Source organism: Cynocephalus volans, chromosome 6 (genome assembly GCF_027409185.1).
Source record: "Cynocephalus volans isolate mCynVol1 chromosome 6, mCynVol1.pri, whole genome shotgun sequence".
Lineage (NCBI taxonomy): Eukaryota > Metazoa > Chordata > Mammalia > Dermoptera > Cynocephalidae > Cynocephalus > Cynocephalus volans.
The window spans coordinates 18,284,694-18,428,872 of record NC_084465.1 but is presented as its reverse complement, the minus strand read 5'-3'; the positions used below and the strand labels follow the sequence as shown (position 1 = coordinate 18,428,872).

At 37.5% G+C, this 144,179-nt stretch overlaps 1 protein-coding gene and 2 non-coding genes across 3 annotated transcripts; 2 read left to right on the top strand and 1 right to left on the bottom strand.

The window, feature by feature from the left end:
• Positions 1–28,610: 28,610 nt before the first annotated feature.
• LOC134381384 (small nucleolar RNA SNORA70) lies at positions 28,611–28,744 on the bottom strand. Its single transcript, XR_010023979.1, has one exon. It is a non-coding gene; the product is annotated as a small nucleolar RNA SNORA70 (small nucleolar RNA).
• A 2,710-nt stretch (positions 28,745–31,454) lies between these two features.
• On the top strand, positions 31,455–139,761 carry TRIM24 (tripartite motif containing 24). Its single transcript, XM_063100368.1, has 19 exons — positions 31,455–31,873; positions 70,267–70,385; positions 76,988–77,135; positions 88,199–88,331; positions 93,913–94,029; positions 97,362–97,476; positions 99,928–100,074; positions 113,396–113,513; positions 116,598–116,866; positions 121,793–121,966; positions 124,604–124,777; positions 128,279–128,414; positions 130,525–130,597; positions 131,643–131,811; positions 133,758–134,086; positions 134,905–135,037; positions 136,129–136,203; positions 137,608–137,757; positions 138,620–139,761. Exons 1-19 carry the CDS (start codon positions 31,516–31,518, stop codon positions 138,809–138,811), a joined length of 3,129 nt encoding a protein of 1,042 aa, XP_062956438.1. The 5' UTR covers positions 31,455–31,515; the 3' UTR covers positions 138,812–139,761.
• LOC134381338 (U4 spliceosomal RNA) lies at positions 122,858–123,000 on the top strand. The gene has a single exon (XR_010023939.1). It is a non-coding gene; the product is annotated as a U4 spliceosomal RNA (small nuclear RNA).
• Positions 139,762–144,179: the final 4,418 nt, after the last annotated feature.

Here is a 144,179-nt window from a genome sequence, read left to right as displayed (position 1 = left end):
GGGGTAGAGTTCACAAGATGGTGGCTCCATTGCTACTTTGTTGCCGCTTTCTGGTCCTCTTGATCCTGCAGGCCCACCAAAAAAACCTTACTAAGTAGCCCTTACAATTTGCCACCTCTTGAAGCTCGAAATTTCTACTGTTTTTCCCTCTTCTTTTATACTTTATCTTCTTTTGTGCAAATGGTGTAAAAGCCTTCAATCCTAGTCATTTCTTTGAGGATTTTCTCTTCTCTCTGAAAAGCACCTCCCTTTTACAACTCTCGCCATGTAAAACTCTTAACATCAAATAAATATGTATGCCTTTTCTCCTGTTAATCTGTTGTAGATTTATTTTGAAGGCCAAGACAGAGAACCTAAGAGAGTAAGAGGAAAATTTTTCTCCCCTACAGATACTTGAGTTTGTGCTTCTAAGATATTCTCTCTTTCTCTCCTTTTTATCATAACTAAAAAAACCTAACAATCTGTATTTTCTTTTTTTCATAAAGATGACTGGTAAGGGGATCTTAACCCTTGACTTGGTGTTGTCAGCTCCACACTCTCCCAAGTGAGCTAACCAGCCATCCCTGTACAGGGATGTTACTGACAGGCCAGGCTCAGCTTGCCCTCTTGCATTAAACAAATGACCTCAAAGTCCAAAAGCATGGATGTAAGGATTGGAAGGCTTATTCAGATTACTGGTACTCACCTAAATGTCTTACCAAGCAAGCAAACAAATAGAAAAGAGGAGCAGTGGGGTACAGTTTAGCCTAGTCCCAACCAGCGGGGCCAACCTATTCCATTAACAGTAATTGATAAAAGCAGTTCTCCCCACTGTTTTCAGCATAAAAAAGAAAAGTATCAACTAGATTTAAATCAGAAAAAGCATAGCCAGGAGCCCTCCAGGGTGCACCTATACAGAACAGAAGAGGGCTGGGAAAATCAGAAACAAAGCATAGCCAGGAGCCCTCCAGGGTGTACCTACATAGTAGTGGATACAATCCAACCAAATAGCAGGAAAGGGCTCAGAAAATCAGAGAAAGGTAAAGAGAGTAAAGCATTGCCTTGTCAGAATTTAGGCCAGGAACTCCAGGAGAGATCTACCAGCAGCAGAGATATGGGAGCAAAATAGTCCCAGTGGACACTTGCCTTTTGTAGCTAGAGTCTTCTCTGGTGCCCAAAGCTTTCAATTTTTTGCCAGTGATTAAATTAGGCTTTCAGATTCCAAAGTCATAGAAATGTACAATGTATCCAACAGAAAAGCAAGCAATACTTTATTAAAAGAGGAGATAGACTTATGCATAAGTCAGATAGCAACAGTAAAGCTAGGCTCCCAAGGGGATCTGTTCGGGGTCTTTTATAGGGAAAGGAGTTAAGGTGTATAGGCCAGCATCACTGGAGGTGGTCTGTTCTGTTCTTCCTGACTGCATCATGGGCTCATGCTCAGTAGGTCCAAGATGGCAGTAGCGTTCATCATTGTCACCCCAGGAGGGTCATTGTAGCAGTCACCTTGATGCTTTGCGTGCAGGTGGGAATTCCTAAAGGGGTCTTAAGGTTAATCTGTAACTTTTATTATTATGGTAAAACAAGCCTTGGGGAGGGGTTTTGCAACTTGGTAAACATCTGTTTCCTCCCTTATCTCAGTCTATTTTGTCAGGGCAGCCCATGGGGCAATCATTTGCCCTGGGGTCTCATGACTGAGGAGTGGAAAAGTAACAAGTTGTCCTCTGCAGGGAAAATGGAATCAATTTGGTTCACAGGCGTAGCCTTACTCTGTGTCATTGATCCGAACCCATGGCCTTGGTGTTATCAGCACCACACTCTCCCAACTGAGCCACGGACTGGCCCTACTTTCTTGATATCATTAAATATTAGGCAGTGTTCAATGTTCATCTATCATTTCATGAATGTTTTATTTTTTACAGTTGTTTTGTTTCAATCAAGAGCCAAACAAGATCATTCCATTACATTTGGTTGATATATTTCTTAATTCTCCTTTAACCTATGGTCTCCCTTTCTCTCTCTCTCTCTCTCTCTCTCTCTCTCTCTCTGTCTCTTTCTTTTTTCCTGGCCATTTTGTTGTTGTTGATGTTGATGAACCCAGGTTATTTGTATTTATATAGAATTTCCTATGTTCTGAATTTTTCCAATTACATCTCCATGGTTCTTCCCCTTACCTTCCCTCCGTCCCCACATCTCCCCCCCACATATGCTTCAGTTCCCTGAATTTTATGTACACTGGTAGTAAGATCTAGGGGTTTGATCAATTTGAAGTTTATTTTTTCTTTTTTTTTTTTTTGGCAAAAATAATTTGCTGGTGGCAATGTGCACTCCCTATTACATTATATCAAGAGGCATGTAATAATTAGTGCTCTCTCTGTACATGATGCTAACACTGATCTTAGTTTCTGGTACTACAGGCCTGATCCATTCATTATATAGTTTCCCACCAACTTTTCACCTAATGGTTTTAGCAGCCATTGATGATCATTTCCTAGTTCCATTATTTCATTAAAGGATAATGTGTCAATATTATGATTTTGTTAATTCTATATTTATCATGTAAAATTCTTCTATAAGGAAGAACTTTCCCATCTGGTTCCCATGAGGTACAATTCTTATGAGAGGCAGTATAAACACTTGATTATTTCCTTTCTGATACTGGGCAAATGAGTTGGTTATCTAGAATCATCCAAAGATGGAGTGGTTTTGTGTTCACTATCACTTGAATTTTCACACATGTTGCTATATTTAATCCATTGTAGTTATTCGTTTTGACATTCAAATTGTTCCTTCAGTCAGTGGGAGCCCCTTCAGGTTAGTTCCTATATCCCTTTGACATGACCATAGTAGTCTTTTGCTTTCTGGTTAAGACAAGAAGTTCCAAAATTATTTTACACATTTCTTGTCCCAAATCTGAGATCACTCATTTCTCCAAGGAGTCCTGGCCTAAAGAGGTCCTTAATCTCATCAAGGTAGTAATATTGTGAAATATATATTTGGTATTCATCCCTGTTTCTTGACATACAGCTCATGAAACTCTTGAAATCTCCAGAGTGATGAGAGTCTTATGCATGCTAATGAGATGACTGCTGGCTGGCAACCCCTAGATAGCTTCAGGATGGGGGCTGGTCAACAGAAAGACCAAGGCATAATTTAGAGGGTTGGGACTTTCAGTCTCATTCCCCAACCTCTGAGGAGGAGAGAGGGGCTGAAGATTGAGTTAATCACCAATGGCCAATGATTTAATCAATCATGCCTATGTAATGAGGCTTTCATAGAAACCCAAAAGGACCAAGTTGTGGAGGCTTCCAGATAGCTGAACATGTGGAGGTTCCTAGAGGATGGCATGCCTGGAAAGGACATGGGAGCTCTGTGCCCCTGCTCCCATATGTCATCCTCTGCATCTCTTCATCTGTATCCTTTGTAGTATCCTTTATAATGAACGAGTAAATGTGAAAAAGTGTTTCCCTGAGTTCTGCGAACCACTCAAACAAACTAATCAAACCTAAAGAGTTAGGAGGGTGTCATGGGAACCCCAATTTATAGCTTGTTGGTCAGAAGTTCCTGAAGCCTGGGCTTGTGACTAGCATCTGAAGTCTTGGGACTGAGCCCTCAACATGTAGGATCTAACACTATCTCCAGACAAACAGTGTCAGAATTGAATTAGAGGACACTCTGCTGGTGTCCTCTGGAGAACTGCTTGCTTAGTAGTGGGGAGAAATCACCACACATTTGGTCACAGAAATCTGTCTTCTGTGTTGATTGCTGCTGAGTAAGCGTATAGGGAAAAGTTTCAGGTTTTTTGTCTGTTTTTCCCCCACAGAAACTATAAACCAATACTAAGAGTTTGCTTAAGGGTTAGCCAATTAGCTCAGTTGGTTAGAGTGTGATGTTATAACATCAAGGTCAAGGGTTTGGATCCCTGTACTGGCCAGCCACCAAAAAAGAAAAAAAAAGAAAGAAAATAGTTTGCTTAAATAAATTGTTATAACTATGCCATGAAATACTAAGCAGACTTTAAGAAATCTCTTATGAAAGGAAAAATAAAAGATAAAAAAGAAAGAACAAAGAAAAAAATTCTCTTATCAGAACATAATATACAAAATCTTCCATATAAATAGGTAAAAAACTAAGTTACAAAAGAAAGAAGGAAAGAAAAAGAGGAAGAAGGAAGAAAGGAAGGAAAGGAAAGATCAGAAGTATATACAACAAAAGGTTTCAGTGGTATTTCCCTGAGTGAGAGTACAGGTAATTTTTATTTTCTTCTATGTGTTTCTCTGATTTTCCAATGAACAAGTTGTTTTGTTTTTTAATCAGGCAAAATATTTTAATAAATAAAAAGTCAAAACAACCAAACTCTGGGTGATGATGTGTCAATGTAGGTTCATCTGTTGTAACAAATATCACACTATCCTACACTGGTGGGGGATACGTCGATAACTGGGCAGGGGGCTATGTATATGGAGGAGTAGGGGGGTATGGGAAACTCTGTACTTTCTACTCAATTTTGCTGTAAACCTAAAACTGCTCTAAAAACTAAATTCTATTAAAATAAATCAATAAATCAAATATAAATAAATATAAGGAAAGGAAGAGGGGAGAAAAGGCCAAAGCATTTGTGTTGGGCAAAGTAATGGATTCTGCGCCTAATATCTAACATTTGTTAATCAGCTCTGTATTGCTTTTCTCCTCCTTACTCTTTTTCTCTCTAAATTACATCATCTTTTAAACATTAGGACTATGCATAATTATAATAAGCTTATATTTTATATAGCTCTTTAATTAATATATAAAATATCTTATTATTCATGACAAATAAAATTGTCTCAAATTTGAGAAAAAGTGGTTTAGAGCAGAACTTTGTTATGCTGTAATTAAACACGCTTCTGGGAAGTATCTAGAAATTCTGAGAACATATTTTAAGAAATTTTCTGATAGATTTTTATTGTGATATAGAAAAAATCAAAGTGTTTTTTATATTTGCTAACATGACAATCAACACAGAATACTTTTGTGACTCCAAATGCATGTGGGTTTTTTCCCCCATACACCAAGCAAGCAATCAATTCTCCAGATTCTGCAGTGGACACTAGCTGGGTATCCTCTAATTCAATTTGAGTCTGTCACTATCTACCTGGAGATAGCAATAGATCCCACAGGTTGAGGGCCCAGTACCACAAGACTGCCCCCCACTTCAGATGCCAGTACCAAGCCTAGGCTTTGGCTTGAGGTTTTAGGGACCACCCTCCAGGAACCTCCACATATTCAGCTATCTGGAAGCTCCCTGAACCCTGTGCTCTTGGGTTTTTATGGAAGCTTCATTTGCAGGCAAGATTAAAGCATGGACAACTGTGTAGAAATGTGATTGGCCAAAAAGGGAATGTTCTAATACTAACAGACTGGGGGGGAAACCCAACGAGGACTGTTTGTTCAGGCTCTTCTCAGCCTCTCTGTGCAGCATTCCTTTCTCCCAGGTATGGAGCAGGAGCCCTTCTCAAATGGGGGTTTTATGCCCTACAGTCAGAAAAGGGAGGTCAGAGAATTTCTAGATGGCTAGCTGCAAGACAGAAAGGCAGGGGAAGGCTAGAACAAGCCAGGGTAGATGAAGACCAATATATATATCATAATATCACAAGGTTGTTTCTATATTTTTGGCTATTATAAGTATTTCTCTCATGGCAGGGAGCCCTATATGCATGCAATTTACATTTGTGCATACTTTTTTCCATAAAATGAAATCCTTAGAGTAGAATTTGGGTTCAAATATTGGCGCAGTCCAGGCCATGGTAGGATCCTAAAGGAATCAGCTTGGGCTGCCCTCTCCAAGTTGGCAAGACTGCCAGAGGGAGAGCTGTTGGCAAGGCCACAGCTACAAGCACTTTCTGCAACCATAAGGGCTGCTGCCTCGGCTTCGCGGTACTGCTTTTGCTTTCTCTTTCAATGTTTTGGTTAGCATGGCAATTCTCTAAATCCCCAAAAGATTTTTAAAATAACACAAATGATTTTGCAGTCATTGAACTAAACATTCCCACAGAGGATCCAGGTAAATTGGATAATTCGAAATTATCCATTTATGACAAATTGACCACACCAACATATGCTTCAAAAGCACCGCTCATGACTAAAAATGAGCTGCAGCCCATACAGGTGAAATTACTTCAAAAAAGAAATCCCCATCCTCTCCCCACCATCTGGGTGAACAGATATATGGGATACAAAACGGGGAAAGGAAAAATTTGGTATCTCCCTAAGGGACATCCAAAATATGATGTAAGTTGGCAAACATCATTTACTGGAGATTGTATTAATGGCAAGAGAATGGTTGGAATTAATGAGAAATTATATGATTGGGACGAATTAAGTATATGGGAATGAAACCATAGAACCCCCTTTACTTGGTGGTGTCCAGTTTTAATAAATTATTAAAAATCAGGTATTGGGATAAAAATATATGCTGTAAAATTATTAAACCTGCAAAATTAGATCTTAAAGAATAAGAGAGTGCACCTGGTTTTGTGAGGGATGGTGCTGTGCACAATGACACTTTAACATTTAGATCAAGATTACACAGCCACAGCCAATGCATAACCTCAAAATGTGCATTATAATGCTGCTCAAATATCAATTGTTCCTTTTCCATATGAACAATAGGCTCATTCCATTAGAACATAAAATCATTAGACTCCCATTAGAATTTAAATGTTAGGGCTGAGCCCGTGGCGCACTTGGTAGAGTGCTGCGCTGGGAGCGCAGCAACGCTCCCGCCGCGGGTTCGGATCCTATATAGGACTGACCGGTGCACTCACTGGCTGAGTGCCGGTCACGAAAAAACGACAAAAAAAAAAAAAAAAGAATTTAAATGTTAGCATTGTTCCTTTTAGCAATTTTGTACTTACATTTAACAATAGACATAGGTCATATGATAGTATTGTCTATCACTTTGTAACCACAATAGCCGCCACCCTGTTAATAGGGTAGATATTAACCACAGCTTTCCAACAGGAAAAGGTCACAGGTTAACTTCAGGACAATGAGAAGATGGTTCCGATCTGATGACCTGATACCAAGAAAAGGAAGCACGAGTTAATCATCCGAGACGTGCTGATGAAGGGAAAGAACGGGCTGACCACCAAAAAAGTTTCCCCTGTGCTTTTTGAATTATTGACTCAAGCTTGCTGATGTAATAAAAATAGTACCTAAAGCCCCCCTGCAGAGTTGTAAATTTAAATAAAAGGCATTGTCTCATGCTCTACTGCACTCCAGCTCCAAAGCGCTGACAGCCTGCAGAGAAAGAACGTGCATATTGATGCACTGAGGTCTCTGTCTGTGTTTGTTATTTTCGCCGACCCTCCTCATCCCTTTTGGGGTACCCACCCTTCGCTGAAGCTGGAGTTTGGCAAAATATCTTTTTTTTTTTCTTTTGGCAGCTGTCTTGTATAGGAATTAAATCCTGGACCTTGGCATTATTAGTGGGTCAAATTTGTTTATATAAATTCAGTTAAGATTTTTGCTACACATTTCAAATTGAACTTATACTCCAGTGTTCTAATACTTTTATAATATTATGCTTTTATAAAAAGAAATAGGAAAAGGCTGGCTGGTTAGCTCACCTGGTTAGAGCATGGTGCTGATAACATGTAGGTTACAGGTTCAGATCCCTGTATCAGACAGCCACCAAAAAAATAAAAGTATAATAATAAGGAATGTTTAAAAAGAACTAGGAGGGCCAGCCCATCGCTCACTCCGGGGATTGCGGTGCTGATAACACCAAGGCCATGGGTTCAGATCCTATATGGGGATGGCCAGTTTGCTCACTTGCTGAGCGTGGTGCTGACAACACCAAGCCAAGGGTTAAGATCCCCTTACCGGTCATCTTTTTAAATAAATAAATAAAAAGAAATAGGAGACAGCAACTGCCAGTCACTCAGCTGATGGCTTCTAGAGGGACTGAGTGGATGTTGCTTTCCATTTTCGAAAAATGAATGTTCACCAGTAAGGGACAAACTGGATTAATTCACTGTATAATTTAGAAAAAAAATTATATTTGAAACTCTAAAAAGTTATGGAGTTATCTATTCCAATAGAGAGCAAGGCTTCAAATTGCATATTTTATTAACAAATCTCATTTGGGGTGATTCAATTCAAATATTTATGAGCCATGAATAATGAATTGAGTGTGATAACTAGTTATTTCTCTTAATGATTGATACTTACAGGAAAGAAAGGAAATATGCTTAGGGGGTGAAGTGTGATCAGACCTCATGATTTCAGTTATGAGGAGCACATAGAAAATCATGGTTTTAAAAGAACTTACCTTCTTACACTGAGGTAGGAGTAGTGTTGGGGAGGGTGTCTGAAATAATGGAAACATGTTTAGAAAGATTTCAAAAACTATGAGATTCCTCAAGGTTTAGCAACATTCAACACATAGATATTGGGCACCTACCAAGTTCAAGGACCTGTGTGGGGCTAGTAGGTGTAATAAGATAATTAAGCTAAGCTTCTGACCCTCATAATCTAATGAGGAGATAATTGATCACAATACCAATATAAGTGACAGTGGAATTCTGGAAAGGGTAGGAAGTACAGACATAATCTTCCTTTTGGGAAGGCAAGTAGGAGAGGGGACAGGGCTACTCAAGAAAGACCCCACAGCTTCTGGGACATCCAGTCATTAAAGTCTGTAACAGGAATCACTTTACTATGATTATAACATTAAAAATACAGCAAAGACACACATTGTTTCCATGAGATTAATTTTCAGGCTAAAGAGGAGTTAGGAATATGTATATATAGTCATAAAGCCATATACTGATGTTATATTTTTAAAAGTCATGTGAATAATATAGGAAAATCTTCAGAGTTGGTAATGTCTTTCTCATAAATGTGAAGGATTTTACTCTTGCCCTCTGGATACCTGTGTGGCTATTGAAAAGTCTTATTCCATTCTGATTCTTAGTCCTTGTATATACCTGGTTTGGCTTTTGATCTTCCCTTCTTTAGAAGCATTTGGGATGTCTTTTTATCCCTTTTGTTCTAAGTAGCTTCCCCTTCTCTCTCTTTGCTTGATCCCAACCATGGGCATGCACATTTCCTTCCTTTCCCAATCGTGATAGCAAGACTTGGCTGAAACATTTAACAAGACTATTAAATGCTTAAAGAGGGCTGGCTGGTTAGCTCAATTGGGAGAGCATGGCACTGATAAAGACTTAAAGATTTCAGAATGAAATTTCAACACATCAAGCTGAATTCTTTTGTATTTATCATTCTTAATCCACAGCAACTATTCAATTAACTTTTCACCATAATAGCCAAATGGTACTTTTCTGGCAACTCATTTAAAAAATTTTTTTAATATAACGACTTTTCACTCAAAAATATACTATATGATTATCCCATAAGGAGTAATATTTTGACCTTATGGTTTCAGACAATGACCCACCTACCAATTCACTTGGCACAAGTTTCTAGTTAGATATTATATAGAATACTATATATTATATACTACATATATTACATAGAATACTTGAACTGTGTGATGTGTTTGACTTTTGTTTTGCCTATGTTTTTAGGTGCATTAAGTGAGAGAGCTTTTCAATTTGTTTTGAAGTTCTCTTGTGTTTAGCGTTTATTTTGTCCTAAGAGTATTTCTGTGTTACAGTTTTATTCCTAAGAACAGTTTGAGTGCAAAATAGCTGTGACCCTCCAAAAGGTGAAAATACTGGTGGAAAAAAAAAATGGTACAGAAAGAAAAAGAAAAGAAAACTAACCATTGAATGAAAATGATTGGGATAAAGAGAATGAAAAGAGAATAAGAATGGAATATATTGAATGTTTTTAAGAGAGAGTTCACTATACTGTGTACAGAATTTTTGCAAATTATGAGAAGATAAAGAAAAATTCTGAATCAGTCATATATTGAGAGAAACTGATCATGTCCACAAAAGGATCTCCTAGCCTCATTCTTAAAAGGAAATTATTCTCAAGTGTGTCTGACTCTGATCTGAAATGCGTGACTGAAAGTCCATTAGTAAACTCTCCACCACTTTTCTCAGAAAGATTCCTCTGTTGGGGCCGGCCCATGGCTCACTCGGGAGAGTGCAGTGCTGATAACACCAAGGCCACGGGTTCGGATCCCATATAGGGATGGTCGGTTCGCTCACCGGGTGAGCGTGGTGCTGACAACACCAAGTCAAGGGTTAAGATCCCCTTACCGGTCTTTTGGAAAAAATAAATTAAAAAAAGATTCCCCTGTCTACTTCTCCACCATCTCCCACTAGGTCTTTAATTCATCCTTTGGTAAGTACAATAAACATTTCATAACAAACGGGTCCCATGGGATTCCTCTTCACCATCAGCCAATGTGTGAAAGGCCGACTTAGTCAGGGGAATCCCTGAACGGTGTGGGTCCAAGCTCTCCAAACTAGAGGATCCCAGTCACACCCACCAGATGGAACTTAAAGGAGTCTTTTTATTTTGGAAGATGTTGACCAAGAGACAGAGGGTAAAGTTCCAACTGCCTCTCCAGTTGACTGAGGGATGGGGTTTATATAAGTAAATGTATCCGGGAGAGAGGAAGTCGAGTATAATGGACAGCTGCTTCCTGATGTAATCTACAGTGCCAAGGTACCCTCTGGTTTCTGTTGGGTCCACCGCCGGCCGACCCGAACAGCCCTAGCCTCGTTGCTTTCGGTGGGCAAGCAAACGGCCCTGGATTCCTCTTTCCCTCCTGTCCCCTTTGGAAGGAGATGGGGGAAGAGAGCCATGAAGAGAGGTGAGCACACCGCCAGCCCCCCCAAAAACAGCCCAGTTAAAGGACACTCAGATGCGGTGGGGGTTCTGTCAAGCAGTTCCATTTATTAGCACACAAGAACTTGCTTTTAAAGGCAAATGGGGAAGGCAGGTTTTTTACATAATCCTATCAGCTTAAGGGTCCTGTCTCAATGCCTATCTATTGCAATCACGCAGTGTTCACAAGTGCGGCCAATTAAGGGCTAAGGCAAGGTTCCCGCAGACACTCCCTCCCTACTTCCAGTGCCATCTTAGGCTGCCACGTTGATCCACTTGTAACGTCACTTAAGGTGGCATTAGTTTTTAAAGCCCGACATCTCCCCCTTTTTGTTTTAATAAGGCAGCTGGAGGCAGCTAACCTTCCCAGCCTCACCTCCATTCCCTCTGGTGGCTGTGCCTGTCTTAGGTTGTTTCCCTCTGGAAATCTTACCCGTCATTGACTATCCAGCCAAGCGGGGGTGGGGCGGAGCCTTAGAGATTGGCATTGATTTCTTGAAGGGCCATATTGACCCAAGGGCTGTCAGGGCTTTCTTTATAGGCCACCTCCTCTACCACCTGGGTGAGCATTACGAGATAAGTGGTGTTGCGCCTTATAAGGGACACAAACTGGCGAAAGACATAAGGCCCCAAGATGCTAGGGGGCTGGCCAGGAAGGACAGCAGGGTGGTGAGCCATGGGGAACTTAAAAGCCAGTTTTGGAACCAATTACAACTGGCTTCTGGCTCATTTTTGGCACTTTTCTAGCCCTTCTCTAAGCTTAGCTAGGGAATCTTTGACCACTCCAGAGTGGTCAGCGTAGAAACACTCTTATTTGAGGGTGGCACATAATCCTCCTTGCTGTAAGAACAACAGGTCTAGTCCACATCGATTCTGTAAAACAGCTTCAAAAGGTGATGTTAGTGATTTTTCTTAAATGTGATACAGACACCTCCATGCGGCTTGTATGACTTCCCAGGTTTGGTTGGCTGGCTCCTGGGGACCTTTCCCAGTGGCAGAGGCCCTTGTCCTTGTTGACCTGAGGAGGGCGGCCACTTGGAGCATCCACAAAGGGTTCATAATGCAGTCTGAAACATACAAACAATAAACTCCTCAGGGTCCTCAGCACCCTGGGTGTCTGGCAAGAACTTAAGATTTTTGGCTGGGACCCATCATTTTTGGAAAAATTTAGGATGTTTAAAGTTAGGGGTGCCTGTCCCAACTGCTGATGAGGGCTGGTGACTCCCCCTTTTTGTTTTAATAATTGATGTTTTAGGCATTGGTGATACCATTCAAAAATGGCTTGTCTTCAAAGGCAGAGACCCATTTATTGTTGCCATAGTGGCTAAGGACTGTTCGATCTGCCTCTGTGTCAACAAGGCATCGAAACTCTTTGCCTTGAATTTTAAGATTCATTTTTGGTCTTAAACCAGGGACTATAGGTTTAATCCAATGAGCCTGGGGTACTGGCCGCCTGGTAGGGCATGGAGGCGCTGGCTTTCTATCCCCTTGGAGTGATGGGGCTGGGGATTGCCCCTCCTCTAGTTTAGACCGGCACTCACACTTCCAATGAAGCCCCTTACCGCACATAGGGCACAGCTTAGAGAGGTTTTTATTTTTCCAGTTGGGACAGTCCCTTTTGAAATGACCTTGTTCCCCACAGCCATAACATTGACCCCTATGGGAGGGTTGGCTGGGGCTCTCCTTAGGGATCCTGACACTAAGAGCCTGGGTCATAGCACCTGCAAGGGTTTCCGCTTGAGCTTGTAGGGCGGAAGTTAAGGCCCTGGTTTGTTGTTGGTAGCTTCCAACGTCTCTACTGGCAATGACCCACTTTTCCATAGAACGATCTTTGAGCCCGGCACAGGCAAGCCTGTGGTCGGCAGTCATGCCATCCCACACTAGCATTTTTACAAACTGGTCCCGAAGAGGACCCGGGGGAAACTTTCTCTGTATGCTCTGTTGCACCTGAACTATGAAAGAGGGCAGGTCCTCAGAGGGTCGCTGGGTGACCCCGGCCATTGCAGGCTCACTGGGCCCTTCAGCCAACTTTTTCCATGTGGCTAACGCTGTTGCCCTAACCTGGTCCTGGTAGGGGGCGGGGATAGCAGCCTGTTGGATTCCAGTACTAAATTGATCTGCTGTTCCAGACAGCATGCCGAAGCTGATAGGGATGGGTGGGTTGGCTGCTTGATTTATCTCTGCCTGCACATGGCACTCTTCTTCAAAGAAGGTGCTGAACTCGATAAACAAGTTTGGGGGGAGGACAGCCTTACAGAGCATTGTCCAATCTTGGCTCATGCAGGGTTGGTGCGCTAAGCCCTGGAGGATGGTTTCTGCCCATGGGGAATTGGGCCCATCCTCTGCGACAGACTTTCTCAGCTCTTTAAGGTCATGAGCTTCCCAAGGGTACCAAGCAGCCAGCCTATTTCCACCGGGGGCTTTGTCAAATTTGGATCTACAGTCCTTTTTCCAATGTAATCCTTTTTTACATCGGGGGGGGGCAAGGTGTGGTAGGGGTTTTTTTTTTTTCCTTTAGCCTTGGGACATTGGCTTTTTTTTTTTTTTTTTTAAAGATGACCGGTAAGGGGATCTTAACCCTTGACTTGGTGTGGTAGCACCACGCTCACCCATTGAGCGAACCGGCCATCCGTATATGGGATCCAAACCCGGGGCCTTGGTGTTATTAGCACCGCACTCTCCCAAGTGAGCCACGGGCCGGCCCTGGGACATTAGCTTTTAAAATGACTTTGTCTTCCACAACCAAAACATTGTCCCTTGAAGGGTGGGGAAGTATTGTTTCCTGAGGGGATCAGGGCGGTAAACGCCTTGAAGGGTTCGGTTAAGTTTTGTGACTGAGCCTGCAAGGCTGAGGATAGAGTCCTGGCCTCAGCAACAGCCTTTTTTAGTTCTTTTACAACGTTGACCGGATACGCCTGAGGGGCCGCTTCCTCCTCGGGCTGGGGACGGCTGGGGGTTCCCAGGGAGCCATGACAGGAAAAACCTGCGGCTCTGCCGGTGAAGTTTTTCTATCCTCCTCCACTTCATCAGGTGCCGCTTTCTCTCCTTTGGCTAAACTTTGGCAGGTGAGTATGCCAGGAGAGGAGGATACAGGGTAGGGGCACAGGTATCACTCAGTGGCTCAGGGCCTTGCATTGGCAGCTTTGTTTCCTTTTTTCTCTCCTCATCGAACTGCGCCCAATCCCTTTCTGCCCCTTCCTGATGCTCAGGACGGAAGCAAAGCTTTAGGGCAGAGACGGTTGGGTAGAACCCTAAGGGGGGGTCTAGCCCGAGACTAATCTCGTTCTTTCTGGCCAGGGTCTGAACCCGGTCCCAAGTCTCATACGAGAACAAGTCAGATGAAGGTGCCCAAGGGGCCACCTGCACCACATGATGCCAGGCATTGGTGGCCGTGGAGTCAGATATTTCTAGGCCTCTACTTTTTAACATGTACTTTAGAGCCTTGCAGGCTGTCTCGTCACTCTTTCCACACACACCTCCCATGTTGCCCCGTGGGGAAGGGACAAAGGGAGCACAGGGCAGAGAAGTGCAGGGACTTCCCCTTTCTGGTACTCACCCTGACACGCAGGCGGATTACTTCACGGCGACTACCGCGGTTGCGGGGGCCACTCTGCTGGTTGATCACCCTTCGTCGACCTTCTTTCAGGACCGAGCAGCCGGGGGCTTCACTCGCTCGCCTTTCACCCACGAGTTTTAAAAACTCCTCACACAGGGCACCACTATGTCGGGTCCGCCGCTGGCCTACCCAAACAGCCCTTGCCTCGTTCCTCTCGGTGGGCAAGCAAACGGCCAGGATTCCTCTTTCCCTCCTGTCCCCTTTGGAAGGAGACGGGGAAGAAAGCCATGAAGAGAGGTGAGCACACCGCCGGCCCCCCAAAAACAGCCCATTTAAAGGACACTCGGACGCGGCGGGGGTTCTGGCGAGCAGTTCCATTTATTAGCACAGAAGCACTTGCTTTTAAAGGTAAATGGGGAAGGCAGGTTTTTTACATCCTCCAATCAGCTTAAGGGTCCTGTCTCAATGCCTATCTATTGCAATCACGCAGTGTTCACAAGTGCGGCCAATAAGCGCTAAGGCAAGGTTCCCGCAGACACTCCCTCCCTACTTCCTCCCAGTGCCGTCTTAGGCTGCCACGTTGATCCACTTGTAATGTCACTTAAGGTGGCGTTAGTTTTTAAAGCCCAACAGTTTCCATTCCGTGATGCTATCTTTAAGAGACATATCAGGCAAGACAGGATGTATGGTCTTCAAACATGATGGGCAGCTGCTTTCAATACAATCTTAGCTAATCATTAAGGGTTAGCTACAAAGGAAAAACAAAGTTACACAGGAGTTGGAGGGTTTTCTTCATTTACACATTCATTGCTTTGCACTCTAGACACAAATCAAGTTTTTTTATTTTCAAATTATTTTTTATTACTTATACAAATTTGTATTATTTGGTTTTTACATTTTTATGCAAAAATTATTTGGGATTTTAGGTTGGGATTTAAGATATCATAATGTTTTCCATTAAAATTAATAAAAAATAGGGCTAGCCAGTTAGCTGTATTGGTTAGACTGTGGTGCTGATAACACCAAGGTCCAGGGCTTGATCCCTGTGCTGGCCAGCTGCCAAAAAAAATATTAATAAAAAATTTTTTTTGAAAGTGGATGTTTAATTAGCAACAGTATTTGGGGGACTGAATTAAAATAGTTAAGCAAAGTTGTATATGGAGTTTCTCAGTTTCCATAGTTCCCATTGCCAACTGGGGTCTTGCACTGGGAGTCCCTGAGCCTGACCACCAGCCAGACTTCCAGGGCCAGCCAGCTTATCACTCCTTACAAAGAGTGCACTTGAGCTAGAGTAACCAAATATTCATTGTCTGAGGTAAACACTTTTGACAGTAAAAGGGGATCTACTAATAATTACATCAGGAAAGTTAGTTTACAATGAAACCATGCCAGGCAAAGAAGGGATGAATGGTCACCGTACTTTGAGTCTGTCTCCTTTACCTGGAGACAGTGATGTGCTGGTAGATGTTTAAAAACTGGCTCTCTGGGGCCAGCACGTGGCTAACTCGGGAGAGTGTGGTGCTGATAACACCAAGGCCACGGGTTCAGATCCCTATATAGGGATTGCCGGTTAGCTCACTGGGTGAGTGTGGTGCTGACAACACCAAGTCAAGGGTTAAGATCCCCTTACTGGTCATCTTTAAAAAAACAAACAAAAAAAAACTGGCTCTCTGGGGGCAAAATGTCCATTTGTGTGTTTGCTGATTTGCATGGTGTAAATATTCCCACCATGGCCAATTTTAAGCTACCAACAGTTTAACAATCAACTTGCAAGATTGCTGAAAATTGGGCCGAGCCCGTGGCGCACTCGGTAGCGTGCTGCGCTGGCAGCGCGGCGACACTCCCGCCGCGGGTTCGGATCCTATATAGGAATGGCCGGTGCACTCACTGGCTGAGTGCCGGTCACGAAAAAGACAAAAAAAAAAAAAAAAAAAAAAAAAAAAAAGATTGCTGAAAATTTAACCATTAGTTCCTGCTAGTCAGCTCCAGCACACCACTGTCTGGAGTCCAGACACCAAATTTTTTGATAGCTCAGAGTAGAATTTGGCCTCCCTTTATCACATATCCTATATTTCTATATCCTCTCCCTAGATAGACCTCTTCTCAGTATAGTAAATATTCTGTTACCTTCAGAGGAATCCCCATCCCCAAGCACAGATGTGGTCTTGCTTTTTCTTTCCTCCAAACATAGTTTACTTATTTAATGTGTTTAAGAATTGGCTGGCTGGTTAGCTCAGTTGGTTAGAGCATGGAGTTATAACACCAAGGTCAAGGGTTTGGATCACTGTATCAGCCATCTGCCAAAAAAAAAAAAAAAGAATTATTTATTGTGTTTTCTGCATGCCACGTATTATGGCATGCCAGAATACAGTAATCCAACATTAGTAGTGTTATCAAAGACTAGGAAATTCAGTCTTGGATAAAACCATGTGCTAGCAATGGTCCAGTCTATGTCAAGTAGCACCAAGATCAGCACAGAATTTGGTCTCCCCTCATCACATATCCTAGTAGAATTTGTAGAATTTTGGACAGTTTCTCCTCCAGCATGAAGGGGTGGCCAGGCCTGCATATCATTTTAGCAATCTTCAGTGTCTCTGTTTTTTCTGTGAGCAAACAACAGCATAAATAATATAACTATAGATAAGGCCCAAGAATAAGCAGAAGTAATTGCATGGGACAGTCAGAATCAAGGAAAAAAACTTGTCTTTTAATGAGAGTCTAAAGGAAACCTTTAGATACACAATTCTGGCCACTTTAATATGATGTTATAGGACTATGAAGAGCACTTTAGCTCTTGGACCACAGCTCCACTTTACTAAGCATTTGCACAACTAAAGCAAAATTAGAATGGTTTTTCTAGAACTCAGGGATGACCTAGAACTCAGGGTTGGCCTCCACATAAATCAAGCCTCTCCCTCTAGGAGGCAGAGGATTATTTGCATATTTTAAATGACAATTGTCATCAGTTTTCAGTGTCTTCTCCTGATGAAGCCAAGTCTTCATATAGGTCACCTTCTTACACATCAAAACTAACTCCTTTTCTATCTCCTTAATACCATCCCAAATATCTACACTGTATTCTCGGCACTAGGTTACAAAAAGGAGTCAACACAAATGCTGTCCCGGGAAAGCCCACACTTCTGTTGGGGAGACAGATAAATTATATATACAATTAACTATAATAAAAATAAGACTAAGTCAAAATAGAGGTACAACCAAACTCTATAGGCCCTCAAAGACAGAATCAATGGTCATGACACAAACTAATTATTACCAAATTAGGCTCTTGCATCTCAAAGTCATAGAAATGAACAGTGCACCCAGCAGTAAAGCAAGCAATGCTTTATTTAAAGAGGAGATACACTTATGCATAAAGGAGGTAGCTATAGGGAAGCTAGTTCCCTGAGGGGAACTGTTTAGGGTCCTTCATAGGGCAAGGGGGCAAGGGGTACAGGCCAGCATCATCAGTCTGTGCCTCTGAATGTGGTCCATTCTGCTCTTCCTGGTTGCATCATGGATGCATGCTCAGTTAGGGCTTTGGTCCTTCCACCTGCTCAGTAGGTCCAAGATGGTGGTGTTGCTCATTATCACCACACCAAGAGGGTCATTGTAGTGGTCACCTTGAAGCTTTGTGCACATGTGGGAGTTGGGCTAGCCACCTGGGGGAAGTGGGGAAGAATTTTTTCAAAAGCAAGCAGTTCCAGGCTGGCCCCGTGGCTCACTTTGGTGAGTGTGGACAGCGCCGAGGCCGAATGTTCGGATCCTGTATAGGGATGGCTGGTGCGCTGGCTGGTGCAGATGACACCAAACCGAGGGTTGCAATCCCCTTACTGGTCAAATAAATAAATAAATAAATAAATAAATAAATAAATAAATAAATAAGCAGTTCCTCAATTGACATCAGCATCTTGCTTTGATTTCTGGTATTTTTATGATGGTCACAAGGGAGGTAGGTTCTAGGAGCATCTTGCGTCTAACTCCTAAAGGGGTCCTGAGGTTAATTTGTGACTGAATTTTTACAGTTGCAGGAAAAGAAAGAATGGGTAGATAATGATAAATTTTAAACAATCTAACAGTTATATTTTAACAAGTCTTGGGGAATGGGTTTTGAAATTCAGTAAATATCTGTTCCCCTCTTATCTCAGTTTATTTAATCAGGATGGTTACACCTGTCCAATGTCCCTTTCAGTCACTTTTATCAGAGCCATGGGATAATCATGTGCCCTGGGGGTCTCAATACGGAGGAGTGGAAAAGTAACAAAATATCCTCTGCATGGAAGATGGAGTCGGCTTTGTTCACAGGCCCAGCCCTATCCCATCTCATAATGACATAAGAGTCATAAATTAATTTTCTAGCAACCATTAGCATCTACATGCCACCTGCTATGACTGCTTTCTAGTATGCATATATTCAATAGCATAGGGTATGCTTGTATATACATTTATACACCAAGTATTTTCTATTCAAGAATGTATCATGTCATTTTGTAAAATGACAATTAGATTTTTAATAAAACTTGATAAACTGACTATAAAATATATATGGATAGTATATGTATATTGGTAGTAAACATTCAGGAACAGTCTAAACAATTTGAAAAGAGAAATAAAAGGGAGAGTGTATTTACCCTCTTGGATAGCAATACATATCATAAAGATGCCAAAATTAAAATAATATTCAGGAATAGACAAATCAATCAATAAAATCAATAAAATAGTTCCATATATGGAACTTTGATATAAAAAAAGTGGCATTTCAAATTAGGGAGAAATGGATGAGCCATTTAATGAATGTAGTTGGAACCACTGGTCATCCATATGGTAAGAATGAATTAGGTTTACCCTCCCATTCTTCTCCTGAAATAATAAAGTATCTATAACACAGACTTGTTAGTATATTATATGATTAGTCAAAAGAGTGAAGTACATTTATGTGTGAAAATATGGAAAGATCTTCAGACTGTAAAGAATAAGTCAGAGAAAAAATATATACAGCACAGTCCAATTTATGTGTTTGTATGTGTGGGGGGGGAGAAGACACACCCCAAACCACAAATACACATGTGTGTATGAATATATATGTACAGAGAAACAATCTGGAAGCATATACAATGAACTGTTACCATGGTTACCATAAGGAGACAAGTAAGAGCTCAGCAGAGCATATGTGGGAGCCATTATTCTTTATTCCAAACCTCCATAGTTGTTTAATCTAAAAACAAAAAGTACCATGACACAGTCACATAGGGAGTGTTGTAAAAATTATAAATCACTTCATAAATATAAAATTATTTAATAATTTAATTTGTTAAACTAGCTTTTATGTGAGGTTTTTTACTTACCTGCTAGTACTGGGCTGAGGCAGCGGTCCTAAAAAAGTGGTTGGGAAACCCTAAAGGTCCCTAATACCCTTTCAGGGGTCTATGAGATTAAAACTATTTTTTAAATAACATTAATATGTTATTTGTGTTTTTCCTCACATTCTTTCATGATTTTACCATGGATTTTGGAGGGGAGAAAAAGATAGATGAGGCAGACAGGCGCAGTAGGAAGATTTTTCACTGTGTAGCTTTCTTATTTTATGTTTATTTTTAAATCATATGAATGTGTTACCTATGAGAATATAACCTACAGAAGATACTGTAATCTCTGTATATACAAGGTATTTCTGTTGCCTTGGATGATTGAGAAGAAGAGGTACAGACCTACCCTGGGCCATAGTATATAAAAGAGAAATAAATTTGATATTGTTCAAGCCACTAAAATTGTCATACTAGCTTAGCCCATAATATAATTAATAAAAGCCTAAATGTCTGTCAATACAGCTTTTTCCCCCCAAAATTATGTGTAATAGAATCATAGACAATCATTAAAATTGATTTTATAAATATATAGATGTCCATATGTATTGTTGGGTGTCTTGCTTGGGCTACTATAAAAAAAAAATCACCAGAATGGATGCCTTTAACAAAAGAAAGTTTATTTCTCACAATTCTGTGGGCTGGAAAAGCCAAGATCAAGGTTCTGGCCAATTCCATCCCTGGGGAAGACTCTCTTCCCAGCTTGCAGGCAGTTGCCTTCTCCCCAGGTCCCAATGTAAGAAAATAATCTAAGTGATTCATTTTTAGAAATGACTTATCTGAGGGTGTTTTATTGAGATGGTAATTAGTTACTAGCTCCCTTTGTTTTCTTCATTCCCTGGTGTTTCTCCTTTCATGGGGCTTTAGTGGGCCTTTTTCGTGGGTTTGTCCTGAGCCCCTAGACAAAGAAATTCCTTGCAAGGGGGTAATAAATCTTAGGCATTGTTCAGGAAGATTGTGTACCCCACAGTACTCAGCCAATGAGGAACTGGGGGGAGGGACTTGCACACTAGGGAATAAATTGCTCGATGCAACAATTTCGTGTGTGCCTGCCCTTCAGACAACCGATCTTGCAAGATCACCATTAAAGTCTTGCTTTGCTGTACCTCATGTCTACATGTCCATCCTTTGGTATGGGATGGATGAGGGCATTTCTCACACTCACATGGCCTTTCTTTAGTGTGTGTATATGAAGAGGAAAAGAGCTCTGGTCTCTCTTCCTCTTCTTATGAGGACACGAATCCCACTGGATGAGAGCTTGTGATATAATAAGAAAAATATATCTGGTCTCTGCCCCTGGTTCCTGACTCAGAACTCCTAAAACCCTTGTAATTTGCTGTGATAGGGATGCTAATAGTATCTTTTGTTCTGATACTTAGTCTTTGACCCTGGTGCAGACATAAGAGCGTCTAAAACTCTTGGTATTTCCTGAGTGATAGGGGTGAGAAGAGTGTCTTTTGTGGGTTTTTTTTTTTTTTTTTTTTGTGACCGGTAAGGGGATCATAACCCTTGGCTGGGTGTCGTCCACACTGCGCTCAGCCAGTGAGCACACAGGCCATTGGCCTTGGCGCTCCCAGCGCCGCTGCGCTCCCAGCGCCACACTCTCCCGAGTGAGCCACAGGGTCAGCCCAAGAGTGTCTTTTGTTATTCATAAAAAACCCTTTTCAACCATAGCTGAATTTATGTTGATCACAGGACACTTGCAGACTGTGGTCTGTCGCCAGAAAGACCAAGGAATGGAAGTTGAAACTTTCAGCCCCACCCTCTGACCTTTGGGGAGGGGAGAGGGGCTGGAGATTGACTTAACCACCACTGGACAATGATTTAATCAATCATGCTGTATTAGTCCATTTCTGTTGCTTTTAACAAAATACCTGCAAGTGGGTGTTTATAAAGAAAATGAAATTTATTGCTTACAGTTTCAGAGGCTGGGACATCCAAAGTCCAGGGAGCACATCTGATGAGGGTCTTGGTGGTGACTTCAATGACACAGGGTATCACATTGTGAAATGGTGGAGCAGAGAGAGTAGAGAGAAAGAAAGACTTCTTCTTTTAAAGCCCTCAGAACCATGCCCTTGACCCCATTTTTAATCCATTCACTACTGCACAGTCCTACAGTCCAATCAATTACCTCTTCAAGGCTCCACCTTTCAATTACCATAATAGGATTTCCAACCCTCTTAACAGTCATAGTCGGGCCTAAGTTTCTAATACGTGAAACCTGGGGGACACAGTTCAAGTTTCAGTGAGTTGTAGGGGAACGTAATTCAACCCACTACACATGCCTGGGTAATGAGGCCTCCATAAAAATCCTAAATGCCATGGTTCAGAGGGCTTCCAGGTTGATGAACATAGGGAGGTGTTGGGAGGCTGGTGCCCCCAGAAGGGCATGGAAGATCTGTGCAACGCCCCTCTCTCCAATACTTTGCCCTATATAATAAATCTCTTCTATTTGGCTATTCCTGAGTTTTATTCTTCATAATGAACCAGTAAGTGTAAGGACAATGTTTCCCAAGTTCTGTGAACTGTCTGAGCAAATTATCAAGCCCAAGAAGGGGGTCATGGTAACCCCTGACTTGTAGCCAAATTGGTCAGAAGTACTAGAGGCCCAGGACTTGTGAATGTCATCTAAAGTGGAGGGAAGTCTTTTGGGACTGAGCTCTTACCTTGTGGGGTCTGACACTAACTCTGGGTAGTTAGTGCCAGAATCGAATTGAATTGTTGGAAACCCAGTTGTGTCTGCAGAAAACCAGAGAACTCCTTGGTATGGAAAACCCATACATCTGGTACCAGAAGCATTGTGAATATAGAAAAAGAGTGTTTTCCTTTTAGGGCTCCACCCTATGATATCATTTATCTTTAATTATCTCCTAAAGACCCTATCTCCAAATATAGTCACAATGGGGGTAAAGGCTTCCACATATGAATGGGGGTGTGGAGTGTGAACATAACTCAGTCCAAACCATTGGATTAAAAAATTTGCTAAAATCATATATATTGTGATTCCAATTATGTATGTGTGAGTGTGTATGTATAGAGGATGTTTACATAGACATATTCTGAAAAGATGCTTCCTAAGTAGCAATGAACTCTGGTAGGTGGGATTTAAGGATGCAATGACAGGCACGTTTGGGACTACATTAAGAATAAATTAGAAAATTGGGCATAGCTAAGAGTAGTGCTTAATGTAGATCACCACCATAAAATCAAACAAACTATATAATACATGAAGCTTATTCAATATAAGTAAACTTAAATGCAAAAAAAAAGTCACTTAAAATTTTTTTTAAATTTTTATGTACAAAGAGCTAGCATGGTTTCTTTTGTTGGGTGGATGGCTTGGATACTCCATTCACGGAAGATCACTTAGTCCAACTTGATGAAGCCTATATCCTTCACTGTACTGATGGAAAAACTGGCAGCACACACCAAGGCATATTTCCGTATCAGACCATGCAGGTTTGAGCAGAGGCAGCAAAAGTGAGAATCCTGACAGAACTTTCGCAGATGGTTCCAGTAGAGATACTGGCAACCTATCTCGCTTTCAGGACTGCAGTGAGGCAAAAAGGGCAGAAAGTCACTTTCAAAAGTGGCAAATGTGTACAATGAATTCTACTTTCAACTGAAGTATTTCTTTAAAAGTAGAGATTGCTTCTGTTATTGTGTGCTTTTGGTTGAGTTGTGCTAAGGTATTTTGTTTAGAAATTATTTCTCATGAGTAACCCATGTCATCATTTTCATTGAGTCCTTTCCATCTCCTGCTTTGGTCCTCTTATAAATGAAGAAAACCCTCCACTCCCATGTATACCCTAGTAGAATTAACTTTGTTTTCCCTTTGTAGCTAGCCCTTAATGATTAACTAAGATTATATTGCAAGCAGCCAACCGTCACATCCTGTCTCCCCCATATAGCTCTCAAAGATAACATCACAGAATGTAAAACAGACCTTGGCACCATGGATAATGTCGGGAAGCAGCTGTCCATTATGCTTAAAGACTCTATATTCTATCTCCCTGGTATATTTGCCCAAGTAAACAGCATCCCTCAGTCAATCAAGGAGGCAGTTGGGACTTTTCTCTCTGTCTCCTGGTCGACGTCTTCCAAAATAAAAAGCCTTTCCTTTAAGTTCTGTCTGGCAGATGTGATTGGTGATCCTATAGCAGCAAGCCCTCAGACCTGCACAGGTCAGGTATTCCCCCTACAATGTCAGCCCCTCACATCTTAGCTGAAGGTGAAGGGGATTCCTGCGGGACGCACTCTTCACCACACTCACCCATCTCTTACTTCTTGGTCCTCTCACTTATTTGCCCCTTCCTCACAGGTTGTCATGGATCTCCTCATTCTCCTAGCTCCTAGTTGCTCTGTTTTTCTTTTTTTCCCTCTTGTTTTGTTATGTGCAACCAATTCTCCTTTTTCCTTTTATTCCATTTGTTTTCTTATTATCTTCCTTGTTCTCACCCTTTTTTCCTTCTCTTGGTCCTCTTACTCTTGATCAATTGAATTTTTTCATTGCCTTTTTTCTTTTTTTCCTTTCTGCAATCCCTAACCTCATAATAAAACCCGATTAAAAGTGCTTCCACAGAGCAGACAGAGCATTTAAATCTGGGGATTCCCTCTGCCCCTATATTTCCAGAACAGTTCTGCATAGGTATTGCTCCAGCCATTATGGTGACTGTCCATCCCTAGAGGCAGTAAGGTGATCACAATCCCAGGAGTTGATATTCAGTTACAGGGCCCTTCATTATCTCTGTCTTTCATACAAGGGAGTAAATATGCACCTTCTCCTATCCCCCCTCTCCTGCCACTTTCTGGCCCTTTGTGATTTCTTTTCCTCCACAAATAATATTCTAAGAACATTATTTACTTGGGGGGTGGGGGCAGAAGTGACTGGGGAGAAGAGGCAGTGAGGGAAAGGCAAGATCACCAATGATTATCTGTCCTGAACTTATACCACAGTAGATGACTCAAAAGAGCTAAATTGAGAAAGATATAATTGAGGCAAATGCTTAGAATGATGCAGAGGGTGAGAGGACTAGGGCAGGAAGAAGAAAGTTACAGATTTTTGGCTTCCGTGAAATCTGTGAGATTTAAAGAAATACAGAGGAGAAGAGATGTTTCTTAGTCTCAAGGAATCTAGTAGGATAAATTACATTTCCTTAGTGTTGAGGGTCCCCCCTATCATCCACAGTTTCAATGATTTGCTAGGAGGATTCACAAGATTAAGAAAATTTGCTATACTCTAGGTATAGTTTATTACAGCAAAAAAGATATGATTAGAATCAGCAAAGGGAACAGGTACTTAGGCAAAGTTAGGAGAACCAGGAAGAAGCTTCCAGTTGTCCCCTCCCAGTGGAATCCCAAAAATAGTGCTTCATTCACTCAGCAACAATGTGGAAGTGTTGCCAACCAGGAAAGTTCACCCAAGCCTTAGTATCCAGGATTTTTTATTGTAGATCAGTCACACAAGCATGCAGCAACTATGTGACTAACCTTAGCTACTCCATTTCCAGTCCCACAGAGGTCAAACTGACACAGCATGGCACAAGGCCTCAGGTGTACAAAAAAACAGGTATTAGTCATAAGCAAGGTTGTGAGTATAAACTATTTGGTCAAACTGATATACTGTGGCCCAAATCCTCAAGCATACAAAAACACTCTTATCAGGCAGGGTATTCCAAAGTTGCAGAGGTCATCTTCCAGCAAAACTCCATAAAATTAGTAGAAACTGGTTTATTTTCACTATCTCAAGTTGTTTTACAAGTTTTCTCGCAGGACGTAAGCTGAACATATTCAGAGAGAAGGACCTTGCCCTCCAGATGACCTCTAGTACCACAGGAACCAAAAATCTTCCCTCTGTGGAACTCAAAAGCCAGAAGTTGAAATACCGAAGTCCTTTTGGAAGCAAGAGGTCCTTCAGCAAGGAAGATCCAGCATTGAGAAGTTTCAGACCATAGGAGGCCTGACTCAGAGCTAGCCAATCCACTTACACCCCTTCATACGGGCCAATTCAGAGCCAACCAATCAGTTCAGCTTTGTTATCTTATGTGGCCTGACTCAGAGCTAGCCAATCCGCTTATGACCCATCACAGGGCAAGACTCAGGACTCTCCAATCCAGGCTGGCCATTTAGCTCAGTTGGTTAGAGCTCAGCCTTATAACACCAAGGTCACAGGCTCAGATCCCCACCCTGGCCAGCTGCCAAGAGAAAAAAAAATCCAAGAACCCTCCAATCTGCTTTCGCTCCGTCATACAGCCTGACTCAGAGCTAGCCAACCTACATTTGTCCCATCATATGTCCTGATTGGGAGCTAGCAAATCAGATTTGCCTAATAGCCTTTAAAGCCTGCACAGCCCTTGGATTGTGAAGATGAATTTGAGGTGCCTTTCATCCTGTCTCCATGCCAGTTGACCTGGAAAAAGAAATCCTTTTTATTTTCTTAAAAACTGGTGCCATGGTATTGGCTTCTGTATGCATCACCCAGCAAGCCCTTGCTCAGTAACACCAGGAGCCAGTCAAGGGACAGTCCCTTCTTTGGAATGTGCAGGGTTTGAGTAACCTAAGCTCACTAAGTTAACCCTTTACTGCACACCTGAATAATGTGTATGTACACTATAATTTTTTTTAATAACTAAATTTTTTATTTTCCTGATGTCTGAAAACTTAATCTAGTCATATTCTAGTTAATTAGGTTTTGTTTCTGTTTTGCTTTTGGTCATCATTTCACTCTCAAATTCAGTCAATACAATATTCATTCTCCTTTCTATCTATGGCCGATTTGAAGGTCCAAGGGTTGAACAGGGCCATGGCATATGTGGGGAGAGACATGCAGCTTGGCATCCATCATTCACAGTGACGTATACAATGTGTGCCTTGTCTTCATTGGTTCTTGGCTGCTGGCATCCCGTGGAACCCATGGAGACCATCTGAGGCAGTCTCTGGCCCCTACTCACTTCACCCTCACTGACCTGGCAATGAGGCCTCAAGTTATCCAGGCCTCTCAGCTTCTTCTAAAGGTGTGGGAGTCTTTTCCTTGTTCCTATAAAGCTATAATGTAGAGAAAAATATAACTTTAACATGTGCAATTTGCTTCTGTACTAATGCTTGCTAAAAACGAGAAAACATAACTAATGCCATTTTAAGTAAGGCAGTTTCTAAGGGGTTATGTAGAGGCCAAGCATAGTCAAGGCGGGCCCAGGCACGCTAGATTCCAGGAAGGGAGGAACCACCACCCGGTTCCAGGGACCAGCTCCTTATCTAGAGGCCGCCTGGCCTGACCACAAGAAAGATAAATGATTGGGAAATACACTGTTTCTTATCAGTGTGCCAGCCCACTAAAGCCCACCAATAAATCTAAAGGTCACCTCAGATAACCCGTAAGCAGTATACAACTCATCCTGTTGCAAAAGTCTGTCTAAAAAACTGTATAAAAAGCCCCTGTGTTAAGGGCTCGGGGCCGCTCCTGTCGAGGAGACTGAGCGACCCCAGCATGCTGGAATAAACTCCTCTTGCTTGATTGCAGCAATCTCTGTCTCCTGGTCTTTGTGAGGTGAGCCATCCCAACGTGTGGGATTTATGCACGGTGCACAAGTCTTACAATAGGAGATTGGGTAAAGGGGTTACTTCAAACTCTCTTTGTCTAGACATGCCTCACAACCTCTGAGAGCTCTATCCAGAAATTATTTTCTTAAATTTTCCTGGATGTTCTACAATTTCCATCCACTACCACCTTTTGAGAGGTGGGATGAGAAATTCTTGCTAGCATCTAATGATCTTGCTTCCCTTGCAGATGTCCTTCTCTTACAGCACAGATATCTCTTACCTCCTCTTTCATAGTTAATGGTAGTGGTGCAGTTTAGAAAATGGCAAGTCATCCAGTAAGGCTGAAGCCTGAGTTGGGTATGGAAAAGCAGCAACATCAGGCAAGAAGATCAGATAGGGATGAAACTATGGAGAGCTTTGGACGCTATGGGGAGCCATAGAAAATTACAGAACAAGAGAGGGATGTAGATTGAGAGCTGTAACTAAGGAAGAATAATCTATTGGTAGTGTGGATCTTTGTGAAATATATCTGAAACACACTCGGAAGGACAACAATATCCAAATAAAGAAATCATATAAGTATATAAAAAAAACTAAATAAATTCATTTTCCGGACTTGAAGTCTCACACACACAAACACACACACACACACACACACACACACAGTACTTCAAAAAGTTCATAGAAAAATGGTATTAAGGGCCGAGCCCGTGGCGCACTTGGTAGAGTGCTGCGCTGGGAGCACGGCGACGCTCCCGCCGCGGGTTCGGATCCTATATAGGACTGACCGGTGCACTCACTGGCTGAGTGCCGGTCACGAAAAAACGACAAAAAAAAAAAAAAAGAAAAATGGTATTAAAAGATAACACAAATCCCTCCATGATCTTTCTGAAGACCCCTTGTGTGTGCAGTGTGTGTATGTGTGTATACAGTTGTTTATGTACATATATATATTTGGGGGGAGGACAGGAAGTAGGATTTATTGTTGGGCATGAGTAAGGAAGGGGGAGCACAGCGAAAGCCCTCATTAGTGCAGGGCCCATCACTTGTCCGGGGAGCCACGATTGGGGATATATTTGACCCCACAGCCATCCAGGATGAGCTGCTTCTCAGCTACCATGTTTTCAAACTTATCAGCCTTAAACTTGGTAAAACCCCACTTCTTAGAGATGTGGATCTTCTAGTGGCCAGGGAACTTGAACTTGGCCCTGTGGAGGGCCTCAATTTCATACTCCTTCTTCTGCAGCTTGGTGCAGATGGATATGATGGCTTGGCCAATGTGAGCCCTGACCACACTCCTGGGGCTTTCCAAAGACAACCCATATACCTAGTTTGGAGCCTAGACTGGGGACAGCACGATGTAAGAGACGTGAATGTCCATTGGAAAGGGCTGTCTCCAAGGTCCCTTAGGGCAATGCAGAGAAGCAACAGGCTGCATATACTACCAAGGAGGCTGTCGTTTGCAGCCACTGCACATGGGCCCCCACGTGGAAAGGAGATCATCTGGCTTAATTGCCTGCAGAGAAGTCACATGTATTTGAATAAAGTAAAATGTTTGATTGTTTTAATTGTGAGACTAGGAAAGTTAAAAATATGGAAGATAATTTTCTGTAAAACTGATTATCTATGATGATTTGAGAAATTTTAACCTACTGTGTTGTATCAAATTGCGTGGAATTCTCTCAAAGCAAGCCTCCTCAATTTTACCTTATTTTTTCCTTGTCTACCACCACCATCTTTTTTTTTCTTTTATTTTTGGCAACTGGCAGTACAGGGATCAAATCCTGGATGTTGGTGTTATCAGTGCCATGCTCTAACCAACTGAGCTAACCAGCCAGTCCCATGAAACTTTCCTTTAAATGGCTTGAATCCTGTATACCACCAATGTAATGATTTATTAGCATATTAAAAGCATTAATTTAGAATACAAATTTTGATTTCCAAGTATGTGAAGATTTTCAAGGTGCGGCTCCAAAAAGATAGGGTACAAACTGAGTATTGGGGAAGGAGTGATGAACATTGGAGTGGTTTGAGGGGACAACAGGTAAGTCTGAATTTTGAAGGAAGGATGTTTTAAGACAAAGGGAACGGCATGTGCAAATAAAGTGACATTAAACTTGCTGGAGCATTAAGTATGAGAGTAGTGGAAGCTTCAGCTCAAGAGGTATATATGGATGAAATCATGGAGGGATTACAGGTGGGTGAAGACATTTGGAATGGGCTTTTGTTTCTCTAAGGGTGGTCCCGGACCACTCAGATCAGAATTATGTGAGACTGTTAAAACTGAAATGTGGAAATTTGCCAAAGAACCTGTTTTTAAGTAAGATTCTTATGCAAGCTAAGGGTTAAGAAACTACTATTATGCAAAATAAACAGCCACTGAAAGTCGTTAAGGAGCGGAAGTTCACACCGAGGCACGGGGAGACCGACTTCATGAGGCCAGCTTGTCAAAGAAGGTGGTAGGAGAAAGGTAAGCTCTCCAGAGAGGGCTGGCATGCCTAGAGTTTGCCCTCCCTGTTGCCATCCTATCTCTTCTTCCTCAGTCAGTTTCAGCAAAGCCTTTCACGACCCTATCCCACTCTGCTCTACAGTCCAGTACCACTTCCTTTTTACATTTTAAAAACAGCACTTACATACACGTTATTTAGTCATGTGTATACAAAAGCTTGCTTTTCCTTTACCGTTTCTACAAGTTCGTTAAAAGGTCGGACATTTTTTGAGTGAAAATGTGTGTAGTTTCTTATATCAGTGTGGAGAGATGAGGGAGAAAATGAAAAAGAAAATTGAGATTATGAATTACTTGGGCATCAGTATTGAGACTTTTTAAATTTCTTTTAATGATGCCATATGAGTATTTATGCAATAAAGACATTTGCGAATCTTCATATATAATTCCTTGGAAAATGAACCACTTTTCTTCATTTGAAGAGGAAATCACCGGTTCGGATCCCCATACTGGCCAGCCGCCAAAAAAAAAAGTGAATTTCATGATAAACTTTTGGGTCGAACATGCGAATTACCCTGAGCTGATCATCACACACTATATACACGTATTGAAATATAATTCTGTATCCCATAAATATATACAATCAATACATGCCAGACGAAAAATAAATATATTTTTTAAAATGAATTTCACCTTTTTTATTGGGGAAATCCTTTAAAAGTTTCCGACTTGGGGCCGGCCGGTGGCTCACTCGGGAGAGTGTGGTCCTTCCTGATAACACCAAGACTGCGGGTTCGGATCCCATATAGGGATGGCTGGTTGGCTCACTGGGTGAGCGTGGTGCTGACAACACCAAGTCAAGGGTTAAGATCCCCTCACCGGTCATCTTTAAAAAAAAAAAAAAGTTTATAAATTGCTAGAGAACCTCCCCCCTTATTCTTCATAATCATTAATCATAGAGATGCGTAAATTGAGGTTGCAAAATCCATGCTGCCTCCACAGTATCTCTCTCACACAGTATTTTAAAAACATTTTCCTTGTTTGCACTTCACTGCTTCCACTTTATTCTCTCACCGTATTCACTCTTCCTACACGACCTTATCTCCAGTAGTAAAAGCAGAGTTTTCGAAGGCGTTACTCAATTAACAGCGTTGAGTAGAAAAGGTGGAGCCCCGCCCCCTAGGAGGAGCTAACGCCGGGAGGACCGAATTCGGCCGCTGTTCGTTCACAAACGAAAACGCTTCATCTTTTCAGAGGAGGGAAACACACACAAAGGCCCAATCACAAGCCGCGGTTCTAGGAGCTGGTGGGGGCGGGGCTGGGCAGGCACCTCCCACCTCCCAGCCTCCCGCCGGGGCCGTTGGAGCCTCGCGGGCTTCGGCAGGCCCCGCCCCCTCGCCAGGCGCGGCTGCTATTGGGCGATGAGCTGCTCGCCGTCGCCTCAGTTGCTGGGAGAGGGAGGGTGAGGGCGGGCCGGGGTCTGAGTTGGGCCGGGGGCGAGAGAAAGGCGGGGAGGAGGGGAGTCGGGGGCGGGCTGGGCGGATTCGACGAGCGCCGCGGCGGTTGGCGAAGCGGACGGGGCGCAGCCTCCGCGGTGTGAGGAACGGGTCCCGCTGACAGATCCCCTTCTTCCGGCCGCGGCACCCGGGAGGCGGATCCCAGGGGCCTGAGGAGGCTTCCTCCGTCAGGCGCTCCACTCCCGCCCTCGCTCGCGCTCTCTCCCGCGGGTCAACCGAGCGGCCTCTGAGGAGCAGGAGGGGGAGGAGGAGGAGGTCGTCGGGGGCGGCGGGCGGAGACCACACTCCCCCTTCCCCGCCGGCGGCGGCGGCGGCGGCGGGGGCAGGACAATGGAGGTGGCTGTGGAGAAGGCGGCGGCGGCGGCGGCTTCGGCGGCGGCCGCCGGGGGGCCCTCGGCGGCGCCGAGCGGGGAGAACGAGGCCGAGAGTCGGCAGGGCCCGGACTCGGAGCGCGGCGGCGAGGCGGCCCGGCTCAACCTGTTGGACACTTGCGCTGTGTGCCACCAGAACATCCAGAGCCGGGTGCCCAAGCTGCTGCCCTGCCTGCACTCCTTCTGCCAGCGCTGCCTGCCCGCGCCCCAGCGCTACCTCATGCTGCCGGCGCCCATGCTGGGCTCGGCCGAGACCCCGCCGCCCGTCCCCGCCCCCGGCTCGCCAGTCAGCGGCTCGTCGCCTTTCGCCACCCAAGGTGAGAGCCGGCTGCGGGCGCGAGGTGGCTGGGGGGAGGCGGACGCCCTTGTGCGGCACGACCCGCTGTCATGTCGCCGCCGCCGGGGTGCGCGGCGGGGGAGGGGCGAGGTGGAGGGTCTGTTGGCGACGGTGACATGGAGGGCTCGGGCTCTCTGCGGCTTGCAGTGCTCGGCGAGCAACTTCCATGGGTTCTGTGGACTTGGTCGCGTTGCTGCCGTTCTTCAGCGTTCTCCTCCAGGACCGGGTGGCCCATGCGACCCGCACTTTTGCAGACCTCTGTCGGAGTCTCCTGTAATGTGTATGTCGGGTTCTTTGGCGAATGCATCTAGTTAGAACTGCTCCCCGCTGCCTCCGCAAAGCTTTGTCCAGGTCCATATGATCCTAATCATCTCGTATATACCCCTGTTATTTGAGCTGGTGGAGGGGAATGGAGGGGTGACGGTTAAGTGATGGTGACTTTCTTTAATGATTGATTGCAGATTGGGTGCCGTCTGTTTCCTATTTTGCATGTTTGGAGTTCTTTACCTTAATTAGTTCCCGATTCTCTTCTCTCCTCTCTGCTGGGGACAAAGGAACCAAGCGACGGTGTTTTGCTGTCTCTCTCGAAGGTTTTATTTTGAGACGGTAAAGAGAATTAGAACAAAGTGATTTGGGGTGCGAGGTTTTCTTGCATTTTGTAGACAACACCTGGAAGTTACTGTTCTCTTTGTGGTGTTCGTTACTGTATAATGGGACTTTTGACAGGTAGTTTCCATTGCCATCGTTAAGAGGTTTGAAATATTTAAAGCAAGTTAAAGTAAGTACTGTTATATTGTTTGTGGTAGAATACTCGAGGCTTTAAAAATTTAATATTGTAAATATCTGAGCACCTCTTTTTAAGAAATGCAAAGTAGCTGGGAAGGGAAGTCATTGTTAATACATATTTCCTCTTTAGAGGGAATAGTTGATCTAATCTGAGATAAAATGCTAATTAAATAATTGCTCTAGATCAAGGGGTATGTGAAATTGATGCTTTAAATAGATTGTGGTCTTAGACTCATTTATTTAACTGTACTTTAGGAACAGTATCTAATTGTAGGAGACAATTTTCTATGGGTGTCTGTTTCTGCACTCTTGTCCAGCGAGGTACCCTTTGTTTCTGTTTTTTTCTCAAGGATGTTGTAGGAGTATAAAGAACAGCCTTGTAAGATATAGTGTCTTCCACCAGAGCAAAGGACAGGCATGGATACTGTCCAGTAAAATAAAGATAATGTCTCCCTCTGGAGCAAGAAAAGGCATATGTATTGCTCGTCATAAAAGATTAGGGTTCCCTATGCTTAGGGTTCCTCTCCTGTAACTGAACCCACTGCCCGTGCAAATGTCAGCTGGCTCTCTTCACATTACCCTGTGGGAACTGGGGCCCTGAGAACTAGCACAAAAATGTTGATGCCTTGGCTTATGCTATTGCTGTGAGTGTGTAATAAATTGTGCTTTATCTCTGATTCTTGAGTCTTCTACCACCATCCATGAAACGGGTAGTCTGTGTCTTTAGCTTACAAGTGGGGTAAATCTCAGATCCTTCACACTAGTTTGCTCTGAAGTGGCTTACTTGTTGGAAGTTTAGTACAGGTGAAATTTAAATCTTAGTTCTTAATGTTTAGACACATTTTAAGGTTTCTTTTATTCATATTTTAAATGATTAAATAGGCTAGTAACAAATTAAGATCTGAATTTTGCGTAATTCTAGAATTAAGATTTATTAATGTCTGGCCATGACATTTGGACTTGAATGAATAAGAACATGGGTATTAAATCTCTAATCTTCAATTCTGATACAAATTTGGAATTCCAGACTTCTCAAAAATACTGTATGTAATTCCAATCTCTAATTTTTTTTATATCTTTTTATATCATAAGCAAGAATTCAAGGAAAGCATTTAAATGGGAAGATAACTTTTTTGATGTATATTAAGAAAGAAAAGGGCTTTAACAAATTATATTTAAAAATACACCTATAAAAAAAAGGTTAGGGTTATCTTTAAATTAAAAATACTATTCTGAGTCTTATTGACTTGGATATTTTCTCCCTTCATCTCTCCTTGTATACTTATTTTAACACTAGTTGAAGCAAAAACTTAGACAACAGATTTCCTAAGTAAATAAAGGGTTTATTTGTTCATCTCCTTTCTTCGTTCTTCTATTGAATTTGTGGGTACAGGTATGGGTCAAACAATTTACAGAGGCTAAACAGATAATTGAGGTGGAGAACTGTGAGTCTGGGAGTAAAATAATAGGGGAATGGTGGGGAGTGAAAACAGGGGGCAAACTCTTAGTTCCAGCAGATTGTCGTGTGAGAGTGCAGGGCAAGTGTTGAAGGATCTTTTTTTTTTTTTATGTAATAAGAAATTGGAAAACTGGACTTCATGGACTTTCGTGTAAAATTTCTCTAGTATTAGAGTTCAGCAAGTAATTAAAAAAATACATATATATGTATACATAGGTTCATACTGTAGGCCAAACAAAACAGGTATGTTGCTGTTTATGCTTTTTAGATTTTGATAGTTTTCAAACTTTAGCCCTACTAGAATCATCTAGTGTACTTAAAAATTTAGATTTCTAAGCTGTTTTCTCCAGAGAATCTGATTCTGCCTAATCTGGCATAGTTTCACAATTCTAGAGTATAATATTAAATGGTATTTCTTTAACTCAAACACTATTATATTTCAAAATGCAATTGATCATAAGAGAATTCTTTAGAAAATCAAGACCAGAATTCAAGGTTTAGAGTAGTAGTACTCAACACTATCCAACCTAGTTTCCCTTTCTATAAAATACTTTTTGGTGCTCCTTTTTTATCTTAAATGAAATTAATAGAAAATAAATCCTTCTTAGCCCATGTTTTTCTTACAAAAGTCAACATGTTTGAACTGTTTTTAAAAAGGAGAGGTAAAATAAAGCTAATTTATAACAGCAGAAATAGTATAATTTATAAATACTAAGACACAATTACACTAGCCATCAAGCCCCCATTGAGGACATTTATCTTCAACCTTGGTCTAAATTGTCCTTTTCTTTTCTTTTTTTTTTTTTTTAAAAGATGACCGGTAAGGGGATCTTAACCCTTGACTTGGTGTTGTCAGCATCACGCTCAGCCAGTGAGCGAACCGGCCATCCCTGTATGGGATCCGAACCCGGGGCCTTGGTGTTATCAGCACCACACTCTCCCGAGTGAGCCACAGGCCGGCCCTAAATTGTCCTTTTCTAAGGCTACATGTTGGAAGGAATGAAGGTGAATACCACAAGCTAAAGTTGGATGACTACCTCATTCTTGACTGTCATTTTCTTAGTATACAGTTATATCTAGGAAAGAAGCAAGAGCTTAGAAAACAGAATGTCTTTAGGTACCATTAAGTCAGAAGACAGAAATGTTATAACATTGTGCAGTATTTTGTGATGTTGACTTACTTTTCAGCCAAAATAGTTGCAAACTTTTGAGTTATTTTTAGAGACTAACTGACAGCATACTTTTGGAAAGGGGTCGTATTATTTGTCCAGAGAGAGCAAAATATAAGAATCCATCCATTTTCCAAGACTTCCTTACTAATTGACAGTCTATAAGTTATGTAACTCTATTCTGGAAGCTGATTTCTTTTGGTGCTTGACAAAAAGTATAAGCCATCTTATGAGTACAAGATTTGATGACAAAGGACTAATAGTATTTAACATTTATCTGTATTATCTGTATTAGTTCTACACACAATTTGTTTATCCATTCACATGGAAATTAGTATTGTTTTCTGTTTGGAGCTATTATGAATAAAATTGTTAGAAATGTTTGTAGGTAAATCTTGGTATGGATATGTTTTCATTTTCTTGGGTAAATACTTGGAATTTCTTGTTTGTATAATAAACCTATGTTTACATTGATTGTACTGTTTTACAGTCCCCTCCAGAGTTCGTTGGTACACACCAACACCAACTTGGGTGTTGTTAGTCTTTTTAATTGTAGTCATTCTAGTGGGCTGTCTATGAAAGGGTATCTCACTGTTCTAATGTTAATTTTCCTGATGAATAACGATGAGCATCTTTTCCTGGCCATTATATTTTTGGGGTAAGATTTTGGTTTAAGTCTTTTGCAGATTTTTTAAATGCCTGGTCCTTTGTCAGATACATGTATTGCAAGTATTTTTTCCCACTCTATGGCTTCTCTATTCATTTTCTTAATTAGTGTCTTTCAAAGAGCTGAAGCTTTAAATTTTTTTTTCTTTGGTGGCTGGCCAGTAGAGGGATCCAGACCCTTGACCTTGATGTTAACACCATGTTCTAACCAAGTGAGCAAACTGGCCAGCCTAAATTTTGATTAAGCCCAGTTGTGTTATGGTTAGTGATTTTTGTGTTCTATCTAACAATTCTTTGCCTTTCCCAAATTTTCTAAGATTTTTCTCCACTTTTATCATCCAGTATTTTTATAGTTTTAGTTTTTATATTTAGATCTGTAACCCATTTTGAGTAATTTTTGGTGGGGGGTGGAATTTGAGGTTTATGGTTTTAACCATATGTTAAAGAACCGTTTATTTAAAAGTACTTTTCCCATTATATTATTTTGCCATTTTTGTAAAAGAATCAATTGGCTGTGTATGTACAATCTATTTCTGTACTCTGTGTTCTGCTCTATTGATCTATCCATTCAGCTAATTCTTAGCTTTTTAAGCAAATTTTGAAATTGGACAGATTTGTTCTTTTTCAAAATTGTTTTGACTGAAGGCATTTGCAGTTCTTTATAAATTTTAGAATCAGTTGTCAATTTCTACGTAAAACTCTGCTATGGTATTGCGTTCAATATAGATACCAATTTAAGGAGAATGATCTTAATGTTGACTCTTCCTATCTGTGAACATGTTTTACTCTCATTTTTTTTAGATATTTAATTTCTCTCAGAACTGTTATGGTTTTTATTACAGCAGTCTTGCACAATTTTTATTAAGCTAATTTTTAAATATTTTATGATAACGTTTAATGATATTGTAAATCTATTTTTAAAAATTTCATTTCCAGTTGTTGCTAGTATATTGAAATACAGTTATCAATTATATCCCATTATCTTGCTAAATTCAATTATTAAATCTAGTTTTTGTGGATTTTTTTCATGGATTCCTTAGGATTTTCTATGTAGTCTACAGGGAGATAGTTTTACTCTTTTCTGTTCTTTGTAATTTGTGTTTTTCTTTCTTTATTGCACAAACTAGGACCTCCAGTACAATATTGAATAGAAGCTGAATTTCATTATTAAATGAGAGATTTCTTTGCCTTATGCCTGATTTTAGGAGGAAAACATTCAGTTATTCACCATTAATATGTTACCTCTGTTAGTTGTTTGTTTGTTTGTTTGTTTGTTTGTTTGTTTGTTTGTCAGCTGGCAGGTACAGGGAAACATTTGACCTTGGTGTTATCAGTACCATGCTCTCCTGATGGAGCTAACTGGCCAGCCTCTCTGTTAGTTTTTTATAGATGTCCATTATCAAAATGAAGAAGTTCTTTTCTATTCCTAGTATGTTGTGATTTTTTTTTTCAATCTTATTTATATTTATTTTTGTGAGGTACAATGTGTAGTTTCAATACATGTGTATACTGCACAATGATTCACTTAGGTAGCAGGATAGTTTGGTACCCCTTAGTCCACCACTTCTCCTCCCACCTGCCCACTTCTTCTCCTGGCCTCTGGTAACCATTATTCTACTCTCTACTTCTATGAGAACCACTTTTTTTTTTAGATTCCACAAATGTGAGATGATGCAGTATTTGTCTTTCCATGCCTGACTTACTTCACTAACATGATGGTTTCCAGTTCCATCCATGTTGCTACAAATGATAGGGTATAATTTCTTTTTATAGCTGACTAGTAGTCCATTATGTATATATACTACATTTTTTTTTTTTATCCATTCATCCCTTGATGGGCATTTAGGTTTCTTCCATCTCTTGGCTGTTGTGAATACTGTTGTGATGAACATGGGAGTGCAGGTGTCTTTTTGGCGTATTGATTTCATTTCCTTTGGACATATGCCCAGTAGTGTTTCCCTTCTACTCATAGTGTGTTGAGAATTTTTACCGTGAATGGGTGATGAATTTTGTCAAATGCATTTTTCTGTATCTATTGAAATGATCGTGTGATTTTTCTCCTTTTTTCTGTCTATTTGTGAATTACATTGATTTTCAGGTTTTACACCAATCTTCATTCTTGGGATATACTCCACTTGGTCATGATAATTTATCCTTTCTGTATACTTCTGGATTTGACTTGCTGATATTTTAAGGATTTTTTTTCTTTTATGTTTATGAGAATATTGTTCAAATATTTTTCTTGTACCTTTATGTGATTTTTGTATCAAGGTAACACAGGCCTCAAAATGTGGTGTGAAGTATTTCCTCCATCTCTATTTTCTGAAAGAGTTTTTGTAAAATTAGTACTAATTCTTCCCTAAATATTTGACAGAATTCACCAGTGAATCCATCTGTGCTTGGAGTTTTCTTTATGGGAAGGTTTCTGATTAGGAATTCAGTATGTTTAATAGATATAGTTGCTCTTCAGATTTTCTATTTCTTCTCAAATCCATTTTGGTAAATTGTTTGAAGAAAATTATCCATTGCATCTGATGGTCACATTTAACGACATAAATTTTCTCACAGTATTCCTTTTTGGGGGGAGAATGTTAAAATCTTCAGTCATGATCGTCTGTTTGTCTATTTTTTTAATCTGATTAGTTTTGCTACAGGTATTTCGAAGCTTTATCTTATTGATGAATTGGTTGCTCTTTTCAATATTATGAAATGCCCTACTTTGTCATGAAGTCTACTTTGTCTGTTATTAATACAGCTGTGCCAGTTTTCTCATTTATTTGTTTAAATAGTATATTTTTCCATGCTTTTACTTTTTTTTTTTTTTTTTTTGGTGGCTGGGTGATACAGGGATCCGAACCCTTGACCTTGATGTTACAAGGCTACGCTCTAACTGATTGAGCTAACCAGCCAGCCACCCCCCACCCTTTTTTTTTTTAATGCTTTCACTTTTAACCTTTATAAGTGTCTCTTCTAGATAGCATATAGCTGTCTTGGGTTTTTTATCCAAGCTGTCAATTTTTGCTTTTAATTGTTTAAACCATTTACACTTTTAAGTAATTACTGGTATGGTTGAGTTTAAGACTACCATCTTTTATTTGTTTTCTCTTTGCCCCTCTCTCAATCCCTTAGCAGCTGTTGTCTGGTAAACTTGTGGTCTTGCTCTGCACATGCATGGTAGCTGTCAGCCAAGGATTTGGCAAAGCCCTGCATAGACTACTGGCATCCTTCCTCCGTTGAGTTCCTTTCTCTCCAGTGCTTTGCCGTATATATTCCATCTGGTTTACAGCGCCAAATTCTCTCTGGCTCCTTAGCTATTCTGCTTTGGCTGTAGCTCCCAGCACCATGGTAAGATAACAGTTCCCAGTTAGAGAATAGACATCTGGGGGCTCACCTGAGTTTTTTTTTTTTCTCAGGAATCGCTAGTGGCATTGCTTATTTTCCAGTGCCTGAAAACAGTTGCCTAATATATTTTTCCTAGATATATACAGTAAGTAGTTCATGGCAGGAAAGCTTGTCTCAGCACTAGTTAGTCTGTCTTGGTGAGAAGTTGATGTCAGAAGACTTTTTAAAATTGCATTGTGCCTTTTTTATATACCCAAATGTGGGTAATTTGCAAACTTTTTTATGTACCCAAATGTGAGTAATTTGCACACTTTGGTTCTTAGATCTCTAGGTTTGTCTCTTTTTTTTTCTTAGAGAACTCAACGAGTTAAACTATCACCTAGATGCACATGTTTCTCAATTTTTTTCCTGTAATCTTTACCCCTTTCTCAGATTTTACTCCTGTGTTTTTAATATACACTAAGTCAGTAGTCTCAAATGGGATGTGTGCCACATTATGCAGTAAAATGGATTCCATTGAGAGGAGGGAAAACATTAGAATTTCTTCTCAGAAATTAAGCTTTAAGGTACTTGATATGTAGACTGTCATGGTCACTTGACTAATTATGTCAAATGACTACATTTCACATGTGCTGTAGAGTATCCTGAAGGGGAAGTCAGGACTGCTGCAAGCTCAAAGCCAAGATGGTACGTTTGTGGGAGTTGGAAAAAAGAGCCCTCTTCGTATATGTAACACCTAAGGGATGCATACCATAGGAAGTGGCATGTGGACTGTGTTTTAATCCCCACTTGCCATCAAGTTAGGCAGTCCCTTGTGCTGTACAACCTATCAAACCCTACACAGTTGCTTGCGGGTAGTGAGATTTCTATACTGCAGACCCTATTTGTTTTTCCCCCCCATAAACTGTAACATAATTTATATATGCTTAGATAAGAAGGTTTATGGGTTTTAATGCCTGTTTTTAACTAAAATGGCTGTCAAAAGTCTGAATATTATGGTAGGCTGTTACCAGACTTCTGGCATAAAATCCCTAATCTCAGTTTCTAGGGAAGTTCCTTATAGAAGTCGCTCACAAAAGCCCCTCAATTTCAACAGTCTGGAAAAGTCCCTAAGTTGTAGGATGTAGGGTACATGTACAGTAGCCATGAAGAGATCCCTAATTCAAATTAACAGTGTAGAAATAGTTCCATTTAAGTCAGTAAGTAAGGTTAGGTGCTGATGGCTTGGTCCTTCCCCCCACCCCCCCCCTCTCCAGTTTAAGAAAATAAAGAACGCTGAGCCCAGAGAAATCAGCCTTATTCATATTTGATGACCACTCCAGTGGTGTGTAGATAAATAGAGATACCTGTTATTCCTGGGACTTGACTATGTAATTAGTTGGCAGGGAGATCTGATAGAATGCTATAACTGTTGCTGTCCCATTTTGTTTCATTTTATGAGGTGTATGGAGTTGATGGAGTTGTAATTTTCTACCAGCCTTAAATCACTTCAATCTTCGAACTCTCTTGTTTACCTATGATAACGGTAATACTCATTTGCAAGCATGATAGCAAAAGAATGGCAGAGCTGGCACTTTAGGCTCTTTTCAGTCTTGCTGTGATTATCTGATCAGATCTAAGGAGAAGTGGGCCCAAAAGTTTCGAAATTAACAAGACGGCTCTTTGAAATTGATTGACAGCCTCTGTTGTTAGTGATGAACCATGCCTTAAGTATATATTGCATCTTGAAGCTTTAGTTGACAGTAGTATGGAGCTATCATGATTAGGAAGACATTTAAAAGTATTATTTCATCTTGATTTCATTCTTTAAAAATGTCTGTTTATATGATTTATTTTGTAAAGGATATACTAGCACAGTTGTCCCTGGGTATCTGCAGAGGATTGGTTCCCTTAAACAAAATGGCATAGTATTTGCTTATAATCTATGTATATCCTCCCATATACTTTAAATAATCTCTAGATTACTTATAATACCTAATACAATGCAAATGCTATCTAACTAGTTGTTATACTGTATTGCTTTTCATTTTTATTATTTTATTTTATTTTTTTAATATTTTCTATCTGCAGTTGGTTGAGCGTGAAGGTGCAGAACTCTCAGATACTGAGGGCTGACTGTACTATAGTATATGTACATAATAAATATATATGTAGGGAACATGTTCAAATATTCATGTTTAAAATAACACACAATATATAACAATCAGCTGAATTGCTTCAGTATTTTTGCTTTTTCTCTAGTCTTTCAAAACCTTTTTCAAATTTTACATCCTCCTCTTTGAAATTGTAAAACTGCCTTATTCCTCAAAAGAACATTCTTCTAATATAGTCCATAGGTACTCCTCTGATAGTATGTAGAGCTAGAGCTAGGTTCTGGAGCTCACAGACCCTTCAAGCCCATTCACAAACCCTTCACACGCAGGTCTGTGAGCTAGGTAACCGGCAAAAAGGTCCTTGGAGCCTTGGTTGAAGTAGGAGTAGTCTTTATTGAGCATGCACACATCTAATACCTAGGCAGTCCAAAGAGGAACCTCAGAAACTTAACTGCTACCCACAGAGTCCAAAGAAAAACTGAAACTGAGCAGCTGCCAGCAGAGTAAACATGCTCTATTGTTAGATGCAAGCTCTCTGCCACCAGCCTGCTTCACAAACTGCAGAACACACAAAAGCAATTACTAGAAAGATACATGGGTGCACATGCACACTAGCTCCACCCACACACAACTTGTTAACAAGAAATGTCGAGGGAGCCTGACTAAATTATTCTATTTTCCCCACATAGTATAATACATTTAAAAGAAAAATGTCTTCTGTGGTGATTAGGAGTCATGACTACCAAAAGATTCTTATTTTACTTTGATTGTGGATGTATAGTCTCCTTCACATGTCTTGACTGCCTGCCTATGTTCAGCATGAATGATAACCACGAAAAAAGCCTGTATAGCACTTGAGATTCCGTGTGTGTGTGTGTGTGTGTGTGTGTGTGTCTGTTTTCTTCCTACTGCTACATGTTGATTTATATATTTCTTCCTGTCCTCGTCAATCTTCTTGACTTGACTTGTTTATCATGTGACTTGACTTGCTTTTACTAATCTTCCCAGCTCAGCTTTTCCACTCACCTTTTTGTATTAAGTTTTCTTCCCACTTCTTTGATCCTTTCTTTTTCACCTTTTTGTCTTTTCTTCTGCTTCCTCCACTTGTACTCTGGAGAGCAGAGTGAGGAAATCGTTCAGGACAACTTGAAATGTAATGGCTACTAGATTCGGATAAACCTACAAAGGAGACTGAGAAGTAGGAGAAAACCCAAAAAAGTAATGTCAAGGAAACCAGGGAAATAAAGTAATAAGTGTTTTATAGTATTATGCTCCTGCAAGGTCAAATAAGAGAAGACTAAAAAAAATTAAATTTTGTAACATGGCCATCGTGCAAAAGCATATTTTGTTGGAGAGTTAGAAGTGGAAACCAGATTGGGGTGGGTTGAACAATGAGTGGGAGATAAGTGTAGTTGGAAAGTTGAGACAGTTCTGTAGAGAACTTTTCCTCTGGAGGTGAGGAAAGCGATAAGGAAATACCTGAGGAGAGAAAAATAAGGAGTTGAGGAGGATTTCTTGTTCATTTCCTTTTGTATAAATCAAAGAGGCTTAAGCACGTTTATATGAAAGTGGAAATGATCCACTCAAGCAAACTATTGAATATACAAAAGAATAGATTTGTGAGTGAGTGAGTGAGGTTTCTGAGAAGATAGGAGGGGAATTGATCCAAGGCACAGTGGAGGGATTGGAGACTTTGGATGGAAGAGAGACATTTTCCCTATTGTCAACAGGAAAGAAGGCAAGAATAGGTCTAAATACAAGTTTGTCTGTGTACCTTCAAAGTAGATGGAGTTTCCGTATTCTGAGCCTCCCACCTATTTCTCTCAAGTAGGAAGTAATGCCATCTGCTGAGAGTGAGAAGGTAACAGAGTGGAATAAGGTTTGAGAAGTGGAGTTTTGAAGTCGACCAGTGAAATATATATTACACATTGTGTTGAGGCCCATTTCCTGCTAGAGACCATGAATTTAAAGTGATACCTGTCTGCCTTCTTATAATGCTGTCCAGCACCTCTCTGAAGAAGCAGGTTTTACAACAGTGCTATTCAAAGTGTGGTCTACAGACTGTTAATATGGGTCTGGAATGAGATAAGGAGTTTCCTACAGAATGTAAACTGATGTATTGCTTCCTTAATTTGGCAAGTTTATAAAGAAAATGTCAGCTGAACTCAACAATGTGTTTAGTGACTTAGTTGTTTTATGACACAAGTTCCTTATCTCATTAGGGACCTGGTAAGTAATAACAAGTGGCCACTGTAAGTAGCACTGTTTTGGAGTATTGGTAAGCACGGCTACTAACATAAATGCTAGAATAAAAGTGGGGTGGTCAAATTATTCATCGTAGTAAGAACCTTATAAGAATAACAATGGTGTGGGAGCAAGCTGCGGGATACAAAGGACTTAGTAGTCCTAACAATCAGACAATCTAGATACCACCAACAAATAACCCCAAAAGGAGGTATTTACCTCAGAATGGAGGATGCAGTCAAACTGTCTGGGAATAATAGTTCAGACAAGGAGGGAGAATATCAGTTTCAAATTTCTGGGTGAATACTAGGTCACAGGGAAGTCTGAGGGCAGGCTGCTTCCTAAAGTTCCTGGAAATATTCAGTGAAAGAACAGAGCCTTGCAGTGAAAACAAACGGCTGCAAAGAAACACAAGTTGACCAGGATAGGAATTTGGGGATAAGAAGAGAAAAGCCTCAGGTACTTCTGGGAGGGGACACTAGAGGAGGCAGATCTCAGAAAGTATTAGAGAAGTGGCTACACTAAGGTACCATAAGTTTTGAACATTTGATGGTAACAACATACAAGGGAACCCTATCACTATGAAGATAGGAAAGTTTTCTTAGCCTGTTTCCAACCCCTACATAGGAAACTTTTCTTATAGTACAGGAAAACTCATTTTACTGTAAAATGAGTTATAGGGAGTACAGTTGACCCTTAAACAGCACGGATTTAAATTGTGTGGGCCCACTTATACATGGAACTTTTCCACTTGAAGATGTGTCTGGGTTATGGAGTGGCCTATAGTGGTCACTTCTGCAAGTGGGCTCTGTGGCTTAGTGCTCCTGAACCTGCCGCCTGTGATTGTGGGCCAAGGTGCTGGCGCTGCCTGGGTTCCACTTTCAGCGATAGCTCCTGTGGAAATGCTGAGTATTCTGGGGAAGCTATCCCCAACCACCTGGTTCACCCCAAGGCCAACCTGGGTCATTGGTAGATGAGCTTCTTTTTCCCGGAAGTCCACCCTCCTGTTCATGGCCAAGGTGTTGGAGTCCCCAGAGTACTTGGAATCTCCGCCCCCCCACCCCCTGGCCTCCAGGAGCGATCATGATCACCTGTGGCCTGTCTTGGAAGCAGTGAGGAAGTAGCTCTGTGGCCAACCTAGCAAATCTAAGGCTGGCCCCCCATCCTGACTTGAGTGAGTAACACCAGCCCCAGACTTCCAGAGGTACTAGTCAGAACCATGCGCGTTGCCTCCTCCACCCTGTACACTAGGTAGGCTGCAGCAAACAGAGAAGCAATTAGATTCTTTTTATCAAAACAGCAAACACCAAAAAATAAGTCCAGAGAGTCCATTCTTTACCATCCAAACTGCACGTGAGCTTTCCTGATACCCCGTAACTGTTTGCCTTGCACCAAGTGGAATATAAACACCAAGCAGCCAAAAAAAAATTTATGTGGATTTTCAACTGTGTGGAGTGTTGGAGCCACAAACCCCCATGTTCTTCAAGGATCAACTGTACTGTGATCTTACACCATCCAAAGGTATTAAAAGAAAAAAAAGGACAACAGTGCCCTGAATAACAGACCTAAAGAAATGAAGATATCGGTATACCCTTGGCCTTAAAGCAGAGGTACAATGAGACCTGTTTCTACAAAATGAGTTGGGAAAATAAAACAATATGTTATGAAAAAATAACGTAAACAAGAATTAGGAAGGTTTAGAAATGAGATGGCTGCACTATAGGAGGACATGGAAAAAACTGACACACTTAAGGAAAGAATTGGAAGTATTTTGGAAATGAAGATGAATCAAGTTCTTGAATGCATAGACACTGTAGAAGGTACTGTAAAAGAAATAAAGGATGGAGAAGGACAAATGAATACCAAACAGGAAAGATGTAAAGGAGATTTCATAGATAAATGGCAAGATCTTACATACACACACACATAAGTATATGGATATTTATAATAGTACCTGAAGAATGCTCATATTAAAAAAAGGAACAGAACTGAAAAAACCAAAGAACAAAAAATTAAAATCCATGAAAATGTTCAAATAAAACTTAAATATTTTAATATTTTAATATATTAAAATATTCTGCTATGTGCCTAGGAGAATCGAAACAGAATAGCTACCACTGAAATATGTTCTAAGGCTTTAAAGAAAAAGAAAATACTTTAGGCATTCATTTATAAAGACTAGATGACATAATGGAAAGAATGTCAGAATATTCAGACTTCAGCATCAGCACTTGAGTACAGAAGATAGTAAAGATTTTAAGATTTTCACAGAACGAAAATGTGAACTGAGATTTTTATACCCAGCCAAACTGATCTTCAAACATAAAGACTGCATGTAAGAATTTAGGGTATATTATTCCTGTGATCTCTTCCTAAGGATATTAGATTTTGCCATATTTTCTTTATTTCTTACTTTATGTATACTTACTGTTTTTTTCTGAACCATTTGAAATAAGTTGCAGACCCTTCACAACACTTCAGCCCTAAACATGTCAACATGTCTCTGAAAACTAGAGATAAAAAAATTTTTTAAGCTTTATTGGGGTAAGATTAACATACAATAAGCACATATTTAAAATGTGCAAGTTGATGAATTTCGACATATGCAATGATATTCATATATAACCACAGTACACATATCAAATCCAGGAAGTTTGACATTAATAGAACACTATTATCTAACACATAGTTAATATTCATGTTTTTACCAGCTGTCCCAATAATGTCCACAGCATTTTGGGGGGAATGAAGAGGTGGGGGTTGTGGGGATCCAGAAAACAGATTGCCAGCAAGTTTCATGGAATGGATTTTCAGGCAAGTTTCAGAGGGTGAGTTAAAATCCCACAGGTGCAGCACCGCAGTGAGCCATGGCTGTGCCTTCTCCAAGAACATCTGATATAAGCCCTGGGGTGAAATTGTTCCTTGGGGAACTGGCCAGTTAGTTCAGTTGGTCAGAGTGTGGTGCTGATAACACCAGGGTCCAGGGTTCGATCCCTGTACCAGCCAGCTGCCAAAAAAAAAAAAGAAAGAAAGAAATTCTTCCTTGGACACTCTATCTCATCTGTAGAGGTAGTGGCTGTTATATATAGCAAGTCAAATCATGTCTGCTGTTGAACCTGTATTCTTTTTTGTGTGTGTGTGACCAGTAAGGGGATCACAACCCTTGACTTGGTGTCGCCCCGCACCACGCTCAGCCAGTGAGTGCACCGGCCATCCCTATATAGGATCCGAACCCGCAGTGGGAGGACTGCTGCGCTCCCAGCGCCGCACTCTCCCGAGTGCGCCACGGGGTCGGCCCTGTACCTGTATTCTTTAGAGTTCTCTCTACTTATTAGCCAGTCCTTTTTATCCCAGTCCCTTGATACAGTTAATAGTTCTTTATGTTAAGCTTCCTTTTTTCAAATTAATGTGTGGTTTCTCTTTCCTTATGTGTCCAGACTGATGCATCATTTCTGGCAAAAGTGATATATCCTTTTCAGTGCTTTCCATTAAGAAACTCACGGTGTCATTCTGTTCCATTGTTAGTGTTTACTTTGATCACTTGTTTAAGGCAGTGCCTGCTAGATTTCTCTGCTGTAAAGTTATCTCACTGCCCCCCCCAACCCCTTACCTCCCAAGAGGTACTTTGGGGTCTGTGTGAATATTCTGTTCTCAAAAAATTTGGATTGGCGTCCACCGATGCCTTTATTAGTTATTACTGTGATTGTTGCTTTGCCTCACAAAGATTTGTCACCTCTCTTCCCTTGGGTGACAGAGCTGCAAAAGGATTACTCAAAGCCCATTTCTTCTGAGCAGTGAGAGACCCCGAAGGGGTTAATTTCCTGGAACCCTCAAGAGAGAGGCATTCCTTCCTTTTGGAAATTAGCCCTGAATTGGGGTTCTCACCCCGCATTTATTCTCCAGACCAGGAAGTTACAGAAAAAGAACATAGGTGGGGTTTAGCAATAGAGACTGGTAACATTCTATAATGCACTTTGCCAGAGGTTGAGTCGATCCACCAACAAAAGCTTGGTCTTAGCAAACATTCTCTTTCCCTACAGCAACTTCCCAGTATCTTTACATATCAATCAGTAACTTGTCTGTCCTTGAGCCAGCAACCTTGCTGTGCTACAATTCTTTATCTTACAACAGAGACTTTAGCCTGGGGAAAATTTCCTGTCTTTTGCAAGGTTAACATTTCTGTATGTAATTTCAAAAGGATAGGCTAAACCTGAAACTACAGGGAACTAGGCCCTGCAAAATCTATTTGCTTTATAGTATTCTCCACTGTGGTTGCAAAACGATGAGTTTTCTATCATTCTATGCTTGCTAGTTGATAGACTATTCTATGGATGACCTTTTCTTTTTTCCACTTATCATTATGGGTTTAGAGATTTTTTTTTTTTTTTTGGTGTTATAATCTATTCCTTTTGTTATTTATTTTGATAATCAAATTGTTTATTTTAATCAATTGATTATTTTGATAATCAAATTTGAGCAGAAGAAACTACTTCAAGTTGACATTTGTGTCATTTGACATGTCCCCATTACTTTTTTGAGCACCTTCTTTCTTGCAAAACAACAGTGTCTAGGTTTATCTTATGTTTCTTTTGCCAGGCAAAAAAAAATTGGGGTTTTTTGTGATTGTTTCTCTAAGGAGCCCCAATTCCTTATTTTAATGAAGTCTGATTTATCTTTTATGGATTGTTCTTTTGTACCACATCTAAGAAATCTTTATCTAATACTGATGTTTTCTCCTTGAAGTTTCATATTGTTAAGTTTTACATTTAGGTCTATAATCCATTTTTAGTTAATTTTTATATGTGGTGTGAGGTATGGATCCAAGTTCATTTTACATATGGATATTAAGTTTTCCAGCACTGTTTTAAATGCTATTCTTTCTCCACTGCATTGCCTTTGTCAAAAATCAGTTGTTCATGTATGTCTGGGTTTATTTCTAAATACTCTGTTCTGTTCTATTGATCTATTGGTTTATCTTACACCAGTATCATACTGTTAAGTCTTGTGTTTTAAAGCAAGAGATCCTATGCCAGGAGAACAATAGGAAAAATGTTCTGCAAGGAATTCACAGAACTGAATTTAATGACAGGGATAAGGGGCAACAAAGTAGTATGTTCTCGTTATGCTCTGACGATGATATAATAGTTATTCAAGAGAACAAGGAATATAGTTTACATGAATCCTTCCTGAGAAAGCTATCAGAGAATAAATTTTAGACAACCAAGAAATGGTTTAATAGATTCCTTGATTGCCTTATATGAGTTAACGAGGGCATTAAAGAACGTTATAACTTTAAATAGATGCTGGGAGATGTGGTGAGAGGATGATATGAGGGAAAGAAAGAAGCTAATTTCTGTATTACTCATACTAGTGAATCAGTAGATAATATATAAAAAAGGGAGGGCCAATGTCAACCAAAGTGAAATAACTGCCTGGTTGAGATATAAAACAGAGGGTTTATTTGAGAACTTACTAAGACTGCAGCCTGGGAAAAGCTTCAAGAGGCTTTGAAAATGTGCTCCAGAGAACAAAGAGGGGTCGGGGTATTTTTAAAGGAAAAAGACCAGGAGGAAAAGGAGGGAACAGTTAGGAAAGTTGTTTGCCAAAAGTTGTGATTAGCGCTAGGGTATTTCAAATAGGCTTGTTCGTAAGAGATTGGTCCTTTGAGGCCGGCTTTAGTCAGGGACCTTCCGGTTTGGCAGGAAGTAGTGAAAAGTAGCAATCAGCAGATTCGTCAGCAATTGTTTGTTCATCCATTACTCGTGATGTGGCTGAGTGCAAAATGCCAGAATGTTCTCTGTTATCATGTGCCTGAGATGCAAGCTGAGATGGCCTCCCAGCTCCATTTTATGTGCCTTAGCCAAACTGATGTCATTTTTCCTTGTCAAGGGGAAGAAAGTAGCTAATTTCTATATTGCTCATACTAGGGAATCAATGAGCAGTATCTAATAAAGAGAGGACTAAAGGTTTTACATAAAGGTAACCATTAGGACGAAAACCAACCCTTTCTAGATACCAAAGGAAATATTCACAAGGGAGGGAGGGAGAACAAAGGAAACACAGTGAAATAATTTATGTATTTCCTCTATGACAGGATTGAGACTATACAAGGGGTTTTGTAAAAATTCATGCAAAGATGCAAATTATCTTTTAATTCTATTTTTCCATGAACTTTTTTTAAATTTTAACTTCTCAATATACGTTGTAGTTGATTTTTGTGATACTTTACCTGTTCCTCTTTTCATGAACTTTTTGAAGTACCCTCCTATGAGTCATACCAGTAAATGGGCTTAACTAGCCTATTAAGGGAAAAAATATTTTTAGGTTAATTAACATACCAAAATCCAACTCCGCACCCTGTACAAAAAATATATGCAACCACAAAACTGAAAGACTCAGAAAGGTTAAGAATAGGAGGTTGGGCAAAGATATGCCAAAACAAACAAAAAAACGGCAGTCACAATTTTGATATCACCCAAGATAAAACTTAGGCCAGAAATTTTTAAAGAGGTCAGACACATTATAATGCTATAAACTGCAGTTTGTAATGGAGATATGTTATTGGGTGCATGAATATTAATGACAACTTTCATTAAAAAAAAAATTAAAAAGCTTCAGGAGAGTCATGAAGAATTAGAAACATTTTAATAATAGAAGATCTAAAATCCATCCTCCTTCAAGATAGATCAATTGGATAAAAATTTTGTAAGGCTTTTGAGGACCTAAATACCACAACTAAAAAGTGAATCTTATGGTTGTATATTGCATATAGGAGAATATACTTTCTTTGCAAATGCACATGGAATGTTCTTGAAAAACAATTATTTGTTGAAATACGAAGAAAACCCACTAAATTCCTACCCCCTCCTGCAAATGGGTACAGTATGATACTTTGGCATTATACTTTTTGAGTGAAATTATGGGGAAAGTAATATACTCCACTATATTGCTGGTGGGAATGCAGAATGGTAAAACTCCTATGGAAGGGAATTTGACAATATCTAGCAGAATTGCAAATGCATTTCCTCATTGACCCAGCAATCTCCATTTCTAGGAGTATATCCCAGAGATACAATTGCAAAAGTATAGAATGAGGTATGCACAGGATTATTTGTTGTAGCACTATTGTTAATAATGAAAGATTAGTGTGACTAGCAATAGATGAGTGGTAGAATAAACTGGTATGTCACTGCACAGATATAAAAAAGGAATGAAGAAGATCTCTATATATTCTCTGGAGTGAACTCCAAGATATGTTGTTAAGCTGAAATGGCAAGGTGCAGGAGAATGTATAGTATATGCTACCTTTTATAGAAGGTGGGGCATATTGAGGGAGAGAGAGAAAAGAGGGAGAGAGAGAGAAAGTGTGTGTGTGTGTGTGTGTGTGTGTGTGTTGTGTGTGTGTGTGTGTGTTTATTTCTTAGCTCTGTTCATAGAGCAACAATATCTCAGTGACAGTAAGAAATAAGAAATAAGAGAGACTGAGCTGGCCAGTTAGTTCACTTGGGAGAACATGGTGCTGCTGATAACACCAAGGTCAAGGGTTTAGATCTCTGTACCAGCCAGCCACAAAAAATAATAATAAGAGAGAGGAAATATATGATTATACTTAAAAAGAAACAATGGAAAGATACCTAACTAAAAATAGCTACCGGTTGGGGGCAAGAGGGAAGAATTAGGAATGAGAAGAGGGGAGGAATTAGGGTTGAAAACCAAAACTCTGTGAATGTAACTTGTATTACAGTATTACTGACTTTGGAGCTATGTAAATGCTTTATGTAACTAACTAAATAAAAACTCGAAGTAGCCCCCTCCTCTGCAACCCCCCCCAAAACAAATGAACATTGTTATCTATCAACCCCAGGTAGTTTTACCAACATTGTGAAGAATTTTTCCCACTGATTTTAAATCACAGTGTTCGTAGTGAATCCCTAGGATGCAAATCCTAAGTACAAAAAGAAATCTTATATTTCATTCAGTGGCCTGGCTTTTAGTGGTTATATTTGTATGATTATTTTGAAACTAGACTTCATGAGGCATAAAGTAAAAAGATAATTATGCTAATATCGTGAGGCAAAGGAATTTCCAGGATAGTGATGAAGGAAAGCCCCGGGATGACAGCTTGAATCAGGCTTGAGAAGGATTAAAGCTGGACAAAGGACTTCAAATTTCAGAGAATAATACATCTGAGAAAACAATGTAAGACTCATAGATATACTTGAACTTACTGAAAGGGATTTGCAGTTCTGTTGGAAAGTTTTGTGCTGATATAGTGATAAATACCTAAAAAATAAGCAAATGGAAAAGAAAAAAACAGACAGCTGTAAATTCTAAGAATAAAATATTTTTGGTACATGTACTAGTATAATTAAAAAAGAAAACCATGAGAAATATGTTGATTCAATTTTATAGGTTAGGACAAATTAAGTCATTTTAAAAGTAGAAAAATTAAAATCTTTTAAAATTATTTCCGTGGCAGTATTAGCAAAGCTCAATTTAAGTAATATTTAATTTCATTGTGGAAAAGCTTGTTACTTTTGTGCTCTCTTTTTTACTACATAATCAATATGGGTTGTTAAAAAGATAAATTTAGGCATTGGTCTGGCCAGTTAGCTTAGTTGGTTAGAGTGTAGCCTTATAATGTTGGGAAAAAATACAAAAGTAACTTTCTCATAAGCCTGTTTTGTCCTGGAAACTATATTTGCTTGCTCCACTAGTCTGGCTATTAATCACTGCTTGTATTTTTGGCCTCTGTAACCAACTGATTATCTGCACAGACCACATATGCTAGCCTAGTGAATGCTGAAATGCTGAGAACAGGAAAAAAAAAATGTGTACAAAGCTCTGGAAGAGTCCACTTATAAAAACCTTGTGAGACCTGAGCTGGGGTTCCAGATTTTTCAGGCAGTAGCTTGTGTGGACCCACTGGTGTAATAAAGTTCTGACTCTCCAACCCTCTGAGTGTTCAAAGCTTCCTTGCTGAGTCCATTTCTACAACAATAAAACCAAGGTCACAGGTTCAGATCCCCATACTGGCCAGCCCAGCCACCAGTAAAACACAAAACAAAGTTGGTTAGCACATGGTGTTGTAACACCAGGATCAAGGCTTCGGATCCCCATACCAGCCAGATGCCAAAAAAACCCAAAAAAGATAAATTTAGATCACTCCAGGAAGTAGGACTGGGAAAGACTATGAATAAGTTCCCAAAAGCACAAGCAGCAAAAGAGAAAATATACAGATGGGATTATATCAAACTAAAAAGCTTCTGCACAGCAAGGGAAACAACAGAGTGGAAAGACAACCTTACAGGATGGGAGAAAATATTTGCAAACTATACATTCAACAAGGGGTTAATATCTAGAATATATAAGGAATCAAGCAAATACACAGTAAAAAACCCAAATAATGCAATTGAAAAATGGGCAAAGGAGACAGACATTTTTCAAAGGAAGACATACAAATGGCTAACAGGTATGTGAAAAAATGCTCAGTGTCACTAATCATCAGAGAAATGCAAGTCAAAACCACACTGAGATATCTCACTGCAGTTAGACTGGCCATTATTAAAAAGACTGAGAATAACAAATGCTGGCGAGGATGAGGGGAAAGGGGAACTGTTCTACGCTGTTGGTGGGAATGTAAATTAGTGTTGGGTCTGCCGCCGGCCGACCTGAACAGCCCTAGCCTCGTTTCTTTATGGTGGGTGAGCGAATGGCCCGGATTCCTCTTTCCCTCCTGTCTCCTTTGGAAGGAGACGGGGGAAGAGAGCCGTGAAGAGAGGTGAGCACACCGCCGGCCCCAACCAGCCCAGTTAAAGGACACTCAGACGTGGCGGGGGTTCTGTCGAGCAGTTCCGTTTATTATCACACAAGCACTTGCTTTTAAAGGCAAATGGGGAACGGAGGTTTTTTACATAATCCTATCAGCTTAAAGGTTACGAGAGCATGCATCCTGTCTCAATGCCTAGCTATTGCAATCATGCAGTGTTCACGAGCGTGGAAGCACGTATTTGGCCAATAAGGGCTAAGGCAAGGTTCCCGCAGACACTCCCACCCTACTTCCTCCCGGCACCGTCTTAGGCTGCCACGTTAACACGCCCTTGTGGGCCCATAATGGCGCCACTTGTAATGTCACTTAAGGTGGCGTTAGTTTTTAAGGCCTGACAAATTAGCACAGCCATTATGGAAAACAGTATGGAGGTTTCTCAGACAACTACAGATAGAACTACCATTTGATCCAGCAATCCCACTACTGGGTATATATCCAAAGGAATGGAAATCATCATGTCAAAGGGATACCTGCACTCCTATGTTCTTTGCAGCTCTATTTACAATAGCCCAAGTATGGAACCAACCTAAATGTCCATTGATGGATGACTGGATAAGGCAAATATGGTAGATACACACAGTGGAATACTACTCAGCCATAAAAAAGAATGAAGTTCTGCCACTTGCAGCAACATGGATGAGCATGGAGAAAGTTATGTTAAGTGAAATAAGCCAGACACAGTAAGAGAAATACGACATGTTCTCACTCATAACTGCATGCTAAGAAAAAAGGAAAGGATGACAGATGAGAAAGAAAAGACCTCAATAACACATTGAACTTTCAGAAGAAGAGAACAAACCTAAGGATAGTAGAGATGGGGGGAAGGGAGGAAAGGGGGTTGGGGAGTGATAGGTTAGGTGGAGGGCATGGAGAAAGATTATGATCTGTAATGATGAATATGCTAATAAAAAGATAAATTTAGGCATATTAAAATTTTAGTGAGTTTATTTGAGCAGTCAAATCATGAATTGGGCAGCACCAGACATCAAGTGGTGCTTTAGTGTCCCACTGAGAAGGCAGGAGAGGTAAACTTGTAAGGTTCTCTCAGAAGCAAGGCAAAATGTTTGATTGGTTAACATGGAAAGTCCCTAGTCACACATTTTTATTAGTTGGTGGTTTCTGATTGGCTGAGCTTAATTTTATGTTGGTTTCCGTTTGCTTTAGTAGGAACCCAAGGTGCTAGAGCCTTCTCAATCTAATGGCCTCCCAATGTATTATTTTAACAGGGTTTGAAAGTACAAAGCTAAAAGTTAAGGCTTCATCCTTTTATAACTATCCTCTTAATTTCTGTCAACACTCCTTTCTACATCTCCAAAAATCTGTTGCCTTCTTTTTATCCTCTTAGGTCAGGCCTGCGTTATTTCTTAGGGTTCATTTCATCGGCTTCCTAACTGTTCTTGATTCTCATCCTGCTTTCTCAGTTTTCTTGAAGAGGACCCTTACACTTTTTTAAAATTGTGGGAGAAACACATCTACAGTTAACAGTTTAAATACTTATGTAACCACCACTTAGATCTGAAAATAAACATTGTTAGTACCTCTGAAGTTCCTAGAGTGCCCTTTTTTCATTACCCCTTCCCTTTCTCATAGAGGGTAACCATTTGCCCAACTTCTTTGTTAACAACTTCATTTACTTTGTGGTAAATACTATAATTTAGCTTTGCCTGTTTTGGGACTTTGTGTAAAAGGAATGATACTGATATATTTGATTTTTGCTATTTTCATTTAACATTGAGGGGGCCATACATGTTATTGCATATAACTATAATTCATTTGCTTTTAGTGCTGTATAATAGTACATTGTAAAAATATACTACAGTTAATTTTTCCTTTCTGTTGTTGCTATGTATTTGCAATGTTGTTTGGTTTTTTTGGCTTTTTAATAATGCAACTGTTAACATTCTTGTTAATGTATCCTGATGTTCACATATATGAGTCTTGAATTTCTTACTGAAAAGCAGATTTGGTCATTGGGTATGTGAATCTTCAACTTTCATCAACTCTCATGTACTCATCAGCATTTCCTGTATGTTCCCTTTGGCTAAGATATAGATGTTCACCAATATTTAATGTTATTAGTCTTTTTGGTTTCTTGGCAATATTACCAGTGTTTCCTGTTAAATTCTTTGGATCTGATATGCTTTTCCCAAGTGCTAGTTGGATTGAGCATCTTTCATATTCATATTGACCATTTGGATTTTAGTTGTTGTGAAGTGCTTGTTCAAATCCCTTTTCCATTTTTGGTTGGGTTGTTTAATTTTAATAGAAGTGCTTTTATATTCTAGATAGCTTCTCCCATTCTGTTTGTTTTATATTGTCCTTTGAACCAAACTTAATTTTATGAGTTGTCTTTTGTGGTTAACACTTTAGTTTTAAGAATGTTTCTGTACCCCAAAGTCATGAAATTACTTTCTTTTGAAAGCTCTATAGTTTGCCCTTCACATTTAGGTCTTTGTTTCATCTGCAGTTGATTTATATATATGGTGAGAGATTGGAGTCCAGTTTCACTTTTTAGCAGCTGTCCCAGCCCCATTATTAAAAATTCCATTATTTTCCCAATGCTCTGCACTGCTATCCCTATAAATTATTAAGTATGTATATATGCATGAGTCTTTCTTTGCATTCTGATCTCTGTTTCTCAGGCAATTCTGATCTTTTGCTCACTCTGTCACTTAATACTGCCACTATATCTTAATCACTGTTTTTACAATAGGTTTTGATAGCTGGTAAAAACAAGTCCTCATTGCAGCCCCCACCACTACCTGTAATTGTTCTTCAGAAATGTCTTTTGATTAGTTTTAGCTGTTTAAATTATCACATACATTTTAGAATTCACCTTTCAAGTTCCATAGAGAACCTAAGAAAATATTGATTGGGATTGTGGGAAATAATAAATCAACTTGGGAAGTATATGTCTGTAATATTGAATTTTCCAATCCACAGCCGTGATATATATCTTATTATGTTTTCTTTAGTCTCTCATTAAATATTTGTAATTATTCCTATAGGGATTTTACACATCTTCTCTTAGGATTTTTTCTGCTACTTGATAGGTTTTAGTGCTGCTATTAATGGTATTTGTAACTAATGAATCCGGTGGGATTCTTCTTCACCATCAACCAATGTATGAGAGGCTGGAATCTGATCCATGTGGGTCCAAGTGCTTGCCCCTATAGGACCACCAATTACACCCACCAGATAGAACTTAAAAGAAAGGCTTTTTATATTGGAAGATGTCAACTGGGAGACAAAGGGGAGGGCTGGGGTTTATATAAGTAAATGTATCAGGGAAACAGGAAGTAGAGTCTTGAAGCAGCTTTCCATACAATCTTAGTTAATCATTAAGGGCTAGCAATAAAAGGAAAATAAAGTTTGTTCTGTAGGGTAGAGTGCTGGGGTTGCTACATTTATGCTACCCTATTTTAACTTCATTTTTACTTTTTTGTTTCTGGTAAATAAAAAAAAAATGTGTTTCAAATATTTATTTCTTTTCAGTAACTTTGTTGAATCTTACCAATTGTAATTTCTCTGTAGCTTTGTTTGGCTTTTCTACTTATATAATCATATTATCTGTGAATAACAAACACTTTTTATTTCATCTTTTCTAATCCTTCTAACTTTTCTTCTTCTTGCTCTATCGTGCTGCCTAAACACTTCAGTGCGTTGTTGAATAAAAGTGGTACTAGTGGGCATCTTTGTCCCGCTCCTGATCCCAAATAAAAAGCTTTCAACATTATACCATTAAATACAAAGTTTACTGTAGGATATATAATCTTTTATACCATTAGAAGTGTTCCCATTGTTTTAATAGCCTACTTATTCACCTTACTGGTGAGGGAGGAAGTCCTACCCTAGGATTATGAAGACAGCCTAGACACAATACCGAACACTGGACAGATGAATAGCAGTTCATTAGTCACGTACTTTTGTATAGCCACAGCCCTGGAGAGGAGTATATCACATGCCATGCAGGGTCACATGCACTTGGGACAGAGTGAACAGCCAGGTACTGTGGGAGGCAGTCTTTGTATGTAGTATAATGAAAGTAGGGTTCCCACTGGCTCCTGCTGGAGGATGTGATTAGCTTGTTTGAGTAATTCTGTAAGCTGGCAGGGAACTGAAACCTGATATTCAAGGATAAGCAGAAACTGCCTGGTCCTTTTGATAAAGGATGGGGTTTTTTTTTTCCCCCATTTGTTTTAATGATGTTGTTGCTTTTTTATTGAATCATAATTGCTTATACATATTTTAGGGGTTCAACACTGATGTATGTTGATCAAATCAATATTATTAGCATATATATTATCACAAATCATACTTATTCTTTATGTCCCTTATCCAGTCTTTCCCCATCCTCCTCTCCGTACCCCCTCACACCTCTGATAACCCTAGATTTCTTCTCTCCTTCTGAAAGAGTAATGGTTAGTCTGTTGATTTATTACCTAGATGATCTGCTCAGTGCTGAGAGAGGTGTGTTCAGATCCCCCACTATTACTGTAGAGTCGATTCTTCTTCTGTCACTCTGGAATGGGCTTTGTGGAGAGAGACATCCTCTTCTTTGGTCTCTGCTGGTGACTCTCGTATCAATGCACTCGAGCAGTTGGTGGGCCATCTGCACAGCGGTTATGGCGTGTAGCTGCTTTTGTGGGATCTGTGGCTATTGTGGCTGTGGTGGGCCCCCCACATGAAAGTGGTGTTTTTGGTGTGCTGCTTGCCTGGTTGTGGGAGGAGGGGTTGGTCCCTGGCTGTATGCCTCAGGACCCTGGGCAGGCCCCGTGGCAGCGGTGGTGTGCTGGATGCAGGAAGAGGGGGGTCAGTAAGGATGGGTATTTGGTTAGGGGACCTTATTTGTCAGAAAGGAAGGGGGAGAACTTGTGATTAGGCTATTGAAAGCCCTCTCAATTTTGCCAGAATCAAGGCTCAGCACATAATACTGAGCTTTAATTTTAGGCCTTATACCACTCCATTTATTCCTAATATTCTCAGAGGATTATACACATACGTGTCTTTTTAATCATGAGTAGATTTTTTATAAAATCATACACCTTTTCTGCGTCTAGTGAAAGCATAATTTTTTCCTTTAATCTGTTAAATGTGGTGATTTCTAAGAATTGATTTTCTAAATAATCTTGCATTCCTAGTCATAAGTCTACTTAATGATGGTATGTTATCTTTTTCACATGTTGCAGGATTTGGTTTGCTAATATTTTATTACTTCTGTATTTATTAATTACGTTGACCTGTGATTTCCCTTTATAATACTACTCTTACAAGCTTTCCTGTAGAATTACATGAACTTTATAAAATGGATTGCACAGTGCTACCTTTTTACTTTTTCTGAAAGAATTTGTGTAAGATTAGAATTAAAGTATTTCTTGAATGTATGGTAAGCAGTCAGGGCCTGGATTTTTCTTTGTGGGAAGATTTTTGACTCTTGATTCACTTTTCTTAAAGGTTTATAAGACTTCAGGTTTTCTGTTTCTACTTGAGATACTGTGGTGTAGACAGTTTTATTTTTTCTAGGAATTTGTGCATTCTATATAAATTTTCAATTTTATTGGTACATGTAGTTCATAATAATTAATAATATCTGTATTGTCTAAAGTTATGAAGTCCTCTTTTTCATCTCTGGTGCTGGTTTTATAGAAACTTTAGTGGCCACCTACAACAAAGAATATACATTTTGCAAAATAGTTAGAAAAAGTCACAACCAGACTGCTCCAGCCATCAGCAAGCAAAAATTAACAATCCCTAAGGAGTAGGAGAATTAGAGTTCTAGTTACCACAGTAACAAGATCTTGAGTTTATTCTGCTTTCAACTTGTTGAGCATCTTAGATATATATATTCATGTCTTTCATCAAATTTGAGATGTTTTCAGGCATTATTTATTTAAATATTTTTTGCCCTCTTTGTCTCCCTTTTATACTTGTGGGACTCCCATGACATCCACTGGTACATTGGATGATTGTCACATAGGTTTGTTGGGTTCTGTTCAGTTTTCTTTATTTTTTCATTCTACTCATCAGGCTAGACCTTTTAAATTGCTTCATCTTCAAATTTGCTTATTCTTTCTTCTGCCTGCTCAAATCTGCCATTTTAGCTCTTGTGCTTTTTAGCTCAGAATTTCAATTTGGTTCATTTTTATAATGTGTATCTCTTTACTGACATTCCCTATTTGTTCATACAGTGTTCTGATATTCTTTAGCTCCTTCGTCAATGGTTTCCTTTAGCTCATTGAGCAAATTTGAGACAGGTGAGTTAACATTTTTGACTAATAGTTCCAATTTCTGGGCTTTCTCAGGAATAGTTTCTCTCAAATTCTTTTTTTCCTATGAATGAGCTATATTTTCTGGTTTCTTTTTATGCTTTGTAATTTTTTGTTGAGAACTGGGCAATTTGAGTATTCTAATGTGATAACTCTGGAAATCAGATTCTCCTCATGGATTGATTTTGTTGCTTGTTGAGATCTAAAGTTGTCTATATAGTAACTTTTCCAAAGTATTTTTACAAAGCCTGTATTCCTTGTTATGTGTATTATTGAAGTTTATGTTCTGTTATCTCTGTATCAGCTCATGACCTCTCAAAGATTTCTTTAAATGTCTAGATTTTTAAAAAAATGATGGTGTATGCCTTTTTAAATGTTTTATAGATACCGCCAGAGAAGCTGCTACGTAGCCTAACAGGGTCAAATATAAAGAAAAGGGCATGGTAGCAGATTCACATACTCCTCTCTCTTATCAAAGTTTAGCAGACTGTCCCCTTATCAAGCACTTCCCTGATTGCTTAAGTGTCTGAGGGGTTCCAGAGTTCTGAAATAGTTGATTCTGATCATATTTTCCAACTTAATTTTCGTTTTGTGGAAGGACCAACTGCTGAAGCACCTTACTTTCCCATTTTCCATGACATACTTTGCTGCCATTTTAAAGTAAATCACAGATAGGGTATTTCATCCTTCAGTACTTTAATTTGCATCTCCAAAAAAATACAGTCACCTTGACAATCCCAATAACCTTTTCAGAGCTAACTGAAATAGCTATTAGTTTTCAATATTCTTTTTGGAGGTTGGAGGAGGGGCAGTTGGCCAGCATGGGGATCTGGACCCTTGACCTTGGCATCATCAACACCGTGTTCTAACCAACTGAGCTAAGCAGCCAGCCTTATGTCTCAATATTCTAATTCAAGTTTATCTTTACATTTCCCTATTTGTCCCCCAAATGTCCTTTGCATTTGTTTTATTCAGACCAGAATCCAGTTTTCTATGTATCTCATTTGATTATTATATCTCTCTTAATCTAGGGTATTCTCCTCTCCTGTCTTTATTTCCATTATTTGGATTTGTTGGAGAGAAACAACCAGTTGAATTGTAAAATACTTTGCGTTCTAGATTTGTATGTTTTTTCATATGCTCTTTAAGTCATTCCTCTAAAGTAGAAGTTTAACAGATTGATTAAATTCAGGTGAAATCTTGTTAGGTAAGAATACTCTATAGAAGAAGCTGTATCACATCAGGAGGCGAATAATATCAGATTTGCTAGTTAGAATGGGTGTGCAGGTTGACCCACCAGATTATATGTTATAAAGTTATGTTCTTCCTTTTGTGAACTAGTAAATAAACTGTGAAGGGATAATTGGGGAACCTGTGACTTATTTGCTCAGTCTTTTCCTAATGGTTTTAAAGTTATTGATGCTAAATCAATGAATCAGTTTCTTAACAAGGGCTCTAAAATGGTGATTTCTCTAGTTCCTTTTTCTACATTTTTTTCTGTATGATAGAGCTCTTCTTTACTAACTAGGCTGCCTAGTTCTTAATGTAATTGCAGGATAATTGTGTAATTCTTTCTTTTTAATTATTATTTTTTAGAGGTAAAGAGTTAGGGTCATAGTCACTGCCACTGGGGGTAAAGGATTTAGTTTGTTTTGTATCATATAACTCATAGGTTTTTAAAAATACTTAATGCATGTTATTTAGTTGATTAGTCTTTATCATTTTGACCTTCAAATTGTCTCAATTTGATGCAACCTATTTTTAACTTTTTCGTGCTTTCTAGCATAATTAAATATCCCAGTCTCATGTTGTATTATCCTTCTTAGAGTCAGATGTGCTGCCGTTGTACCACGAGGCCAAGTATTATCCTTTTTATGTATTTCTATATTTGATTTTCTAATATTTTCTTAATGATTTTTGTTAATATTTGTTCATGAGAGATATTGGTCTACAGTTTTCTTTCCTGTAAAGGCTATATCTGATTTTAGTATCAGGGTAATACTGGCCTCATAAAATAAAGTGAGAAGTATTCTCTAATTCTCTGTTTTCTAAAAGAGTTTGTTTAGGGAAGGTATTGTCTTCTTTAGATGTTTAATAGAATTCACCAGTGGACCCTTTTGGTCTAGACTTGTCTTTGTGGGAAAGTTTTTCATTACAGATTCAATTTCTTTAATTGATATAGGGCTATTTGGGTTTTCTGTTTTTTCTTGAGGTTATGATAATTGTATCTTTTAAAGGATTAATCATTTTAATCAAGTTGTTCATAATATTCCTTTACTACCTTTTTAAGGTTCATAGGATCTATAGAAATGACCTCTACTTTATTTCTAATTTTGGTAAGTTTTTCTCTCTTTTTTTCTTGATCAGTCTAGCTAGAGGTTTACTGATTTTACTGACTTTTGTCAAGAACTTGGCTTTGGTTTCATTGATTTTTTTTTTTTTTTTTCTCTATTTTCCTTTTTTTTCTTTCATTGGCTTTTCTTTTTCCTTTTTTCTTTGGGGTTAATTTGTTCTTTTTCTAGCTTTTTAAGATAGAAGCTTAAATCATTAATTTTTAAGCCAATCTTCATTAACACATGAGTTATGTGGAAGTAAATTGTTTAATTTCCAGATATTAGGGGATTTTCCAGTTCTGTATGTTACTGATTTCTAAGTTAGTCTCGTTGTGGTCATGGAACATATTCTGTGTGTTTTTAGTTCTTTTAAATTTATTTAAACATGTTCAGTTGCCCAGCATATGTGCGATCTTGGTGAGTATCCCATTTACACTTAATGTACATTCTGCTGACATTGGGTGTTCTTTGTCAGTTGGATCAAGTTATTTGATTCTTTTGTTCAAGTCTTCTATATCCTTACTGGTTTTCTATCTACTGCTCTGTTTACTGAGAGAGGAGAGTTGAAATCTATATAATGTGGATGTGTCCATTTTTTCTTTTTAGCTGTATCAATTTTTACATTATGTATTCTGAAGCTCTGTTAATTAGGTATATGTGCATGTAGGATTATGTCTTCTTGAAGAATTGACACCTTTATCATTATACATTGTTCTCACTTTTTCTCTGGCAGTAGTCCTTGTTCTGAAATCTACTTTGTCTGATATTGGGCCAGCCCGTGGCTCACTCGGGAGAGTGCGGTGCTGATAACACCAAGGCCACGGGTTCGGATCCCATATAGGGATGGCCGGTTGGCTCACTGGGGTGAGCGTGGTGCTGACAACACCAAGTCAAGGGTTAAGATCCCCTTACTTTGTCTGATATTATTATAAAGTCCTCCAAGTTTCATATGTGAAGCAGGTTCACTGTGACATCTTGGGCTGCACTTTTACTGCTTGCCTGGGCCCAGTGAGACAGCACACACACAAAACAATTTACATGAAGTGGTTTTATCACTCGCAGATAGGCAGCAAGGGATAGCAGAAGTGTAGTATTCATTGTGAATCGGTCCCCCAAGGCTTAGGAAAGCTGTGCAGGGTGGATGAAATCTTGCCTGCACTGCTACTGAGGGACTCTGGAAAGCAGTCTACCCTGGGTTTTTTACCCCATGGATCACAGGATTTGCTGGGCTGAAGCATTGAAGGACATCCTGTTTCTATGGTGGGGACAGGAGCAGAAACTGATTTGTTCCAGCCAGCTTATCCTTGTCTCAGGATGTTGGATTCTCAGCACATTCTACAGTTATTCTGGAGAACTGTAAGCGAGGAGGTGGAGAGAACTGTCTTGGTCCAAGACCACCTGGAGTGTCCTGCACATATGCTTATTGTTTCTATGTGTATCTATTTCCATTTTTTCCTTTAACCTCTTTGTGTATATTTCAAGTGGGTTTCTTGTAGATAGCATATGTATGAGAGTACTTCAAAAAGTTTGTGGAAAAAGAGTTAAAAGATAATATGAATCTTTCCATCAACTTTTTGAAGTACCCTTGTTTGTATGTTTAAGTAGCCATTAGTGGTATTGACAAGACCATGGCAAGAGCTCTATTTTGCATTCTATAGATCCTTTCCTTTCTCCCATGAATGTTGGAATATAGTTGTTTAACTAGTGGTAATCCATCTCATGGATTCAATTCACTTGTGTCTGTGATCCACAGTGTGTAATAAGAGACTTTAAATCCACATATATCTCTTTTGTGGGCAGTCAAAGAGGTGTTAACCATTCCTGGCACATAATGTCAAAGCATAAACCCTGCATTATGCTAAAGTTTAGAAACTAAATCTTCACAAAAAGGCAATAGCAAATCATATCCAATCTCAAGACCCAAAATTTTGGAAACATTAAATTTGTAGAAAAAGGAGTAAAAACAAATCCTAGTAAGTTCATTTTATGTCCATTTGCTTTTGTAAGTGTGTAATTTATGATCTATCATTAATCTACATCAGTCATGTTATATGATCTTACAGTTATTTAAACGTTTTATGATTTCAGCAAACGCAGAAACATATTTAGATGGGTAATGAACAAAATCGCAGCAGCTCTTTTTCTTAAAAATGAAGAAAAATATAACACTTGAAGTATTAGTTGGTCCAACTTAATAAAAGGTGGTTTCCTTGTTTAGCTTGTTTCTGGCACATAGTCTGTATTCTTCACTTTTAGTATTGGCAAAAAGAAGCAACTTATATAGCATTTGTACTGGTCCATTTGCTTTACTCTTTCTCTTTAGTTAAAGTTGACTCCCTGCTTGCCTTTCTGATTTCAAATTTTCATCTTTCGAAAAGGGGAGTAGAATTACATTTCCACAGTATTTCCACTCTTCCCAGGATAGTGTGTCAAAAGAATTGCTTCCTTCTTTCAAGCATTGAAGTATTTACTACGTAATATGCACTGTCTTGTTTTTCTTGTCCTGAAAAGATACACTTGGGGCTTGGGAATGAAATTCCAGGTAGTGATGCAAACTTGGGACACACCACGATTTGCAGAGAAGTCCCATGTACCTTGTTTTACCCAGCGATTGTGTCTTACATAACTGCAATATAATATAAAAGCCAGGAAATTGACACTGGTACAAAAGTGTGTATAGTTCTCCACTTCATCACATGTGTAGATTCGTGTAACCACCATCACCATAAAGGTACTGAACTATTATGTCACCACAAAAAGCTCTCCCTCTTGCTACCCATTTACAGTCACAACCTCCCCCCACTCCCAAATTTCAGGGAAACCACAAATCTGTTCCCTGTAATCTTGACAATTCATGAAATCATTCATAAATGATCTTTTGAAATTGGCTTTTTTCCACTCAGAATGATACCCTTAAGATCCATCCAATTTGTATGTATCAATAGTTCCTTTACTAGCATTCTATGGTATGGATGTACCACAGTTTATTTAACCATTAATTTAAGAAGATTTGGGTTGTTTCCTCTTTTTGGCTATTATGAATAACAGTGTTACAGACATGCAGGTTTTTGTGTGGACTTAAGTTTATTTCTCTGGGATGTCCAGGTGTTATATTAATGAGTTAATATGACAAACTTATGTTTAGGTTTTTTTTGTTGTGGTGGTTTGGTTTTGTTTTTAGACACGTAAGGGGATCACAACCCTCAGCTCGGTGTCGTCTGCACCACGCTCAGCCAGTGAGCGCGCTGTTCATCCCTATGTAGGATCCGAACCCACGGTGTCGGCACTATCAGCACCGCGCTCTCCCAAGTGAGCCACGGGGCTGGCTCAACTTATGTTTTGTTTTTAAAAGAAACTGTCAACTTGTGTTCTAGAGTGGCTGTATCATTTTCTATTCCCACTGAGAATGTATGAGATCCAGTTTCTCTACATTTTCACCAGCATTTGGTATTATCACTACTACTAATTTTGGCTGTTCTAATAGCTATGTATTACTACCTTCTCATGGTTTTAATTTGTATTTACCTAATGGCTAGTGACATGAAACATCTTTTCATGTGCTTATTTGCCATGTGTATCTCTTTATCAGTGAAATGTCTCTTCATCTCTTTTGCGTATTTTCTAATTGAGTTGTTTGTTTCTTTTACTGTTGTATTTTGAGAGTTCTTTATATATTGTTGATAAGAATCCTTTGTCAGATATGTGATTTGCATATATTTTCTCCCAATGTGTATTTGTCTCTTCATCCTCTTCACGGAGTCTTTTGAAGAGTAAAAGTTTTTAATTTTGATGAAGTCCAATTCATCAATATTTTTCTTTTATGGATTGTGTTTTTGGTATTATGCCTAAGAACTCTTTGCCAAGTCCTAAGTCCTTAAGATTTTCTCTTAAGAAAAAGAAACTTTTCTTCTAAAGGTTTTATAGTTTTATGCTTTATGTTTAAATCTGTTCCATTTTGAGTTAATTTTTATGTGTAGTATGAAGTTCAGGTTAAGGTTCATTTTTTTTGCCTATGGATGCCCAGATGCTCCCACACAATTTGTTGAGAAGACTTTCTTTCTTTCATTGAATTGCTTTCACACCTTTGTCAAAATTTGGCTTACTTGTGTGGATGTTTCTGAGTTCTCTATTCTGTTCCATTCATCTCTGTGTCTGTCCTTCCCCCAATACCACTCTTTCAATTACTGTATGTATATAAGTCTTAAAATTGGATGTGGTGATTCTCTTCATTCTTCAAAATTGATTTTGCCTTTCTGTATAAAATCTTTGAATAATCTTGTTCGTATCTACAAAAAATCTTGCTGGGATTTTGACAGGAATACATTAGCCTGTAGATCAATTTGTGGAGAATTGACATCTGTACTATGTTGAATCTTTCCATCCATGAACACTGTATATATCTCACCAAGAATTTAAGTCTTTTTCTTTCATCAGCATTTTATACTTGTCAGCATAAAGATGCTTTTGCACTCCTGTCAGAAATCAGTTGACCTTATGTATTAGTCCGTTTCTCTTGCTTATAACAAAATACCTGGAACTGGGTAATTTGTTTAAAAAAAAAAAATTTATTGCTTACACTTTCAGAGACTGGGAAGTCCAAAGTCGAGGGAACACATCTGATGAGGATCTTCCTTGGTGGTGGCTTCCATGACACAGGGTATCACATTGTGATATGGCAGAAGCAGAGAGAGAGAGAGAGACTAACCTCATTCACTCTCCTTTTAAAGCCCTCAGAACCATGCCCATGACCACCATTATTAATCCATTCACTAGGCATGGTCCTCAGAATGTAAACACCTCTTCAAGGCCCCACCTTTCAATTACCATAATAGGACTTCCCACCCTCAACAGTTACAATGGGAATTAAGCTTCTAATATATGGACTTTGGGGGGCACAATTCTGTCAGTCCACAGCACCCTACTTGGATGGATACTTGTATGACCCTACTTTTTATTTCAAAAAGTTGTGGAAAAATAGAATTGAAAGATAATGCGAATCTTATTTTTTGAAGTACCCTTGTATTTCAGGTTCTCTATTTTGTTTTATTCAACTGTGTCTATTCCTCTGTCAATATCACATTTCTGAGTATTGTAGCTATATAACGTAAGTTGTGAAATTGAGTAGAGTGATTCCTGTACTTCATTCTTCTTTTTCAATATTGATTTAGCTATTATAGTGCATTTGCATTTCTGTATAAATATTAAAACAATCCCTTATATATCTACAAAAAATGTCATTGGGATTATATTAAAAAATTGTTTTAATCCTGTAGATCACATTAAGGACAATTGACATCTTTACTGTGTTGATTTTCCCAACCCATGAACACCCTATGCCTCTCCATTTATTTAGATCTTCTTCTTCTTTCATCAGCATTTTGTAGTTTTCAGCTTACAGTGCATGTTTTGTTGGGTTTATACCTAAGTATTTCATTTTGCTTAGAACCACTCAATTTCCATATCATTATATGCCTTAGTTGAGTTGTGTAGTTTGCATTTATTTATTTATTTATTTATTTACTTAAGTGGTTGGCTGGTATAAGGATCCTAACCCTTGATCTTGGTGTTATAACAAATTTGTATTTTTTTTAAGGAACTTATACAATTTACATAAGTTTTCACTTACATTCTTAGTATTCTTCTATTATCCTTTTGATGTCTGCATGATCTGTAATGCTAATCCCCTTTTTCATTCCTCTTGTTGGCAAGTTATGTTTCCTTTTTTTTTGTTTGATTTGGTTTTTTTTGTTTGTTTTTGTTTTTGTCAATCTTGCTGGAGGTTTGTTAATTTTATTGACTTTTTCAAATAACCAGCTTTTTGTTTCATTGACTTTTCTCTGCTTTTAAGTTTACAATTTCATCAACTTCTGTGCCTACATTTATTATTTCTTGCCTATGCAAAGTGGTAGTAGAAGTCTATGTTCCCTACTCTGCCTCCATTGACATCAGAGGAGGAGAGCCTCATTCTTACTAGTGGGTGAGAGTCGAAGGTCAGGCTCTTACTGCTTCCTGTGTGTATTCCACTGTCGTGGGAGAAGGAGGAAGTTATGGCAGGTGGCAGTAAAAATCCTGACTGCCTCCAACCCAGCTTGGAGATGGAGGGGTACCTCATTATTGCTCAGACTCCTCAGGTGGTCTCCACTGACATGGCAGGGGGCCCTGGTGATCAAAGGCCCAGTTCCCCATGGGGCTTCTCTGATACCACCCAGCAGGGAGTGGTTGTTGCACTAGTTTCAGCTTGGCCAGGGTGGAAATTTAGGCTTCCTGCTGGGCCTTTGCTGGTGGGAAAGAGGGACACAATTTTGTATGTAATGTTTGCCTGGTGTTGAGCAGTTGTTGTTTAAGTTTTCTGTCTTGCTAGGCTACCCTTTGCTGTTCCTTTGGGTAGAGAGTACAGGTTTATGTGGGACTTTTTCTGTTTACATCTTTTGGTGTTTCTGGGGTGCTGGTTTCATAAGAACCGGTTTTGGAATATATGAGACTAAAAGAAAACTCAGTGAAATCACCACTGTGTCATTCCTTGGATTCTGAGTTCTCACCAGTCTGCTCTCTTCCCTCCTGCTACCTTTCACTGTCTTTTTATGTTTTTTTTTTATAGAATGTCTAGAGTTTTTAGCTGTAATTAGCTGGAGGAATAATGAAAATTATGTTTATTTCATCTTTCTTTTCTATGGAATATATTGTCACATCTTTACAGATTTTAAATATTCTTTACAAGTATTATTTGTTGGGTATATCTTTCAGTTTGGGCCTTGTCTTCTCACTTTGTTGATAGTAATCTTTTGACTAGTCATAGTTCTGTAACAAGGATGAATATTTTAATCTTTCCCTTATGGCTCTTGCTTTTTGTTTCTTAAGAAACTTATTCCTGCTCATAGATCACAAAGATATTCTCCTATATTTCTTTGTGAATGTTTTAAAGTTCTTAATCCACCCAAAATAATTACTTTTTGGATCAGATCTAGTAGAGATCTAATTTCATTCCCCCTTCCCAGTTGATAACTAGCCAGCAGTATGAAAAGTTTGTCATCTTTTCTACTGATTTTTAGTACTACATCTCTCACGTATAAAATGTACATATACGTGAGCCTGTTTCTGGTGTTTGTTTTGTACTATTTTTGTTTATCCTTAAATATATTTCAGACTGTCTTCAATTATTTTAGCTTTACAGTAAGTCTCATTATTTAGTAGACATGTCCCTCCAACTTGTCAAAATTTTACTGAAATTCCTGTTGAGACTTACTAGAACTGCATTGAATCTATAGATATATTTGAGGAAAATTGGCATCTTTACCATCATGAACATGTTTTCTTCATTATTTAGATAATTTCAAATGTTTTTAAAATATAGTTTAGCATTCTTCTCAACAATGTCCTTATATATCTTTTTAAATTTATTCTTGAGTACTTAATATATTATTGTTGCTGTTATTTTAATTAAAATTTTTTTGTTTGTTGCTATATATGCAAATGAAATTGGTCTTTGGATTACTTTATGTTCGTTCTTATGCATTTCATTAAAAAAACCATAAAAAACATATTTGGGAACCTTATTTTAATCTCCTTGGTACAAATTACAGCATAAAGTTTATATTTTTTAATTCATTCACAATTATTATTTATTGCTTTACCAAGAACTATAAAAGATGATTCTTTTTTTCAAAGGAATGTGATTTGTTAAAGGGAAATGAAACAGCAAACAGTGTTTCATCATCTCCTGTGGAGATTTTAAACAAAATGAGCGTGTCTGTGCTCCACTTCCAATGATCCAGATTCTATAGGTCTAGGGAGAACCAAGTTCCTTGTTCTTTTAAAAATCTTCTGCATAGTTCTGCACATCCCTGTATGAAAACCACTGCTAGAGAAGTTGTTAAATAGCAAAAAACAGTAGCTTCTGGGAATGTCTATTTGGGGCATGGAGACACTTCATTTAAAATTATAAGGATTTATGTATCATTTAATATATTCTTTGTGTGATATATATATATATATATATATATATATATATATATAAATAAGCTTCATAGATGTACATAAACTGAATTGCTGTGTGTTAAGTGACAATAGATATGAATTTAAAAAGAGTGGATATTGTAAAAGAACCTAGTCACAGTTTAAATGAGACGTGTTGTTTTAGTACTCAGTCTATTTGTGTTAAACTTAGAATGCAATTTTGTCTTTCCCAGTTGGAGTCATTCGATGCCCAGTTTGCAACCAAGAATGTGCAGAGAGGCACATCATAGATAATTTTTTTGTGAAGGACACTACTGAGGTTCCCAGCAGTACAGTAGAAAAGTCTAATCAGGTAAGTGTATTAAATCTTGAACCTTTTGCCTCCTCTTGATGAGGCAACTTAAAATGCTACAGGACTCTAAAAGAAGCCAGTCATTAGACCATTAACCTATGAAATTATTTAATATTTTAAAAGGTATATAAAGAATAATGAATAATTTAGCTTAAGAAATAAAACAGTGCAAATACAAAGTTCCTAACCATATCTATACATTGCCTATACCCTACAGAGAAAACCATTATTCTGTATTTGACATTATTTTATTTCTTTGTACTTTTACTATGTATTGACAATTAGATTTTTGGGGGGTGGGGAGGAAGGATCCAATCTCTTTATTGTCAAGGTCCTCTCCCTGTGGTCCGCCCCCCGCCAAATGTATAGAAAAACCCCAAGCCTGGGAGTTTCCTGAGGAAGGTAGGCAGAGTGTAAAGAAAGCCTTGTGCTCTGCCCTTTGTCCTGGGCACTGCAGATAGGGAGGGTGTATGGGGAAGACTGGTAACCACTTGCAGAGGGTGTGGCACTGGCTAGGATGTGCAGGGGAGGAGGTACCTGCTACCCACTCTCCTCTGGGGAGGAGAGTATCCACTGGGGAGTGGCATCCAGGGGTGGGTGCCCAGCTTGGGGCCTGGGACAGTGATGCCCTTCCCCTGCTGGTGGCCATTGCTCCTGTAAGGCTGCTTACTGCAAGGCCCCATCCTCCCCATCTGTATCTTAGCTGTGCTCCAGGACAGACCAACTACAGCAGTAGATTGTTAACTCAAGCTCCTTTTTCTCTCTTTTTTTTTTTCTATTTTATCAATAAGCTTTGTAATGATACATGTGAAAAACACTATGTCTTAGGTCAGTAAGTTCCTACATTTTTAAGAAAGTCGTCTTTTCTACATGGTATTACTTTGACAGCCTCATTTGGTAGCATTGTCCAAGGTGTTAGATTTAGAGACGGAATGGTGTTTTTGTTTTCTTTCCTACTTCTGTAACCCACATTTCTATTGGCCTTTTAAGTCTAGATGTCAGGTCATGGATGTCTGTAGTATTCCAGAGGGGGTTAGCCATGCTGAGATAAATTCTACAGCACGTGCTAAGTATAGTGAGTTAATCTACTTTTGGATCATGATTCATTGATGATTCTTCTAGGTAGTTCTTTTAATTTAAACAGAAGATCTGGTAAGGAAATATATCTGATTAGGGAAAAATTATTATTAACTATGTTTATGAGGACTCTTTTTAGTAATCATGCTGTTAATTTCTGTACTTGTTTCATTTTCAGCTTTTTTCTCTTTAGGGGAACTACAGGAATTTAGGGTTCACTTTAAATGAACGTAGCCACTACTAACTAAAATATCTCTTTTTGTTGTTTTGAAAGTATCCACAGTTCTTCCTAATGTATTGCTTTCTTTTTCTTCCCATTTAACATATTTGTTGAATAAACTAGGTGGTTTTTTCAGTAGAGTTAGTCTGAATTTTGCTGACCATTTCCATAAACTCATTTAACATGCTTATTTCCTCCTGTATTTTGAGTAAACTGGTAGTAAAAATGTGGAGGCTGGTTAAAATAAAAATGTAGATTCTGGTCCCACTAGGGGAAAAAGGGTAAGAATATATGTTCATTGGGAAGCATATGATGTCTGGCTGTCTTTCTTTTTTCTGATATTAATGGCCATTAATGATCACTGCCAAGATTGCGCATATCATTACAGCTTTGAAAAAATTGTGACATTTTCATTCTATCAGTCTTTATATTTTAACTGGAATGGGAAGAGAAAACTTCCTTCGTCAGTTCTTTGATTACCCTGAGGTATGCGGGAAAGGTAGGTTGATGCTTGATTCTTTCCCTTTAGTTGCCAATTTTTAGACTAGTGAGTTATTTTCATCGCATTTTTAGGAGGTGACTAATGAGGGGAGTGTACATGTGTTTCCAGTGGTCATTGATGTCTCCCTTTTTTGTTTTGACATTTTCTGTTCCAAACTTGAAAGCAGTCATTTCTCTGAGGAGCCTTGATTTCTTTTAATAGGAAATCGTATTTAGTGGGAAATGGTATTTGGAGACAACAATATGGGTACTATGGGTGCTTGTTATTATTGGGTTGGTCATTTTTCTAGGCCTTTCAGGGGAATGATCTAACAAATAATTTTTATTTAAAAAAAGAAAATATAAGTATATATTGACATTTCTTAGTCAAATTTAGAATTATAGGGCTTTCCTTTTTTATTTTATATTTGTATCTCTTCTCTCATATTAGAAATATTGATTCTTATTTACATTGCATAATTATTTTCTCCATGAAAAAATATATAATATACATTCTATATTATAGGGTATGTTAATTGGTACAATTAGGAACCATTTTAATTCTTAAAACTAAGAATTATTAACAAGGTATAAAGTTGTTTTCTAAAAAGATAACAAGACTATTCCTAAAGTATCCCAGAGGTAGCAACTTTAGGAAGTAGCTGGGGAAACAAAGGCAAAAGGCTGAAATTATTAAAAGTTAGAAACTTAGAGAGAAGGGCCTTGTGGAACTTCAACTCAAACATATGAGGAGGAGGTGCAACTTGGCTGGGGTCTGAGCTTGGGACTCCGACCTCTGAGGAACAGGAGTAAGCTTCTGAAGTGGTTTGCAACAAAGCTAGTTCTACAAATATTGGAAAAACTGCTAACTGTTGCTGTGAGAAGGAACTGCTACTGCTGGGGTGAAGCAGTGTTTCCTGAGGTGATGCTCACAGAAATCACAAGCAGATAGGAAGCAAACAGGAAGCTGGCTATTAAAATCAAGTCTCTCCTTCCTCTGGCATTGCAGTCTTCTTCCAGCATCAGCCATTGTTAGAATCTAATACAAAATCATTTTATAAAGCATAAATAGGCTTGCAGAATAGGAGTATACAGAAGAGTGGAGTTAGAGATGACAGTGGAAGTTGTAGAGTGTTTCTGTCAAAACGGAGGGAGGCAAGAAGATAACAGTTGCTACATGTCTGCACTGGAAATATTCAATGAAATCATGATGTTTTAAAGTAACTTGCATAAATAAATAATTCTGTGTAGGTTAAGCCATCCACTTGATAGGCAGGTTCATTTGCTACATTTTGCTTTTTATGTTTGAGTATTTAAATTTTTGAGATTTAAATTTGTACGACTACATATAAAACATTCGTGTAGTTCAAGAATAAATTCTGTAAAACAGTATATTCAAAGAACTTCTATCCCTGTCTTATCTACCCCTCTACCTTATTTCTTTCTTACCTTATAGGTAACTATTTAACTTCTCTATGGTTTATCCTTCCGTTTTTATTATTATTTTATACATGATATTGGTTTGGTTTGGTTCGGTAGTTGGCCAGTACAAGAATCCAAACCCTTGAACTTGTTGTAATAATGCCATGTTCTAGCCAACTGAGCTAACCACCCAGCCTGTATATAATTTTTAAATAAGTCATCTACTCTATCCCCTTTCTTAAATAAGTGGTAGCATAACATATATCTACATACTCTTCCAACTTTGCTTTTTTCATTTTCCTTTACTTTGTGTACGTAGAGATCTCTTGCAAGTAGTATAGATATTCTTCATTCTTTTTTGTAGCCTACTGTGGAGACTAAATTTTAGGTGACATCGTATAGAGGTGACAGTCAAAGCTAAGGAAATAGACAAGATCAATCCCCAGATATAACAGAAATCTACAGAATCAGAGGAGGAAGAATAGTATGTGAGATCCTGTGTGGCAGTCAGGGAGATAAAGAGGACTGGGACTTATCAAGGAATCAAAATGATTTCTAGGAAGCAGCAATTAGTGGTGTCACATGATGTTAGAGAGAATTGAAGATGAGAACTGAGAAAAGGCAGATTTTAGTTTATGGAAATGTTATCCAGGTATTTGGAATTTGGCTAATGTCAGCCACTGAGCAAAGGAGAAAAACAAATGAGATTATGAGGACTGCTTATATGTTGTATAACTTTAACACCCATTCTCAGAGAATGGTGCTACCCTCTACACAGTTCTGCAAGCTATAAACATAGTAACTGTCTCTTCTTTACCTTGCATATCCTCCAAACTAGTCAGTTTCACTTCCTAAATAACCCTCAAACCTGGTCTCTTTTCTTCATTTCCACTTCCACCAACCCTCACCTACACCACAGGAAAATACTCCTAGTTCGTCTTTATGCAGAAACACTTGCCCCTTTTGTAATTTTTCTTCCACATTGCAGTAATCGTGATTTTAAAAATGCAAATCTGGCCAGCTCACTTCTTACTTAAAAGATTTCAATAGACTTCTTCAGACAAAGAGCAAAATTGTCACATGACCCTGCTTGATCTGTCCCCTGCCAGCCTTGCCTCCAGGTCCTTCTCTTGCCAGTATTCCCCTTGATCTTTCCACTTCAGTCATACTTGCTTCCTTTCAGTTCTTTGTACCTACCATGCTCTTTTTGCCTGGGGCTTTTTGTACAAGCTGCTTTCTCTGCCTAGAAGGTTTTTTTATCCAGTAATTGTTGACTCAACTTTCATATCTTGGTGCTAATATGATCTCCTTAGGAAAAAGCTTCACTGGGTAATCCTGCTTTCCCCAACCTTCCAACCCCAGTATAGTGAGATCAGTTTCTCCATCATATGCTTTTATAACTTCTCATATATTTCCTTTACAGTATGTCTCAGTTTGTAGTTATATGTGAGTGTGATTGTTCCAGTAATGTGCATCTGCCTCACATTTATTTATAATTTTTATTGAATCATAATTGATTATACATATTTTGGGGGTTCAACATTGACATGTTGATCAAATCAATATCAAAGAATATATATTGTTACAAATCATACTTATTCTTTATGCACCTTGTCCAATCTCTCCCCATCCCCCTGCCCCTCTAATTACCCTAGATTTCTTCTCTCCTTCTGAAAGAGTAACAGTTACTCTGTTGATTTGTTGTCTAGATGATCTGTCCAATGCTGAGAGGTGTGCTCAGGTCCCCTGATATTATTGTAGAGCAGATGCTTCTTCTGTCACTCTGGAATGGGCTTTGTGGAGAGAAACATCCTATTTTTTTCTTTGGTCTCTGCTGGTGACTTTCCTTGTGTCAGTGCACTCCAGAGGCTGGTGGACCATCGGCGTGGTGGTTGTGGCGTCTAGCTGCTTTTATGATAGCCATGGTTATTGTGGTGGCTGTGGTGGGCTATCCACATGGAGGTGATGTTTTTGGCATGCTCCTTGGTGCGGGTGGTGTGCCTGGTTGTGGAGGGGGCAGTCCAGTCCCCAGCTCCATGCTTCAGGTCCCTGGGCAGGCCCGAAGGCACTGGCATGTGCCTCGGCCAGAATTAATTTTTTGTCCTTTACTTACTTCTAAAATGGGGGAACTTCCTGTGGGGACCCTTACTTGAGCTGTGTGGTTTAGCTAAATTGCTGCTTTGCTGCTGATTCCCTAGGGAAAGCTTTTTGTGCAGCTCAGGTTTTAATGGTTGGCTTTATAGGTATTCCAGCTCTCCTGAGTTCTGGTGCACCTGGGTTTTGTAGAAACCCTGATCTGGGCCTTAGTCTTTTCATCAAACCACACTCCATGCAATTCTGTATTCCTGACCAGTCTCTTCTGAGTGGTCCTATGCTGATTGGGGTGCTGGTCAGCTGTCCTTACTATGCCCCAGTGTTCCACTGGTGGGCCAGTCTCCCCTACCGCCTGTGCTGCAAACACTTCTCATGGGACAGGCCATGCGCCAGTTCCTTGTGATGACTCACTGGCCTCTGAGTGGCTCCTTTTTTTCCGTTGTTGTGGCTCCTCATTCCTATGTGGGTCCACGGGAATCCTATTAGTGGTCTTGCTGACCTTGGGGCCACCAAAGCCCTCTTCTCCCCTGCCGCCTTCAAGCAACTCCATCCAAAGGGCACAGCTGCTTTGTCTTTTGTGGGCTCCTGCTCCGTGCGCTCAGCAGCTCCAGCCTTCAAGCAGCTGTGGCATGAAATGGTCAGAGCAGTTTCTTCACTCTCTTTCTCTCTCTCTCATTGTGGCTTCTCCTGCCTTCATGCACTCCATAGGTCTCTCCTCCTGTTCCCCTGAACTCTAGTGGCCCCAGCCTGGCTGTTGTTGCTTTTTTATAGTTATAAATTGGTTGATTTATGGGAGAGTGATGCTGGGGACTGTCTCTTCCGCCATCTTGACCAGACACCAAAAGTAATCCTGCCTCACATTTCACCTTCACAACTATTCAGTAAAATCTGTGTTATTACCCTTATTTTAGAGATGAGTTATCTAAGTAACCTGTCCAAGATCACTCAGCTAGAAAGTAGGAAACTGGGGTTTATACCCACACTCCACCTGTGAGACTGTAGTTATCATAAGGGTAGGGACTGTGTTTGCTTTTCCTAACTGTTGTGTCCTGAACATTTGTAATTGTCCTGGAATATTTGAGATATTGAACTAAGGAGAAAACATATATGTAGTATTGCCTATATGTAGCATTTCCATTTTGTATCATATATAATTTAATACATAACGTCAGTTTAAATTTATAAACACTGTTAAGAAGATAACTGATAGAGTCCAGTATGGTTGGTATGTCATTTATGTATGACTAGTGGCATGACCAGCTTTTCATTTTTCTCAAAAATTCATGTGACATGTTTCTTTTATTACTAGGTATGTACAAGCTGTGAGGACAATGCAGAAGCTAATGGGTTTTGTGTAGAGTGTGTTGAATGGCTCTGCAAGACATGTATCAGAGCTCATCAAAGGGTGAAGTTCACAAAAGATCACACTGTCAGACAGAAAGAGGAAGTATCTCCAGGTAATAAGATACCTCTTTTTCTTTCTGTCTCTCTTTCTCTTTTTGTCCTTTCTATATTGACTTGTTTTGATAAATATATACTCTTGCTTTTTTAATACAAAGAGGTCTATATTGTAATTGAAATTTGAGTAGCAAATGTTGGTAAGCATGAATGGATACAGAATCCTTCTGCTTTCCATTCACGCTCCCAACCCTCCTGTTTCTATAATTGTCTTAATTTGGAGTGAATATAGAGTAAGTGGAAAATATTTTACTTTTTCTTATTTGCTCTCTTATCTCTTTCTTCTTTTATCTCTAAGGTGACAAGGAGTGGGCTTAAAAGTTTTATAACTCTCCTCTGATATTCTTGTAATAAACCTGCTTCATGATATTTGTCTGATATATAGATAATCAAAGAAATTTTGCTTTTTATGTTATTATGGTTTCCTGGGTTTTTATTATGTTGCTTTTAAAGTTTGCAATTAGATGTTTCTTATTTTGTAAAATATATATAAATAAAATTTGTCGTTTTAATAATTTTAAAGTATATAATTCAGCAGCATTATTTACATGCACAACATTATGTACTGTAACCATTATCTATTTCCAAAATTTTTTCATCACCCCAATCAACATCTCTATAAACATTAAGTAATAACTCTCATTTCCTTCCTTGAACCTCTGGTAACCTCTAACCTACTTTCTGTCTCTGTAAATTGGCTTATATTTTATACAGGTGGAATCATACAATACTTGTCCTTTGGTATCTGGTTTATTTCATTTAGCATAGTATTTTAAGGGTTTATCCATGTCATAGTGGTATGCACCAGAACAAACTTCATTTCTTTTTATTACCATATATATATTTTAAAATATTTTACTGCTTTTTTTTTTTTTATTGAGTCAACTGGCATTTGTATGCCTACTTTATATTCCTCGAACTTTTCTAAAAGTACGAGGGATAAAAAGGTAAGACATATTTCCTACATTCCAGGCGTTTATCAGATAATGAAGACTATAAGCAAATAAGTAATCATAGTTTGGCCTAGTAAGTTCTGTTGGAGCATAGGAGAGAAGTAGTAGCCTTAGATTTAGGGATTTAGGCTGGAAGCCAAATAAGTCCAGGTAAAAGGGAGTTTCAGTTATGGAAACAGAAAGAACTGCTTGGTAGCATAGAGGTTACATTTGAAGTTTAAGCCATAAGACTTCCTCCATGAGGTCTCATCAGTCTGGGCACGGGTATAGAGAAGAATTTGAGGTATGTAGGGTTGGGGTTTAGCTGAATAGGTGTTACTTTCACAGAAATTCAGTAGGGGAAGAGATGCATATACAAGGGTACTTCAAAAAGTTCTTTGAAAAATATATTTAAAAGATAATATGGAGGGAGGACCGCTGCTGGTGGCCGGTCATGGGGGGTGACCGCCACTTTGCCCTCGGCAGGAGAGGCTGCCTCATTTACAGGCAACAGCTTTGAAGTGTGGAGTAGGAAAAGAACTGTTTCTTAGCTGCAAAAGCGAGTCTCGAAACAGGGAACACAGCGCCAGGGCTGCTGTGGATGCAGACAGGATCCCGGAGGCCGGGGCCGCGCTGAAGGCGGCCAGCTGCCCTATTCAGGATTCGAGGTTTCAGGCCGGCATTAAAGAAGATTCCTGGGAGCGCCCTAGCCGCGCTGCAACTGAACAGCCCGAGGCAGCAGCGGCCGAGAACAGGGAAGGCGGCAAACCAGAGGCAGAGAGTGAGCGCCCGACCTGGCACAACCCTGTGAGTGACCCCTGGCCCAGCTCTGTTTGGGGGGCTGACGCCCACCCGGCTCCCGCCTGCATCACCAGGCCACTCACCGCCCCGGTGCTGCCTCCATTTTCCCAGGTGCAGGCAGCTCCGCCTGGCTCGGCCGTCACTGAGCCTTTCCACTTGCCTGGCCCGGCGCGGGGCTTTCCGGAGCCTGCGGGCCGGCCTCCCCTCCCACTCCCTCCACGGTTCTCTGGCGGGTTGGTGGCATGGGGCGTCCCTGGCCAGTGTCGGGAGGGCAAGGAAGTACGAGAGGGCCGACTGTCACTCCACCACACCCTGGACTCCGACCCCCGGTAAACTTCTTGTTACTGAGAGGCAGATACCATCTCTGCAGCCACCAGTTCGGAAAAAAGCCTAACGAATTTCTGGTTGGGAACAGTGTGGTAGGAGAGTTCCCAGGTCCGCTTGAACCTGCCGGAGAGCTGGCTGCAGGCGGGCGCTAGACTCGGTTTATACCGGGGGGATACAAAGATGAACAAGTCCCGAGAAAGATCTACACAGTGCTACAAAGGCACCCAGAGCGACCAGTCGTCTGTGCCTAGCAGAAACCTGGTAGACTTCCTGGGCGAGGCGGTGCCAAGCAGGGTCTTGAAGGCCCAGCTGATAGACGAGGGTTGCAGAAGACACGCCCCAGCCCAGCACAGTGCGCACAGAGTGGGGAGACGTGCGGCCAAGGAGGTGGAGACTCGACAGAAACCACACACCCTGTGGGGTCGCCACTGCACGATCCAACAGCCTGGGCCAAAGCACACGGAACAGGGAGAAGTCCTGCACAGGAAGTGAAAGCTCAACAGCGATCACACACCCTGTGGTACGTGATCCACTAGCCCAGCAGAGTCCAAGCTGACCAGAAAGGTGGCTCCCCGGGGAAGCGCAAGACCCAAGGCAACCACACACACAAGGCACTAGAGGCCAACTGAGCAGCCACAGAGGTAGCCATACGAAATTGGCAACCACAGCAACATCCTAGTTATTCATTAGTCTCAAACCGGTGGACTGTGAAACCCCCTGCCACAATGAGTAAACACCAAAAAAAAGATACCAGAAATACAAAAAATCAAGAAAGTACACCACCAAAAGTTAATAAATCTCAAACTCTAGATCCTATAGAACAAGAAGCCTTTGAAATGACTGACAAGGAATTTCGAGTGATAATTCTAAGGAAACTGAATGAGATACAAGAAAACACAGCTAGACATCATGATGAAATGAGGAAAAGTATACAGGATCTGAAAGAGGAAATGTACAAAGAAATCAATGTCCTGAAAAAAAATGTAGCAGAACTTGCTGAACTGAAGAAGTTATTCAGCGAAATAAAAAACACAATGGAGAGTTTAACCAGCAAGCTTCTCAACATTGAAGAGAGAACCTCTGAACTTGAAGATGGGCTGTTTGAAATAACACAAGCAGACAAAAAGAAAGAAAAAAGAATCAAGGACATTGAAGAAAATCTGAGAGAGATATCAGACAACCTCAAGCGCTCAAATATCCGAGTCATGGGTATTCCAGAAGGGGAGGAAAATGGAGATTCCATTGAAAACATATTCAAAAAAATAGTGGCAGAAAACTTCCCAGGTATAGGAAAAGTCACAGATCTTCAGATCCAGGAAACTCAATGATCTCCAAATGTATTCAACCCAAAAAGGCCTTCTCCAAGACATGTCATAGTCAAATTGGCAAAACTCAGAGACAAAGAGAGAATCTTAAAAGCTGCAAGAGAGAAGCGTCAAATCACCTCTAAGGGAGCCCCAATCAGGCTAACATCAGACTTTTCATTACAAACCCTAAAAGCTAGAAAGGAATGGGATGATATATTCAAAATACTAAAAGACAGAGATTGTCAGCCAAGAATACTCTACCCTGCAAGGCTATCCTTCCAAAATGAAGGGCAAATAGTATATTTCTCAGACAAACAAAAACTGCGGGAGTTCACTAGCACACGACCACCCTTACAAGAAATCCTCAAGGGAGTACTGGGTTTGGTCCCTGAAAAATAACTACCACTGCCATAAAAACCCAAGAAAAATCAATACCCACTAGTATAATAAAAATGGCATTCATGAAAAGAAAACAAGCAAACAAAAACGCTATCTACAACCTAAGGAACCAACAAACACAGAAACCAAACAGTAAATCAGAAAGCAAGGAACAAAAGACATCTAAGACAACCACACAACCAATAAAATGCTAGGAATAAATCAACACCTTTCAATAACAACTCTTAATGGAAAAGGCTTAAATGCACCAATCAAAAGACACAGACTAGCTGACTGGATCAAAAAGGAGGACCCAACTATATGGCTGCCTACAAGAGACCCACCTCACCCATAAAGATTCACACAGACTAAGAGTGAAAGGATGGAAAAAGATTTACCATGCAAACAGAAAAGAAAAACGAGCTGGAGTAGCTATTCTTATATCTGACAAAATAGACTTTAAACTAAAAACCATAAAAAGAGACAATGTGGGACACTACTTAATGATAAAAGGACTGATCCATCCAGAAGACATAACAATCATAAATATGTACGCACCCAATGTTGGAGCAGCCAGATTTATAAAACAAACTCTATTAGACCTAAAGAAGGAAATAGACACTAATACCATAAGAGCAGGGGACCTGAACACCCCACTGTCAATATTAGACAGATCATCTAGGCAAAGAATCAGTAGAGAAACACAAGATCTGAACAAGACTCTAGACCAATTGGAATTGGCAGATATCTACAGAACATTCCACCCAACAACCTCAGAATATTCATTCTTCTCATCAGCACATGGATCATTCTCCAGGATAGATCACATATTAGGTCACAACTCAAGTCTCAATAAATTCAAAAAAATTGGAATTATCCCATGTATCTTCTCAGACCACAATGGATTAAAACTAGAAATTAATAACAAACGAAACTCTGGAAACTATACAAACACATGGAAATTAAACAGCATTCTACTTAATGACATATGGGTCCAAGAAGAAATCAATCAGGAAATCAAAAAATTTATTGAAACTAACTAATGAAAACAATGATACATCATACCAAAACCTGTGGGATACTGCAAAAGCAGTATTGAGGGGGAAATTTATTGCATTAAATGCTCACTTCAGAAAAATGGAAAGATGGCAAGTGAACAACCTAACACTTCACCTTAAAGAACTAGAAAAACAAGAACAATCCAAACCTAAAGTTAGCAGACGGAAAGAAATCATTAAGATCAGAGCAGAACTGAATGAAATTGAAAACCAAAAAACAATTCAAAAGATCAACGAATCAAAAAGTTGGTTTTTCAAAAAAATAAATAAAATTGACAAACCATTAGCATGGCTAACAAAAAAAAGAGAGAAGACTCAAATAACAAAAATTAGAAATGAAAAAGGCGATACTACATGTGATTCATCTGAAATACAAGGAATCATTCGAGACTACTATAAACAACTATACGCCAACAAATGTGAAAATCTGGAGGAAATGGATAAATTTCTGGACACACACAAGCTCCCAAAACTGAACCATGAAGACGTAGAAAATTTGAACAGACCAATACCAATAAAGGAGATTGAAGCTGTTATCAGAAGGCTCCCAACAAAGAAAAGCCCAGGACCAGATGGATTCACAGCAGAATTTTACCAAACATTCAAAGAGGAATTGACACCGATTCTTTACAAACTATTCCAAAAGATTGAAACGGACGCAAATCTCCCAAACTCATTCTATGAAGCAAACATCATCCTGATACCAAAACCAGGTAAAGATATAACCAAAAAAGAAAACTACAGGCCGATATTCTTGATGAATATAGATGCAAAAATCCTCACTAAAATACTAGCAAACAGAATACAGCAACACATATGTAAAACTATTCATCACGATCAAGTGGGATTCATCCCAGGGATGCAAGGTTGGTTCAACACACGCAAATCAATAAATGTGATACACCATATTAATAAAGTCAAACACAAGGACCATATGATCATCTCTATAGATGCTGAAAAAGCATTTGATAAAGTTCAGCACTCATTCATGACAAAGACCCTCCGTAAGTTAGGTATACAGGGAAAATATCTCAACATAATTAAAGCCATATATGCCAAACCCACTGCCAATATCATCCTGAATGGGGAAAAGCTGAAAGCTTTTCTTTTAAGAACAGGAACTAGACAAGGATGCCCACTCTCACCACTCCTATTCAACATAGTGTTGGAAGTACTAGCCAGAGCAATCAGAGAAGAGAAGGAAGTAAAGGGCATCCAGATTGGAAAAGATGAAGTCAAACTGTCCCTGTTTGCAGATGACATGATCCTATATATCGAACAGCCTAAAACCTCTACAAAAAAACTGCTGGAATTGATAAATGATTTCAGCACAGTAGCAGGATACAAAATCAACACACAAAAATCAGTAGCATTTCTTTTCTCCAATAGTGAACATGCAGAACGAGAAATCAAGAAAGCCTGCCCATTTACAATAGCCACCAAAAAAATAAAATACTTAGGAATTGAGTTAACCAAGGAGGTGAAAAATCTCTATAATGAGAACTACAAACCACTGCTGAGAGAAATTAGAGAGGATACAAGAAGATGGAAAGATATCCCATGCTCTTGGATTGGAAGAATCAACATAGTGAAAATGTCCATACTATCCAAAGTGATATACAAATTCAATGCAATCCCCATCAAAATTCCAAAGACATTTTTCTCAGAAATGGAAAAATCTATCCAGACATTTATATGGAACAATAAAAGACCACGCATAGCCAAAGCAATGCTGAGCAAAAAAAATAAAGCTGGAGGCATAACACTACCCGACTTTAAGCTATACTACAAAGCTATAATAACCAAAACAGTATGGTACTGGCATAAAAACAGACACACCACCAATGGAATAGAATGGAGAATCCAGAAATCAACCCACACACTTACTGCCAGCTGATCTTTGACAAAGGCACCAAGCCTATTCACTGGGGAAGGGACTGCCTCTTCAGCAAATGGTGCTGGGATAACTGGATATCCATATGCAGGAGAATGAAACTAGATCCATACCTCTCACCGTGTACTAAAATCAACTCAAAATGGATTAAGGATTTAAATATACACCCTAAAACAATAAAACTTCTTAAAGAAAACATAGGAGAAACACTTCAGGAAATAGGACTGGACACAGACTTCATGAATACGACCCCAAAAGCACGGGCAACCAAAGGAAAAATAAACAAATGGGATTATATCAAACTAAAAAGCTTCTGCACAGCAAAAGAACCAATTAAAAGAGTTAAAAGACAACCAACAGAGTGGGAGAAAATATTTGCAAAATATACATCTGACAAAGGATTAATATCCAGAATATATAAGGAACCTCAAACAACTTTACAAGAAAAAAACAAGCAACCCAATTAAAAAATGGGCAAAAGATCTAAGTAGGCATTTGTCTAAGGAAGATATACAAATGGCCAACAGACATATGAAAAAATGCTCAACATCACTCAGCATCTGGGAAATGCAAATCAAAACCACACTGAGATACCATCTAACCCCAGTTAGGATGGCTAAAATCCAAAAGACTCTGAACGATAAATGCTGGCGAGGTTGCGGAGAAAAAGGAACTCTCATACATTGTTGGTGGGACTGCAAAATGGTGCAGCCTCTATGGAAAATGGTATGGAGGTTCCTCAAACAATTGCAGATAGATCTACCATACGACCCAGCTATCCCACTGTTGGGAATATACCCAGAGAAATGGAAATCATCAAGTCGAAGGTATACCTGTTCCCCAATGTTCATCGCAGCACTCTTTACAATAGCCAAGAGTTGGAACCAGCCCAAATGTCCATCATCAGATGATTGGATACGGAAAATGTGGTACATCTACACAATGGAATACTACTCAGCTATAAAAACGAATGAAATACTGCCATTTGCAACAACATGGATGGACCTCGAGAGAATTATATTAAGTGAAACAAGTCAGGCACAGATGGAAAAATACCACATGTTCTCACTTATTGGTGGGAGCTATAAATTAATATATAAATTCACACACACACACACACATACACACACACAAAACTGGGGGGGGGAGAAGATATAACAACCACAATTACTTGAAGTTGATACGACAAGCAAATAGAAAGGACATTGTTGGGGGGGAAGGAGAAGGGAGGGAGGTTTTGGTGATGGGGAGCAATCAGCCACAATGTATATTGACAAAATAAAATTTAAAAAATAAAAAATAAATAATCATAAATAAATAAATCTTCTACAACTGCACTGTTCAAAAAATAATAATAATAAATAATATGAATCTTTCCGTGAACTTTTTGAAGTACCCTTGTAGTGACATGTGTTGAAGAATTTTCAGATTTTAACTGGATAAAGGAAGGAAGTGGAGAGTGTTAATTGATAAGGTGAAAGAATTGGTTAAGGACTAGAGATACCAATAAGATACAGTGAGAGTAGAAACTAAGAATTGGAAAGTTAGAAAGTAGAAGTTATTAGATGTGGATGTTTGAATTTATGATTATAGAAATGGAACAATTATAGACAATAAAAATTCTAGGATGTGACGATTGAGTAAGTAGCTAAAATGAAGCACAGGTCTCTGGTTTGCCTCATATGGTAATCCATTTGAACTTTCTTGGTAGCTGGCCAGTGAGAGGATCTGAACCCTTGACCTTGGTTATCAGCACTGCACTCCAACCAAGTGAGCTAACCAGCTAGCCCTCCATTTGAACTTTTAAATCATCCAGAATAATGATGAGGCTTAGGACTAGAAGGATCACTGTGAGTCAGGATCCAAATTCAACAAATAAAAGGAGTCTCTAAGTGGGTGACATATTTTCTAAATCAGAAAGAGGCACTATAAAAAATTATTCCTGGAGAAAGGCACAAATCAGGATGTCCCAAGTATATGAAGCCCAAATGGCAGGAACATCAAGGAGAAAGGAGCAGGGAGCTATAATTAATTCCATTTGGTTTTGATGTGTTATGCTTTTAATCTTGTAATATGCATGTTTGCCAATTTTCTCTATCTGGTTATTTTTCTTTTTTCATTCTAAACTTTTTGTATTTATGCCTACTCCTTTTTGAACTGACTAGATAGGTTATGTTTTGTTTTTATCCAGAGAAATAGCTCTTGAATTTATTGATCTAATTACCCATTTTATATTTTTTAGTTAATTAATTTTATCTTTAATTCCTCTCAGGTTGCTATAGTTTTATTTTAGAGTTCTGTTATTAACTTTGTTGAGATAAATACTGGATACTTATTTTCATTTTTCTTAGAATTATAAGTGCTTAAAACTTGAATTCTGATTTACCACTTTGCTTTCTGGTTTTTTGTTTTGTGTTTTTAGATATTCTGCATTTATGGTTACCAAGCAGTTGGGGATTTATGAATTCTTGGGTTTTTTGGGTTTTTTTTTTTTTTTTTTTTTTTTTTTTTTTTTTGCTTATTTTCTACTTTGGTAGATATGTAAATGATGATATGGAAAGAAGACTGATATATATTGAATGCAAAAAGCAAGTTGCTGAACAGTGTGGTTATTGTGAACGTTAAGAATTCTTGAAAAGAACAAGGACATTTTTCCCTGTGCTTTGGGGTTTTTTTGTTTCTATTTTTAACTTTATAGTTTTATTATATTATAATCAGAAAGTGTAAGTCTGTTAACTCATTCTCCATACTGACACACATTTAAGGTTTTTGTAAGGATTGATAATTACCTGTTAATAAATTTCAGATGAATTAAAGGTTTAAAATTTTTAAAAACCATGAAAATATACCATATGAAGGGGGAAAAGGTAAACTACTAGAGAGCAGAAAGCCTTTCTAGAACTAATTTTCAAAAACTAAAGCCATAAAAAATATGTTTGGAAAAAAAAAATATCATAAGGCAAGTCAAATTGGGGAAAATATGTCTACGATCTTTGGCAGGCAGTATATCATATGTGTGTACAAATCAGTAAGAAAGAGAATTGGACAAAAAAATGGTAGAGATTTTTAGCAGACAATTTCTAAAAGACATATAAATGTCTGATAACTGTGAAAAGTTGTTCAATCTCGGTTATTAAAGAAATGCATCCTAAGATAATTAGATCTCTATTTTTTTGTTCCCTATCCAATTGGTAAAGGTTAAAAATATTGAGAATACCTTCTGTTAGTAAGATAATAACCACTTTACACTGGAAAGAGTACAAATTAGTCCCGTGTTTTAGAGGACCATTTAGTTGTTTCTGTATAAATTACCCTTTGACCTAATAATTCTACCAGTAGGAATTTATCTTATGGAAATATTCAGATGATTTATAAACTTCATATTTATTTCAGCATTATCATACAATATTGAAAATAGAGAAACTTCCAAATGTCCACTAGCAGGCAGTGCATTCATTTGATGGAATACCATACAGTTAAATAAGAATGACATGGATGGATTTACAAACACAGGAAGGTTATCTTAATACCTTAAGATTTTAAGTGAGAAAAGCATCTTGCAGGAGAATATATGTAGTGCCATTTTTTATTTTATGAAACAAAACACTACACTATACTGTATCTAGTACTATATTCAGACAAACAACCAGAGGAACACATTCCACGTTATTAATAATAGTTATCAGTAGAGGTGGGATTGTTTATGAAATGTTTGGATTTTACCTTCAGTTATTAGCGATATAACTGGTGTTCACTATTTAATTAATCATTATATTTATTTGTGTTCTGATTTTTTCCACTTGATATTATAATATGAGCATTTTCCCAGTTTTATTTCCACACTGGAAAACTAGTGAAAAGTGGCATGGATAACTACAGTATAATAGTGGAAAAATTATGATTATTTCTGTGTTAATGGGTATTCTCTATTAGGATTTTTGCCAAAGTGGGGAAATTATTTATTTACTACTTCTTTTATGTAGTTTTGTTAGATTTTTTTAATTGCATTTTTAAAAATTTTCTCTCATATTTGAGGTAGAAAATGTCCAGTTGATTCATACTCACTTCTTAAGACATTCCATTCCAGAGAATATCTTTTTAACTACACACTTAGCCCTTTCATTTACTTGTGAATAAATTTGAATTTCTACTTTGGAAAGTGAAAAGCTGATTAACCTTTTCGTCTGAAATGCTGAAAATAATTGATATTTCAATATCTGTAATACCTAGTGGTAGTTATGGTGTAAATGAAACTTTGTGGTTCTTTTATATCAATGGATTTGAATTTCAAACGGACAATCTAATAATTATTTACTGTTTGGTTAATGTTAATTTTCTTCTCTTTGCCTCCCATTGTTTCTGCAGAGGCAGTTGGTGTGACCAGTCAGCGACCAGTGTTTTGTCCCTTTCATAAAAAGGAGCAGTTGAAGCTTTACTGTGAGACATGTGACAAACTGACATGTCGGGACTGCCAGTTATTAGAACATAAAGAGCATAGGTACCAGCATCTTTCATTATATACATAGATTTATAATACAGCTTTCTGAGGACTGGAGGACTTCTGTCCTCTAGGTTCACATACTTTCATGTTGACATTTGGCTGTAATTTAGTACTTTTCATAATGAGATGTGCCTTTTCCAGTTCATTATAGTCCCTACTGTAGCTTACTTTTAAATCTGACTTTCATTGGCAGTCAAGTTAGCAACCACTGATTTAGACAGTAAGATTTGGATTCATTCATATAACTATTAATTGCTTATAATGGCCTAGGCTCCCAATAATGGGAGACTAGATAATTTGGATCAGCCATACCTGAGGATACTAGAAAACCTGGAAGAAAAACAAAAATCTTCTATAGGAAAATTTAGGGCACAGATAGTAAAGAATCATTGGGCGAGGATTGGGTTGGAGTGGAGGCAAAGAATGATAGGGGCTTTTTTCCACCTTGAGGTCGTCTAGAAGTTGAAGAGTACTTTCAATAGGCTTAATGGGCTTAGAAATCAGGAATTAAGAGTTCAGGTGTCATAAGGAATGAAGGCTTCTCCTTGCCTGGAGTTGAGACCCTGAAAGCCTACACTTTAAAGATACATTACCTAGTAAGTAATTTCTCACGGGGATGAAAGCTCAGCACCTAAAGTTGGATTAATGTGAAATTATATTGCTAGTTCCTCAAGGTACCCAGTAGAATCAAATGTAAATCCTCTCTGGAGAAAGAAAACCTCATAGGCCTCGAATTTATACAATAATGCATTTTGTAAAGCAGTATCTAGCACATAATTAGAAATAACCAGCTATGCTAGATTAGACAGTGTGAATAAAACCTGACAGATAGGACAAACAATATAAAAAGACCCAAAAGGCTGTATCTTATTACATTCAAGATGGTGAAAGACAAAATGGAAAATTTGGGTAGAGAACTGAAAACTAAAAAAAAATGAAATGGAAAATATAGAATTGAAAATTACAGTAATTGAAATTAATTTAGTAGAAGGGCTTAACAGCAAGATTTGACATAGTAGGAAGTGAAAATTAATGAACTAGAAGAAAATTAAGAAAATATTTAGAATAAAGCATAGTAAACAAAAGGGTGTAAAGTAGAAGAGATGAGCAAGAGAGATAGAGAAGATCTAACATGGATGTACATAATTACAGTATAAGAAGGAAAGGAGAGAGAATAGGAAGGAAGCAGTATTTGAGGACAGAATATAATGGATGAGAACTTTCAAATACTGATCAAAGACATCTAGACTTTATTCAAGAAGTCCCACAAACCCCCAGCATGATAATTAAAAAGGTAATAGTTTTAAAGTGCAAAAAAGTAACTGCAACCCCCCAGTTCTATACTCAGAGAGCATATTCTTCAGAAGTGAAGGTGAATGAATGAAAGACATTTTCTAAATTAATGTTGACTTAAGAATAACAATATTTTGTTGGTGTGTGATGTGTGTGTGTATACGAGAGGTCTTCAAAAGGAAGATTTGTATCCTTCAAAATGGAAGGATTTGTATTATCTTTTAATTCAATTTTTCCATGAACTTCTTGAAGTACCCTCATATGTATATCACACAGCAGCAGACATGTTAGGGGATATGGAGTTTGTGTTCTGAGTTCCATGTACAAATTAATATTAGATGATAAGTTAAGATCTGCATTTTGTAATGTCTAGAGTAGTCACTAAAAGAATAGTATAAGTGTATGTAATTACCAAGATAAGGGAGAGGGGTGCAGATGGAATAGTTAATTAAGTCTGGCATAGGCCAGAAAAATGAGAAAAAGGAACAAAGAACAGGTGGAATATAATAAGGTTTTGGTAAGTTGGTAGGTCTACAAATACATTCGTTCAAAAGTACAGGATAGGTTTCTGGCTAGAGAAGAAACAAAGTAGAAAAATTGGGGGGGTTTTTGTTTGTTTTCAGAAGAAAATGGTTGTGATTTTATTAATATTATCTTTTTACAATCTGTGATGTTGCAGAGAAGTTGGGAGGGAGAAGGAGAGGAGAAAGGGGAAGGAAATGTGATGGAAGGAGGAGGAAAGAGGAGGGGTGGGATTGAGTCCTGCGGCACCCTCCACATTCCTACAGGGGAGACCAGGGGGCTGCCAGTGGTGGCTTAGTCATTGCTGGACTGGGTGCAGATGTCAGGGGGGTGTGACAAAAGCCCTTGCCTCCTACCACCCCACCTCGGGAACCTGGGGCCCTTCTTGCTGCAGCTTGTGGTGGTTGTCGCTGGGCTAGCAGCAGGTGTGGGGGGCGTGACCGAGGCCCTTAGCCCCCCACTGCCCTGAGCCTGGGGCCACTTCCTGCAGTGGCTCAGTGGTCCTTGCTGGGCTGGTTGCTCGTGTTGGGGGGGCATGACCAAGGCCCAAGTCACCCCACCTCCCCGGCTTGGGAGAGCCCTGGGCAGAAAAATTTGCTATTTAGGAGAAACATCTAAAACCTAACTACAGTCAGCCTTCTGTATCTGTGGGTTCCATGTATTCAAAAAAAAATAAAAATAACAGTGCAGCAATAAAAAAATACAAATAATAGTACAATACAGTATAATAACAGTTACATATCTGCATAGCACTTACATTGTATTGGTATTATAAGTAATTTAGAGATGGCTTAAAATATACAGGAGAATGTGCACAGGTTATAGACAAATACCATGTCATTTTATATAAGGGACTTGAACATTTTCAGATTTTGGTATTAGAGGAAGGTCCTGGACCCAATCCCTTGCCAATACTGAGGGATGATTATATATAAAAAGGTTAATGGGAAAAGATGTGCTATACAATTAGTAACCAAAGGGAAGCTATGTGTGGCAGACAAAATATATTATTTGAGATAAAGAGAAATTTTATAAGGATAAAAGGCTCTTTTCATCTAAAAGGGAACAGTTCTAAATTTATATGCATCATAAATGATAGAAACTTTAATAGACAAATCCATAATCAAAGTGGGCAACTTTAACATATTTTACTCAATAATTGACAAAATAAGCAGACTAAAAATTAGTAAAGGAATATCAGATTCAAATAACACAACTAACAAATGACTTTATGGACATTATGGAGCACTGTACCCAATACTACACATTCTTTTTGAACATATAAAGAAAAGTTAATTGACCATATGCCAGGCAAAGTCTTAAATTTGAAGGGATGAAAAATCTGCAAAATAGCTTTTGTAACCACATGTAATTAATCTAGAAAATGATAATAGATGAGAAAAAAATCTTATATTTGGAAAGGAAGAAATGGAATTTATATGAAAACTAAATGCACTGATAAATGATCCTGTACTGTATTCTAGAGGGAAAAAATTATTTAGAAGACATTATTGAGACAAGTGATATAATTGGAATATAGTCTCTAGATTAGATGAAAATATTATATCAGTGTCAGTTTTCTTGAATATAATAAATGTACTATGGTTACTTGTTTTTAGAAAGTGCACACTTAAGGGCTACGAGGTGGCAAAATTTGAAAAACTGATTAATCTATATAAAGGTAGATGTGAGATCTCAGTCCTCTTGCAAATTTAATTTTGAAGTTACTTCAAAATAAGCCGTTAAAAATAAATTTTAAATCATTAAAGAAGAAATTTCAATGGATATTAGAAGATATTTTGATCTGAGCGATAGTGAAAATACTACATATCAATCAAGCCTTGAGATTTATAGCTAAAGCCATGTTTAGAGGGAAATTTATGTCTTGGATATATTAAATAGTGAGGATTAAAAAGCTAATGCACTAGACATTTATGTCAGGTTAAGAAAAACAGCAAATTAAACCCAAAGTAAGTGGGTTTAAAAAGGGACATAATAAAGACAGTTCAGAAATAGTCAAAGCCAAAAAATTGGGTCTTTCAAAAAAATAGTAAATTAACAAATCTTTTTATGAATGATTGAGAGAGAGCAGGCCCAAATAACCGATGTCTGTTAGTAGTGAAAAGGGTGCTCACTATATATTCTAAACACATTTAAAAAGATAAAAAGGGTATATGTGCATAATTTGAAATTTTTTACATGAAATGGAAAAATTCTTAGGAAATACAACTAATTTTTAGCAAAATAGGAGATCAGAATAGTCCTTTAATGTAAATCCACATGGCTTCACTGAGAATCTACAAAATAGTGTAAAAATAACACCTTTCTTAATACAAACTTTTCTGGAGAATGGTAAAAGAATGAATTTCCAACTTGCTTTATGAAGCCAGCATAACCTTTACATCAAAAACTGACAAGGAGTAGAGATGGAAAATTACAGGCCAGTTTCACCCATGCAATGAATGTAAAAAATTCTAAGAATAGAGGAAACAAAATCAAGAATTATTGTCAGTTTTTGACAATGTAATCACAACCAAGTTGGCCTTATTTTAGGAATACAAAAGTCATTTAACATTTCAAAGTCATTTATGTTAAAATCATTCATGTCATCATATTAAATAATAACAGAAAAACGATAAGATCATCTCAGTAGAGGCAGAAGAAATAGTCAATGAAAATTAAATATACATTCATGACATAATATCTTAGCAAACTAGGAATAAAAGGTAATTTTTTTAACCTGATCAAGATTATCTATGAAAAGAACTAGAAAACATCATTCACAATAATGGGATATTGAATGTTTTTTCATTGTGATTAGGAACAACATAAGGATGACCATTTTGTCCATTTGATTTAACATTACATCATACTAAGGTTCCAGCAAGTACAGCAAATAGTGTACTAACACAAAAAAACTTGAGTTGCCTAAGGAAAAATTTTAAATGTTGCTATTCACAGGTGATATGATTATGTACAATGGAAATCCAATAGAATTATTAACTGGGTATCCCTTTTTTTCTAACTCTTGCAACCCTGTTTATAATATTTAATTATACTTACACTTTTAAAATCACATTATGTGAAATACATTAACTTATAAATACTGTGTTTTATATAATTTATGAAAAAATTTAAATTAAACTCTTTATTTGTCTTCTGCATCATTGCCTGTCTTCTCCAGAGCTTTTCTTGAGTCACCTTACGTAGTTTGCCAGAGTGTATCATATTCACTTCCAAGTTAAATGAATTTTTCAAGGGCTGTGTCTTATGATGCTGTTGCTTTAAGCTTTATTTCAAGGTACATCAGGACCCCACCCACTTATCCCAAGGACATGTGTTTGTGACAGCTACAGTATAACTACCTATTGTTTACAGTGGTCTTTAAAAAATTTTCAGTAAACTTTCATAATTATGAAATTGTAAAATAGTTAGTACTCAAACATTTATTAACTACTTTTTACCAGATCTGCCAACTGAGCCATGTAAGCCTCTAAAACTGTGAATGATGGTTGTGTGTCTTTCTGAAACTTGCAAAATAATTTAAAGAGTGTCCATAAATAATATGTAAAAGACTCCCTCTTTCTTCAAGGATAATTTGAGAGGAAGGGAAAACCTGCCTTATAGGGGTATATTTGGTATTTTTAAAAGGTAATTATCTATAGTCTTAGTAATCTTATCTTTTTTTATTAACCATTTCTCTACTTTTTAATTTTTCCTCATTTTAAATGTATATTTCTGTGAAATTTGCTTATTTCTTCAGATATCAATTTATAGAAGAAGCTTTTCAGAATCAGAAAGTGATCATAGATACACTAATCACCAAACTGATGGAAAAAACGAAATACATAAAATTCACAGGAAATCAGATCCAAAACAGGTAAATTTACATTTATGGTATCATAATAAATCACTTTTATATAATGTGTTAAGTGTATTCACTTTTAGGACAGAACATTTTTCTTAACTCATGGCAAAGTAGTAAGCTGTCAGGTGACTCTAATTAGATGTGGTTGATAAGACTTTTTCAGAAACTTTGGATTGGAAAGTATTCTTTTCAGTCATAAAATTTCAAAAGTAATATGATAACAAATTAGAGTTACTAAATAGCTTATTTATCTGGTAAGTATTGATAATTCATAATTATCTGGTATTTCTTAATTTTAAAGACATGTCAAGATTTAAAAACAAACTCAACCATTTTTGCCAGTATTGTAAGATTCTTTAACACTTGATTATACACATAATTGCTATTTTAAGGTTTGCTGAAATTTGAGATGCCTGCCTTGGGCTGTGACCTTTTAACTGCAACAAGATGGAAATTTTAGGGTACCAGGAAAGAGGATTTGTCAAGCTGTTTCACACACCTTTTATTCCTTATCTGATATAATGCTTAAAAAATTTCTAGATATTACCTTTCATACCTTTTGTCCTCCAGAGAAGGATATCAACTGTCCAAAGGCCTATATCTCAGAATTCAGTGATTGGGGACCAAACCACTAACCTCTGTGGAGGAGGAGAGATTATTATTGTAAATCCCATTTGGGGCACATACTGACATTTAATATTGATATTTAACCTTTACACACCTGTGAAAGCCACATCCTCTTTTTTGTGTTGTTTTGCATACAAAAGTAACGTGTCACTTCCTAAATCACAAAATCATTATTAGAAAGAGCCTGAAGAAAAGAGGCCAAGAAGGGGATTTGAATGTTATTCATTGGGAAAATTGTGTCAGCGTTTGAGGTCCATCTTGCTTAAGACCGGCCATCATAATGTATTATTCTTATTGTTTTGGAACATAGCTGGCGTGGAGCATTTGGGAATATTCTTCCTGGCAATTCCAGTATAACTTAATTTCCTTATGAGATTTTTAAACATGATTTAACCTTTTCTTGATGCCCCAGTATTATTGTTATAGATATTCATTATTGTACATTGTATTGTGTCTTTTAGTTTTATTATTCATTCCTATCAGCTCTCATTCCTTTTTGCTCTTCTTTCACATAACAACCACAGTTAACCAAATATTATTTCCTTTACCATATTCTAATCATAATACTGTATTTTGCCAAATAGAGTAATTGGTGGGTTTAAAAAATTTTAATTATGAGTAATTGAAAATTTACAATGAATATATATTGAATGAATGAGGAGAGATAATTATAGGCATTTCCACCATCTAGAAACAAAATGTAGAAATTGTAAAATAATTTTAAGTAAAATTAATAAGTAAAAGTTCTGCCCTTAATGACATTTACCCTTTTGGGTTTTTTGGGGTTTTTTTGTTTTTGTTTTTTTTTAGTCATTCACTGTCTGTGGTATAAGCTATGGATCAAGGTTCACTTTTTTTTTTTTTTTTTTTTTATTGCGCTTATGGCTGTCCATTTCTTCCAACACCAATTGTTGAAAAGACAATCCTATCTCTATTGAATTGCCTTGGAACCTTTGCAGAAAATCAATTGACCATATATGTATAGGGTTATTCCTGAACTCTGTATTCTGTTCCATTGTAATTTACTTTTTGCCGATACCCCACTTTCATGATCACTGTAGCTTTTAATTTCTTAAAATCAAGTAGTGTGAGTTTCATGAATTTGTTCCAACTCTTTTTTTTTTTAGTGATTTGTGGTGTTTTTACAAAATGGTAACATCATTGTGTGGAAGGATTTTGGTTTCTGAATTGTGGTAAAAATTAAAGAATTTTTGTTAGTTATGTTAATTGCTTATATAACGTTATAGCCTGTCTGATTATAGAAGGATTAACTGGATTGACTAACTTTGCTATTAATTTATTTGCATTTGCAAACATGGCACTGTTTTTCCCTTATTCATCCCATTTTACCATCATGAATATTTATTTATTTTATTTATTTATTTATTTTTTATTTGGATAGTTCTTTCCATTTCTGAGAAAAATGTCTTTGGAATTTTGATGGGGATTGCATTGAATTTGTATATCACTTTGGGTAGTATGGACATTTTCACTATGTTGATTCTTCCAATCCAAGAGCATGGGATATCTTTCCATCTTCTTGTATCCTCTCTAATTTCTCTCAGCAGTGGTTTGTAGTTCTCATTATAGAGATTTTTCACCTCCTTGGTTAACTCAATTCCTAAGTATTTTATTTTTTTGGTGACTATTGTAAATGGGCAGGCTTTCTTGATTTCTCGTTCTGCATGTTCACTATTGGAGAAAAGAAATGCTACTGATTTTTGTGTGTTGATTTTGTATCCTGCTACTGTGCTGAAATCATTTATCAATTCCAAGAGGTTTTTTGTAGAGGTTTTAGGCTGTTCGATATATAGGATCATGTCATCTGCAAACAGGGACAGTTTGACTCCATCATGAATATTTAAATGAGATTTTTGAGATTGGTTGCTTCCCAGGTCTATCTGGTCTCCCTGATTCTGTAGCAGTATTGATGTCAAACAATTGTCTTGAAGAATTTACAACTATATAAAATCTCTGCTGTTTTGGAGGGTAACTATCAGAGAAGCAAATGGAAAAACAAAATTTTTATTTAATCTCAAAGTTTGGTGGATGCCCTATTATTCTTTTCTACTTGTATAAGATATTCTGGTGTAGTGCTATATATTTTCTTTCTTTCCATTTCATCTCCATGAAAATAGTATTCCCCATTTTCTATAATCAGAGGAAGTATGTATAGCTGAAACATAAAGTAGTTACTTAGCTGCTTATTTTGAGATGAATGTGTAGCAAATTACTGTTTTTGCTTCTATTCAGGTATAATGAGTACTGTGACAGTTCAGGTGACTAAGATAAGAGTAACACATTTATACTTTTCTACTTCTTGGTTGTAGTGAATACAGTAGAACTCATTCAGAATCATAGTTTATCTTGTTTATAAATCCTTTTTTTAGTGTTCCCCCCCAACTACCATATAGGTAGAATGTTGATTTTCCTGGGTGTCATCATAATCTTTCCAAACCATATTTTCTTAAAACGTGCACATTCTCTTCAAATTTTGACTTTAAGATTGAATTGGGTGACTATCTTTTAGAAGAATAACATCTCTGCTGTCTCATCTTCAAGACGGTCAATTTAAACTGAAGAACTCTTAGAAATAGCAGAGCTTTAAAGGGTTGAAAACATTTTGGTCTAATTTAGACATTAAAACATCAACTTTGAATATTGTTTAAAAATCTGCCTTAAATTTTAAATGTTTTTCCCTTTCACTTAATTTTCAGAATAATTGAAGTAAATCAAAATCAAAAACAGGTAGAACAGGATATTAAAGTTGCTATATTTACATTGATGGTAGAAATAAATAAAAAAGGAAAAGCTCTACTACATCAGCTAGAGGTAAGTTACTGCCCTCGGGACATTATGTTTTTAGTGATTCAACACAGTATTTTCTAATGCATTTGTGAATTTGAAAACCTAGCCCTTTTCATATAATTGTTTTCATTTATGATTCAATAATATTTCTTCTCCATTCCCAAATTTTCATTTCTAGGTTCTACATTGTAGCTGACAATTTATGGCTTTATAATATACTAGGAATATCCTACTCCTGCTTGTTTGCTTTATAACACAAAACATTATGCCTTGCTTGTAGGAGGAACTCTGTGAATGTTGAAAAGATCAGTCATTTTAGTGATTCATTGAAGTGACAATTTTGCATCACCAAAGGAGTATAGTTGAGCAAAATTTTCTGGAAAGCTACACTGTTAGTTATATTTAGTTCTCAAATCTATACATTTAACATTGTGAAAAATAGATAAAAGAATGTGGCTATTGCTCTCAACATCTTATAGTCTTGTTTGTAAAAGCAGCACTTAAGGTAATGAGAAAAACATTCCTGTCTTCATCAGCTTTTTTTTTAACTCATGAAGGTCAAGATCCAAAGTCAGTGTTTAACTTCAAATAATATGAGGTTACAATTTCTACGTGGTATATTAATGTATAATATTAATTGCTTGATCTTTAGGTGTTCTTTTAGTATATTGATTGAGAAAGAATTCACAGTAAAGGAGCAGTTTAGAATGAAGGAGAATAAAAGAATCCTAGTGTTTGAAGATTTGAGGAAAAATAAGACTCCTAGAAATAATTTATTTTAACCTATATTTCATAGTTGACCACCTACCAAGGTCTCTGTCAGAAAGTTCTGTCCGTCCTGAGAAGGCATGGTTATCCCATGGTTTATCAACCATACAGGAAACAAACACTAAAATAATTCTGTTCTTTTGGAGACACAGTGATTTAGTGAGGAAGTATTCTAGACAGGAGGAATCAGACCCCATTTATAGCAACAATTTTTTCAAGGTTCTGAGATTTTTTTTTTTTTTTTTTTTTTTGAATGGAAACATTTAGTCAGAATTTTAAAAGTTTTTGAAGCTCTGCTTAAAATACATCACTTCGATTTGCTTTCCTGGAGATTAATAGTGCATACATTGCTGTGGCTTTGTTTCCAAACTTGACTATGTCAAAATCACTTGAAGAGCTTTAAAAAAAAGTTAAAAAGATGACCAGACTCCTGAATATATAAGAATGAACCTGGTTATCAGTATGGTTTTTAATCAACTTATTTTCATAGCACCTTTTAAATATGCCTCTAGTCCCTATACCCTTTCTCCCGGTTCACAGTCCTTGAAGGCAAATAAATGTAACCAGTTTTGTCTGCTAAAAGACTGAAAGAGAAATTAAATTAGCTCAATAGTTGTAGAAAACCAAGAAACTAGGGCTTCTGATTCTCAGTTTATAACATCTCCAAAAGTCAACTATTTCTGTTCCTACTAAAATGTTTCCAAAGAAACATGTAGTTTTTACAGAAATCATAAGTAGCCTAATAGGTAAATTATCTTCTCTCTGAATTTAAATTAGATATGACAAAGCCATTGGCTGTTAACAGTTCCTCAAATAGACTTACTTCCATTCTTCCCTTAATTCAATTTAGCTCATATGTATTTTCCATATTTGGAACCTACTAGGGCTGGGATCTAGGTTTACTTTTTTATAAAGAATTGGAGTATAACAATTTTACTTTTCTAATTCAAGCCAGTAGAAAGCCTTCCCTTCCCTTTTTCTTGCTAGGTCAAAGATGAGGTTTTTGGATAGGGAACCTTAAAATAACCCAAGTTCAGTGCTCTCCACTTTTGATTATCCCATGTTCTATATTATCCTTATATTATTATGTCCTTATTATGTTCTTGATTATCCTTGTTCTATATTCTGCTTTTAGGTAGCTTTTCTGAGAATGCATTGGCACAATTTTTCACTGTATCTATTGGCTCCCATGGTTATTCTCAATAGGCAGAAATAATACAATGCCCTTGTTTAGAAAAAAACTATATACAAAGGATAAGTGTTATTTACCACACAACATGACTTTGGGCACAAGCTATTTGCAATTAGGGCTAGAATCCCTAAGAAGTAAATCATGTGATCTGATGACTTTACTAGATTGCTGGATGGCACATCTATTTTATTTGTATTGAATTTAACAGGCATTTACTGTATTATAGCTCATCCATGTTTTTGTCCTTTTTTGTATATTGCAAAATGAGTGAATAGAGACCTAAATCTGAGAATATGTAAAACCAGACCCAGGGCTGGGAGGCAACATTTGGGACGTAGTTTTTTGCTATAGTGAGCATGATCTTTTGTACTCAAGGGGAAACTCTAGGAGTATTTTCAGTTTTTGTAATTAGAGTACTTAGAGATGGTGGTTATTCTAATTTGGTTATCTGAAAATGACCATTAAAGTGTATGTTTATGCATAAACTCATTTTGAAATTATTTTCCTGTTTTCAGAGCCTTGCAAAGGATCATCGCATGAAACTTATGCAGCAACAACAGGAAGTGGCTGGACTTTCTAAACAATTGGAACATGTCATGCATTTTTCTAAATGGGCAGTTTCCAGTGGCAGCAGTACAGCATTACTTTATAGCAAGCGACTGGTAAGATAAAGTATAGTATTTTAACATACTGTAAAAATGCAAAGTGAAACAATGGAGCCACTAGAATGCCGAAAATTCAGAAGTGTACATTAGTCTCTTTGTGTTTAAGTGCTTTTTACCTATTTCTAATTTTAATTGATCAAAATATTTTGGTTTTAGGAAATATTTTTAACTGGCATGATTTAGGTGTAACTTCAATTTTAATCTACCGTTGTCACTCCTCTTTTGTTCGTTTCGAAGTTTTCATTGCCTTCATGGCAGTTGAACTGAGTGCGAACAATAATGATAGTAAACATTGCTGATAACCTACAGTATGCCAGGCACTCATTCTAAGCATTTTCCATGTAATATTTAAACTTTGACATCAAGAATTCTTATGAGGTAGATACACCTAACCATCCACGTTGTACAGATGATGAAACTAAGGCACAGAGTTAAGTAACATGGTTAACGTCACACAGTGAGAGATAAAGCCAGGGTTCAGAACTCTGACCTCAGACCCACCCCCAGATTCTGTTCCTCTTGTGGGTGCTAGACTACAGTATATGGTGGTATATGGTGCTGGGTATTTCAACTCCATTTGCTACGGAAAAGTGGTTGTGATTTGGTAAACCATTTTGACAGTATTCAAGAACCTTGCACTCAAAGTATGGTCACTGCATCCAGATCACTTAAGGATTCCATTTGGTAGGTCTGGGGGTGGGCAGATTGTCTGTTTCTAACAAACACCCATGTGATGCTGATGTTGCTGGCCTGTGGATCATTCTTTGAATAGCAAGGATCTGGAGGACATTTAGCCACTGAAAACCGAGCCAGATAAACATTCGTAAAAATTTCTGCTTTAGTTTGGGTTTATCAAAGATTCAACATCAATCAATATTGTCACCTACTCCATTTTTTGGAAGTCAAGTGGCAGAAATTTCCTATACCATTTTTAAATAAGGAAATGTACATCTGATAAGCTTTTATAAACTAAATTCAAATATTGAGTGACATATTAGAATGTTGATTTGTAACTATTTCTAAAACTGTTCCTAATCGTGAATTCAATTCTTAGGATTTTTTCTTTCATAATTATCAGTGATCTAGTCTCTCAGTCCTGATCCTGAGCTTTTTTTTTTCTATTTTTACTGCTTCATTAGTCTTAATGGACTTCTTCTATGTAGTACATACCTTCTCTTCTCTATTACTTATATTTTTCTGAAAGTCAAACAGAAAAGGGATAGAGGGACAGAAAGTGAGAGAATTGAAAATTTTATTTTTTTCAACTTAACCTATAATGAATATTTTTATGTGTGTGTGTATATGACAGAATATTCACACAATCAGATAAGGATTCAATCCGCCTTATGAGTTTAAATTTTTCTTTCATTCTATTCTGATTTTGTGACTCTAGTATAGAGAAAATAAAAATAGAAGATGGGATTAATTTATCTGTTCAATAACCTTTTGAAATAGGAGGGAGGGAAGTAGTCCTCTATATTATTACATAGGAGAAAATAGGCACAATGAATCATGTAGAATCAATGTTACCGTATTTATGGTTGACAAGATCTTGTTTTTCTAAATTTTAAAATCCTGTGGCACCCAAGTGAGCCTTGATGTGTCACTAGTAGCAGCTGTAGTTAATAAAATAATTTTCCTGTAATGCATACAGAGCGGAGGTTTGTGATTTTTAAACATTTAAAAGGATTTTTTCAATTTCAGAAAATTTAAACATCACTATACATCTCTGTTCTCCAGAGTTCTTATGCTTTGTAAATATAGCCATGTTTTCTCAGGTTATCCTTTAAATGATGGATTTTATGTGCTTAACTTAAGAAGAAAGGCCTTTCAAGCTTGGTTTGCAATTCTTTTTTAAAAAGAATTTTTTAAAAAGATTTTTCTTCTTTTTTTTTTGGCAGCTGGCTGGTACAGGGATCCAACCCTGGACCTTGATGTTATCAGCACCCCACTCTAACCAACTGAACTAAACAGTCAGCCCCTGTTATATATATTTAAGGTGTATAACATGATGTTTTGATATACATAGTGAAATGATTGCTTCAGTCAAGCAAATTAACATATCCATCACTCTCGATAGTTGTGGTGTGGTAAGAGCACCTAAAATCTACTCTCTACAACTATAGTTCTCATGCTGTACATTAAGATCTCTAGACATATTCATCCTTCCTAACTGTAAATTTGTACCTGTCTCAAGGTGGACCAAGGGCAGATTGTCCACTTAACTGAAAAAGTATCTTGAGGTCGAACAATGAAATAAGTCATTTCATACAGTAAAGGAAAGAACTTTATTACAGGGAGCTTAGAGAGTAATGGACCGAGTGTATGGTGACCTGAAGGCATATGCTAAGCTTCTCTCCACACTACCGCAAGGCTGAGCCCAAGTTTATAAAGGCAGTTTGTAAGCAAGCTTAATGTAACTAGCTCTGAATGTTGATGAAGATGGCCAAAGCAGGCTTTTTGCCACACTGGTATTTAATCATTCCTTCTTTGTGGCCAGCAGGTTGTTTGTGCCTGTCTATTGTTCTGACTTCCTTTCCCCTAATCACTGTATAACTTTATGGGCAAAGCTCTCATAAAGACATGACAAGTGCCAAGGGCTTAAGATGGAGTCAGTTATGCTCACAGTCCCACATTACCCTTTGACCTACTTCTCATTTCCTCCTCCTCCCTGCCCCCTGATACCACCATTCTACTCTTATGTATCTGACTTTTTTTTTTATGATTTCACATATAAGTGAGATCATGCAGTATTTTTCTTTTTGTGTTTGGCTTATTTCACTTATCGTAATGTCCTATAGGTTCATCCATGTTGTCACAAATGGCAGGAGTTTCTCCTTTTTTAAGGCTGAATAAATATTCCATTGTATATACATTGTATTTACCACGGTTTCTTTATCCGTTTATTTGTCAATGGACACAGGTTGTTTTCCTATCTTGGCTATTGTGAATAATGCTGCAGTGAATATGGGAGTGCAGATATCTCTAGGAGGTGCTGTTTCATTTCCTTTGAGAATATACCCAGCAGAGATTACTGGGTCATATGGTAGTTCAATTTTTAATGTTCTGAAGAACCTGCATACTGTTTTCCATAATGGCTGTACCAGTTTACTTTCCCACCAATAGTGAACAAAGGTTCCCTTTTCTCTATATCCTTGCCAACACTTATCTCTCATCTTTTTGATAATAGCCATTTTAAGGTGTGAGGCGATACTTCATTATGGTTTTGATTGCATTTCCCTGTTGATTAGTGATTTTGAGCCCCTTTTCATATAACTGCTGGACATTTTTATGTCTCTGGAATATGCCTGTTCATGTCCTTTGCCCATTTTTTAATCAGATTATTTGGTTTTTTTACTATTGTGTGAGTCTCTTGTATATTTTCTATATTAACCCTTCTCAGATACATGATTTGCAAATATTTTCTTCCAATATGTAGTCTGCCTTTTCATTTTGTTGATTGTTTCCTTTGCTGTGCAGAAGCATTTTAGTTTAATGTAGGTTCCACTTTATTTTTGTTTTTTGTTGCTTGAGATTTTGGTGTCATAAGTAAAGAATCATTGCCAAGGCCAATATCAAGGAGCTTTCCCCCTATGTTTTCTTTTAGGAGTTATACTGTTTCAGTTCTTCTTAATTAGCTAGTTAATCTTTTTGCAATAGGAATTATAGTCAATAAAGACCAAATCCAGTGGAATAGAAGAATTTGTTCAGAAGTCCAGTCTTTCTTAAATAATGCATTTTTAAAGCTTCACAGTATTTCCTTAGGATTCTTCTGTCATCTTTTAAACACTGACTTTATGTTATTTAGAGAGAAGGCAAGGGCCGAGCCCGTGGCGCACTCGGTAGCGTGCTGCGCTAGCAGCGCGGCGACGCTCCCGCCGCGGGTTCGGATCCTATATAGGTAATGGCCGGTGCACTCACTGGCTGAGTGCCGGTCACGAAAAAGACAAAAAAAAAAAAAAAAAGAGAGAGAAGGCAAGAAAAATTGTATTGACGTGAGAAACTAGGAAAGTAAAACACAGTCATTTTTTTTAATAGCAGTAGGTATTTCTATAATACCAGTGATTAAGGAAACTATTAAGGTGCAAGTAGTAAAAGGGATTCTTCTTCCTTTTCCCCATCCTCCCATCTAATTAATCTTCAAGGACATTCTTTTGTTTCTCCTGAATGTCTCATTCTTACTAGCCTCACTGCCAGTTCCTTATTTCTAACTCTCAGGGCTCAGAACATAACATGCTCTCTTGCCTCGGTGATGGCACCCTTTCTTAGAATGCCTTTTCTTTCCCCTGAATAACTTCTGCTCATCTTTATAGAGATTACCAGATTCAGTTTCGATGGCTCTCCCTTTCCTCTTAGCAGCCTTTCCAGACTGGATTGGTTCTCTTTCTCTGTGCTACTTACAAAGCACTTGTGTTTGTGCATATGTCCATGATACTATTACTGATTTTTATCTACTATTATATTTGCATGTTTTTTCTATGAATGTCATTAGACTTTATATTCTTTACGGGTAGAACTTTTCTGTTACCCAGTGCTTGATATGTAAGAACTCAATAAAAGATTGATGGTAAAAAAGAAAAAAAATGAAGTGTACCAGATAACATTTACTGTTAGAAGCTGTTTTAGTCCATTTTGTGTTGCTATAACAGAATTTCCTGAGACTGAGTAATTTATAAAGAAGAGAGGTTTATTTGGCTTATGATTCTGGGACAGCTGTGTCTAGCATGGGCCTCAGGCTGCTTCTACTCATGGCGGAAAGTGGCAGGCAGTTGGTGGGTACAAGCAGATCACATGGCGAGAGATGAAACGAAAGAGAGAGAGAGAGAGAGAGAGAGAGAGAGAGGAGGTGCCAGGGTCCTATAAAGAACAAGCTCTCGTGGGAACTAATAGAGTGAGAACTCACTCATTACTCCCCCCCACCCCAGGGAAAGCATTAATCCATTCATAAGGGATCTGCCCCCATGACTCAGTCAGTTTCCAACACAGCCACATTGGAGATCAAATTTCCACATGAGTTTTGGAGGGGACAACACATCCAAACTCCATCAGAAGCTATAAGTGCCATATAGACAAAACTCTGTGTTATTTTGTAGGATTGGAAACTCAGAAATGCTGAATTTCCTTTTTAAGTTTAACTTTGATAGAAAGGAGATAGATACTTTGATAGAGTATATAGTATTGCCATGTCAAAAGCTGTTTTGACAATTTCATATTTTTAAAACTTTTTTTGTCTTCGTTTGCTTTTTTGAACAGTAGCTCAATTTTCACTGTTAGCATGAGTTCATTTTAAGTTTAGATATATCTGATGGGATTGACAGGTAGATTTAACGAACCGTTATTTATCTTTTGTACTAGCCTTGTTTTATGATGTCTCAGAATTATCTAAAACTTTGCCAGGAGTTTTGGCAAGTATAATGGTTTACATTTTAGATGAAGAATAAAATAATTAAACAGTAAGGGAGGTCTTATATCTTTACATTGAATGGTAGTACAGTACAGCAAAAAACTATTCTTAAGGAGCAGAGTTTGGCCAAGTTTGATATGATTTTTAGACATTGCTTCATCTTATTTAGCAAATAGGTTTGGCTTCAAGAGTTATAAATAAAATCTAATTCTCATGAGCACAAAAGAAGAAATTTACAACATAGTACCTGCCTTGGATTGAGTATCCTCCCCAAAACTTGACCCCCATTGTGACAGTGTTAAGTAGGTGAGAAATGTTACTATTGTATTGAAAGGTGGGGCCTTGAAGAGGTGATTAGATTGTAGGACCATGCCAAAGTGAATGGATTAATAATGGTGGCCAAGGGTGTGTTTGGAGGGCTTTAAAAGGAAAGTGAATGAGGTTGGTCTCTCCTTGCTCTGCCATTTCACAATGTGATCCCCTCCCATCACTGTTGCCACCACCAAGACCCTCACCAGATGTGTTCCCTGGACTTTGTACTTCCTAAAGTCCAAAACTGTAAGCAATAAATTTCATTTTTAATTTTTTACAAATTACTCAGTTCTGTGTATTTTGTTATAAGCAACAGAAACAGACTAATACCGTACCTGAAGTAAAAAAAATGGAAGTGTTTTCATTTGTGTGATTTGCCTCATAGTTCCCTCTTTTTTTTTTTTTTTTTTTTCTTTTTTCTTTTTCTAAAAAGTTTTATCATTACATAATCTAAACATTTTTTTCTGGCCCTTTTTTCCCCCTACATCTGGTGGTCTCCTTTTGAAAGTTCAAGGAATTACTGTGATTATTGTATCTTTCCTTTTTTTTTTTTTTTTTCAGCTCCCACGTATGCATGAGGACATGCAGCATTTCTCTTTATGTACGTGGCTTATTTCACTTAACATAATGTTCTCTAAGTTCATCCATGTTACTGTGAATGGCAGAATTTTATTCTTTTTTATGGCAGAGTAGTATTCCATTGTGTATGTATACCACATTTTCCTTATCCAGTCATCCAGTGATGGACACTTAGGTTGGTTCCAACTCTTAGCTACTGTAAATGGAGCTGTGATAAACATGGGAGTGTAGGTACCCCTTCAACATGATGATTTCGATTCCTTCGGGTGTACACCCAGCAGCGAGATTGCTAGATCATATGGCAGTTCTATCTGTAGTCATTTAAGGAAACTACATATTGTTTTCCATAACGGCTGAACTAATTTACAGTCCCACCAACAGTGTAGGAGGGTTCCTCTTTCTCCACATCCTCACCAGCAATTGTTATTCTCTGTCTTTCTGATACTGGCCAGTTTAACTGGCTTGGGATAGTACCTCAATGTGGTTTTGATTTGCATTTCTCTGTTGCTTAGTGATGTTGAGCATTTTCTCATGTGTCTATTAGCCATTTGTATATCTTATTTTGAGAAATGCCTTTTCAGCTCCTTTGCCCATTTTTTAATCTGTTATTTTTTTTACTGTTAAGTTGTTTGGATTCCTTGTATATTCTGGATATTAATCCCTTGTTGGATGCATAGTTTGTGAATATTTTCTCCCATTCTGTAGGTTGTCTTTATGCTTTGCTGATTGTTTCCTTTGCTGGGCAGAAGCTTTTTAGTTTGATATAATCCCATTTGTTTGTTTTTTCTTTTGTTGCCTGTGCTTTTGAGGTTGTGTTCATAAAGTCTCTGCCCAGTCCTACGTCCTGAAGTGTTTCCTTTGTTTCCCCTACTTTTTTTTATTATTATTATTATTAGTTTTATAACTTCAGGTCTTATATACATCTTTAAACCACTTTGAGTTGATTTTGGTACATGGCAAGAGGTACAGGTCTAGTTTCATTCTTCTACATGTGGATGTCCAGTTTTCCCGGCACCACTTATTGAAGAGGCAGTCCTTTCTCCAAAGTATGCTCCTGTTGCCCTTGTCAAATATCATTTGTCTATGAATATGTGGGTTGATTTCTGGGTTCCCTATTGTGTTCCATTGGTCTGAGTGTCTGCTTTTATCCAGTACCATGCTGTTTTGGTTCCTGCAGCTTTGTAGTATAATTTAAAGTCAGGTAGCGTAGTGTGTCTGAGGGAGGAAAATACATACATATGTTTAAAAAACTATCAAGCATCTTCTGTTCCTGGCATGGAGGCATCAGCTTAGTGACTGAGGAAACAGGGCAGCAAGAAGGTTGGGGGAGCCAGAGATGTGAAGTGGTGAGGGGGGAACACAAAGGTGGGAAGAAGAGACAGCCAATGTCATTTGGATTTTGGTTCTGTTGAGCAAATAAGTAAATGGATTAAGTAAATAAGTAAATATATTGAGGGTAATGGCAGCCAAGTTCCCAGAGAAGATATTTAGAAAAATAAGCAGTAGCAAGGGCCCTAAAGTGTATTGGATTAGAATTGGAGACATAAGATAAACTCATTTTTATTTTATACACGTATGCACATATATCTAGAAATAGTTGTGAATGTGTGCATCTGTAAATGTACATATGTTTGTGTGCTATACCCCAAAAGCAGTTAGCCCACTGTTCATCCAGATCTTGGTTTCAAAATATCAAGGAAAGAAAGGGAGAATACAAGATGTGTCCAGAACATCCTGTTATACCAAAAACTATCAAAATGCTCAGAGAATGATGGGGACGTGTCACAAGGACTAGTATCCAGCCTAAATGGGCACTCACTAGGCAAATCAAGAATAAATTGGAGAGTCAAAATAAACTATTACAATAGTGGATTATATATAACTCATTGAATTAAATATGCATACATGAGTCCATAATGATATAAATCAGTAAAGAAAAAATAATGGGAGAAATTGATGGCAAAATGTAAAGTAATGAATTTAGAAAGAATAATGGGCGTAAAGAAGCACATTTGGTCACTATCATAAAATTCAGGAGTAATCAGTGGGCAGAGGATTGGTGGGAAAACAGGGTCTTAGTGTGATCTTGGAATACCCCTTTGTAAAATACTAATCAACTAAAGGGGGAAGAGGTGAATTAGGTGGAGAAATTCGGTAGCAGAATTCCCAGGTGAGAAAGATTAATATCACCAGTGGTAGGACAAACTGACATCCTGTGCTTCCTGACACATCATCATTCGTGAGGTATTCCTGACAAGAATGTTTTATCTAAGTCTGATCAGGAGGAAATATGTAGAACCAGGGTGAAGGTCATCCCACAGAATGTAAGGCCTGAAATCTTTAAAACTTATCAAGGACACAAACAAAAGGGAAAGACTGAGGAATTAAAAGACATGTCAATTCACTGCAAGTTGTTTTCTTTGGAATCATGGAAAAGAGACACTGCTGGGACAGTTGGCATTTGAATGAAGTCTTTGAATTGAGTGGTAGTGTTGCAAGAGTTGCTTTCTGAATTGGGAATTAGCTGGTTATGTTAGATCTTTCTTTTAGGATATTTACATGGGAATATTTTAGGGGAGATAGGACCTCATGTCTGTAGCTTGCTCTCAAAAAGTTTGGAAATAGGCTAATGATAATGTACACACATGCATGTGCTCATATAGTTGGGTGAGTGCTAGAGCAAATGTGGTAATATATTAACAGTTGGGGAATCTAGGTGAAGGGAATGTGGAGGTTCTTTTTACTGTTCTGGCAGTTTTTCTACAATTTTGAAATTATTTGAAGATAAATGATTAAATGGCTGTTATCAAAAAGATGAAAAATAAGTGTTGGCAAGGAAATGGAGAAAGGGGAACCCATGCACACTGTTGGTGAGAATGTAAATTAGTATAGCCATTAATGGAAAACAGTATGCATGTTCCTCGAAACATTACACATAGAACTACCATATGATTCTGCCATCCCACTTCTGGTTTTATATCAAAAGGGAATGAAATCTGGATCTCAAAGAGATATCTGCATTCCCAGATTCATTGCAATATTATTCACAATAGCCAAGAAGTGAAGTCAACGCTAAGTGTCCATCAACAGATAAATGGATAAAGATGATGTGGCATATATACCTAATGGAATACTATTTAGCCTTGAAGAAGGAGATCTTGTCATTTGCTACAATATGGATGAACCTGGAGGACATTATGTTAAGTGAAATAAGCTTGGCAGAGAAGGACAAATACTGCATGATTTCACTTTTATGTGGAATCTAAAAAAATTGAACTCATAAATGTAGACTAGAATGATGGTTAACCAGGGGCTGGGAGGGGGTGGGGGCATTGAGGAGATGTTAGACAAGGGATAGAAAATTTCAGATAAGAGTAAGTTCAAGAAATCTACTGTACAACATGGTGACTATAGTTAATAACAATGCATTATATTCTTGAAAATTGCTAAGAGTAGATCTTAAGTGTTCTCACCACAAAAGAATGATAAGTATTTGAGGTAACACTTATGTTAATTAGACTGATTTAGCCATTTCATAATGTATTCATATTTCAAAACATGTTATACACAATAAATATATGTAATTTTTGTCAATTAAATAATATTTTTTTTAAAATTAAATTTTAGAAAATGATAAAATATTTATGAGGATATTTACAAAAATGTTCTTAGAAAAATCTTATTGGTTAAAATATTATAAGTATGATTATAATTAGAATTATTAGAGAATGCAAAAAATATAAAGGGAGAAAAATTTGGGGAAAGGCACATTGTATTGACTGCTGTTTGCTGAGCACTGTACTGTATTCTACATAGTCCCAAAATAGTCTCTTTTACTCAGAATGTATCATAGTTGTTTGAGAATGTAGCAATCAAAACAAATTACTTATTCAACATTTATTTATTAAATACCTGCTACATGCCTGGCAACGTTCTAAGTGCTAAGAGAACAGAAAACAAAATCTTTACCCTTAAGGAGCTGTATTTTTGTGGAGAGAGACAGACAATACCAAAATTACTAAAATATACATGCTACTACATGCTATTAAGTGCTCTAGAGAAAAGTAAATTAAGGGAGGAGTCTGGGAGCATTGGGAAGAGGGTTGCAATTTTAGATAGGGGGAGTCTATCTAAAGAGGGTGATTTTGAACAAACACCTGAAGGAAGAGAAGAAGCAAGCCATACAGATATTTGAGGGGAGTATCCTCAGCAGAGCACACAGCAAGTACAAAGACTGAGGTGGGAGTTTTTGTGATGTGGACAGCAGGGAAGCCTTAGGGACTGGAACAGAGTGAATGAGCAGAGCGTGGTAAGAGGTGAGGTCGGAGAAGTAATGGAAGGACAGATACTACAAGCCTCGTAGTTTGTTATGAGGATGTTAGTTTTTAATCTGAGTGAGTTGGGAAACTGTTGGAGGGATTTGAGGAGAGGAGTGACATTATGACTTATATTTCAACACAGTCATTGTGGCTGATGTGTTGAGAATAGACTGTAGGTGGTTGAGGGCAAAGGAGAAATATGGGAGATCAGTTAGAACCTTACTGCAAAAATGTGGCTTTTCCAAGGTGGTAGCTAGTGGAGTTTCTAGAGTTGATAGCAGAAGTGGTCAGGTTATCTACATAGAATCATGTGTTGGTTAACCATGGGGATACATTCTGAGCAGTTTCCTTATTAGGCAGTTTTGTCACTGTGAACTTCATAGAGCGTATCTTCATAAATTTAGATGGTATAGCCTGCTCTACGCTTCCAGCTTCATTATCATCTTTTGGGACCACCATAGCATATGTGGTCCATCATTGACCAAAATGTCATTATGTGATGCATGGTATATTTTAAAGGGAGAGACAACAGGATTTATTGACAAGTTGAATGTAGAGTGTGACAAAAAGAAAGGAATCAAGGACTTTTACCCTAGGCTGTAGGAAAAAATAGTGTTGCGAAAAATTGACATGGGGAAGATTATAGGAAGAGTAGACCTGAGGAGAAAGATCTTTTGGACATGTTAAATTTGAGGTAACTAAGCCAATCACATGGAGATGCTGAGTGAGTAAGCAGTTGGAAATGCAATTTCAAAAGAGAAGTCTAGGCTGAAGATAGAAAATAAAGAGTCATTTAAACTTTGAGACTAGATGAGATCACTAAAAGTTACATGGGTGTAGAAGAAGAGAGAAGTCAAACTGAGGTCTAAGTCATTCTAGCATATGAGAGGTATGGGAAAGAGGAAAGCACCAACAATGGAGACTGCGATTGTGTGATGCCAGCATGAGGAAAGGGAAGCCGAGCCCTTACTGGGGAGTTCAAAAACAGTATGGCATTGGAACCTAATCTATTTTCAGCGGCCCCAAAAAGTAGCAGCTAGTGAAATGGGGAAGCCATAGATTATTGTGTGCTGGAAGCCAAGTGAAGAAATTGTTTTCATGAGGACAGACTGACCACCTGTGGGAAAAGTTACTGACAGCCTGAATATAATATTTAGAAAAAAATGTGAGGGGAGGAATGGTAGACAATAAATGTGGATGGGTCTTTTGAAGAGCTTTGCTGTAAAAGAGCAGAAAAAGGGGCAGTTAACAGCAGGAGAAAAGGAGTCGAGTTGTTTTTAGTTGAGTAAAGTTAAAGCACGTTTATGTGTCAATAGGTGTGATCCAGTAAAATGGAAAAATTGGTGTTGCAGGAGAGATGAAAATTGCTGAGCAGGCTCTACTACACAACTGGAAGGATTGGCATTGGCTTTAGCTAGAAGCACAGACATTTAATTCATTGTAACAAGAGGGAATACTAATACTGATAGTGGTGGATGTTTGTAGAAAATCTATGATTGTTGTTTCTGTTTTCTCAGTCATATGGTAAGCAAGTCCATCAGCTGAGGTTGAGAATGGGAGAGGAGATGATGCTGGAGATTTGAAAAGAAAAAACAATATGAAATAGTCATTTAGGAGAGTAAGGAAGTAACTGGACCAGAGAAATGTCATCATATGATAGACTAACTGGCCTACCTTAAGGGCCTACCTGAAATAAGTAGTCATGTGTTTGAAGTGAAGTGAGATAAGTCACTTTATCAGTCCAAGGTGGATTGTTTTGTTTTGTCTGGCAGAAGGGTTGAGAAGAGGGAAGGGAGTATATGAAATTGGGTGAGAGAAAGAGGAGTTGAGGGTATATGCAAGGAGATGATTATGATGATTGACCCTGGTATTTAAACTGGAAAAGGAGGAATTGAGGGATAAAGAGGGGAGAGGGGTAAGATAAGATAGAAGGACAGGAAAAAGTTGTAAGAGCAAAGGCTTATGGGACCTGGTGGGTCTGTAGGATTACTGGTATCTGGGCACTAGAGGAAGTGAGCTACAAAGAAAGATCACCCAGTTGGATATTGAAATCCTCAAGAGTTATGACAGGACTAATGTTGGAGATAGTGATAGTAAGCCAGGAGCTGATACCTTCGAACACTGAGGAAAAATGAGTAGATGTTGACTGAAGACCGCATCGTGGAGGGAAGTGGATGGTGTGGTGTGATGACATGAGATTCAAAACTGGGTGTTTTCAGGGAGATGGGAGGGAGAGAGCTAGAATGAGGAGCAAGGAGGACCATCCCATTACCAGGCCTAGTTCCATTTCCTGAGTAGAGATTAATTTGTATTCTCTATAACTCATTAGCCCCCTTGTCTAAATTCTGAATCCATCTTTAAAAGAATAATTTAGAACAAGAAATGTTAAAATTTTCTATTTTATAAATATTCAAGTTAATGTTTCTGTAAAGTTTTATTAATGATTCAAAAAATTGACTTTAACCAATCGTTTTAAGATACTTCTCAGTTCTGTATTCAGCAGTGCAGCTGAGTTATTATACCTCAAAACTCTTAGCATGTTTTGGAAAGAAAAAAAAGAAAATTAGTCAAGTTTTTATAACATATATATGATTGTTTATTGCATGTTGGCGTGCATACCAGTGACTCTTTTTGTGTATTTACTGGGCACTTAATTTGCCCAATAAAGATATTGATGTTTAGTTGTCTCTCTCCCTTCTTCTAGATTATATACCGGTTACGGCACCTCCTTCGTGCAAGGTGTGATGCTTCTCCAGTGACCAACAACACCATCCAATTTCACTGTGATCCTAGTTTCTGGGCTCAAAATATTATCAACTTAGGTAGGCAATTATGTACATTTTCTCAGAGTGCCATTTGTTTGTGGAACTCTCAGTGATTATGACATGTTATTGAAAATATGTTCCTTCTACCCCCAAAGTGTTTTTATTAACTAGTTTTTAAAACTAGTATTTCAGGAATGTATGTGTATGGTGACACATAAACACGAATGTAAACACACATACATATGTGGATTTTATGAAATCATCCTCTGTATTGACTAAACACAGTTAGGGATTTAGGGATTCAGGGGTTCCCCCCCCCCCATAGAATCCCATTTGTACTATTAGCTCTAAATTTATCAGAATGGATTATAACTCTTGACTGTCATTGATACAGGATTTTTGATATTTAGATGTTCTCTATTTCTCACAGTATTTTCATACTATTACTGGCTTACTTGTCTTTAGATCCATTCATCAGGCACGTAATGGTTCAGTTACTTTATCTTGCTTAGGGAACTTTTTATTTTTTTTCTTTTGCCTGGCCAGGTAACAATGTGTATATATAAATTTTTTACCTTACTAATTGAGGTATAACATACATATAGTATAGTACCCATATTTTACATATTAGAGCTCACTGAATTATCAGAAAGAGAGACTATCATTTTGGTAATATTAGAAGCTAAAATATCTTTGCAAGCAATTGAGCAGAAAGCAAAGTACTAGCTTTCACACTATTTGCTGTGTAGAAAGTCATTTTGCCTCCTTTCTTAATTTCTCACAGAGAAACTACATAAACAAAAATTTAAGAATTCCTTATACATTGTTTGTTCATCAATAACCAATATTTTCTCTAAAGACATTTTTTGGGCTTATTGACTTTGTTTCAGAATCATCAAAGATGGTACCCAAAGCTAGATTCTGGGTAGGAAAGGGAAAAATGGCTGGAGAGCCAGTACTTTCAGAACATGCTGGAAAAGGAAGAAATAAGCTTGCACAAATTTCATCTGTACAAGAGAAGAACAAAAAGAATCCTTAAAGCAAAGGTGATAAGCCAGTTTAGAAGTATATGCACACAGCAGGCAACTGGAATCACACACACTCCCACTATACTAAAAAGAAGCACCTTTAGAAATACAAACCATGTTTATAAGTAACTCTCTTACCACACCCCTCTGTCACCAAACATTCATCTGTACTGAACCTATAGTAGACCCAAAAAAATAGATTTTTCTAAGCCCCTTTGTTTTAATTTTGCAGCTGGAAAGTGCTTGCTTATGAAAGACACCTGAGAGTTGGTTTAGTGGTTAACAGCTGATTGCATCTCTGGCTTCTGTAAACCTTGCTGCTTGCCTGTTTCAGAGAAGTTACATGCTCGAGTTTCAAAAGCCCCTTAACCACATTTCCTGTCTTTGTAACCCAGCTTGGTGAAGCCCCTCACCTGTTTTATGAAGCCCCCCATCTTGGGTGACTCTTCCTGGATACAGACAGGGCCAATAAAAGGCTTGCATGCCTGCTCAAGAAAAGTATATAATCAGAGATTTCCCTGCACTCAGGGTCCCAGGATCTCAGAACAGGAGTTCATCTGGGTCCTGCTAGTGTTCCTGTCCCACTAGCGTAATAAACTTCCTGACTCTCCATCTCTCTGAGTGACTGGAATTGTTTCCTCGCCAAGTTCTTTCCATAACAAACCTATCACACATTGTAAATTCACACAAGTGGTCATATATGTAGGGATATATGTAGTTATAAACATATCACTTAGGAGCTAACTGGTTAGCTCAGTTGGTTAGAGCACGGTGTTATAACACCAAGGTCAAGAGTTCGGATCCTTGTACTGACCAGCTGCTACAAGCAAAACAAAAACCAATCACTTACAAATGTACATACACCCACATGTAGTTATAGGTACATTTAAGAATTATGTTTAAAACTGTACACATAAAAACGGATATAGTTTTAGATAAAGCTACATCAGCAAAAACAAAACAGAAACAGGATCTCCTAGTCAAATAAGTTTGTGAACTTCTGATAGAATAAAGCTGAATAATATCCTTTACTGTAGGACTTCTTAGAGCTGTAATTTACAGCCTAGTAATTAATTTACAATGAGATTTTACATTGTAAATCTCCCAGGAAGGAGACAGTTTTCCCAAACGTGTTCATCCATGGCTTTGGAGAAACTTAGAGTGCTAAGGAAAAATATTGATCTGGATTGATATTTGGTTAATATCTTGATGACATTGTGTAAGTTTTTCAATCTTTCTAAATCCTTATGTGTATTCTAACATTCCCTTTTACACATACACATAGATACCATTCATTAAATACTGTGTGTTAAGCACTGTTACAGGTAGGTATATGTGTATGTTTATCTATATATTTTTAGAATGCATATGCTTAGTAAATCAGAAACATTTGAGTCTCTCCTGTTGAAGAAGTCAAGCTTGGATCAGATCTATCAGAAGCATCTTTAAATTCTAAAACTGTAGTTGTGAACCAATTAAGATATTCTCTGTCAGAGAACTAACCAAGTATGCAATGTAAAGGTATAAGAGACTTGAGAGACTGCACAGTGTTAATACTAAAGAATCAGAAATACTTTGTTGGTTGTTTTTAGGACCAGTGTCAGGTTTTCTTGTTTTGATATTCAACAGCCATTCTCAAAGTACAGTCTGAGGCTTTGTAAGGGGTCTACAAAGGCTTCCCTTTTCCAACTACATATCTGTTAAATACAGATAAATTTAACGATATATTGTGACAGGTAATACAGAAACAGAGCTTAACTATTATATCAGACCTTTAAAGAGACTTTCAAAAACGTTAAACAATGCCACTTTTCATTAATTATTTTTTATAGTTTTTTTCATGAAGATGTGTTATTGTGGCTTTATTGTTAATTTACATGAATTAGTGAGTGAATTTTTTAATTCTCATTTTTAGTTTCTAGTATGGCATAATTTTATAGATATAATCTGTGTAAACAAAAGCTCTTTCAGGGTTCTTTATTTCTAAGAGTGTAAAGGGGTCCTGAAACCAAAAAGTTCCTTGGCAATTCTGAAATTCAGCAAAAATAGCACTACAAAATGTGATATCTCACCAGCTGTCAGAAAACTTTATTTCTTAACCTTTTCTCTTCAGGTTCTTTAGTAATCGAGGATAAAGAGAGTCAACCACAAATGCCTAAGCAGAATCCTGTCGTGGAACAAAATTCACAGCCACCAGGTGGTTTATCTTCAAACCAGTTATCCAAGTTTCCAACACAGATCAGCCTAGCTCAGTTACGACTCCAGCATATGCAGCAACAGGTAATGGCTCAGAGGCAACAGGTGCAACGGAGGCCAGCACCTGTGGGTTTACCAAACCCTAGAATGCAGGGGCCCATCCAGCAGCCTTCCATCTCTCTTCAGGTAAATTTGGAAGCAGGCCTGTCCTAACTTAGATAATTATAGTATAATTGTGTTCAGCAGCTCTTAAAATAACCAAGCCATCCATCGTCCATGATTTAAATATATGAATTTATAAAAATATTACATTAAGGTCCCTGATTTAATGCCCAGTTTTTAGCCCTAGTCCAAAAGGATGTAGTGGTTTATTTAGCTGATTCTTCTATTTTCATCTACTCTTCATTGTCTTCAAATTACAGCAGAGGATAAATATTTACATTCTAAATAAGCCATGGCTATGATTGATGGGAAAAGTTGTGTACCTGTAATTCTTATATTCGTGCTTCAGAATGATGAGTACTTTTAGGAATCCATTCTGTGTGGGAATGCAGTGTCTAGAAAACCGTATTACATCTTAGAAACTAGTGCAAAGTGAAATAGCAAAGGCAGGAGTTTGGTTCATTAAAATCTGCCTTTTTTCAAACTTTATTTCTGAGCAAAATATTTCATCTACCATTCTTATTTTTACTAGATATGAAGTATTCTATTAATTTTAATCTAGTTTTTATATGCTTTTATATACTTTTGCCAAATAGTTTAACAGTACTGATCAGTTTAGATGTGGGCATACTAAGATTTAGTAAAGGTTTAGTAAGTAATAGAAAGTCTAATTCATATAAATTGTTATTTTTAGTTAAATTTATTTATTAATTATACTTTCTTTTTCTACAAAGGATTTGAAGTGATTTACAGTAAGTGACAAAAATGAAATGGAACAGGGTTTAATAAAAGAGCCAAATAAAGGGTGCAGATATATGCTAAGAATTCTCATTATACTTAAGAACAAAACTTAGATCAGAATTTCTTGTCCACCAAAGCAAAAAGGAAACAGGAATAATATAGATATCACTATCTAATATAAAGGAAACATGCGAGTTAATTAGAGGGAGAAAGTTTTTACTAGTATTTTACTAGCATTAAGAGGAATACATAATGTGGTTCTTGATGAAAAGGCAATTAAATGGCATAATATTTCTTGTAGCAATTTTACAGAGCATAGAGGTGGTCTTTATAGAACTCTTACTTCAACCCTCAATAAAAGTTGTGGGCAGTGTAGATCCTGATTATGTTAAATCGTTTCTGTGAAGGCCTAAGGTAATGTATTTGAGATTTATGGCTTTCTAGTAATTTGATTACAAAGAACGGGAAAATCTAGGGGAATATTGGCACGCTCATTTAAAACTTTTGTTTAACCCAAGTTTTTACAGAAAGTAAGTAGCAAGTGATTTAAAAGATCTTTTCTGAGTGTTCCATGGGAAGAAAACTGTTCACTTTAGATACCAGGAGTGCCCCTGGCAGAACTGAAATTGTTTTAAGGAAACTGAGGGCAGAATGACATATTACAAATAGACTGCAAAGAGTACTAAAATTTTTCTGAAACTAAATGTGGAGAGGAGAGAGAAAATATTTTTTGAGTGCCTAGTGCTAAGCATTTTCATGTATTGATATTTATTTTAAGTGTCTGAGAGATGGTATAATTTTTATTTAACAGTTTATTAACCAGAAAAGGATGAATTAATTGAGTTAACATCCTTTGAGTTAACTGTCTTTTCAGTAAGGAACTGAGGCAGTTTATAAATAATACTGTGTGAAAATGGGTATTTATATAAGCAGTGACAAAACAAAAGTGACCTCTGAGCCTTTAACTTGCATTTTTCAGAAATTTGCTTTTGATCTTATTTTCAGTCTCTAGGATTTAGTGCCATCATCTGTATAATGTACAGTTTAGTTTCTATTATACAACCTAATTTTCCCAATTAGAAATAAAGTACTTTTCACGTCTTGTGGTCCTTACTTCTTACATACTGTGCTTTTTCTGTCTTCTCTTGATGACTCCTTGACCTTCTTTCACGCTCTCATCTCTCATTTTTATCTTTCTACCAAGTACCCACCAAATACATTTTTTGCTCATCAATTTGCTGTCATCTTTAAACTTATACACTGCCCAGCCCTCCTATGTTCTTACTTTCCTACCAGTTTATTTGCATGCATGTATAGAAAAATGCCTGTTTATAAGCAGATGTGCCTCTGGCTCTGTGGGTATGTGCAGATTGTACTCTACATTTGTCCATATGCACAGGTAATGGAAAGGACTGCCTTTAAAAATTACTTACATTATATTTCCCTGTTTCTTCTTCCTCTGAAGATTAACCATATCATCTGCATGGTTAAAGAGTTAGGTGATTATAGAGGTAGAATAGATAGTTATATGACTGAGTGGTGCAAACTTGATAGATGTTATGCATCTGTATGTTCATTTAGCACTATACTCTATTAAATTCTGGTGTCCAGATCTAAGTTTCTTACAGAACATTTTCACATATATCATTTTACACATAATTTACAGCCATAGTTCTCACTACTGAACCAGATTTACTGCTGCAGCAATACTGTAACTCCTATGTATACGTTAATTTTTGTAAGCAGTGGATGGATATTAAAAGGACACCTGCTATCCTTCATGGTTATGCACATGGGAACTATTGACCTATGGTAAAATCAAAATTCATAATAACGGAGTTACTTAAAGTAAGGATGATGATTATATATCTGTTTGATTAAGCTCTCAATTATTTTTCTATTCTCTATTATTCTCAATTATTTTCCTTCCATATCTTGCAAATTAAATGATTTTATTAAATCCACATAGCACTAGTTTTGCAATTTCTTTTAGGATATAACTACTTCTTAACCTTATTCTTTCAAGTTGCTTCTCCTGTCACAGGATTCTTAAAAACTAACTCAATCAACAATAATAGTTCAGGAGAGGGGTAAAAAAATCACCTTACATCTTACCAGACTGTAACAGCTCCTTGATGGCATTATCAACATCTGGTCCTACTGATTTCTTGCATGGTATACCACATTGCTCTGTCATCAAGTGTCGTTTTTTTGGTTGAATCAATGTATAAACATCATTCTGGGTGAGGGTGTGAGACTAGGGTGATAAAAGACATAACCACATTTATTCTCCTTTAAGGCCCATTTTAGGTGCTTTTCTGCTTTTTAAAAATTACCCCTTAGATACATTTAAGTTTTCCACTACTTCCACTATAATTCCCCAACTATTTTCTATTTGTGTTTCTATGACATAAAACCCTTGAGTCACAATACTTTTACAGGAAAAAAAAATGTTTCTAATGCTCTGGCTGCAGGCTTATGCTTCTAAAAGATCTTGCGATTCTGTCCGTTATTTTTCTTTAATACTGTTTTTCTGCTCTTTACCTACAGCATTTGACTTGGTCTAGAATCAGTATCTAAATCTAGTTTTTCACTGGGTCTGTAATTGCTAGCCACTCTTGAAAATTAATGAGGGTGAACTTAGCACCAACTAATTTGTAAGAGAAGGAAGAGAGAAGAAGTTGACCCAGGACATCTAAAAATGGGAGGAGAAAAAGAAGAAAAAAAGGGCAGGGCTACCCTTTATAGCTGTCTGCCTTCACAGTGTCAAAGTTTGAGGTGTTGCTGCTTCAAACATATAGATTCCCTATTTGTTTGTTTCCCTGTGAATGTGGGAAGAAATAGTCCCCTCTCTGAAAAGATAGTTAAGATATCCTGAAAAGAAGTATTTATTTTGCAATAAATTCCCAACTGTAGAGTGAATTAGATAGTCAAGAGTAGACTGGCAGATAAGGTTGCTGGTTTTCTGGAGCTCTGATCTCAATTTCCAGGGCTAGCATTTGTGAGCAAAGTAGACTTGCTTTCCTAACCCTTGCCCCATCTCTGATTCCCTCACCCAGACTTCCTGTAATAAACCAATGTTGTCCTTAGAGGGTTTCTTTTCAAAATCTGTTTTCTTTTAGAGAGATTCATCCTCTAAGCTGTAATTAGTTGGTATCTTAATCAACAGTCAGCTAAACAACAGAACATGTTTTGGTAATGATATGGCCTACTAGATTTGGATTAAAACCTTGGTGTGCCACCTTTTATTAACTATGTGACTTTTTTCAAGTTATGTAAGCTTTCTAATCTTTTGTTTCCTAATTTGAAAAATAAGGGTGATAATACCTACTTCAAATGGCTCAATGACACAGTATATATAAAATGAATAGCATATATAGTTAAAGCTCGATAAGATCTAAAACTCATTGTTAACTTTCATATGTTATTAATATCAACTGTTTTCATTATTAATGATGTTTTTTAGTTAAGAGTGCAGACCTGGGCTGGCCAGTTAGCTCAGTTGGTTAGGTTAGAGTACAGCCTTGCAACACCAAGGTCAAGGGTTCGGATCCCCTCACTGGCCAGCCCCCCCCACCCCCCGCAAAAAATGCAGACCTCAGAGCCAGACTACTTGTTTAGATTTGAGCTCCATTACTTACTGTCTTTGTTAATCCTGGGCAAGTTACTTAAATTCTCTATACTTTAGTTTCCTTATCTGTAAAATAGAGATAATTCCTACCTCGTAGGATTAAGATTACATGAGTGAATACATGTGAAACACTTAAGGCAGTACCTGTCATTTAATAACTACTCAGTAAATGTTAGTAATTATTATTCTACCATCACTTTATTTAAGGAGGTTTGAAGAGGGCAATTCTTTTCAAAAGATAATCATCAAGGACTTAGAAGGATACCAGACAAGTTTTAACCTACTTCCCAACATGGCGTAGGCCCAATCCTGGTAAAACCTACTTTACAAATCTAGTTGGGAACCCCTCTCCCAAGGTTCTTTTCTAATAAATCTCTTTATTTTAATTGTTTACACAAATTCTGGAGGTCTATCCACCCCCCACCCCACCCCCATTCCCTTGTGGTAATCTTAATAAATGATTTATCTCTGGTAGAGTTTCTGCATTTCTGTAAAAGTTTTATAAAATAGAGATCTTTATAATTTGTCTTTCAGGAGATAATAATTGTTACTGAATTCGTTTAACTTCTTTTTTCTAGCAACCCCCTCCACGTTTGATAAATTTTCAAAATCACAGCCCCAAACCCAATGGACCAGTGCTTCCTCCTCACCCTCAACCACTGAGGTTTTCACCAAACCAGAATATACCACGACAAGCAATAAAACCCAACCCCCTACAGATGGCTTTCTTGGCTCAACAAGCCATAAAACAGGTATATATTTACTTCCTCTCCTCAGTTGCTTATTCTGCTTCCCTAACTACTTCCAAATCACATTAACTTTATAGATTAAGCAATAGGTTACAAAGAGCAAGAGCAAGCTTGCCTTTTTTTTTTTTTTTTTTTAAGTAAATGTGGGTTGGAAACTTTGTTACAGACAGACCTGTGGAGACAAAGCTAAGAGAAAGGGTATTGATGCTTTGTAATATGTGAGAGAAATCAAGCCACTCATATAGGAGTGAAGACCTAGTATAAATCAGTGAGTCATAGGTATTAATTTCTGCAGTACTAGTGTGTATGACTTTAAGGTGAATACATTAAATTTCCTAAGATGAAAGTGTCTGGCACAAGTTATGTTCCACAAAAGAGAACAGTAAATTAATCTTTGAAGTATTTCACAGAGGCTTCTTAGAAACGAACTTAGTTATGGCACATTCAATATGGAGTGCGTATATGTCTGATTAAGTTTAATATTTAAAGTTATATATAAAATCTGATATGATTTATTATTTATATTCTTGATGTCTTCAGGTAAAAATATTTTCTAGATTTTACATTATCTTAAAGTAAAAGCTGTATCAGTTCTTTATCTTCCCAAAGCAACTGTGTCAACAGTCTTTCTAGCTGAAAGCTTGTAGACTGATTTTGGTTTAATTTTTTCTCCAAGACCAAAACAAAGAAGTTGATGGTATTTCCATAAGTCTATGACATTTTAATCAAATCATTTGAAAATTTTATTTTAAAAGTATACACACTTTGTGTTTCTGTTTCTGTGCATGTTTGTGTGTATAATGTTTGGCTATGCTATATCATCATCATTAAATTTTCTTAAATAACTTATTTTAAATAAAATTTATACCTATTTCTACTTTGCCATTAGAGTTAAGCTTTGTGTAGTGACAATATCATAGCCAATGAGGTTTATCTGAAACATAATTATTGCTAATTGAAAACATCTTCCATTAGAGGTAAGGTGAAAAGAGCCCAAGCTGTGGTTTGACTTTAAATTCTGTTTATTTTCCTAATAACTTTGTGGCTTTGTGCAAGTTTATTCTTTTTAAATCTCAGTTGCTTCAACAATAAAATGAGTACCTTGTAGAGTTGTACTGAAAGTTAATTCTAACATATATATATGTATAAGCACTTAACACATTCTAGGTGCTCACGTTTACTCTCCCTTTTCCCCATTTATTATATTTATTTATTTTGGGGGGCAGCTGGCCAGTACAGGGATCTAAACCTTTGACCTCAGTGTTACGACACGATGCTCTAACTAACTGAGCTAACCAAACAGCCCTATTTATTATATTTTAATGGGTAGACATTCTAAAAATATTTGCTAGCCAAAAATCTAAACATGAATGAATAAGTGAATAAACAAACTAGAAGAAAATATAGTGGGAAATTGGTTTTAGTTGGTAGATTAACAAATTAAAGTATACTCACACAGTGGGAATACTTTGTGGATTTTAAGAAAATGTAGTAATCTATATATGATTTCCTAAGTATATTATCTGGTAAAAAAACATGTCAATTTTGGTGAGATTTTATCTCATTTTTGTTTGGGTTTTTTGTTTTTTTAATCTCATATACATCCAAAAAACCTGGAAAGATATCCACCAACTGTGACTGTGATAATTCTTGAGAAAGGAGAAGGGAGGGGTGATTTTTTTGGGCAGGGGGAAGGTGGGAGGCAGATAAGGAAGGGTTGGTAGTTGTTGAAGGTGACATTCACATTAAACCTCATGTGTTTCTGTATGTAATTTTTATAATGGAGCATATCAATTAGATTTTTCAAAATTAAAATGTTTCAGATGCTATCATCCATAGATAGTTTGGGAAAATTTTTCCCCTGTATATATTGAAATACCTCTTAGCTGCTTTCCTTTCCCACAGTGTTTTATTGTGAATGTTTTCAAACATAACAAAAATTGAGAGAATTGTATAGGAAACATTTTGTTCTACTTGCCTTTTCACATATTTTCCACATATCCATTTATCTATCCATCCTTTTGTTTGTCCATTAAGACATCTTATTTTTTGATAGGTTTTGAGGTAAATTGCAGACCTGCATCATTTTTCATCTCTGTATATTTCAGCATGCCTAGCATTATCTTAATTAATGTGTTTATCTCAGCCTCTAACATGAATGACAGGACTCCTCAGATGTTTACTGAGGTCTAATTAACTGTTCATTTACGAGAAATAAGAAAAAGGAGTAAAAAAAACCTGAAAGCTGTGGTCTGTGGCTTATTATTTTCAGATGTTTTAGGTAGGGATAGAAGAAAATGTGTTTTCAACCCTCCATCTTTACCTTGAAGTTGCTGTATATATGTTTATATTTCTTTTCCAGTATGCATAAGCTTTCCAAGATTGGGTATTGTGATTTTCTGGTATATGCTAAATGTCTTCCAGTAAAAATCAATGCTTTTTTATTTTTTGACAAGATTAATAAAAATTATATACATCTGTGCACTCCCAACCTCCTTTCCATTCAAATGACAATTGAATTCAAATAGCGGGATGCGTGTTCTACTTTATTTTGTGTTTCGAAGAGTGATCAGGTAGATACATTATTTTGTAGGCCTGTTCATAGATAGACTTTTTTCCCTTCCTTTCTTGCTATTGTAGTGGCAGATCAGCAGCGGACAGGCTGCCCCATCAACGGCCAACAGCACGTCCTCAACTCCTTCCAGTCCCACCATTACTAGTGCAGCAGGGTACGATGGAAAGACTTTTGGTTCACCTATGATTGATTTGAGTGCACCAGTGGGAGGTTCTTACAATCTCCCTTCTCTTCCAGATGTAAGTACATGTATACACAAAATTTTTATTAACAATCTTTCAAAAATTGTCAGTGAATTTGGATCTGGTAGAAGGCATGGGTTTGTTGGATTATAGGTTGGTTGGTTGTTTTTAGAAGTTAATTTTTATCCTTTAGAAATATTATAACAGCAGTAAAAATAAAAAGATTATAAACACTTGGACATACAACAGAATGTCTTTCAAGACCCTGGAGTTAAAGGTGTTTATAAATGCATGATTATGGTGATGGATCATGGAATCTAATCTGGGAAAGGAGGGTAAGGACATGGAAGACATAATGGAAAGTTGAATGGCTGGAATGTGATATATAGGAATAAGATTAGAGGAAGAGGCTAGAAATTAAGATGTCAGAATGAAATTTAGTTAAATCAAAACATTTTCTGCTAGGTCATACTGAACAGTGCAAAATTACCTCTGATTTATTTTTATATTAAATAATATATTCCAAACTCTTAACTTTGTCAATATGCCTTTTAAAAAATCTTTTCCAATAAGTTGATTCCTTGTTTTGCTTTTTTATCCTACAGGGTTAGGTAATCTTACTCTCTCATGCACACACACACAACCAAGCATTAAAAAGCTCTTAAGAAAAAAATCTTATACACTTTATTTGGAAGGAATGAATTATAAAATTGTGAAAGAACATTTTATTTTCATTATTTAGTTTTTCAATTTGAGATCAACTAATATTTCCTAATAGTTACATTGTTAACCTCACTTGAGTCATTTCTTTTTTTTACAACTTTTTGTACTTTAAATGGGTGGAGTACATTCATTTTTTATGCATACATGATACATAGGAAAACTATGCCTGATTTTCCCAGTTTTTTTCCATTCTTCTTCTTTTTTTTTTTTTTTTTTTTTTTTTTGCTTTTAGGATTCCTTCACAATGTAAATCACTTTCCTTATGTTAAGTTCTAACAAATCCAGTCATTCTAGTACCTTATATACTCAAGTATTGGCCAAGGTATTACCAAAAGATATTAAAACATAAAAGACCCTGTGTGTTCTCTCCGCCCTGCTGCCAAATGAAAAATCACAGAAAGTAAAATTCTCGTGCTTTTTCCTCTGCAGTCTTCATACAGGTGTCTACCAGCCTTTCTCAACTGAAATTCCTCATCCGAATGACCAGAATAAAGAAACTGATCTGAGTGGCAGTTTTCTCAGTCCTCCCAAAGATGCTTCATAAATAGCCCCATTCTAGATGCATAGGCAAGAAATTAATTCCTTTTTTTACATTCTATGCCCTAGGGCTGTAGGACTCAATTCTCTTGTAGAATCCTGGTTGAGAAAGGCTTGGAACTATGTTAGAGAATTGAGCTGGATTTTAATCACAGAGACATTATTGGGAAATTTGTGTATTTAGGCATGAAAGAATATTTGCATGTAAAGCATTAAACTCTAACGCATTAGAAATTTGTCACTGTTTTAGCCTGGCCACGAGTTAGGGAAACAGTGTTATTTATATACATGAAGCAAGAATCTATAAGGGATCATTTTCTTTTCTACCAAACAACAGTAATGTTCCTAGTGAAGTTAGTGCTCTAGAATGTCTTATGTATGGACTTACCTCATCTATCTACTGCGTACCCAGAGCATCAGTTCTCAAAGTGTGAGCTAAGGACTTCTGGGAGTCCTTAACAACCCTTTCAGAGGGTCCACAAGGTCCTATGTGAGGCCAGATTTTCTTCATATTCTTCAACTAGAACCACACATCACAACAGATTGAATGCAGCAACAGATACAAGAATCAAGTTGGTTGTGGACATTAAAGAGATTCTCAAAAATGTAAAATTGTGCTACTCTTCTCACCAACTTTCTTTTTTTTAATATAGCTACCTTTTGTGATTTTTTAAATGAATTAGGAAATATTTTTCAAAATTTAAGAGTGAATGACAGACTATACTCCTTTCTCTTCTGAAATAGTATGTTCTCAGTATATTTACTAAGGTGTATATTAAGAAGAGGAAAAAGGAGATATACAAATGGCCAACAGACACATGAAAAAATGCTCACTGTCACTCAGCATTCAGGAAATGCAAATCAAAACCACTGTGAGATACCATCTCATTCCGGGTAGGATGGCTAATAGCCAAAAGAATGAGAATGACAAATGCTGGCAAGGTTGCGGAGAAAAAGGAACTCTCATATACACTGTTGGTGGAACTGCAAAATGGTGCAGCCTTTATGGAAAATGGTATGGAGCTTCCTCAAACAATTGCAGATAGATGTACCATATGACCCAGCTATTCTACTGCTGGGAATATACCCAGAGGAATGGAAATCATCATGCTGAAAGGATACCTGTACTCCTATGTTTATGCACTATTTACAATAACCAAGAGTTGGAACCAGCCCAAATGTTCATCATCAGATGAGTGGATGAGGAAACTGTGGTATATCTACACAGTGAAATACTCCTCTGCCATAAAAAAGAATGAAATACTACCATTTGCAACAATATGGATGGACTTTGAGAAAATTATATTAAGTGAAACAAGTCAGGCACAGAAAGAGAAATACCACATGTTCTCATTTATTTGTGGGAGCTAAAAATAAATAAATATACAAACAAATAAAGGATATTAGGGGGAAGAAGACACAAAATCACAGTTCCTTGAACTTGTTAAGACAAGTTAACATATATGATGGGAAGGGAGAGAAGGAGAGGGGAAAGAGGAACGGGTAAAGGGGCATGAAAATCAACTACAGTGTATATTGAGAAGTTAAAATAAAAAAAGATATAACAATCAACTGGCTGGTTAGTTCACTTGGTAGAGCATGGTTCTGGTAACCTGAAGGTCATGGGTTTGGATCCCTGTACCGGCCAGCCACCAAAAAAAAAAAATACAACAATCACAATCATATGTCAAACTTTCAAAAGGAGGAACAGAACTATGATTACTAGAGGTGAGAAAAGGGGAGGGGGAGGAGGGTTAGGGAGAAATTGGTAAAGGGTCAGAAAGAATGATTACGTTTTAGGGCCGACCCGTGGCTCACTTGGGAGAGTGTGGTGCTGATAACACCAAGGCCACGGGTTCAGATCCCTATATAGGGATGGCCAGTTCACTCACTTGGGAGAGCGTGGGGCTGACAACACGAAATCAAGGGATAAGATCCCCTTACCGGTCATCTTTAAAAAAAAAAAAAAGAATGATTACATTTTGTAATGATTACTATACTAATTATCCTGACTTGATCATCATACATGTACACAGATATTGATATTCAACTTTTTACCCCACAAATATGTATGTATAATCAACTGTTTCTATAAAAACAAAACAGAACAAAAAAAAAAAAAAAAGAGGAAAAATTTATTCAAGGATGTTTATGGGGAAAATATGAGAACTTCTCAAATGTGATGTTTATATGTTTTATTATTTGATAGTAATTAAGTTATTGAAGTTTTCTTGTAAATTTCAAGAGGTTTTTAACTTACAAATCAGGATGCCCTGAAGTAATTTCTTTTCTTATTAGATTGACTGTTCAAGTACTATAATGCTGGACAATATTGGGAGAAAAGATACCAGTGTAGATCCTGGCCAGCCAAGACCACCTTCAAACAGAACAGTCCAGTCACCAAATTCATCAGTGCCATCTCCAGGCCTTGCAGGTAAAATGGACTTCTTTTGATTTTTGTGAATGTTTTCCTAGTTTTCGCTCTACTTCTAATAAAAAAATCTTCTCCTCTCCTTTTTTTGTTGGGTGATTAAGATATGTCTGAGTTTTTTGCGCTATTTTAAATGAGTATATACTCAGTGTGGGAAACAAAAGGTTGAACTGCTGTACCTTTTCTTTTCAACAGAACTTAGAGGCATTAGCACTCCCAGGAGGAAGTTAGTATTGTACTTTCTTACTGATAAGTTGCCTGTGATGTGTGGTCTCTTTTAGGATGTAATTTGCCTAGAGTTAAAGTGTATTAGTTAAAATACACAGACAGATCACTCTTTTGGTAGTTTGTTTGGTGTTTGTGTTTAAGAATTTTTAACATACCTACTCATTTCCTCCAAAAGAGAAACACTCTATTACTGATCTTAAAGACCTTGGCAAAATACGTTCCGTTCACTGAAATAAGGAAAAAGTAGAATTTCTTAATCATCCTCTGTTGTTGCCAGAGGAAGGGTCTGGGAAGTCCTGGTAGCTGGCCTCAACCAACCCTGTCCTCTTACAAGGTTCTTGACTCCACCACAAGAAAGAATTCAAGAGCAGAGTCACAGTAGAAAGTGAGAACAGGTTTAATGTAACAAATAGGAGATACAGATTTCCAGAGACTGAGCAGGGCCCACTCCAAGTTTAACACAAGAATGTGAAATACACACTTAAAAATTCAGTACAGAGTGCAGACTGGCTCAAGAAAGTGAACAGCTGCTTGCTGAAAGTAAGTTTGATACAAAGTAAAGCAAACACACCTCACCCAGTGCAGTATGGGTTGGCCCCAGGAAAGTGAGCAGCAACCCTGCCTTCTGCCGGATTCAGCTTTTATAGTTTTGCTATGTAATGCATATTCAGTTAAGGGGGTGGTTCCTAGTTATGTAACATAGTCTTGCACATTCTCAGTTGATCTCTTTTTGGAGCATGTTCATTGGTCAAATCCTATCACATGCACCAGACATATCCAAGAATATTCTGTGATATTTAGCACCCCCAGTGGAAGGTCATTCAAAGGATTAAACCCTCTTCAACTAAGCATGCTTGGCTACCAGGGTTAGATTAACCCTTCTCTACTGAGCATGCCCAGCGTCTGGATTTGCATAAGCCAGCCCCTTGAGGTCTCAATTTCCCCTTTGGTGCCAAAAATAGGTATAACTAGCAACAGTAACTTTCCTCTATAGGAGGGGCCTGCGACCTTGGGGAATAGAAGTTCTCCAGAGTTGATAAATCAATGAAATGAATTCCTTTCTCTTCACTTTATCAACTCTATCCTGTTGTTCATCAAACCCTTTAGAACTTTTTCTCTTTGAAATTTCTATTTCCCGCTTCTTATATTCCCACTATTACCATTTAGTTTGGGCCTTTATCAATTCAAACCAAAATTATTGCAGCAGTTTTATTTCCTTTCTTGGCTGCTTTTACTCCAGGTTTTCTTCTTCCAACCTGTGCTATCACCAGAGCATACACAGATTCTTAGTCACCATTTTTATGGTAGCCTTTCAGAAACCCGTCTTTTGTTTATTGCCTCAAGTCCGAGATGCTCAGTCTTTCAGTGTCTTCAATTAATTGGTCTTATTTTGTTTATGTGGGGTTTTTTCTTGAATTCTTTTATATCAGCCCCTACCACTCTTTATTGTCTTGTTTCTGTAGCTTTCACTGGCACTAAAGTCCTCACTGAGATCCTACCCTTGTTACTCTAACAGGAAAGACTTGGCAATGTTGGGAGATATTTTTGATTGCCACACCCCATACTGGGAGGTGTGAAGAGATGCTACTGGCATCTAATAACTGGTAGAGGCTAGGACTGCTTCCAAACATCCTATAATGCACAGACAATCCCCTGCAATGAAGAATTTACTGGTCCAAAGTCAGTAGTGCTAAGGTTGAATAGCCCTGCTAGTATAACAGGACATAACAGACTGTGCTGGGAATTCAGCAACTACTTATTGTTTTATATAATTTCCATTATGTGTTTCTAGTTTCAGTGTAGTGCTAAGTGAGCACATTCAACAGGACTTCAATACATAATTATTCATTCGTTTTATGAATGTGTATGATTTCCCCCTTCTTAGGACCTGTTACTATGACTAGTGTACACCCCCCAATACGTTCACCTAGTGCCTCCAGCGTTGGGAGCCGAGGAAGGTAAACTGACTTAACCATATTCTCTAGCACATAAAATCTAATTTGATTTATCTTGACAGTGCTCAACATGTTTTGAAACTCAATATATTTTGAACACTTTTTAAAATTTTTTTAATTTAATTATTCTGTATTTTAACTTAATAAATTAGTTAAGAGAATAAGTACAAATCTATCTTTAAAGATAGAAAAATATGTGTCTATATGTTGAAAATATGAAGTTTGACATTAGCATAATAGCAAGAAAAAATAAAGGTGAAGTAGTTGTAACACACTGCATTACACAGAAACACAAACTTAGTGAAAAGAAACAATAATTGCATACTAATTTTAATGTTCTCTGATTTTTCTAATGGCCAAACGTTAATTCTACTTTAAAAGAAATATATGTATAGCTATTGAAATTCTGCTTTCAATTACTGCTTTCTTCTTCCCTTCATTATGCTTGAAATTGCTTGTAGTGAACGCAGTTCTTAACTTTCTTAATCATAGAGAAGAAGCATCCTCTGAGGGGGGAAAGTTTGCCTTTAATCCCATGAGAACATAATGGCTATCTGTAAAAGATTCTTTCCTACTACCTGCTTTAAATAGCAGAACACCAATAAATGATTTTCTAGTTAATGGTCTTCACACTTTGACAACAAATTGTTAATGTGAGCCTAGAGTTCTCTTTGCCACTGACTAGTGAGGGAAATGGAAAGCCTAAAAATGATGCTAGTTCTAAGATACTATATCTGTTACCCGATTTTAGAGCCTCAGAATATTGAAGTCAGTTTTATTTTAATTCAGGTTTTATTTAAATTTATTTAAATATCTTTCCAGATATGTAACTCTTCAGATAGGTTAATGTGTAAAATATTTTAATCATAAATGAAACTTTGGCATACTGCAGTTGCACTTTAGTCATGCATCATTTATTGCTGATGTAACATAGTTATCATTGTTGTAAAGATTTAGCATTATTCCAGAGAGGTACTGTTATACTTTGTTATGAGGTATTTAGCATAGTATTCTCAGATTGTTTTTCCCCTCTCTCTTATACTTATAGCTCTGGCTCTTCCAGCAAACCAGCAGGAGCTGATTCTACCCACAAAGTTCCAGTGGTGATGTTGGAGCCAATCCGAATAAAACAAGAAAACAGTGGACCACCTGAAAATTATGATTTTCCTGTTGTTATAGTAAAACAAGAATCAGATGAAGAATCTAGGCCTCAAAATGTAATTATATCAATGGTTTGCAATAGTATTCCTATTGGGGGGAATAGGGTGAGAGAAACTTTTAGATAGCTATTAGGAAATAAAAATATAAAGATGGAAAACAGAAGAGAAAAGTTTTAAAAATCGGAGGCTCAAATGAGGAAGCTGGGTATTTGAAAGAGAGAACAGAGTAAAACACATGGAAGGGAAATTGCCAAAGAAATAATACAAGAAAACATTCTGTAACTGAAGGGTGTGAGCATCTGGATTAAAAGAGCCCACTAAGTATCAGAACCAAGAATGAAAAAAGATTCAAGGCATATCATAAATTCTGGAATACCAGGGGGAAAGAGCATATTCTCAAAGTTTCCAGAGTAAAAAACACTTTATAGAAAATATTACACATCAAGTTCTCAACCCCAACACTAGAAGCTAGAAGCTAATAAAGAAATAGCAAGTGTGAGGAAAAATATTTTCTAATCAGAATTCTAACCAGGCAAATTATCAATCATGCATGAAGATAAACATTTTCAGGCAGGCATGCAAGGTCTCAAAAAAATTAATTCCCATGCCCTCATTCTCAGGAAGATATTTGAGAATATGAATAATCAAAAATGAAATAAACCAAGAGAGGAAGACATAAGATACAAGAAATGGGATCTAACACAGAAGAGAAGCAAAGAAAAGGGTAGTCCCAGTACAACAGCTCCTCCAGTACAGTCTGTAGCAGGAAGACAGAGAATTCCATAGGGATGTATCTAAGGGGAGAAAAATGTTTGGACAGTAATGAGAAGCATCTTATAAGCCTGTGACAATGACATTGAGATGTACCTAGAAAAATAAACAAATGAAAAAAATAAGGTAATTATTGACTTTTAGTAAAAACAAAAAGTTGTACAAAAAAGGAAATGTAGTCAGTACATTTTGTGGTTATGCAGTAAACAGTATTTACATAGTCACAATGGTGTAAACAAACATCTGAATACAGATATTACTAAAAACTGTGAAGTAATCAAGATATTAACCTGAAATTCATTTAACCAAAAACTGATTTTCAGAATACTTAATCAGTACAGTCAAATACTGATCAGTTGGAATTAGACACTGGCCATAAACAATTACACTGGCTTCTACCAACTAAAAAAATTAATGCTTAATAAAAACTATGTTAAGAGGATAGGGTGGTGGTGGTAGAGTGTGTGTATCAGTGTAAGAACGGGGTGGAAGAGTCAGGATGCAAAAACCTAATCTCCTAATCTTCCATAGTAAGGATTATGTATATGCGTAAAATATTTTTTTTTTCAATTTTAAATGAGGTTTAAAATTGGAAATCCAAGAAATTGTAGTACAAGCATTTTTTTTAGAAATATGGAGGTAAATAGAAGAAAAGGCTAAATTTGAAAATAGTTGTCTCCAAGGAATGAGTACTTTTAACTATATCTACATTTATTACTTTGAAAATTTTTTTAAATGTTCAAAGGAGATAGCAGTTTTTGTTATTGATTTGAAATTTTCACCATCCTAGGCTCCAATAGAAAATCTAGATCTGTCTTATAGATATAGTTTTTGTGTGTTAGGTATAATTTGAATTAACAGTTCCAATAAAGTATATTTACAGTTCATGCAGTTGACTTTCTCACTACCCATTCATTATCAAATTTCTGTAAGCCTCAGCAGATTCTAAGCTTTTTCTTCTGTTATCCATCCTCCTTACTGCCATCACCTATTTGGTATTTTTCAGAAGAGGTACATGTCTTCTATACCATTAGAAACTCTAACACAGCTGTAAACAATTTCTGTTATCATGCATATTTACAGACTCCTTTGAAGTAACCAAGTGCCAATGAAAAGTATATGGTGGAGAATTGCAGTAGTGCTAACGAAAAATGTCAATTTTAAAACACACACACACACACACACACACACACACATATATATATATATATTGTTCTCTCTTTTTATCACAGACCAACTATCCAAGAAGCATACTCACCTCCCTGCTCTTAAACAGCGGTCAGAACTCTGCTTCTGAGGAGACTGTGCTAAGATCAGATGCCCCTGATAGTACAGGAGATCAACCTGGACTTCACCAGGAAAATTCCTCAAATGGAAAGTCTGAGTGGCTAGATGCCTCCCAGAAGTCACCCCTTCATGTTGGAGAGACAAGGAAAGAGGATGACCCCAATGAGGACTGGTGTGCAGTTTGTCAAAACGGAGGAGAACTCCTATGCTGTGAGAAGTGTCCCAAAGTATTCCATCTTTCTTGTCATGTGCCCACATTGACAAATTTTCCAAGGTAAGATACAGCAATAAACTTTACTCTTGTAACATAAAACATTTGGAAGAGCTTAAATAAAATTCCACCTGGCACAAATGTATGCTTCAAAATCCCAAACAATAATCTAGGGTTTCCCATACTCTGCCTCCTATTCCCTGTGCTTTTCTCAAAAAAACTAGTCTGTTATGAAGAGAAAAAAATAACTGGCTCTTTAAATTACTATGAGGGGTTACCATGTACACAGTACAATGTACTTATATACCATAAGAACAGTGGTCCATGTACAGAACAACTACCACAATTAATTGCATCTTACTTGCCAGACATTGAGCTGTTTCATTTGCAAATATCCCAATTAAATTCTCAAACAAATCCTGTGAGATGATGATTAAGAGCCAATGCCCTGATATCTCAGTTCTTCAAAGACTGTACTTTTTAAAATTAAATTTAATCTCACATTTAGAGTTGCAAGAATAGTAAAAGAGCTTTTCTTTTTCCTGAATCCTTTGGGAAAAAATGCCAGTTATGCCCCACATGAGCCCCAGATTAGTGTGTGCTTATTTGCTTTACTATTTTTTTTCATGTATGTATTTCATGTTTCCTTAACCAGACTTTAATATCAGCCACTTAGGCCCTTGTTTATAGTTTTGCTGTTTGCTCTCTCAGCATGGTGCTGTGAGAGCACATACTCGTAGGTATGTGGTTAATATTCAGTGATTAAAACTCATGCCAGATAAATAATTTGTATCATAGATGGCATGGAGGAGGTGGGCAAGGGAAATGGTGAAGAGAGAAATGATGCATTAGGAACTCAAAAGTACATTATCCCCCAACAGTGGAGAGTGGATTTGCACTTTCTGCCGAGACTTATCTAAACCAGAAGTTGAATATGATTGTGATGCTCCCAGTCAAAACGCAGAAAAAAAGAAAAATGAAGGCCTTTATAAATTAACACCAATAGATAAAAGGGTAAGTCTTTGGGCATTTCCAACCTAGAATGTTAGACAGTTTTATGGTTAGATGCATTATTGTAATGTAGGTGTGCCCTTCATCAAAAAAGTTTATATTCAATTGAATTTTATACTGATTTCTTTTTTCTTTAGGATTTTTTTTTAACAAAGGTACAGAAAGGAATTTTAATTAAAGGCAGACTATAATCCTTTTTAATTAAAAACAATCACAGTACTATACATATATTTTATAGAAGCTTAAAATTTTGTACTTGATCAAGGTGAAATATCCTTTATATAGCTGGGCTTTTAAATTTAGTCTACCTTGAGTAAATTTCTGTTTTGTTTTATTTCTACCACATAAGTTTTCTTTGTCAGAATTTGCTGAGAATTAGCACCAAGGAGATTGGTTTTTTTATACGCTCTTGTAAATAATTCCATTCTTTCACCTAATGATACTAGATTTATACACCAAAGCCAGCTAATATATTTAACTATAATTAAATTATTTTAAAGATTCTAAGTCAACACTTAATTACTAAAGACCCTCTTTTGCTTAATTATTTAGTAGAATGATTAATATGATCATTGTCATGCAAGAAGGGACACAGACCCTCACTGCCATTAGTATCCATTGTGGACTGGGATAAACTCATAAGCAGAGAAGTAGCAGAGTACATGATGGGGGCCATCCACATGCAGAGAAGAGGGCCTTTCTACTGGATGCGGCATGGAAAAGGCTCCACCTCTAGATCTCTTAATAGATATATGTTCTTCCTTTATTGACTATTAATAATTCACAGTACACAAACTGGAGTGATAAGTGGAAATTTATTGTTAAAGGACTTCAAATGGGTTTCTAATGATAATTGTTTTTGTTTATTTAATTATAGGGAGTGCTTTCAAATATCACACACTTCCCAAATCATCAAGCAGTGTAAGTCAGTTAAGGATTGGGAAACCGCAAGAATCAGTATTTTTCTTGTACTAGTCTGGTTTCAATTTTTATTCTGGTACTTTGAGACCTGTGAGATTGTTACCAAAAATAAGCTGTGGTGTCATTGTTTTATTATATTTTATTCTAATTTTTATTTATTTATTTGTGCTTAGAAGTGTGAACGCCTACTTTTATTTCTATACTGCCATGAAATGAGCCTGGCTTTTCAAGACCCTGTTCCTCTGACTGTAAGTATTAACGTCATTTTGTGCATGTTTACACAGTGGAATAATTTTTCAGAAATTTTATTTATGAGAATCTATTTTCTATACCTTTTTTCTTCAGTAGTTTCTTATGTCTAATCCAAATTTTAAAGCTTAATATATACTGAATGCTTTGATCCTAAATATCTACATTTTAATGTTAATAAATTGGTCAGAAACTTCTATTCATTTCTCAGGTAGTCTTACCTCACCTGTTTTACCTACTATTCTTTGGGATGATTTCTGTCACTTGTCTGTATCTCGGGAGGTTTAGACATATATCCTACGCTGTTGGAAAAAACTTTCCGTTTGGGATAAAGACCCCCCTAAATTTTCTGTACTTAATTTAATTTATAGGTCCACACTTCAAATAATAAGTAAACTTTAACAGTAGAAAAAGTTGAAGGGATGTGTGTGTGTATTAACCATTGACTTCAAAAGAAGGTTCATATTGTAAGTTTGATGAGTCTTCAATGAATAATTTTAGAGTGCTGGAAAGGGCCTACTACCTAAAATATGTTCTTCTATTCTCTGATTTCCAAAATTTCATTAAAAATTTAATAAATTTCTTCTACAGTTTGATAAATTTAATAAGTTAATGCAAGCCTAGCTTAGAGTATACATTCAGCTGATAACAGTCAACTTCTTTCTTGGTAAAAGGTTTTGAGAACTTGAGATAGGAAAAGGAAATAAATACTTTTCAGGGAAAAGCCTTTTGTACCCCAAAGAGGCAGGGTAGATGTCAAATAAAAGAGGCTTGTAACTCCAGTACAGACTTAAAATTTTAACCTAGAATTGGTGCTACTTATAACCATGACCTAGTTTTATATGAGGTATTAATAATAACAGCAGCAGCAATAGCCCCCTTTTTCTTAATATATATCATCTCACTTAATCTTTACAAATTTCTGTGAGGTTGACAGGATTATCTTTATTTGGAATATGAACAAAGGTTCAGCCAGATTGAGTAACTTAACCCAGGATCATGCTGTTCAGCAGCAGAACTGGGGATCAAACCTAGTTTTAAAGTCCTTCTTCTTCACCACTTGCTATAATGCATGCAGCAAAAACATGTCAAATCCTACTAGAAGTAATACTCTTTTTTCTAGTAATTGCTTTTTGGTTAATAATGAAGAGGGAGAATAGAGGTCTAAGGGGGAATATGTGAAGATAGGTTTTTTCATTAAAAATAATTGGTAAAAATTTTGGGAAAAGTGACACAAAACATTTACTTGTAAATATTGCTGAATGGCTTTCGTTACCAATGGCAAAGTAGTACAGAGAAAAGCAATGAGAGCAATGTGAATTTTATACCACTTCTCATAGAATTTATTTAGGACCAGGTAGAATTTAGTTATTTGTATTATAACATCTCATTTATTTTGAAAGGTGCCTGAATATTACAAAATAATTAAAAGTCCAATGGACTTGTCAACCATCAAGAAAAGATTACAAGAAGATTGTTCCATGTACACAAAGCCTGAAGATTTTGTTGCTGATTGTAAATTGATCTTTCAAAACTGTGCTGAATTCAATGAGGTCAGTGGCTGGGGGGAAGCAGTAGCCATGTGAAAGAAATCTTAAACCGAACAGCTTATCAACAAATGAGGACACTGAGATATCTGTGCTAGAACAAATTTCTAACATTTCAGGTCTGCTAGGGAATGAAAGATAATTAGGAAGACTTTATCCACATTATGTTGAAAGGTTTGTTATATGGTAAGTGGAAGTGCAAATTACAACTGATAACGTGAAGACAATTTAGAAAATACTTTTCTCTGACCTAGAAGTATTCTTTGTCATTGCTGCCTTTGTTTTTGAAATATGGTACTGGGATTTAGTTGATCTAGAAATATTAAGGATGTGGTCCAAGTAGCTCTAATTAAAAATTTTTTCATCTCTCAATTCATCTAAACATCTGTCAGACTCATAGCCTTTCGTTGATGGCTTGTTCTATATGTCTGTTACTCGTTCTAGAGTACCACATTTCATTTAATTTGTTCTGAAAATACTTGTTTCATGATCCTGTGATTATGGTATCTCATTGACCTATCTTCAGTAATCCGGTCCTACTATTATCAGCCCCTTTTAGAACAATCCAGATAGGTCAGTCTGTTATTTACTTTTTAGTTTACCTTCTCTAGATTGTGTCTAAGCGCAGACTATTATTTTGTATCATTGACTGTGTATAGACATTTTCTAAAACAGTTCATTTGTATTCATAGTCTTGAGAGTCAAAAGTGTAAGAGATTTACAAGGCTGCTTCAAAAAGTTTGTGGAAAAATAGAATTAAAAGATAATACAGATCTTTCCATGAACTTTTTGATATACCTGTATTACTTTATTAATCTAAGATGTTGATCTTTATTTCTTAATTCATATTTTTACTTTTATCCAACAGCCTGATTCAGAAGTAGCCAATGCTGGTATAAAACTTGAAAGCTATTTTGAAGAACTTCTAAAGAATCTTTATCCAGAAAAAAGGTTTCCTAAACTAGAATTTCGTAATGAATCAGAAGATAATAAATATAGTGATGATTCAGATGATGACTTTGTACAGCCCCGGAAGAAACGCCTCAAAAGCATCGAGTAATGCCAGTTGCTTAAATAAGGAATGCCGTTGGCATGTGCTGGTTTTTAGAGTTTTTGTTTGTTTGTTTTCAAAAAACATTTGTCAGTAATTTAACATCACCACAAAGAGTTTGTGACCACTCAGTTTTTGATGTTTACTGGACTTCGATTTTCTTAATAACCCATTTCTTTAACCTCTTATCATTAAGAAAAGAACTCAAAGAGGAAGAAAGGAAATGAAAGGAAGGAGGGAAGGAAAAGATGGTAGAAAAGAAGAAAGAAGCATCAACAGTGAAGTAAACAGACATTTTTCCCACTTCTTGGATTTCAAAACCACAGTTTGTAGCAATAGCTACTATAGAAGGGAAATAGACTTTGTATGAACTCTAAGTTGAAATGTGGTTTGAATGTGTGAATTAATCCACTTTTAGAAAATTAATACCACTACCCATTAATTATGGGTAATATTAAGATAGAAGTGTACTGCACCTAAGAGCAGTACTTGCAAACATGAGTGGTGACAAGAGGATACCAACCCGGGCAAGAAAAGGGTAGATTAGATGCTATTAAGAAGGCACCTAATAGTATATCATGTAAGATGGAAACTGTATTAAAGAAAAATCAGGAAAACAAATGGTTGATTTTTGTTTTTGTTTTTATCTTGTCTATAGAAATGTTCTGTATAGCAGGTTTTCAAGGCCATTTTTCATACATTTCTAGATCTAGATTTTCAACTTCTTCCACTGAAGGAAATAAGTGTACACATTTGGTTTTGCTGTGTGTCTGTATGTGGTTGGTTGGTTGTTTTTTAACTGTGCAGGTGATCCTTCTATAACAAGCCTCATCGTTTGCAGTATGGCTTTAGTGAAGCTACCTAAACTGTAAAATACAGCAGTGTACACCGTATTTGATGTGAGGTTTCTTTAACATATACTCTGTTGGGCATTAAATATAAGTTCCCCTGAAAGGGTCCAGTTTTTGTGGTTTTCATCTGTCTTTGGAATGAAAATGTGTTGTGGGATTTGGGAGCAGACAGTTGGGGGGAATTATAGGAAAAATGTTATGTTTTTCTGAAGCATCTATTTCCTGGGTTGTTTTTTTGAGGAGTCAGAACCTCAAATTTAATCTTTGATCTGACTTAGTTCTGAATTTCATTTTCATTCTCCTGATAGAGATATAAAAGACCTATCTTCTGAAGACAAGCATATTCTTAAATGGGCCAGACCCAACTAGTTTCACTGATATCTTTATTCCTCTTACTTATTCAGTGTTTTTGATAAGCACCACAGTCAAACCAACTGAGCAATCGGCCCACCCTTCAGTGTTTTCTAGGATCAAATTAAGATAGAAGAAAATTACTGTGCCATATACTAACCCAACATTTGACAGAATACTTACACATGAATATTTTTAGTTTGCCAAAGTAAACCTTTATTTATAAGACATTGACTGGAGGAAATTTTTCTCTTTAGGATGATAGGATAAGAATATAGCTGACTTGAAAGAATGCTATTCTTTGGATTGTAACACCTCCCATGAACTAAATGTAGAGGACTTGATTTTATCCACATAGCATTACTTCTTAACATGGACAATTTGAAAATATTCTGTGGCTAATTCACTGGGTTTTCAGGTATTGCTAAAGATAGAATATAAAGAAAAAGTAAATTATTAGCAGTTGCTTCCCATTTCCTACTTAGACTTAAGTCTTGTCCATAATATGTTAATTATTAATCACTTTTCCAAATATGTTTTACATAGTAATATTTGTTGTTGTGTTGTTTTGAATATGCATTTGACATTTGTTCTCCAAAGACTATTTGAACAAATTTTGAATGGAGTGCCTATACCTTTCAATTGTCTTTTTTTGCTCCAGCATTTTTAGCACAACAGCTGTGGAGCTTTTGCTAATAAGTTTATTGTTGGTGTCTTAGAATACTGTTCTTCTGACAGTTTGTTCTCCCATACTTATTTCTTGAGTTAAAACAGCAACACATGAATTATTTTGAGAATCATCACAAAGGCAGGTAGGGCTTGAGAGAGAAAAAACAATTTCCTAAATATATCTGAGCCAGAATTTCTACTAATGTACCCCAAACTGTTACTATTACATTCAATGCCATATTAATTTTTTAAAACAGTATTTCTGTTTCACGTTTACCATCTTTTGCTGAATGAAGGGCAGTTGAGAACATCTTTCCTGTACTCATACATAATAATATAAATTATCATATTAAAAGTAAATGTCTTGGGTTTCTCTCCAAATAGACCTTTTAAGTCCTGTGACCTTATTAACAAGGGTGTGTGTGGATCCCAGCTAAGTAGTCCTTAAATTCTCTTCTAATAGAAGTAAACTATAAAATGAGCCTTCGTTCATTTAGAGCATCCCCTCAAAAGTTCAGTGTGATTCAAGCAACCTTGACCTAAACTTAGGCACTCCAGTGTTTTCCTCTGACCAAAAACTCTGGGAGATTTCCCTCTTGATTTGGGACTGAGTCCATCCATAGTCTCATAGCTGCAGGACCCCCATTGCTGAATGCGATCACACCTTTGGGTCAGGGCTTATGGATGAGCAGACCATTTGGGAGCTAGGATTTACTCAGTTCCAACTCACAGCTTCCCAGGTGCTAAACCAGAAGGCTGGCAATAAGGAAACCCAAGTAAACAGTGACTTGATTATATGCCTACAGAACAAGTATAACTGTACTAAGACATGCCATATTAAATACAGAATATTTTTTTACATCAGCATCTGTCAGTGTAGTCATTTTGTCCTTTGAATTAACAGGCCCTGCTTATCTTTTGGAGGGGGGAAGGAAAAAGAAAGGTGCTAAAAGAAAATGAAAATATACTATTCCCATGATAGTTTTTCCAAGCTAAAGAATAGCCTTTACATTTTACTACTGTACAGTAGTATAGATAACTTAAGAATACTTTCAAAAAGGTTAACTCCACAGTCAGAGGGTGAGTATACAGCCAATTGCTCCATTTATGAATTTGCATTTCAAAGTCCTATGCTGTTACAGTGCTTAAACTTTTAAATTTGAGTTCCATGGAGAGACAGTAAGAGGGGGAACTCCCTCTTTTGCTGAGGTCTGATTCAAATTAACGTGAATCTCAAAAGTAAGTTGCTTCATGTGAATGAAAGATTTTTAGGTTTAAATTGAAGCTGTACTCCTTTTCTGTTTATCTGTATTTGTTATGAGAGAAATCGAATGACCTGCTTGGCCATTAAAATTATGGACATGATCACAAGTTCCACCATCTAATTTCTTAATGAAATTGAGCTCCTCTTTTTAAATAACCATGTACATATTTTTTAAAGTATTTTATAGCCACATGTAAATTAATAGCTGATATCTTTCTACAAACATTTATTGTACTTTCATCTTGGATGTGAATTTACTAAATAACCTACTTCACATGCTGGTGATTCATGTTCCTGAGAATAATGCTAGCCAATCAGATCACCACAGATTTTTCTCCATGAAGGTTTTGCTTATTTTGAAGGATTCTGAGGCTGTAGTCTTCGTTTTTGTTTTTTTAACTGGGGTCGGGGGGACAGACTGGTGCTTTGATTTTAATAAAAATTAACTTTGATGGATTTTTACTGTGAATATTTTACCACCACAGGATTTTTAAGTGGAAAAATTACTGAACACCATTTCAGTAGGACTGTAACTAGTTTGAGTCTCCTTTCATTACTACCTTTGTGTGCTGCTCTAGATGTAACATTAATACATTAGAGACATTATACTAATCTATAAATAACTGCAATAGGAAAACACTTTTTATTTTTTTATTCTAACACGTGTATTTCACCAAGCATTAAAGATAAACAAAAAATAATTTGACAGGAAGTAACATGGGTGATAAATACCTTCAATCGATGATTTCCCTCCCCCTGGAAAGTGGAAGAACCAAAGATGCCATGAAAAATTACACTTGTCTGAAACCCTATGGGGGAAGAGGGGTAAGGACATAATTGGGACTTTACAAGTCACTTTGAAATGTTATGTTAATTCCACCTATAAAGTTTGAAAAGTTTTGCTTTTCAGAAGTTACAACTACTGTTTTTAAAAATCACTACTGGATATTTAATAGAGCTTACTTTGGTAGGGTACTTAATTATTCATGTAGAATAATTAAGTCTTAATTTGAGTCCTAAAAAATCCTTCCTTGGTAGTTACAAGTTAGACATTTAACAACATTCAATCTTCCCGCGTTTTCAAATGTGGGGTGGGAGAAAAGCTATTTTAACATTCTTCACCATGTATCAGGATACTTTGAGAATGTAAATTCCTTGCCCATGTATTAATGTCTTTAACTCCTAGAAACATGAGCCAGAAAATTCAAACAGGAATCTTTCCATTGCAAATGACTGAAGCCCAATTGTCCTTGTTTTGTTGGAGAGGATAGAATATACAGATAAACCAGGGTTAAGCACTTCTCACCCTTGGAATGAGAACGTCCTGCCTCTGAGAAGTGGCATTTCCCCAGAGAAAATTAGGGTGTTCTTAACAGGAATGGAGACAAGGCAGGCAGGAATAAAACTGGTTAGGCTACCAGGCCCCAGACTTTGACAGTGATCTAATCTGGTTGTTTTAGGGATTCACTAATGAAAGTGTAGGCTGAGAAAGCCCAACGTACAAAAAGTCCAAAATAAAAGTTTCAGCATTCCATATTGCAGGAGGAGTTTTTGCCATCATAGACTATAGACTTAAGGAAGTCAAATTCTCTTCTATATATAAAACTATTAGAATCAGACAAATTCATCTTTATTTATAAAGCAATATGACTGTATAGAGATTCTGGTTATATTACACCCTTTTTTTTTTTTTTTTTTTTTTTGGTCCTTTTTTGTGACCACGCTCAGCCAGTAAGCGAACCGGCCATCCCTATATAGGATCCGAACCCGCGGCGGGAGCGCCGCTGCGCTCCCAGCACCGCACTCTCCCAAGTGAGCCACGGGGTCGGCCCATATTACACTTTTTAATACCTCAATACCTCTGGGTTTTTTTTGTTTTTTTTTTTGTTTTTTTTTTAAAAGATGACCGGTAAGGGGATCTTAACCCTTGACTTGGTGTTGTGAGCACCACGCTCAGCCAGTGAGCGAACCGGCCATCCGTATATGGGATCCGAACCCGGGGCCTTGGTGTTCTCAGCACCACACTCTCCCGAGTGAGCCACGGGCCGGCCCTACCTCTGGTTTTATTACTCTGAAATTTGTTGACTTCCATTTCTACTAATGACTAATACTAGTAAGTGTGGTAAGCAAGAAACAAATTATCAAGGATTTCTCAAATCTTGTATTCAATTAAAATCATATTAATAGAGTTTACTGTAGACTATTTTAGTATCTTTTCAGAAACCAGAGTGCTAGACAGCGG

Excerpts from the sequence above, each read along its gene's own strand:
- TRIM24 (XM_063100368.1), top strand. The coding sequence starts at position 31,516 with ATGGAGGTGGCTGTGGAGAAGGCGGCGGCGGCGGCGGCTTCGGCGGCG. Across the intron at positions 136,204-137,607 it reads AAGACCCTGTTCCTCTGACT|GTGCCTGAATATTACAAAAT; the intron begins GTAAGTATTAAC and ends TTATTTTGAAAG. Across the intron at positions 137,758-138,619 it reads ACTGTGCTGAATTCAATGAG|CCTGATTCAGAAGTAGCCAA; the intron begins GTCAGTGGCTGG and ends TTTATCCAACAG.